This window comes from Arachis hypogaea, chromosome 5, assembly GCF_003086295.3.
Source record: "Arachis hypogaea cultivar Tifrunner chromosome 5, arahy.Tifrunner.gnm2.J5K5, whole genome shotgun sequence".
Lineage (NCBI taxonomy): Eukaryota > Viridiplantae > Streptophyta > Magnoliopsida > Fabales > Fabaceae > Arachis > Arachis hypogaea.
Genome location: NC_092040.1, coordinates 93,336,290 through 93,480,468, shown reverse-complemented (window position 1 = coordinate 93,480,468; position 144,179 = coordinate 93,336,290). Strand labels below are relative to the sequence as shown.

Sequence of the window (144,179 nt, the reverse complement as noted above, 5' to 3'; positions counted from 1 at the left end):
ACTGCGTCATCATGTATAACGTATTATAAGAGTAAGAATATACGGATCATAAGCAAAGATTGATTTTAGTCTGATGAACTTACATTTTAGATGGAGCTGGGAGAAGTGTGGGTGTGGTTTCTTGAAGTTGTTTTGGGGGTTTAGGAGTGCTGCACAGTTACACAAAATTAATCATGGCGTAAAAAAAACTACTCAGGAACAATATACACCCAAACTGTTACCAAATATACACCCAAACGCTAAACAAATTCTTCACCCAATACTATTTCTTACGCTTCTGTAGTTCCTTCAATCTGTAGTAGAGGAGTTGGTTCAAAATCTGACTCAGGTGTTTCTTGAAGTTCTGGCACAGTAGTTGTTTGGGACGCCGGCACAAAAACTTGAATCGGGACTCTAAACAAGAAGAAAAATGAAAGGTTAACAACGCCTTTGAAAATAATAAGGTTATAAGGTTGAAATATTCTTGAAAAACTCACATTACAAGCGCATCCGACGGTGTTTGTTCCCTCACAACCATCATATTCGAATCAGCCGGCTCACTGGCTGATTGTTGAACCGGACTCAACCTAAAATACACCCAAAGAAAGTCAAAAAATACACCCGAACAATTCAAAAAGAAGACAGGCTTTGTTTTTTGAGAACTTACATACTTGCAGTTTTTGCTTTTTTTTTCTGCCTTTTTTTTCTTGAATAAAATAATAAAAGACTTTTTTTTCTAAAAAAATATATACAGAATTAGAAGTAGAAGGTAATAGAAGAACAAAAGTAACGGTTATTTGAAAGAGAAATTACATGCTCTCTGACGGCTGGTTTACACTACTCTATTCTGTGCGTCCTTGAGAGGAAGGATCATCACTTCCCAAGTTCACAGCCCGTATTCTACACAGATTTCATGTTATTCAGACAAAATAAGAGATAGGTATAAAATACACCCAAATGAATGCACAAGATACAACCAACTGAATGTACAATATACACCCAACACAACAAACGAAATATTCCAACTTAATAAACAACATACACCCAACTTGATCAACAAAATACACCCAAATGGTTCCACAAAATACACCCAAATTATGATAACAAGATTTTATTAAATAAAGCTTCTTACGTTTCAGAGGAGACATAGCGACCTTCTGTCGATCGCAGGTCAGCTTCATTCTCCCTGTGAAAGAAGAAACAATTATTAGCAAAGAAAACACACCAAAATCTGAAATAGACACCCCAGCAAGACATACCCCTCTGCAACAGATTTATCAACGTTTTCCCTTAGCAATTCATCTAGTTCTTCACTTGATATTTCATATCTCTCACTACATTCATAAAAGAAGATGTTAACAAAAATAATTACGATGATAGAAGGTAATATAGCTTACGAGGTACTGTACCCATCAAAGTATTGATCTTCTTCAGGAGATGAATCCTCTACAACAACTTTTTTCTTTTTTGATTGTGTTCTGGGTGGAAAAAAAAGTATGAATCAGAAATAAAAAATTAATTTTATCACAGAATATTTATCCAAAGAAGTGCTTACTTTTTTGGTGTTGTTTTTGTCTTTTTCTTTTTCTTTTCCTTCTCCACCGGTATTGATTCTTCGCTTTTATAAGTTAATAAAAGACACTTCAGTTAATACACGAAATCTTTATAATCAAGCCAAAAGAAAGGAGTAATAATTTCAGAACATTACTCATCACTTGATTCAGATTCAGATTCTGAATCAGAATCTGACTCCTCTTGACTCTTCTTTCTTTTTCTGGAGTCCAATCTGGAAGGCAAACAATCATTATTTAGAACATACTAAAGATATAAATTACACTCAAATGAATGCACAAGATACACCCAACTGAATGGACAATATACACCCAACGCAGCGAAAGAAACACACCCAACTTAATAAACTACATAGACCCAACTTGATCAACAAAATACACCCAAATGGTTCCACCAAATACACCCAACTCCAAAAAGAAATTACACCCAAGTATGGTACTTACTTTTTCTCCTTTTTGCTGGGGTGTTTCCTTGGTGAATCCTCTGAGTCTTCTTGAGTCTCAGACTCAGAGGTAGAACTGTCTCTGTCAGTAGCTGTTTCTGTCTCCGAAGACGATGTTGAACTCGCCTTCCTTTTTTTGTTTTTTTTATTTCTTGTTTTTTTCCTTTTTTTTCTATTTTTTTCATTTTTTCTCTTGTCTCTGCCATCTTTACAATCCCCTGAAACATTAGATATTTTAGTTAGCAGAATTCAGGTAAATAAAATACACCCAACATATTATGTTTACTTACCAAAATTTCCTCTATTTCTGCACTCATTCTTTCCACCAACTACTCCTTACTCCAGTTGACAATCCAGGGGTTTGGTGGGTTTTCAGCCCTCTTCTTGCCTTTGTTTTTTGAAAGATGAAAGTAAATTATCATCAGGGCAAAGAGGCAGCCATCAATTGCCTTCTTCTTTTTTTCCTTGTAGTCTGTGATGCCCTTGACGATGAAGGTCAAAACATGCCCCGCCCAGTTTCGCTCTGTGATGCCGTCCATCTCAAAAATTGGGGCCAGGTGCACAGGCGAGATTTTGTTTATCGTCGTTGGCAAAAGGAACGCCATCTGTATATAGATGATGAAAATCCTCTTGAACATTAGGCGTTCCTCTTCGTTACAAACGCCGATATCCATCATCTCATCGGTAAGACTTTTGAGGGTCTTACCTTGGAATCTTCTAAATATTATTTTGTCATCCTCAGAAAATTTCTTATACTCGACTTTCTGAGGAAATAGATCTCCTACAGAAAGGAAAACAACAAAGTATCAAAGTCGGTTTAATTACACCCAAGCATCAACTTAAATACACCCAAGCATCAACTTAATATACACCTATAATTTTTAGCTAGTTACCTGTTGCATTGATGCCAAGCGCATGACCTATCTTTCTTGGTGTTATTTTGAAAGAACCATATCCTGTTTCCAGTCTGTTCTCCCCAAGTTTGAAGTTGTTTGCCAGCTCCCTTAACAGTTGGTGATGCACCCTTAGTGGTGGGATGCGCATCAACCCACCAAATCCGAGATCCCTCACAATTGCCTTCTTCTCCTCAGTCATGTTTCTGAATTTATCACTTAGGAGATGTGAGGCACACTTAAGGTCTTTTGTTTGGTTTCTTGTTGCCATTTTCTCTGAAATGAAAAATACACCCAAAGATATCAGTAAGATACACCCATATATATGAGTCAGATACACCCATTAATAACAGTAAGATACACCCATATATATGAGCCAGATACACCCAAAAATATCAGTAAGATACACCCATATATATGAGTCAGATACACCCATATATATGGGTCAGATACACCCATTGATAACAGTGAGATACACCCATAGATATGATTGAGATACATCCATATATATCAGTCAGGTATCACTCAAACATGCTTCAATATACAAGGTCAAGCAACATTACAAGGTCAAGCAATATACATCCCCCAATCTACGGAATATACCCCCAAAAATCAGTTACCAGAAGATCTAGAACAACAAGAATAAGAGTAAAACCTAGAACAACAACGTAGAAGAACAATGTAACAAAGAAGCAAGAATAACAGTAAACCCTAGAACAACAACGTAGAAGAAAAGTAAAACCTAGTTCGTAATCTGAAAAATATACAGGAATCGTAATGTAACGTACCTTGAGTATTGTTGCTTTGTTTTCTCTGGAGATTCTTTATGGAGAGTTTGATGGTGTGTTGATGGAGGTTTCGAAGGTTAGCGACGAGTTGTATATTTTGATTTTGGAATTTTGCTCGAAAATGGAAGGGTTGCGTTTTCTTCGAATTGCTTTGAGAAGTGGAAGAAGTGGAAGAGTCTGCCATTTACTCGAACCGTATGTAACCGTTTGAATTGGAGCGCGTGAATGTTACGCTCCATTCAATTCCTCTTCATGCGCGTGTTTTGTTTATGGGCTGGGCCAACTTGTAAAACTTGTAACTCGTTTTTGCTTGTATGTGTAGCAGACCGTTCTTTTAATATGTAGTAATTTGTATTAATTGCATCTATTTTGCACGTCAAGCATCAACCACTTATTACTAGTATCAGATATTATTGCAAGGGCCGATCTGATAAAATTTTACTTGTTGAGAGTAGTTATTAAATCTGATTTTTAAAAGATTTCTTTTTAAAAATTGTATAATCTATGTTTAATTATATTAAAGTGAGTTTTAATAAATACAAAAAATAAGATTGTTTTGATAAAATGATATTTAAAATTTAAAACGATTATAAAAAACATAAATATAATAATAAATTTAGATATTTATTAATATGTAATATTATATTAAAACTTCTTAATTTTAATAATATAAGCTAATTTTAAAAATATTTTTTTTATATTTTCAAAAGTATTTCTAATTTTTAAATGCTACAAGTATAAATACATTATCTTTTTTATTTACTAAATATAAATTGAGGTCCTTGTGTTTTTTAAAAGTACACTATTAAAAAATCATTTTTAAAAATATTTTTAATTTTTAAATGCTACAAGTACAAATACATAATTTTTTTATTTACTAAATATAAATTGAGATCCTTGTATTTTTTAAAAGTGTACTATTAAAAAAAATCATTTTTAGTTATCATTTATTTTATTTTTAATGACAATAAAAATAGTCATTAATATATTTATCCGTAATTATACATTAATCGTCTTATATTTTATGTTAAAAATTTTTAGCAACAATTATATAGTTGCTTGTAATAATCTTTTTAGTCACTGCAAAAAGTATATAGTATATCATTATCATTATAATGTATCCAAATATATAATTATTGAAAAATATAAACTAAATAAGCTATATATGGTTATTATATTATTGTCTCTAAAATTTTGTCATTAAAAATATGTTTTATTATAGTGATATAAATACCATTTTTTAAAAAAATTACCAAATCAAGCCTAATACTATTAACTAGCTTGCTTGGACCATTTTAATACTAATAATAATTCTGTACTATTAGTTCTTATCAGTTAAATGATTGAATTATATTATTATTATTTTAAAAACAATCATAATTAAAACTCATATTTAACATATACAGAGAGAATAAACAACCATACAAAACATATATGGACACAGAAATTCAGAAATTAACTAATTACTTTATAAAAATGCATATTTCGTATTTATAGTTTTTTATTATTTTATTGTGGCTGAATTATTAATTCTATTCCGACAAATTTAATTATTTTAATTGCTAATTATTTGGTTAAAAAAGTGTAAAAAATATTATTACACACAAATATAATAATTTTATAATTGATTTTTAATATTAATTAAATATTTTTAAAGAACAAATCATCGATAAATAATTAATATATAATGTCATCGAAAAATATTATTTATATATTATCAAATTATAGTTATTAAATTCGGACCAGATCGATTAATTCGACCGAAAAACTGATGAACTAAATTTTAAACCAATCTAGATTAACAATCTAACAGGATAAACACGCAAACTGGTCAAATTTAAAAAATTCGATCAAATCCAGTCTAAACCGAGCATTAAATCGGTCGAGTTGATCCGTACTCCGTGACGTCAGCTATAAATTGAGCCTATAACCATTAGGACAAGTTTAATTTTTGTATTATACTGTATCTTTTTATAAATATATTATTAACTATTAGATATATCCTAATTAATAACTTGTGTATTAATTCTTTTAGTCATGTAAATTTAGGATATTTTTATCTTTTTATTCTAATGAATAGTATTCATATTAATTTAATTTATTTTTTATTTTATTTTTACTCTTTTTTAAATTAATTATTTTTTAATTATACATCATTATTAAAATAAAAATTAAACTTTGTTAAATATTTATAAATTAAAAAAATAAGCAAAAAATTTTTATAAATCATGATATTTTTGTTATTGATAATTATATAACATCTATTAAAATTAATATTTTTTAATATATATTTAAATAATGTAATAGATATTAATTAATTAATGAATTAGAAAATAAATTAATTTAATATAAAAAAATAAATTTTGTATAATTATTTAATTATGATCGGATTAACCGGTTAAATCTGTAATCCACCGATTAAACTAATAATCTATCGGTTGAACCAATAACCCAGTCAGTAATTTAGTCGAGTCGATTGTCGGTTCGATTCTAATAACTATGTATCAAACTTGTAATATAAGACATAGTTTTGTATTTGAAACTTCTATTTAAAAAAAAAAAAACCTGCATCCTCATTAATAGATCAGAGCTCTGTTGGGTGGAAAAATGATTTTTTGTGAAGTGTTGACGAAGGGTTTCAAGATGAGCACGTTCTTGTGGTGTTCCTGCATTTGGATCAAACTCCCAATGTTGTCTTCCTATGAAGTTGTTCATGAAATCAAGTCCTTTCCTCCTTCTGCAATCTTCAACTTCCACATCCTCCACTGCAATGAAGTTCTCTCCTTACTCTTCTAGTAATTCATCAAAAACCAAAATTAAGAAATGAAATAAGGCAAGAGATTAATTGATGTTGACTCAAGTTTGAGAGTAGTATATATACCCTAGATTAAAAACTTTCCTTTGCTTAGCTTATTATTACTTGATAAGGATGAGATTGTAGTAATTCAAACATAAAGGGACCTTATATAAGGAACGAGTAGTATGACTAATATCTCTCCTTCCTTTGCCTAATTAATTTAAGATATGCTTAGGTAGTTGCATTAAAAAAACAACTTATAATTAAATTCCATTAGCTGTGCATTATTGTCAGTGGTTAGAAGGGGCTCAATAGTTGTGTTAGCTGCTGATGGCTTTACTGTTAAATGCCTATATATATTACATTATTTATTTATATTATTTATTTATACTATTTATTATAGAATTTTGCTAATAAGTGTTTTAGGAGTCATATATAAGAACATTACAAAATAGTTTTTTTTATATATAAAAATATAAAATGATCATTTTTTATTTTTATGCATTAAAAAAAGTAAACTTCTTATTTATTCTTTCGGAAACCAACAAAATATCCCCAAATTATTAATTTACTGATGAACAATATTCTTCAAATTTATTAAAAATAAGAATACTCTCAAAATAGTTTAAAATACAACAAAAATATCAAAACTTAAATATGTATTTTTCAAAAATATTTTTGAAATTAAATTTATTAAACTTAACAATATTTTTCAAAAATATCAAAACTTAAACATATTTATTTTTGCAATTGTGAATTTTATCCAAATTTCTGCTGAGGATTTAAGATCGTCATTTCAAAAGTGTGTGCAAAAAGATTATGTCAAATTTAGTTATTTAAAAAAAAGTTGGTCATTCAAATAGTAATAAAATTACCCAAAAAATTTTAATATAAAATTATTAAAGTTTAAAGATATAAAAAGTTCATTTTTCTTAAATATATTTGCAAAAAAATTACATTAAAATAAAAGTTTTATAATTCTTTTGAGAATATATCTCTTTATTTAATCATTTATGTCAAATTAATAGTAGTGTTTTTTAAAATTTTTTGTCACGTACATATTACGAGTTATTATCGGTACAATCTTTTGAGTACACTTTTTCCAATAATTTACTGAGTAATATAATACATGTATGACTTGTCAAAATAATAAATATTTATTTTTTTAATAAAGATTTTCAAACTTAAGTTCTGTGAAAAATATATAGGGATTTAATTTGAACTTATTTACTACTATATATACTATCCTTATTCTCTCTCTTAATCAATGCCTTCTCTATTATTTTATTTTACTAATATTATTCACAATATTTTTTTATTTTCTCCTTTTCATATTAAAATTAAAATAATAAAATTTTAGGTAATACATTTAAATTCAAAATTTTTTTTCGGTTGATAAATTTCTAGTCCCATAAACATGCGTAAGACTATTTTATATAAAAAAATATTATATATACACACAAAATAATTATTAAATTAATTATTATATATTTATATATAAATATATATATAATATTTAATTTATTTTTAATATTATTTATATTTTAATATGTATTTTATATAAATAACTAATTTGATAACTTATTTGTTTATATATACATAACAAGATTATTTTATATTAACTGGCTTTTTTCTAAATCTAGTCGAAAAAATAAAAAAAATATTAATAATTGATGATTAATGACATAGAAAAAGGGTTAAATTTATGACTTTTTTTTAAATTTGTTCACTTAAATTTTAAACTAGATTTAGAATTGAGCTGCTCTTGGGTTTATCAAATTGATATTATAAGAGACAATTTTATTTTATGTCTTTTCATAATTGATTAAGAATAAACCCATTATTTTTTGAATACTCTAAATTACTGTAATTTCTGTGAAATAGATTAAGTAGGAGACAATTTTATTTTATTTCATATCAATTGAAAAATAGAAATAGAACGGAGAAGAGAAAATGACACAACCATATATGTATCTTAGTTCAACCACCATGTGCAATATGGTTTACATCCAATTTCTACCGCAATTGTGGTGAATTTCTATTCTCTTTCACAAAGATTACAATCACCAATTCTCTAAGATTTTACCCAATCTTATCTGAGATAAACTAAGTATCTACCCAAGCTTAATTTGGCTAAATTCACTCTCTAGACTTTCACTAGAAAAAAAAACGATGAGTACCATCGGATTCATCAAATAAAACCAACGGTAATCAATTCACCGTGAAAAATAATCAGACGATATAAACATCGTCGGTAAATATTTACCGTCGGAATCTTTTCATCTGACGGCAATTACCGTTGGATTTTTCCAGGGATTACCAGCTCAGAAAACTAATTAGTTTTTGGCGGATTTTTTCGATGGTATTGTTGGTGCCAAAGAATATTGTTTCGCACACTATGACCGTCGAATTATTCCTACAATAATGTCAAAAATTTTTAAAAAATTAAAATAAATGGTCAATTTTAATTTTAAATTTAAATTTTTCACACAATTAGTGGTGAATTCATAAATAATGAAGATTTTTATTTAAAATAAATAATACAATGTTCAAATAAATTAAAAGTTAACTACATCAAATAAATACATACAATGAAACAATAAAACAAAAGACTAATATCTACAAATACAAGTAGTTGTCGTCGTCGTCGACCAGGTGGCCTTGACTCGGCGGCGCAGAAGGTGGTGATGTTCGTGTGCCACCAGCAGGGTCGATGCCAGCAGCACGCATCTAGACCTGTACACCTGCATCTGAGCCTCCATATGCTACATCTACTTCAACAACTCCCTAAACTCCAGCCTGAGCTAATCCGCAGACGTCACATGGGTGAAGATCTCCAGATACCTCTCTTGATAATCATTAAGCTCTTGAGCCTGCTAGTGAAGGTTGTGTTGGAGCTCCTGCACCTACAGCATTAAATCCACACCTTCCTCAGGCTGGACGGCTCGACTGGTGGCGGAGCCAGACAGCGGCTTCAACGTCGAGGTGCGGAGGTTGTTGGCGAAAAATAACTTTATCCCGTATATGCGGTTCTTGTACGGGGCTGAGGCTGTCTCGCACCAAACCACATCGGGATCGACGACTGAAGCCGTAGACACATTGGCGACGTCCTCTCCACTTTGTTGGTACTGCTGAGTCATGGCCTCTAGTCTCTGTGTGTAAGACTCCTGTGTAATTAACACAAGTTATTATGATTAGTACCAATCTCTAATAATTTTATAGCAGAAGATAATCAGATGTATGTTTACTCACATAATGGTCCAGAGACTGCTGATCAACAAATCTGGCTTTGTTCTCCTTCAGCGTGTGGGTGTACTTGAACGTCTCTTCCAATGTGGCCTCGCAGTCCAACGACTTTGACTACACATGTTGCATTGAAATACAAAATGATTAGAATGCCTAGTAATGATATGCAAAAAAAAATATAACGAAGTTATTAACAAAGTTAAAAGAACTTCATACCAGCCTGACCTTGGTATTCATGAAGGTCGCCGAACCGCTAGTATACTTGGACGACCTAGCCGATGCCGTGTTAACTCTGTTGGTGAGACGCTGATGCCTGAATCCCTCATCAGTCTCCCAATGAGATAACAGGGCCTTCTTTATCTCCGGTCGGAGCGAGCCCATCCACTGGTTCCGCTCATAACGAACATCATCCAGTATCTGTTAGAGCCACCGACCCATTCTATGGTTGAATATCTTCCAGATGACCAAGTCATGCTCAGCATCCCAAATAAAGTGTAGCTACAACAAAGAGCTTGAAAATTAGTTACGCAAGATATAGGATATGAACTAGTTAAAAAGGTTTGAAACAGAAACAATGAAAGTAATTACTGCCTCGTACATCAGCTTGATGACATTGGTTATCTCTTGAGTACATGCGTTGTTGTTCGGAAAATACCTAACAATAACCCACAAACAAGAATCAATCTAAACCACAAACAGGAATCATAATCGTGGAAACTTAAAAATGATAACCAGCATTCCAAATCAACCTAAATCCACTAAAAAGGAATCAATTTTCAGGAACTTTTAGCAACAAATTTAATCATAACTAGCATTCCAAATCAACCTAAATCTACCAAACATGAATCAATTTTCAGGAACTTTCAGCAACAAAGTTAATCATTAGCATTAAAACTTAAAAACAATAACCAACATTCCAAATCAACCTAAATCCACTAAACAGGAATCAATTTTCAGAAACTTTCAGCAATAAAGTTAAATCATAATTATTGAAACTTAGAAACAATAACCAGCATTCCAAATCAACCTAAATCCACTAAACAGAAATCAATTTTCACGAACTTTTAGCAATAAAGTTAATCATAATCATTGAAACTTAAAAACAATAACCAGCATTCAAACCTAAATCAACTAAACTAGAAATAATTAAGGCACTTTCAGCGATAACCATAAACAGGAAATACAAGAGCACTATACGTGATACTTACTCTGTGCCGCCATCAAGCCAAATACGCAACCATACGATGGGAGGCTAGGGGCATCAATTGCTACCTCACTTCTGTGGCTGGACTCTGAGGCTGCGGCATCCGTCGCTGGAGGCAAATTCGCCGTGGATGCTAGCTGCTGAGCGTAGGAGGTGGCAGCGTCACTGTAAACGGAAGCTGCTAAACCCGCAACCTGTAGCGTGACCAGGGTGGTCGGAGTAGAGGAAGAGGATCCAGAAGTTCCAGGGGTATCGGAAGAACCCCTTCCTCCACCCTGACCACAGCGAGCTACGACCACGACCAGTAGCCTGATCTACAACACCTCTTCCTGTCGTCATGTCTGCATATATTAAATTATCAAACAATTTCTCAGCAAAATAGTTATCAACGCAGTTATTAATACAATTAGACAATTCCAAACACTTCAATAATGCAAAATCTAAAGTATTGAATCTAACCTAACTTAATCAACCTAAATCCACTAAGATTAGAAAACTGAAATAACATTGAAACTCATTCAAAATTAAAATTCTAATTCTACTCAAACCTATACTAAATTAAACTAAAATTAAACAATTATCAAATAATCTCAGCAACAATTTCTTAGCAAAACAGTCATCAACACAGCAATTAACACAATTAGACAATTTCAAACACTTCAACAATTCAAAATCTAATGTATTGAATCAAACATAACTTAAACAACCTAAATCCACTAAGATTAGAAAACTAAACTAAACTAACTTTCAAACTAATTCAAAATTAAAATTCTAATTCTACTCAAACCTAAATTAAACTAAAATTAAATAATTATCAAACAATCTCAATAATAATTTCTCAACAAAACAGTCATCAACATAGCAATGAACACAATTAGACAAGTCTAAATACTTTAATAATTCAAAAACTAATGTATTGAATCTAACCTAACTTAATCAACCTAAATCCACTGAGATTAGAAAATTAAACTGAACTAACTTTGAAACTAATTCAAAATTAAAATTAAAATTCTACTCAAACCTAAATTAAATTAAACTAAAATAAAAGGAATTGAAAAAATAATTGTTCAAGAACTTGTAATGAAGAACAGAGCAAGAAATAAGAGAAGACATGGATGTTGCAGTGGTGGTCGCCAAAGTTACTATAGCGGCACATGTTGGTGACAACAGATGATGATGACGGTGAAGGAGAGAGAGAGAGAGAGAGAGAGAGAGAGAGAGAGAGAGAGAGAGAGAGAGAGAGAGAGAGAGAGATAGAGACAGAAGGAGGGGAAGAAGGAGAAGAAAAAGGGGTCAGTGTAAAGGGTTGACGGAGACAGAGAGCGGGTGGCGATGGCGGTGCTCTCGGTGGTGAAGGGAGGGGGCAGAGAATGGAGGTGGAGGTAGTGATGAGAAAGAGAGGGTGGTAATGAAGAGAGTGAACGAGAAACTAGAAATGGGGGAGACGAGTTTGCACTTTCATTTAGGGCACATTACTGTCGTATTTATTGTCGGATTAATCCGAAGGTAATGTTTTTCGTGTGCCCGAAACACAGCGTTCCACCAAACAACATTACCGTCGAATCTACCCGTCGATAAATCCGATGGTAACGGGCACGCCAATTTTTTTTCCTCTAAATATTATCGTCGATGTTACCGTCAAAAATGGCGTTCCGACGGTAATATTTTACGTTATGAATTTATAGCCTAATTCGACAATAAATCCCACGAAACTCTTACCGCTAACGTCTGACGCTAAAATCGAGAGTAATTCTGACAGTACTCAACATTTTTTTGTAGTATTTCAACCACTAAGTGCTCACCCAACTTAGCAAGGGAATCCCAGGATCATAAATACAAAATAAAAATATATACAAAAGAGTTTGACATAATTTCTGACTTTTCTCCAAGATTATTCTCTTTGCCTTTTCTCTCAATGTCTTTTACTGTTATCTCCCATAATACCTTTTTTCATTGCTCAGAGAGTACAAGAGGTGATGCTTCATCTTATTAGTCCATCTTATGGTGCCTTTGTTCCAAATAGACAGAATGTAGATAACATAATTATCACTCAATAAGCTATTCACACTATGAGATCAAAGAAAGGTCATATCAACTATATGGCGGACAAGATTAATCTCAAGAAGGCATATGATCCTCTGAACTAACAGTTTTTCCATGATACTATCATTGAAGCTAGTCTTCCAGTTAATCTGATTAGTCTTATTGATCATTCTTATTCTTTTGCTGAAATGCAAATCCTCTGAAATGGAATCCCTTTTGCTCATTTCTCCCCGTCTAGAGGTATTCAACAAGGTGATCCCTTATCTCCATATCTATTTGTTCTGTATATTGAACGTTTATCCCACATCATATTGACTGTTGTGAATAATAATCTCTGGGACCTAATCTATTTAAATCGAAGAGGTCCTAAACTGTCGCATCTATGTTTTGCGGATGATATTATTTTGTTTGGCAAAGCTTCCATAGACTAAGTGGAGATAATGAGTGGTATTCTAGATCTCTTCTGCCATAGCTCTGGCCAAAAAGTGAGCTTTAATAAGTCTTGTGTTTTCTTTTTAGACAATGTATCCTTTAATAGAAAAGTTGAATTAAGTAATGTCTTGGACATGAAACTTACCACAAATTTGGGTAAGTATTTAGGGGTTTCTTTGCTTCATGGTCGAACTAAGAAAGAAGATTTTAATTTATTTTAGATAGAATAAGCCGGCTTAGCTCCTAGAAGGCTCAAAATCTTTCTCTTGCAGGGAGGGTTACTTTAACGCAATTTGCACTAGCTATCGTCCCTTCTTATTTAATGTAAACCATGAAGATTCTGTTGAGTGTTTGTGACAAGATTGATGGTATTTATAGGAATTTTATATGGGAAGAATTTTCTAATGGTAAAAACCTCATCTCCTTAGTTGAGGCAAAATTTGTCTACCAAAGACGCAGGGAGAACTGGGTTTAAGACTAGCTAGAGCTCTTAAAAATGCTCACCTCATGAAACTAGCTTGGAAGATGATTCATCATCCAGATATTCTATGGGCACAGGTCCTACGGAGTAAATATAGATGCGGCATTAATCAAATTCTGATCATTAAAAAGCCTCAATCTTGTTCTAATGTTTGGAAAGGTATCTGTCAGATTTGGATAATTTTTTAGTAAAATCTTATTTGGAGACTGGGTGCAGGAAATCAGGTGAACATGTGGACTGACTATTGGATACCTGGTGTGCAGAGACTAGCTGAGTGATGATGAGAATTAGTGTTGATCTAGAATTTCTTAATAGAATTTTTTCGTTGCAAGTATAGTCCAAATCAACAATTAACTCCCAATCAAATTTTAATCTAAAGATGTCACAATTCAAAACAAATATAAACCGGGAGTTTTAAGTCCCGGGTCGTCTTCCCTAGGAGTTGCAATGAAATGCTCAATTATTAGCTATGGGAGATTTGAGGGTTTTGATTGTAAGAGGCATGAAATTAAAATGGCAAGTAATTAAATGGGAAGCAAGTAAAAACAATGACAATGGAAATTAAATGGTAAAAATTGCTCTTGGAAAGAATTGGGGAATTAAGGATTCCTATCCTAATTATGGACCACAAACATGATAATTGTATGTGTAGAATTAATCCCAATTATTCTATCCTAGCATCAAGAATAAGTCAAAAGGGCATAATTGATCTCAATCCACAAGTCCTAGCTAACTCTATTAATGGAAGGCTTAGAGTTAGTGAAAACCAAATCAACTAACAATCCTCACACAATGTAGAATGGACATCCACCACTCAAGTTCACCCAATTACCCAATTTCCCAATCAAGAGTGTGAAAAACTAGGCAAAAATTCAACCAAGCATTTTATCAAATACTTGGAAGGTATAAAAGAGAAGCATGGTAAAATAACAAGAGATAATAAAATCTACAACTACCAATTGCAAGAAAATAATAATAACAACTAAATTGAACAATAAGAAACATAAAACATAAATTGTATTAATTAAAGTTAAAAGTAACAAAGTGTCATAAATATAAAAGAACAAAATAAAGCAAATAACAAGTAGAATTAAAGAACAAGAGTGCAAGAATAATAAATGGCAAGGAAAACTAAAGGAAAATAAGAATTAAACCTAAATCTAAGAGAGATCTAACATAATCTACCCTAATTCTAGAGAGAAAAAAGAGATTCTCTCTCTAGAATATAACCTAAAGCATGTTTCTAATCTACCCTGATTGCTCTCCACTTGACATGGAGTGATGCCCCTTTGATATAGCACTCAATCAGCTTCAGAAAGTCCAAAACTAGGCTCTGGAGGCCCAGAAATCGCCCCCAACATTTTCCTTTAAGTGAGTCACGTGCGCTGAGTCGTGCGTACGCACAGATGTGTACGTACGCACACGTGCTGAATGTTCCTCTTGTGCGTACGCATAGAGACTTGTGTGTACGCACACATGGTTGTGTGCTTCTCCTTTGATTTTTTCATGTTTTCTCCCTATTGCATGCTTCTCCTCCACTCTCATCAAGTCATTCTAACCTATTATACCTGAAATCACTCATCCAAAAACATCAAGGCATCGAATGGAATGAAAGTGGAATAAAATTAGTTAAATTAAGCACAAAATAGCATCTTTTCACAATTAAGCTCAACTTAAGGAGAGAACACAAAAATATGCTATTTAGATGAATAAATGTGGATTTTTATGATAAAATCTACTCAAATCAATCCAAAATTTATCGTCAAATATGGATTCATCAATTTTCCCACACTTAAACAATAGGATGTCCTTATACTAATCACAGTCAAAGAAGAATGATAAAAGGGCAAGCAATTTATTCAATGCAACTACTTATATGCATGCAACTATACTAAATGCTCTCTATCTATATCTATAATATGGTTCTCTATTGAAATTTGGCAAAAAAAAACAATAGAACTTCAATCAATCCAAAATCAACCTTAGGGCCAAGGCAAAGAATCAATATAATGTGATCAATGTCCAAAGATTTGATTTGAAATTTTCAAAAACTAACAAGCAACTTGCAAGAAAACATAAGATGAGTGATGGAATTATAGAATTGAGTGATCGAACCCTTCACTGGATGTGTATACGCTCTAATCGCTCAGTGTGTAGGGCTTAATCACTCAATGCTCCTTTAATCATGTTTTCTATGATTTGTTAGTCATTTAACAATCAACAAAAACTTCATGAATGAATGCAAATATCATGAGGTCTTTGGAGGGTTGTAATGGGGCTAGAATAAGGGCAGGATTAATATGGTTAAGTGGACTAGTAGATTGGATCTTTGATTAGCTCAAGCAACCCACCTAATCCTATATCAACCTATTTACACGTAAGAAACCAACCCACTTCCCATTCATTTCTTTTCTCATATTCACTCATGTATCTTCTTTCCAATTCACACATATATGCATTCTTTATTTAGCATTATTATTATTATTATCATTTCTATTTCTTTTTCTTTTCTTTTCTTTTTTTTTTCCAAAAGAATACACACCAAAATTTCTCTTTTCTTTTATCATCAAAAAGAGATGCATATGTTTCTAAGTAATGAATACATGAATGATTACCCATTTTTTTAAATTTTCTCAATGAATACCCAAAGTAAACTAACTACCAATGTTTTTCATAAATTCTCCCCACACTTGAATAACACATATTACTCAACCAAGCTAATCAAAGATGCAATCAATGGACATTAATGGTTTTTTGCTTAGGGTAAAAGATGTACTTAAAATTAGAATAAAAGAGAATTAAAAGGCTCAAAAGTGGTTTATAAAAGTAGATGTAAGGGTTGGCTATATGGGTTAGTGAGTTTGATTTTAAAGATGGCATCAATCATACTAAATACATTCGAAACATCAAATATAGGACATAAAGACTCAAGCAAATCTAAGATCACAATCATGAAAGGAGTTTATCACACAAGAACAAAGTTTATGGTTAAAAATATGCAACCATACAATTAAGGCTCAAATCTTACTTGGTGTTTTGTCACTTTTTTCTATGTTCTATAAAAATACTTCAAGCAAGTTCAAAAAAACATGTTTTCAAATCTAATCAATGGAACGTCCTAAAAGGGATTTCTTGAAAATTCTTTGTTGTTTTACCAAACTTATTTACTCTACCATGAAAATGCAAATGCAAATATTTACTATCATAAAACTACAAGCAAGCTAAGATATATACAAGCAACTAAGCAAAGTACAATGTAATGAAATACTAAACAAATATTCACAAAAACATAGCTATCGAAACAAGAAAATGATGCAAAGTGTTAAGGAAGAGAAAATTTATGCCTCGAAAATTGCAGATCCTCCTCCGCACTTAAACGTTGCACGGTCCTCCGTGCATGCATATAATCTGAGGGATGAAGAGATATGAAGCTCCACCTTCAGCTGGTGAACATTGAGGCTTGGGATGATGTATAAACAAATAAAGAAGAACCGAGGAAAAGGTCATAAAAATATGGTATGATAAAAGACAATGTGTGTATTCTAAGTGTGCATGGTTTAGAACACCCACATTGGTCGGGTAAAAACGGTAACCACAAAAGCAAAAGAAAAAATATGTGTTCCTCAATTAAGTAGCCTAGGTTGCAAGTAAAGAATAAACAAGAGATATGGCATAAACAAACCTAGGTGACTACAAATAAAGTGAATTGAATATATGAGATATTAGATATTGAAATTGTGCTAGTGAAAGCACAAAATTAATATAGAAACTCAAGTTGGAATATGTGTCCAGCTAAAGTTGGAATTTTAACCTCCTTGGTACTTTTCTAGATGAATATTGAGTTCCTATCTTGACTGCAATTAAACCACCGGAGAGTGGTATGGGAGAGGACCAAGTTACTTGGTTACACTCAGCTAATAGTTCTTTTACCATTAAGTTAGCTTGTTCGATTTATCTAGTGCCTGTGGATAACTCTGTAGCTGCGCTTTTCATGAAGGTCTGAAAATTTAAATCCCACAGCAACTTTGTGCATTTTATTGGCTAGTAGCAAACAATGCTCATTTCACAAATGAACTTCGTTTTTAAGAAAAATGACACCGGATGACCATTGCTGTATTTGTGGTTTTTATCCTTAATTTGTACTCCATGTCTTTCGTGATGGTAAAGTCATGCACGAGATGTGGAAGAGTATAAATAATTCATTGGGTATGGATACTTTTTCAGTAAGCCTTTTTACCCATGGCTACTGAAAAATCTATCGGCTCTATCCCACTACCAAGGTGTTCCTAGGTCCCTGATCTTTGTTTGCACAATGAATACCCTTTAGTTTGGGTGGAACAAGTTCATTTTTAAGGCTGACTACTCTATGCAAGAAGATTTTATTTGTTGGACAGCTTTCCATCTAGCTAAAGACTACCATTTTACACAATCCAAACTTTCTCGAACCAGGAGTAGAGTTGGTTCCTTTTTTGAGAAACAAATCAGATGGATGCTGCCTCCTGCCTCGCCATTCTTCAAATTAATTACTGATGGTGCAGTCACAAAAAAAGAATTGCGGCTTGCGATGGTATTATAAGGGATCATTATGGTAAGTTTTTGGCCTATTTCAGTGCTAATTTAGGTACTTGTTCTGTTACTCAAATTAAATTATGGAGAATTTTTTTGGAATGGATTTGGCTATCAATCTTAATATTTTTAACTTAAGTGTTAAAGCGGATTCAAAGGTTGCTGTAGAATTCTATCTAAAAAATAATACTGATTTATTTCAGGTATACAGATTTACTACTTAAAAAATTCATCATAAATTTAAAAAAGTAAATATTTGTATTGACCGAGTATAAAAGGGATCTTAGAAGCACACATTCTTCCAGGAGGTAGATTGGGGCGTGGACATAAGGATCTTTATGACACAATCAATAATTCATTTCATTTTTAATTAGGTCTTGTTCTAGCCTCTTTAGGAGTTATTACTTCCTTGGTAGCTCAACACATGTACTCTTTACCTGCTTATGCGTTTATAGCGCAAGATTTTACTACTCAAACGGCATTATATACTCATCATCAATACATCGCAGGATTCAGTATAACAGGAGCTTTTGTTCATGGAACTATATTTTTTACTGAACTACAGTTAAGATGCCATTTTTTTTTAGTTTAATTATTTTTTGTTATTTTTTCTTATTTCATGACCGACGCCGTTAATACTTCTTTTTTTTTTATAATTGTTTATGTGCAATTTTTTTTGGATTTTAGCTCCGTTTCTTATAAAAAAAATTAAACATTTATTTAAGGACCATTATGGATATGTATATCTCTATCTCTCCTTTTGTTTTCTTTTTAGTTCGTTGTTATTAATATACTCGTTGACTATCTAGAGATGTTGACGTAACATTGGTGGGAGGTTTACGTTACTCACATATTCCCTAACATAAGTAAAGTATCGGACCCTAGCTACTTTAATTTATTTCTAAGTTTTTTTTATTAAAATCTAATTATTTTGAATTTTTATCTTATTATTTTGGCCATAAATTTTTTATTCCTTATTTTATGTAAGAGTACCATTAATCCACTTAAAAATATTTATAAATTGAACTCTATTCTTTTTTAAAAGAAATTATTAATTAAAATTGTCTCTTTAGTTTTGTTTTTTACACTTTTTCTCATTTTTTTATCATAATTTCAGAAATAAAAAAGATGTTTTTACTAGGATTTTTTCACTTATGTATTTCTAATAGGGTTGAATTATGACTTTTCTGATAAGAGTAACAAAAATGACTTTGGTATATTAGGGAAGGATTATTTATATTTGAGCATGGCACGCGTTAAACCCTAAAGTCCAAATAAAAATAATATCTAAAGTCCAAAAGATAGTATATCTAAAATTCAAAAGATAATTATCTAAAGTCCAAAAGATAATATCTGATTTTATTCTCATTGAATTCCAAATTAAAAATAATTATGACTTATTCAATTTAGTATTTATAACAATAAATGAGATCACCACTATATAAGTCATTTAATTTGAAATAACATAATTTATTATTATAATTAATATATGTATTGCTCATAAATAAATTAGGAAATTAAAATAATTTCCTAACATATTATTGTGTAAAACTAAAAGGAAAATGTTATGAAAAAATCCAAAATTAATTAAGATAGCTTTTTGCGTATAAGAGATTAAGATTTTCAATTCTCATGGAACATGTTCAGTCAATAAATCCTTCATTTGACAAAATAATAATTAGACAATTAGCCTGACAATTCAATAAAAAATAAGATTTAACTTTCAATTGATAAAGAAAGACCAATTTTGCATGATGTATCCTTAGACTCGTCTCACAAAATGCATTAAGATTGCTTCAAGGACATATAGCAATTTTTTTTATGAAAAACAAAAAAGGAGCCGAAGTATAAAATATAATAAAAAAGTGTAGTGCAAAAACAACAGAAAAACATCCAAATTCACAAAAAATTCCATAGAAAAAGCAATAAAATAAAATAAAGTAAAATGTGCAACACCCTACCACACAAAGCATTACACCTAGGATGTAAAACAGAGGTGGTGAGGCACTACGACCTCTAAAATAAAATGTGTACATATAATAGCAGAAAGAATATAATAAACTAGGAGCCAGAAAAAATGGGTAAAACAAATTCGCAAAATAAAAAGTGCAACGCTTTGGAAACGGAATAACTTGCGTGTGAAGAAAACTATATCTATCAAACATAAAATAATAAAAGTAGGAATAGAGAGTCAAAGATACAAAATAACAAACTCCTAACTCAGCCTGCGAAGACAAAGCTGGCCGAAAAATACTTACATATATATATATATATATATATATATATATATATCCAAAATCCAAATGTGCATAAACAAAATCCTGTCTCTCCATAAACTTCCAAGAGGATCAAAAGAACAAGTTATGTGGAGAGTAAGCTAAGTACATATATACATACATCACTGTACAACAAAATAGCCCAGTAACCACTTTGCTTCAGGAGTCCAGACGCCTAATGAGACGCCTCTCGACTTGGATCTGAAAAATAACAACATAGTATGGAATGAGAACCAGAGGTACTCAGTATGGTAAATGTGTCACACACATAATATATAAGGCCCTGAGAATGCCAGAGGCAATCCTAGAACACCAACACTCAGATTATAGAGCTTCAAGTATTAAATAGAAGCCATAAAAAGGTGGTTTTCTAAGAGTATCTAAACCTAACTTAACTTAACCTTAAAATCTCAGTCCCATACTACCATCCCTTTATACCTCCATCTCTGTTAGCATTTCACAGACAAATAAGCAGATAAAGACAAGCACAAGAAGGTTACAAATACTGTAGGTAACACATATACATTTAACATAGCAAGTACACTTAGACACACCCAGTTAATACACAAACAAGTAATTCAAGTAGTATGCATATGATGCATGCCTGTCCTATGGCTGATGAGGCTCATCTGTCGGTTATCCAGCCAACCCGACAAGTCCGAAAATCTTAGACTGTCCCTCGACGTGCATCCCCAAGAGTCTATGCATAGCTTTTTCTTAAATAATCAACATTGCTCAATAGGGGTTAACATTTCCGAGAATTTATAGTGCCCGGTCATCCTTACGTCGTAGGGTCAATAGAGTATCGAGCTTTCAACCTGGTACACATGGTGGCAAGACACGGTACATTATCCAGGGAATCTCGTGTCTCAGATCAGTTAATTATTCAAGCCAAGTGTCATACTTGGTCATTCATTTAATTACCAAGCCAAGTATCATTCATAATCATCCGTAACATTTCATAATCAATTCATCATTTTCTTTTTTTGCTTTACTTCACCTATAAGTTATCCCCAATTCCTAGCTTCATCTGTCAGGCTTAACACCACTATTTATGACTAAAGGAATGAAAATAGAGGATTAGAAGTTTGAAATAGGTTTTAAAACTTCAAAAAATCATGTTTGCTGGAACAGGGGGCACGCGTGCGTGTGGGATTTTGAAACTGCAGCTCGCGTGCGCATCCTTTTCTCATGCGTACGTGTGGGTGAAAACTTTATGTCACGTGTGCGCGTGGGTCACGCGTACGCGTAGACATGCTTGCTAAGCCCTTACGCGTGCGCATGGGACCAGTCGCGTATGCATCGTTAAAATTCCATGCCACGCGTACGCGTGGGCGTACGATTTTTTAAAATAAACAAATTCAGTAATAAAGCTGCAGAATTGTAACAAAACGAATTTTGAGTTCCAATCTTCCAACACCCATAACTTCTTCGAATTAAAATATTTTTCATCCGTTCTTTGAACGGCATAAACTTCACAAGCCCAATTTTTATTTCAAAACAAGTTGGAAGCAAATTGAGGGTCCGAAAGCCAAGTTATACCTCACTACCGAAGTTTGGCCCAAAACCAAGATTTTATAAACTTTCAAAACCTCCTCTTTATTCAAACCAAAACCCATGAGATCAACACAACAACCTACACTTACTACACAAAGTGTCTTCCATTCTCAATGCAATAACCACACAATGGTCATACTTTAACCCATCAATAATTACATACACATATACCCACTCCTGCAACTAAAATCATAGCTCACAAGATACATAATGACATTCTCAATTCAACAATTACAATTTGTCTAACCATCAATCAATCCTCAGCTCCATACCAATCCATTTGTAACAGCAAGATGCTAAACAACAACACACACATACATTCCAACCTATCCTATGGTCATCTAGCCTAAGTTTTCACAGAACATTATACATTAAATGCAAGAAACCTAAACCATACCTTGGTCGATTTCCACGTAACGATCAAGGCAATTTTAATTAAAACCAAGACATCCCCTCAAAAGCTCAATAAACTCTAGGCTCAGCTTCCTCCAAGTTTTAATATTCACAATTTCAAGCTCCAATTATTTATTCTCAACCTAATACACATTTATAACACATATATACCCAATTTAATTTCCAAAATATATTCAACAAATTAAATAGGATTTATATTATTCTCACCTTACCCAAGCTTCACATAAGCAATAGTGAACGTTTTCCTCAAGCTAATTGGATTCTAAAACATCAAAGAACAAAAAAATTCAATACCTCCACTCAAATTCTCAAAAATTAGGGGAAAAAGAGGCTGAGAACAAAGAACGAGTTACCTATGAAATTATTTCAGTGGAAACATAGAGCTCGACGTGGTGGTCGCGTGGCCGCAAACGGTGCGGCGATCGGAGTTCGGACGAAGGAGTTATGGCGTTCGGGAGTTGACGCAGGGGTTTCGGTGTTCCTCTCTTCTCCCTGGTGCACTGCTGCTTCTGTTATGTTAATGAAGGAAATGAGCTTTTAGGCTCATTTAAATGCTGAACCGGTGGGGCCCACGGCCTGGTTTGGGTTCGGTTCAATCGATTCGGCCTGTTCGATCCAATCTTAGACTGATTTCTTCGAAATTGGTGTCAAAATTCTCGTTTCGATGAGTTCTATCCTAATTTAACATTATTTTCGCATTTCTAATCTTCTTTATTAAAACTAATTTATTAACTAATTATCTCCTAATTTAACGAGGTTTACAAAATGGAACTTGGATAGTTTGCAGGGGCAAAGATCAAATGAAGCATAATAATACAGAGGGACCGAAAAGTGTGGTGCGACGACAGTAAAAAGAATGGTGACGATGCTGAGTGTAGGAGGCGGTGGCGGCAGCCACAATAGTAGCTGCAGGCTAGAACATGACAAGTACCCTAGTAGAGGCAAACATCTCATCTCTTCGATATTATTATTAAAAGAAAATGAAAAATGTGTAAATAGCAAAAACAAAGAAGCAAGCTTTTAATTATTAATTTTTCAAAAATAAAAGAGCGGGATTCTATTTGAAAATATTTTTTTGTTGGTTAATATTACTCCCACCTAAAAGTAGGAGTAATGAATCCATAGCCTATTATTTTGGGATTATATACGCTCTATTAATAGTGATGAAAATTGTGTGACTGACAACAATATTTCTTATTGATATTGGCGCATGTACGTCTTTTTCAAAAGCATAAAAAAATAATACTTTACATCCATGTAAAAAATGCATCAAAATTATCCAAGCAATATTGGCCAGACGTGCTCCCCTCCCCCTCCTCACTCATTTGTCATACACGCGCTACATATAACGTGCTGCAACCTAAAGCTTTGTTCAATGTAAACCTTCTGCTGCAACGTAAGCCTCTTCTTCTTCTTCTTCTTCTTCTTCTTCAATGAATGACTTAACTTTAAATCAGTTGATTGAGAGCAATTTGGATTCTTCTTCTGAAATGAATCAAATTGACGAAGTTTGAATTATTCAATTTTAAATCGAATTGAATGGAATGCAATTACTAATTTGAATTGAATGGATGGAGGTGTACTGAATTGAATTGAATTGAATTGATAATCTGTAAATTGTAAGCAGAGCTATTTGAATTTGATTTTATATAATTGATTATGTTTCGTTCACTCAATACTATACAATTATTTCACCATGAGGACGCGATCAGTTCGTTATGCAGAAAACTGTTTGAATTTGATTTTATATAATGATTATGTTTCGTTCACTCAATACTATATAATTGTTTCACCATGAGTACGTGTTCAGTTCATTATGCAGAAAGCTGTTCGAATTTGATTTTATATAATGGATTATGTTTCGTTTACTTAGAATTATACAATTGTTTCACCATGAGTACGTGTTTCGGTTCATTATACAGAAAGATGTTTTTTTTAATTTATAGAATGGATAATGTTCCATTCATTTAGTACTATACAATTGTTTCACCATAGTAACATGTTCAGTTCATTTCTGTTCTATACAATTCAAAACTCTTCCTTTTCACCTTCTACTGTTTCTTCACCAAAAAGAGAAGGAGGAAAAGACAAAAAAATATAGCAGCAACAACAACAAAAGAATGACGATAAAAGATCCGCAAGAAATAAATAACATCCTTTTCTCCCTTACTGAATCAGTATAACAAACTAACTAAACATAGCATTATTAATCTATATAACCGAGGTCATCTTCTTCTGTTTACGAGTTTCTTTAATTTCTTCTTTTTTTTTTTTCTTTCATGATGTGAGTTCTTCCTATTTCTTAGGACGAAGGTTTTTCATTAATAATAATGTGAAGTGAGCTCAAAAAAACTGTTGATCTTTAGCTTTAATAATATGGTGAAAAATACATGAAAATCTTGGGTTTTATGGTGAAATTCTTTTTTGTGTCGCAATGTTTAGTGACTCATTCTGGGTGCTTTAATGAACAGTGTTGAGTGTTACCCTAAATAAACTGTGGCGACTGCGGAGTGTGTCGCTTGATGGGTTTGCCTACAACTACTTTTATGTGATTGAGACATTGGGTTATCTCTTTATTTTTTTTAGTTAAATATGTTATTTGTACACTAAAATATATAAATATATATATTATTTAATTTATTTAAAAAATTACTAAAAATTATTAATATTTAAAAATATGAGATAAAATATGTTGTTAAATTTAAACTAATAAAATTTTAGACTAAAAAAATTAAATTAATAGTCTAGTATCTTTTATTTTTAATATATATTTTATATTTTAATATATATTTCATATTAATAGATTGATTTTAATGTACATGGTTGATACATAGCTTTATTCTAATTATACTTATAACGTATTGTGTATGGAAGTATTATGGCAAAAGACTTGATGGAGAGACGGATCCAGGAATCTAAGAGTGGAGGGGTCGAAAATTAAAATCTTGTATAATCAAATATAATGCTATATATTTGATAATAGATATAATTATAATTAGCTTTTTAATTAAAAAAATTAATAAATACTTGTCAAATAAAAAAATTATCTCAGTTTTTATAATTTTTTCATAATTTTTTATTATTTTATATCTAATAAAATATAAATTTATATATTTTTAAATATTTTGTTAATTAATTTACTTTATTAAGTATTTATGTGACAGTAAGTTATATTTTTATGTTTTATATCATTAAAAAATAGGTTTACTTACTTTGTTGGTCCCTATAGTTTCGCAAAATTTTTAATTAGGTCCCTGTACTTTTTTTTTCTTTTAATTGAGTCCTGGCACCAAAATTTTTTTTAATTGGGTCCTTACACGTTTTTTTTTATTTGGGTCCCTGCATCAATTTTTTTTTTAGTTAGGTCCCGATAAAATTAAACCAATCACTGCCAAGAGGGACCTAATTGAAAAAAATTTGGTGCAGGAATCCAATTAAAAGGAAAAAAAAGTATAGTGACCTAATTAAAAATTTTGCGAAACTACAAAGACTAATAGAGTAATTAAACCTAAAAAATATAACATAAAATAATATAAGTTAATTGCACTAACAATTTTGTTATGTGAATTTAAAATATATTAAAATATTTTTATATAATAATAGGGGTAAAAATTAATTAAAAATAATAAAAAAGAAACAACTAAATAAAATTAGAAAAAAATAATATTATCATAAAAAATACTAAAATATTTTTTATATAATTATAAATGTTAAAATTAATCTTAAAAAAGAAATATAAAAAAAACTCTAAATTAAATAAAAAATATAAATAATATAAATATATGTAGGGAAATTTAAATCCTAATACATAAAGAATAATAACTCCTTTTACTATACTATTAAATTTTATTTTATATATAATACATTTATTATAATAGTATATGAGCTTTTAAAATTAGTTATGAGAGACCAAGACCACTAGCCCACTATTTAGTCCCCTTGAGTCCGGCCCTGACTTGATGATCTTGGTTGAACGTATTTTAAATGAGAAAAAAAATAAGTCTTTGAATTTTTATTGCTAAGACAAATAAAATTTTTGCTAAATCTCGTATGGAAGACTTATGTATTTCTCGACCCATTTATAAATATCAAGGATCTATTTATAATTAAATTTAGTGATGAATTTCGTTATTTTCAAAAAAATAAAAATAAAAATTTATTTATCATTTATAAAAACTGGCATTTAAAATTTATATTTGCATACAAGTCTTATTCTTATTTTTTCATTTACATCTCACACAAGCCTCTTAAACTCAAGAAAGACCAAATAACAGCAGTATTAGTTTTCCATTAAAGAAGAAGAGCGTGAATGGTAGTCCGCTTCATTTCAAGATGATGATATACACTTCATGAGAGCTTCGAATTAATTTTTTCTCCCAACTAGGAGAATGAGCAATGATATAGATTTTGGGACAGAGTCTGATGTTTTTTATTTGCTAGAATTAAGTGAAGAAAAAGTTTAAAAAGTCAATATCTATTCTATTATATAAAAATCGGATGTCTACACTACTTAATGATGGAGCTGACGTGGCATGCTTCGGAGAGTGTTTTCCGATTTAATTATTTTAACTCAATCAATATAATTTATTTTTCATGACTTAATTATATCAACTAATTAATTTGATTAAATATTTAAATATTAATATAATTTATTATAATATATTACTTAATTAATTTTACTACATTAATTATAATTTGTTATATTTATTTATTTATTTATTTATTTATTTATTTATTTATAAAGTCTGAAATAAAATAAATAATTTATTGTTTATTCTAATTGAATTCATTAAATTTAATTATACATTATATATGAATTAATAATAATAATTTATAAATCACTCTAATTTATAATATTCAATAAAATAATTTGTAAATCACTTTATATTATATATATATATATATATATATATATATATATATATATATATATATATATTAACAAAATATTATATATGTCTTAATATGTTAATTAAATATTATATACGCACAGAAAAATAAATACAAAGATGATTTATATAATGTTGATAATATTATATTAATACGGTGATTTTTTTTGTTTTGATATCATATAGTATTAATAATGATAATATTATTATATAGTATCATATAAACTTTCTAATATTAGTATTAAAAATTAGAAAATTATTTCTTTTGACAATCATTCTTAGTGGAATAGTGTGTCCCCTCCCTTATATAGTATTGATAATTGTTACTTAATTTAAAGTAATTGTATGTTAGTATCTTAAATTTATTTTTCAATAATGACCTAAATAGATAAATCTTATTGAATTGAATGATTATATAAAATATTTTATTTTATTAATATACTAAAATTAAATTCATTTTTCGGTACAGAATTTTATAGGTAAATTTTATACAAGATTAAGTTATTTTTTATTTTTTTATTTGTTTTATCTGTATTACTTTATTTAATTTTAAGTAGCGTCATATTTACAATTACCGCCAGTATGATATTTTATAAAATATGAAAATCACTTTTTTTTTATAATTTAAATATCAATGTTTGAGTTAATTTTAATTTAACTTTTTTAAATTAACGTTATCTTTCATTTAGATCTTAATTAATTTAGAATACAAAAATACTAATATATTTACTGTCTCTTTAAATAATAATAACTTTAATTTATTTACTGTCTTTTTCTTCTTTTATATTTTGTTTAGCAAAGATAATATATGGATTATTAGGATATAGTTAAAAAAGACTCTATGTGATACATGTTTGGCACTGATAAATTCATATGAAATAGAAGAGAAGAAAACAGAAAGCTAAAAAATATTGAGTTAAATGGTGTAAACAGATTCATTGAAGTCAAGTGTCTCTGTGTTTCCATGTCCCATCTCATTTTTCAAAGTTTAAATATATTTTAAATGTATGAATTTTAATTATATTTTTTTCCTCTTTAATAAATACTACAACCTCTTTCTATTTTTGCTATAGGCTTGTCTTTTTATTTAAAAAAATACAAAAAAATGTAAAAAGAAAAATCAAAGAAATTAAAACTGTTATTATATTTTAAAAAATTAAATACTCTTTTAATTAAATATCTATATAATTCTTATCTAGATATATAAATTGTATTTTAATATATTGAGTGGTAAATATAAAAAAAATATAATAGATAAGTTAAAATAACGAATAATGAGATATCTATCTATCTATTCTATTATATAAAAATAAAATTTTTGCACTTAATGATAAAGTTGATGTGGCATGTTTCTTAGAATGTTTCCTGATTTATTTCTTTTAACTTATTAAATACATATAATTCATTACGGTGGATTAATTATATCAACTAATTGAGATATTTAAGTATCACACAATTTAATATTATATATATCAATTAATTAAATATAATTATTAGAGTATAATTAGGATCAATTAGATCAATTAGCATTATTTAACATATCTAAATATTTATTATAAGATATTACGTCTTTATTATTTCGATTCTCTTAGTACCTATAAATACCCTTCTATATTGTATCATTTTACACAACTTGAATACACACAAACCTTTTCTCTACTGCGCTATCTTACCCTTTCTAATAACAATAAGTATGGTTTAGTTTAGTTAGAAGTTCATTATTTTATAGTCTTCTATAAAATAACCTTTTTATCACTTTGGATATTTTAACTCTTTTTTCTTTTTCTTTTTTTTCTCTTTACATGTAATTTTGTTGTGCATTAAATTTGTTTATTTAATGATGAAATATACTCATGTTAATTCTATCATATAATAGTTTGTTTTTCTCCTATGTATTTTGATTTGTATAGTTACTATTGATCTTACTGTTTTCGTTTTCTTGAATTATTTTTTATTTTTTTATGCCTTGATAATTTAAAAAAAAAAGCAAAGAACAGAAAAAAAAAGATGGCCAAAGACGAAGGCTAAAAGCCTAAAACAGCAACATCATTCCTCAGCATTATTAATATTAATATGAACTTTATTATTTCTTTTCTAACATTCTTTAATACAAGCTTCGTTTTTTTCTTAATTATTATTAATAGTTTTATTCTTTTCTTCTCTAATTATAAATCTCCTTATAATAATTTTTTGATCAAATATTTTTTTGGTCTAATAAATTTTTTTCTCCATTTTTTGTCAAAAATAATTTATATTAGAAAAAAAGGATAAAAGTAAATTTTAAGATTCAAATTTAAATAAGATGTGCAAATGATAACTATTGAATTCATTTGGTCGATTATTTAAACACTTTGTATTATCGTCATTGAAAATTTTAAATACTATTATAAAATTCTAGATATTTTTATTTTATTGTTCTTAAATTATATATTATACCATGTATTTGAAGAGTTTCATCTTTTTAAAAATAAGTGTGACATTATATACTTTTTTAGATACAATAAATGAATAATAAAGTTAAAGTGAGTAACAAAATTGATCATATAATAAGATACAAATTTTTAGAATTTCTAGCACAATTAACAAATTTTTAGTTTCAAAATAAATGTTTACTCTATTTTTTATCTTTTATTTGATTTTTTTATCATTTTTTCTTGATTTTTTTTAATTAATTATAATTGTAATAATTCATCATAAATTTGTGTTTTGTAAAAAAAAATATCAATCATAAAATACAAAAGACTTAACCAAAAAAATTAAAAAATTGATTAATCACAAAATAAAAAATTATGAATTGTGCTTTAATTATGTTGTAAAATATAAATTAGAACTATTTAAAATTAGTTTTTTACCATTAATATTAACTTCAATCATAATAAGATAAAAAGTAAAAATTGTATATAATAATTTAATTTTATTATTTATACTACCAAAATTATTCTTTAATGTATTATATCCTATTTATTTTTATTCATTGATAATCTTTAGTTCTCTATTTTCAATAAAAATTTGAATTGATTAAATAGATAATTATTGTGATATTTACTTTGTTCAGTAATATTTTTTTAATTTATTTAATCTGATTAATAATCTTTTTCTTATTTTATGCTAATTTAACTAATTAAAGTTAATAAATTTCAGTTATTTTAATTCTTGCAATTTTTATTATAATAATGTATTTCTATTAATGTATTAATATAATTTTAAAATTTATATGTCATTAATAATAAAAATAATCTCATTTTAAAGTGATGTTTTATTCCCAATAATAATAAATCTCATTTTAAAATTCTTGCAATTTTAGGGATATATATATATGTCTAATTGTAAAAATTTAATATTTTTTATACGATTAGATTAGACATATTTATATTCAATTTATTTGATTATTTAATTAAAATTAATTATATTAAAAGATTATATTAAAATTATAATAGACTAATTATATTATTATTAATTAATTATATTAAAAGATTAAGATTATGATAGATTATTATTATTTTATTTTTTGATATTAATTTAGATGTTTAGCTTCTTTTTATTATTATTTTTTATTCTCTTATTCTATGTATTTATTCTCATAAATTTTTCTAAATTAAATAAAGTACTGTATATCTTCTATTTATTCTTCTTTTATATACACATAAAATATATTAAATTATTTCTCTTTCATCTAATAATTTTATTTCTCTTCTATTTATATTTCTTTCCTTCAATATTTTATTGGTTCTTATTTTTCTAAATTTTATTTTAATTTATGTATTTGTTCTTACTATACCTAATTTTTTTTATTTATGTGTAACATACATTCTTATATATGTTATAGAAATATAATTTGATTCTATTAACTTGCCAATTTTTTTTAAAAATCTAAAGCTAAAGCACAAAAATATATTTATAGATGTTTTACTTTAATTTTTTAACTAAAAAATATAATATTTTTTGTCATATTTGTTGGAATTCTAAGTTAAATATGAATATTAATTTTTGAAATAGAATAAATATATTTTAAATTTTTTACATCTAAAAATAATATTTTATCAATGTTAGAATTATTTAGATGGATAAGTAATAGTGAATATAGAATTATTTAGGATGGATAGAACTAAGTACATCTTTTTATTGAAAATACGAATTTAAAAATATTATATTCAATTCTCAATAGTCAACCTCGCATTGAACCATTGTATTATCAAAAGATTTTTGAAAAAAATGAAATAGTTTTAGGTGTATAATTTTTGTAAAAATTTAATTAATTTAAGATATTTATTATCGTTGATTAAAAAAGTAAATTAAAATAACAATTTAATATTTTTATACTCTTAAAATATTATTTATTTATTTTTCTAGCATTCTTTATCATCCAATGATCACATTAATATGATTTAATTCAATAAAATTATTTATTATCATTTGATTGAATAAAATTTTTATTTTAGTTGAAAATTTTAAAATTTCTCAGCCTCAAGATCATCTATGTTAAATCATTAAAAAATATAACTAAGAACATCTCCAACGAGAAGAAAATTGGAGCCCGATTACTGTTGTGTCAGAGAGAAAGAAGAATTAGAGCGTTGGAGTAGGTTGAAAGTGAGTTTCCTCACTAATTTCAAGAAGAAGGAGTCTCTCTGAATGGAGACTCCCATTATCCAATCAACACTTGCCATTTGGCAAGTTATATAAAAAATAATTAATTATATAAAATGTTAATTAATTAAATAGTTATGTTAATTAATTAAATAGTTTTATTAAATAATTAAATAATAAATAATTCAATAATAATTATAATAATTAATTATATGAAATATTGATATTTTTATTTAATTAATAATTTATCTTAATTATTTAACAATGCTTGTCGTCAACTATAGAGCTTAATTATGTTTTTCTTTGTATTAAGTAATTTTATAATTTACTCGAATTATATATTGTGTATTATTGTTATATATGAATTTATTTAAAATTAATATCTTTTAATAGTTAATTATTTTTAAATTTATAAATTTAATTTATATAATTTAAAAAAATTAATTACATTAATTTTAAGTATTTTAATTAATTAATTAAGTGGGATCACAACAGGGACTAAAGTTAGTTCTTCCTGAAGGAGAAGAGAGAGATGCTTTGAGTTCCTATTTACTGTTTATGATGCAAAAGCTGATGTGGAGTTACTTTTTATGACAGGTGGGCCATAAATAGGAACTAGGATGAGTTCCCTATTGGAGATGGTCTAAGAGCGCGGAAGCGTCTCTTCATTCGAGAGTATGATTGAAATCAGAGAGCTTGGCTCTTGTGATTCTTTGATCTTCGTCAACCAAAACCTTCTATATTTTTGATAGGGTTGAATCACAATTTTACTGTGGGAAAAGAGTTATGAAGGCGAATTTGATGTGTTGGAGACCAAAATTCTAAAGTCATTATTTATATTTGAGTGTGACACTCATTAAACTCTAAAACTCAAATAAAATAGTATCTATGATTTTAATCTCATTTATCCAAATCAAAAGTAATAATGACTTATTTAATTCAACATTTATGACAATAAATGAGATTACCGTTATATAAGTCATTTAATACAAAATTACTTAATTTACGATTATAATTAATATATGTATTATCCATAAATATATTAAGAAATAATAATTTCCTAACAATCTTCTACTTGGGTTATAAATATATATTTTTTTAAGATAACCTCTTATAAATTTTACGCGCAAATCTGAATGTTATTTCGCTTATTACTTTAATAATCTGGTCTATCTCATATATTAGTTATGAAATTACCGAAACTTTTATCACATTAGTGTCACAACAAAACCACGATGATCCCATACTAAAATACTCAACCACACAGATCAAATTTGGATGAGAAAATTCAGAAATTACATGCAAAAATGATCTCATGCATGTCTATTTTTAACTTGAATAAAATTTCTATTTTATTCGATGACAAACTCAGATGAAACTGCAACGGCAACGTCCGAGCTCATAGAGAAGGCGACTAAGTGATGAGTCTGTGGAAGAAGAACAGAAGAATTTAACAGACTCACAATGAGAGAGAGGGGTGGAGAGAGAGCGAGAAGGGAAAATTTACCTAGAGAAAAGGGACTCGACAGGGGAAAGGTAGCAACGGGCTCAACAGCGACGGTAACGGAATGAGCAGCGATAATGACATAAGCTATGAACTGTGACGGACCCAGAAAAATTTAGTAATTTGGACAAAAATATAATAAAATTTAGGTATAGATATTTTTTTTGCTTTCCACGATACTCAACAAGTTAAGGACTAATCCGTCGTGAATTTGAATTCCATTTAAGAATCTACAATTGGCTAGCAACGAGTTGCTATTCATACGAGACAGAATTCGAACCCTCAATATACTTATTTAAGCGGACGACTAAGTTGATCACTTGACCAATCTAAATTGGTATAGATATATTCAAAATTTAAAATTAGAACTATCTAATACATATTGATAGGAACTAGAAATATACACACAATCATTATTATAATATTTAAAATAATAAAAATATAATTTCATACGCATAGTATAATATTTAAAATAATAAAAAAATATTTATAAGGACTTTTTTTATTTTTAACATGATTAAATATTATTTTTTATATATTTTTTTAAACAATTATTTTACTTTTTATTATCTTATATTTAATTGTAAAATCTACTTATTATAAATTTTATAGTATAAATAAATTTTTTAATCAAAATAATTACAGTATATTAATACATAGATAATATATTTTTTTTATCTTAAACAATTTTTAAAAATCACTAATAATTTAAGTTGTATTTAATTAGAAAACTAAGTTTTAATGTAATTATTAATTCATTAACTAATATAATATAATTAACTATCACTGTTTTTGAGTGTATTTATTTATTTTTCATACTAAATCAAATTTAACAATATAATTATTATTATGTGTTAAGTTTAACAAAATATTTTTTAACATAAAATACAAAAGAACTATTTATATTTTATTTTGAGATAAATATAATATAATAAGTGGCATATATGTATATAAGTATTAATTCTTTTTTTAAAAAAATTGTGGGGGCAAATGCCCCCTCTATATTAAACGTGGGTCCGTCTCTGGCTGTGAAGGAAGATGGGAGTTGTGAATAGGTAGGCGGCGATGGACTCAGCAACAATATGACGGAGCTATGCGGTTCTTTTGTGAAGATGCCGAGAAGAAGAAGATTTTGGGTGAGAATGACTGAGTTTATCTTGCATGGCTATAGAGTATAGACTGAAGCTATGAATCATCTATGATGTGAGGCAAATTCTAATTCCTAAAAAGTGTTTATATGTATATATTCGGGGCGGGTATACCCTAAACCCGACCATACCCTGTCTTGAGTAAAATCTGCCCCGACTCGGGTCAAGTTATTACCCTTTCCATTCGGGTATGGACGGGTTGGGTACCCGCGTATTCGGAAACTCCTGCCAAGTCTAACCACGTATTGATACTCCATTTATTAAGGGTTTATTACTAGCCAATGGATTGCTATATACACAAGGCGAGATTCTAACTGCTAATAGTTGTTTAAGCGGACGAGTGAGATGATCACTTAACAAACTCAAATTGATTAAGACAAATACTAATTATTTTTAATATTTTAATATTAAAAATTTTGAGAGTTTGATTTTAATTATAACTTTGTAAAATATTTATAATAATAATTACTATATATATTATTTAATTTTTAATAAAATTTTTAATATAATTTTATGTATTTTTCCGTACAAGGTACGGGAACATACACTAGTTTTTATTAAAATTTGGTCAATATTTATACTAACAAAAGAAAAATGAATAATTTTTTATTATTAAATGAAATTTCACACCATTAAAAATATTATTAATGATTAATTGATGACTACAAATCACAAAATTTATTAGCCCATAGAACTCCTCTTAAGTGAAATAGGAACGGGAGATGCCAGATTTAGGGATGGCAGCGGGTCCTCATGGAGGCAGAGACATGCCCCTCGCCCCTCGTCCCTCGCCCCCGCCACCCAAATCCATCCCCGTCCCCGCCCCGTCCTCTCGACAGGTAACAAGAACCCCGTATTCGCCGGAAATTGGGGTCTCCGCAAATATCTACGGATTTTTAAAAAAATTCAAAAACATTTAAAAAACATAAAAATTGAAAAATAAAAGATATTTAATGTAGTCTAAACCCGTTTAGTGTTATAATTCAATTTTCCAATTTTCCAGTAAGAAATCAAACTCTAAATTCAAAATCCAATTTCACAGTAACAAAATTCTCCAAATCCTAAATCCAAATTTATCAATTAACATAATTCAAACCCTAATCTTAAATCCAATTTATCTCTAAATCTAAATTTATCAATTAACAGAATTCAAACCTTAATTCTAAATCCAATTTCACATTAATAGAATTCAAACCATAACAATTTCATCAATTAAAAATCAAAATATACATTAAAACAGCAGAACAGAGGCTGACTAAAGGCAGAAGCAGAGGTGGCAAAGCTTTGAGCAGAAAGCAGTGAGCGACGCTGAGAAGAGGAAGGTGAGCGGCAACGGCTCTCCTCTGACGACGATGAAGGACGGCGACGAAGGCGGATCTCCTATGAACGGCGCCAACGAAGACAACTCTCCTCTGGACGGTGACGAAAACTGCGACAATTCTCCTCAGGTGCGCGGCGTGAAGACGGCTCTCCTGTTCTCTGGACGGCGATAAAGTGGTGACGGTTCTCTTCTCCTCAGACGCGCGGCGTGAAGACGGCTTTGGACGCAGAGGCATGGCTGGTGATGACAGATCTAAAGAAGCTCGTGATGGCAGAGGCATGGCTGGAGCAGCTTTGTCTTCGTGGAGTAGAGGCGACAATGTGGGTGCAGCGGCTGCACGGGTGCAGGCGGCGCTAAACTGTGAGAAGCAAGCACAAAGCGACACCGACGACTCAATGAAAGGAAGGAGGTGAGCAGCGGCAAGGGAGGAAGAAAGAAAAAGAAAAACAGAAAGGGTGAGACCTGAGAAAGTGAGAGACTGAGAATGAGAGAATGAGGCAGAGACGTAAATTAGATTTTTGTTTCCATCATAATACATATATATATATATATATATATATATATAAAAGAATATTTATGTAATTTCATTTATACGAATATCACGGAGCGGGTACCTCTCTTCTTGCCTCGTCCCATTTATTAAACGGATACCCATCTTCCATCTCCGTAAGGAGAAAATAACCTCCAAATCTATTTTTTGATGGATAAATTCCCGTAAATATCCACTCCGTCGGAAAAAAAATGCCATCCTAGCCAGATTGGTAATCAAACCTGGATCAATCGATTATAGATGTGTTCCAAAGCGAAAAGGGGAATCCAAGTGCAATCAATGGATTGGTTAAACTAAAATCAAGTGTTTAACTTTGCACGTCAGATCTACACATATTCCCCCTCTTCTATCCTCCATGTTTATTTTCTCTCAGACAACCGTAGATCTACTTTCTACAACATTCATATTTTGTAACCTTTTATTAAAGTCTCTCATACCCTCTGCGACTACTCTGTTCTCTATTGGTAGCACTTCATTCAAATCCCCACACTTCATCCCATATTATTTTCCATCCACCTACGAGTTCGTTATACACAATCACCGCTGCTACTTCGAATCTTTTCTTTTTTCTCCCTCATCCTCTGATGCAAATCCACCTTCTACTCTTTTCTCTACTTATTTCTTTAAATTCTGTTAAAACCGTGTGAATGTGGCTTGTTTTTTTTAATAAAAGTCAACATTGTTGGCTAAGAAAATAAAAGAAAGAAACGGTGCAAAATAACCACCAAATCGAAGAAGAACAAATTAGCACTACAGTTGTATTGTAGCACATGCCCAGTTTTTTTTCTACAAGTAGAACCCTTCTTACAACATTGTTACTCGTCCAAAACAGAAGCAATTCATAGTTTCTGTAAAATAAATTCTCTTATAGTAAATGTAATACTATAGATAATGTATGATATAAAATTAGAGTGTTGTGAGGAATAAACACTTGATTTTAGATAATCTTTTAGTATTTATTAGTTACTATAAATTATAATAAAACAGTGTTAGAGGCGGATATATGGGACGAGTGATGCCTCGACTCCCAACTTTTTTAAAAATAGATTAATGGTAATAAGTTATTAAATACGATTTAAATTTTTTAAAAAATTATTTAATATTTAGTCGAATATAAATAAAAGTCTAATCTAACTTAAATATTAATGATTTTTAATATCTAAAAAATGAGTAACCGTATTAAAAAATCTGAAAAGATATTATTACTAATATTTTTAATTAAATAAAAATTTTCAAATCTCATAAAGTGAATTTTTTTTTGTGAGTGTCCTTCTTGATTCGTTTGATATTAATGTTCTCTGTTTCAACTACTACAACTGAGAGATCTTTTTCAACTATGAATATTGTGAAGAATAACTCAAAAATAAAATGAAAGATGAATTTTTTGCTAATTATCTTTTAATTATATTGAAAAGAAAATTGCTGAAAATTTTGACACATATTCTATTATCAATGAATTTTATGATACAAAAAATTAACTACTTTATTAATAAAAAATACATATATATTTTTGTACTTTAAAATATATTCCCTATCGATATATTTCTTAATATATTTTATATCATATATGTTATTAGTCCTTAATGATAATATTTCTAAATCCGTACTAACGTCTATGATCACACTATATTATAAGTACCATTGAATATATAATAGATATTTTTTAGAATTCGGCAGGTATTTTTTTTCAATAATTTTGAAATTTTCCATGTTAAATTAAAGATGTTATTTTATTGTTGACAGAATATATATTTTACTGTTTTTTATACACCTACAATTTTACTTGCTGTATTTACTGGTGATTCTCTACATCAATTTTAATGTGCTTTTGCTCACATTTATAAAATTTAATCCGTTAAAAATGTACCTAATTCTGATTATCCCCAACAGATTCCCCCTATTCCATATACAAAATCTACCACGTTCCTGCGCTATCATGGTCACTAGTGTGTTTGACTGTTATGACACCAAAAAGGACACATAAATGAGTTATCTCACATATTGTAATGTATTGTAAAAGCAATGGCTACAATATATATAATTTTATAATTGTTTCTAATACATAACTACAGCATCATATTCTTTATAATTGTTTCTAATATTAGATACGTACCAATTATCTAAATGAGCTATTAACAATTTAATATTAGGTCCACCAACATATACATGATTAGTGATTACCTCGTATTTTTTTTAAGATATTCGCAGTCTAGTAGATTAAAAACTAATTTATTGTGTATTGAAGTTTTATTTACAAATTTATTGCTGGTCAATAAATTATTGCATACACAAGACAAAATTCAGATTCTAAAATTCTAACATTTACTTAAACGAATTAATGAGTTACAATTAGACCAATCCAACTTAATTTACCTCAGATATTATATTGATACAAATTTTACCTGTATCTACTAACTTGTGTAAAAGCCAAGATTTTGGGTTTTTTTATCTAGAGAGGCCCATGATGATTCTGTGTCCAAAACCCCAACGATTTATTTCATCCCAGCTCACACAAATTATTGGATATTGAGATAAGTCTCAATATAGTTCCTAAAGTTGCACTTGAACCTCATAGTAGTCCTTGAACTTAAAAGTTGCCTATATTCATCCCTAAAGTTGCACTCCGGGACTCAAACTTTTCCTTCCGACAATTTCTGCCCACCTGGCGCTACCGGAAAGCTGAGTTGGCAGGCTTCGTGACACGTGGGCATTACAACTGCTAGCCGATGTGGCAGAGTAAACTGTTCGGAATCAATTTGGTCCCTCAAATCAAGTTAAAACCCTAATCCCCAATTTTGAAGCCCACAGCGCTCTGTCTTCTCTTCTCTTTGGTTCTCTATTCTTGTCTTCCCCATCTTTGAAGCCCGACTGTTATGGCAAGCGCGAGCAATGCAGCTGGGAGCTTGAATAACCCACGATCATTTGGAAGTATCATGAGGAGAATAAATAGAAACATAGAATCGCGTTTGCTAGAATGGTGTGGCTGCGAGTCGAGACCACTGCTGCGGTGGTCAGGGATGGATTCTAATCCAGGGAGACCGTTCTTGGGTTGCCCAAACTACAATGTAAGTATTATTGTTGTTGATTGCTGTATTTATGGATATAAAGTTTGTTGACTGAATTTTCTTGGCTATGCAGACTGTGGGTAAGAAATGGTATGGATTATTTTTTTGGGTTGATAAAGTTTTGGAAGAAGATGTCATAGCATGTGATGATAGAACAAGGCATTCAGTTGACAATGAAGAATGGAAGATGAAGATTGCATGAAAATTTAGTAGATTAGAGGCTGAAATTAGGGTTCTAAAAATTGGGGGGGGGGGGAGATTTTGATGTTTATGTTCATGTAGCTGATTGTAGTTGGTGTTCTTGTATTAAAGTTGGATAGACAACAGGGTCAACTGTATTTAGTCAAAAACAAATGATATGCATGTTATATGCATATGTTGTTCATTTACTTGTTCCTGTTCTTTTTGTTTGAAAGAAATACAAATTAAAGTGTTTGATTATATGCATACTTCTGTTCCTGCACTTCTGTTCAATAAAATGGAAATGGACAGGGTCTGAATTACTCTTAATTCTGTAACACAGGACAAAATATAACCAAAAAGCTGACAAAACTCAATTCAAGAAAGTCATAATTCATATTGGTAATGTTTCATTCAAAAAAGGCATTATAAAGCCAAAACACCAAGTATATCAAAGTTGTTAACATTTTGACCTCATAAGTTTCAGATACTAAAATCTCCAACACTAAGACAACGTTTAAGAAAGCATACATGGTAAAAGACTTCAGAAAAATAGATACACAAAAACACCATGTGTCCCCTGTCCCTAAACATAATCATCCTAATCTTCATTTTTTGTAAGCCTTGTAGCATTCCCCTGTGTTGCACTTTGCATAGGGTTAGGTGGGGGATTCTTTGTTGGTTGACTGCTTCTTGGTGGATTGCTACTCCCTGAAGTTATTTTTTCATCATGCTTGGAGAACTTTCTTTATAGAGGGACCACATCATGAACTTCGACAACCATGTTGGTTGGCCAGCCATGAAATTTGAACTTCTCATAGTCTGGGTCACCAGACCACATTGGACCCAACTTTTTTATTCCTTCACTTTTATAAAAAGCTGTGAGACACTTGTTTTCGAGCACTAAAATAGTCCCTACACTTTTATAAGTGACATCAAACTAGTCCCTACACTTATCTAGTCCCTAAACAGCATTGTTACATACAAAGAGGACATTGTGCAGCATGTATAACCACCATCAGCCCAGGAATAATTTAGCATATATAAACAACAACCTATTGAAGATATTGAAAATAGTGTATCTGTGAAACAATGACTCCATTAGTTATTTCAAGAAAGCAGGTATTGAAGGTGATTGATAAACAAAAATAAAAGAGAAACTATACCTGAGTGGATTGAGCTACAGCAATTACTCAAGAACTGCACTTCACCGAATAGACAACTGATCAAAATTTCAATACATAGACATAAGCATGGGATTTCATAGAATAAAACTGAACAGTGGTTGGCAGATAGTTGCCACTCATTTGGTCATGTGAGTTCGGAGTGCCTCCATTGTAAGGGGCATTTGATCCATCCTGAACATTGGTACCACTGTCAAAGAATTCATCGATACAAACTACTAGCAGTGGGCGGCTATTTGCAAACTTGTCTTCTGATCTCTTTGATGTAATTGGATTTGGAACCATTTGCATAAAAGAAACAGGACCATCATGTCTGGAAACCACGTCAGGTACATTGTTTGATTCATCAACATGCCAACCCTGGAAGCCAGAACGATAGCCTAAAAGAAGTACCTGCTGCAAGATTCCACCCTTGCTCTCCAATTTGTCAAATCCCACCCAAATTACCTATGCGAATTTAGAATTGAAATCAGACATCACTGCTAGTAATAAATTGGAAATGTGAAAGGATAGAATAATCAATTATTGTCCACTAATAAGAAAGGAATAAACATTATTGATGTCACATCAAGAAATTAAATCCAGCTGTGCTGAGAAAGTGTTACATTAAGAACATTATTTTGATGTAATTAAGGATAGCAGTTCTCTAGATACTCACTTAAATCTTGATGGATCAAATCATTAAAATTTACATTCCCTTTCTAATAACTAATCCACTAGTCCAAACAAAATTCATCAAACAGCTTGACTATTCCAATAGCTAAGTTAACTTGATTGGCAATTGCAAAACTTACTTTATAATTAAAGTTAACACAAAAATATCTAAATATAATTTTATTGTACCATATGTATGCAAGACATCAACGACATATTATATTCAGTTTAACTAAACCAACCCAATATAAAGAAAAGAAGTTAGGTAAATCAGTCAAATTCAGAATTCATTATCATGACACATTAAGTTCGTTTAAGAAGATTAATATGGGTATCCCGAATGAGGTACAAAAAATTGGTGAGCTACAAAAAATTTCAAATCTCAAAAGATCTTTAGTTCTAGTGTGATCATCCAAGGTCAAAGTTCAACAAAACAGGCAAGCTATACAACCACAAAGGATGCCTTAAAATTAAGATAACTGTGTCCTTAAAATTAAGATAACTGTCTATCCAAATTGCAAAAACTCGTTGCACTACTCTCTTAAATAGTCCTTGCATCAACATGTTCAAAATTCTATCCTACGAAGTATCATTGCAGAATAAACACAACGAATAAACAAGGCACATGTTCACCCACAACTTCATAAAATAGCAACAATAAAACTTCATCAGCAAGTGCACTAGCGAGCCTAATTTCCACAGAATAAAATCTTCACCCTGAACAAGCCCAAAATAAAGAGTTGCAGTTGCACACAACATACTACAAACTCTCTTTAAAAATATGCACCATAACTCCTTATTCAAGCACAAAACAGTACTAAAAAGATAAATTACTAATTAAAAGTAACTGAAATGCCAACAGAATAAAGCAACTACATTCAAATATGTAATTGGGTCTCTAAGTTCTAACCAAATATCCATCCTTTTATATCCATAAATACAGCAATCAACAACAATAATACTTACATTGTAGTTTGGACAACCCAAGAACGGTCTCCCTGGATTAGAATCCGTCCCTGACCACTGCAGCATTGGTCTCGACCCACAGCCACACCATTCTGGCAAATGCGATTCTCTGTTTCTATTCATTCTCCTCATGATGCTTCCAAATGATCGTGGGTTGTTCGAACTCCCAGCTGCATTGCTCGCGCTTGCCATAACAGTCGGGCTTCAAAAAGATGGGAAAGACAAGAATAGAGAACCAAAGAGAAGAGAAGATAGAGCGCTGTGGGCTTCAAAATTCGGGATTAGGGTTTTAACTTGATTTGATGGACCAAATTGATTCCGAACAGTTTACTCTACCATATCAGCTAGCCTTTGTAATGCCCACGTGTCATGAAACCTGCCAACTCAGCTTTCCGGTAGCGCCAGGTGAGCAGAAATTGCCGGAAGGACAAGTTTGAGTCTCGGAGTGCAACTTCAGGGATGAATTTGGGTAACTTTTAAGTTCAGGGACTACTATGGGACTCGAGTGCAACTTCAGGAACTACATTGAGACTTATCTCATTGGATATTGTATTTTGTTAACTTGCATCATTTTCCACGTCCAAAAAAAATAACTTGAATCATTTTCTCGAATTTAGCTTCATATTTGTGATTGTTAATTCTTTTAAATGTTTATTTTGGAAGTTGAATTTATTTTTTCTTAATTGTTTCATTCATATCTTATTATGTACAAAATTCATATAAATCAATGGAAGATTAATTTTTAGTATTTTATTTTATTTTAAAGACTAAATTATTAATATTTTTATTTTCTTTTCTATTTTTTCTTTTTTTTTTATTTGAAAAGGATTAGGCCACGCTTTGAAAGTGTAACGAAAAGTTTTCAATTTTTGGCACGCTTTAAAAGCGTTGCTGTATATCTATTTTTTGGCACGTTTTAAAAGCGTGCCTGTATGTCTACTTTTAGGCACGCTTTAAAAACGTGGCTGTATGTCTACTTTTAGGCACGCTTTAAAAGCGTGGCTACAGTGTTATACATACCGCCATGCTTTTAAGCGTGCCAATAGATCAAAGCGTGGCAAAAAACAAAGCGTGCTAGTAGATCGAAAAAGCGTGGCGATAGAGTTATCGGCACGCTCGCAGATGTAACCCTTTCAAAAGCGTGCCAATAGCTCAAAAAGCGTGGCGAAAAGCTATCGGTACGTTTTTTTGCCATTTCCGACACGTTTTAAAAGTGTGGCAAAAAGTTTATTTTCTTGTAGTGCCAATAATTTTCTTTTACGCCACATTATATGAATTGAAGTAAGAAAACTAATTCTGACAAAAAAAATGTAGGATAACTAATTAAAGCACGACCAAGAATCATGATATTCTAACGTAGATAATAAAATAATACAATAATAAATAGATACAAAATACGAAACATATTTTACATGTAGTAGACAAGCAAACATATTATAATTCATGATAATCATAAAGCTAAGGTAACTTCGAAAAAATTTAGGAGTTATTTCAAGAATTTGATAGTTTTTGTGATCAAATTATTATATATATAGTGGTTCATGTCTGCAAAACTCTGTTGCGATATTCTCCCAGAGCCCATATAGGAAATATCATTCGATACGAAGCATAGGTCAATAAACCGTTCCTAAAATATGCTCCTGTGACGTCCTGTATTTAAGAATTATTAAAATTATGTTGATGATTGAACATCATACAAGATATATTATTTTTCTTTGTTAAGTGCTACAAAAATAAATGTAAGGAAGGAATAATGAAGGTTAAATTACCTAATCAATTCTAATAGTTTTATTAAATTTGTAATTAAATTTTTATAATTTTTTTTCAATTGACTTCTTAAATTATTTTCAATTTTTTAATTATATTCCTATTATGACAAAAATATTTAGGTTAACCGAATATTCTGCTTTTAAATTAAAAATACCATCACTAATTGTTAAATTTCTAAACATGACTTCTTCTCTGTTTTAAAATAACAAAACGATTCTCTTCTTCTTTCTCACACTTTGACAAAAAAAAAAAAAAATCCTTTACCGGTTGAGGAAAGTCCCCATCTTCCATTTGTAAATTGATTAGTAGCTTCATTCCACGGTGTATGGGTGTTGGATCAATCTCAGCCTTTTTGACACACAATAAAATTTTATATCATAAGCACAATATATACCCGTACAATTCTTTGCATATAAGTATAGTACTATGTGTCACATATAATAATTGCAGCGAAAATCAGACATAACAATAAGGTGAAACTAAAATATAACTATTTCAATATGTTCATCTAACAAAAGAGTTTAATTTGATACATTAATAGTAAAAAATGTTTTATACAATTGATCAATCACATCTATTTTTTATTTTTTTATATGAATATTCGCATAATTAATGTAAAAAATAATTATTTTTATAATATAACATTATATAATTTGACAACTGTATAAAATATTTGACACAATTAGTATATTAAAATTAAACCCTAAAACAAATAGAAATATATCTATCACAATATCTTATTTGATCATGTTTTCGTTCCAAAGAGGATCTAAGATTTTACTTACTTGCCCTGCCCCAATAAGAGATAATAAAGCCCACGATGTTTGAACTATGTTTTCCCGGTTACCTTCTAAATTTGTATACACCTGTTTAACAAAGAAATTAAACATGTTATATATATGAGCACAATTTTAACCATATTTTGTTTGTTTATGTACTCTGTATAGTATAAATTATTCAGAAGCAAAATGAAAGTGACAGATACCTTGTTTCGGCATGACAAGTAACTTTCACCCCAACCGCCATTAGGAAGTTGTTTAGACAACAAAAATTGACATGCTTTGCGCAATGCAGGACAGTTATGGTAGTTCTTTCCAACGGCTTTTAGTGCCTCTACAGCAAACCATGTGCCATATGTATAACAAACTCCCCAACAACCATACCTGTATATGTATCATTGTGCTTATCATCATTCATTACTTTGAATTCTTATAATTATAATTTTTTATAAATAAAAAAATGGGAAAAATTGAACAACAAGAATACCAAGAGCCATCAGGATTCTGTGTGGTTTCAATGAAATGGATGGACTTGGAAATTGATCGATCTATTTCCTTTCTTCTGTGGTTTGGGTAAAGCTCTCTGAATATAACCAATCCCAACATTACTGATGAAGTGCACTCTACGTACCTGTGAACTCAAATTAGTTGCATTACTTATAGACCAATCAAGTATAATATATGTTGGCAAATAATTGTTCCAGAATTCTCGAAAATCAGAGTATATATAATTACGAAAAAGTTTAGTAAAAAAAAAAAAAAAGGGAAAAAACAGCCCAATTAATAATATTAAATAAAGTAAGTTTGGGCTAATTTTTTATTGTCTTTCTAGTATTACCGATATAATTAACGATAATATTATGAAAGACAATATTTAATATTATCTATATAATATAATATTCATAATTTTATACGTATAACATTCGTAATTATATATTTATTATATTTAAAATTATATAATTATTTTAACGATAATTAATAAATATTAAATAAAATAAATTTAAATTGTTTAAATTCATTTTTTATTATTTCCTACACATTATTGATATAGTTAAAAAAAGAAAGTTGGTTAGTATATTTAAAATTCTATTAGTTTGTAAGAATTTCAAATACACTAACTAATTTCCTTTTCACTCATTATCTCTATTAATAGTATGTCCTTTATAATGTGTTATTTCATTATAAATCTAAATATATACATGCGCCGCCTAAACTCATGAAAGAATATATATTATAAAGTTAGTAAAATTTATTATTTTTAATCAATAATTAGTTATTAAAATTTAAAAGTATAAATTAAAATATATTATTAAATTATTAATCAAAATTAATAAATTCTTTTGACTCTGAACTTTATCTATTCACACACGTGCACAAAAAAGAGTGATTCGTTTATACTTGATGCAAGTGTTATTCTGCTAATAAATAATTTTTTATCAAGTCAATAGTCAAATAATATCATATATCACGATGGTCACGTTTATCAAATTTCATAAAATTCAGATATATAATAATAATAATAATAATAATAATAATAATAATAATAATAATAATAATAATAATAATAATAATAGTCATATTTTTCTTATATTTTCAAATTAAAATATATATAAAAATAAAGTATTTAATGACAAAAAAGGCTGCTTGTTAAATTTCAGGGAGAAGAATAGAATAAGAAGATAATATTATATGTGAAGCTATTGTATTTAAATTGTTTTTTACATGTTACAAAATTCATGTTATTTATAAAGATATTTTTAATTAACCTCGTAAATATTTATCTACTAACTACTAGTTATTACTGACTTAATTCCCAACTATTAACAACTCTAATAATATTTTAATATATCCCCACAAGTTGGTAGATGGAAGATGTCAATAGTCCCCAACTTGAATAAGTTTCGATGAGATGGTTGAGGATGAGGCGTGCGGCGCGGTAACGCAAAGGAAGTGGCGTGTGGCGAGAAGACAAAGAAAAAGAGAGGTGCAGCGTGGGCCGCAATTCTGGTCATGACATAAAGGAGTAACAGGGCTTCTGTTATGGGAAGACGTGAGCGGCGTGCAGTAACGCTGAAGAGACGATGCATGCGATGCGGTGATGCATAAGAAGAAAAGGGAAAAGAGGATAGTGGCGGTGGAGCTGGGTTGCCGGCAGTGAGCAGAGAAAGAAGAAAGAGAAGGAGATGTTGTGCTTGGGGAAAGAGCAAGCAACGATATTCAGAGAGCGCGTGGAAGCGCGTTTGGTGGCGGATGCCGGTAATTTTAACCAGTTGAACTTAGAAAAATTGTAATGGAAAGGAGTAGGAAGAAAAAGAAGAGAAAAAGAAAAGGGGACGCAGGACGGCACAGTGGCCGGCAGTGAGGTGAACAGGTGATAAAGAGAGGGAGAAAAGGTGTAGAAGGTAGTCTTAATAGAGGAAGAAGGTGTTGGAGATAATATTAAGCTAGTATCTAATGGATCACAAAAGCAAGCTGTAACTGATTATGGTTGAATAATTTGTTGATAATATTTGTTTTTGTAACTTTAGTTAGAATGATAGAAAAGTTTGTTTGGTTAGAGGTTAAAGCTAGCAATAATAATTACCTCATAACCATAGTTAATTTATTTACCATATTGAGTTAGGTTTTAATAAGGTTAATTTTCTAATAGCTATAAATAGTGGACAACAATATGTACTCCTTAGTAATCTATGGTTTTTCTTTCAATTCTAGGTTTTATATTTATTCATAAGACAAATTCACTTTCTCTGAGTTTTCTTCTTCCACTTCAATTTTATTTTCTTCAATAAAATCAGATCCAGATCACGATTTTATCAGAAGGAGAAAAAGGACAAAGAAGAGAAAAAGAAGAAAAAATGATGGTGACAACAAACTTTGAGAGGCGCGTGAAGGCGCAGCTCTCAATGACCATAATTTTGGGTAACAGAAGGAGAGAGGAAATGAAATATCCAAGACAACACTATGTTATTGCAACGCTCCCATATTTGAAAACGGAGGATTATTAGTTTAGAGGAGAAGGAATAGAGCAAGTGAGAAAGTCATATTTGGTTTTGGAGATGATGGTTATAGAAAAAGGGTCGACACCTAGAGTGATAGTTATAAGAGTGACAAAGATAGATGTTGGATTGATCACTAGGATGAATACAGAAAGCGCTAGTGGGATCTTGTGGTACGTTAGAAGATGATTTTGCCATTATGGAGGAAGAAGACAATGGAGACTGATTATTTGGAGTTGAAAAAGAAACATACTAATTTTTTACCGAAAAACTAATGACTTATCCTCTTTAAGGAAGATACTATACCATATTAAATTTTAGGAAGAAAAACAAAATAAAAAATAATATTATATGTAAAGGTATTGTATCGAAGTTGTTTTTTACACTGCTTATCATCATTGGATTGAGTTAGAGCATGTAATTAAACAGGAATTTTTTGGCGTCTTGTTTATTAGCTTTGTTTTTTTTGGGATAAGTATGATTTTGGTCCCTAACGTAGAGGTCGAAAATTTTTTTCGTCCTCGACATTTTTTTTCGCTATAAAATGGTTTCCAAGGTTTCAGTTTGTTTTAAAATTGTTCTTTTTACTAATTTTATTTTTTTATTACCAAATTACCCTTTATTAAAAAAATTTTAAAATAAAATAAATATAAAATAAAATAAAAAAAGAAAGAAAGGGATAAGAGAAGCGGGGTAGGTGGGGAGAGAGAAAGAAAGAAGGGGGGAGAGAAGGGGCCGGGGACGCCGCACCACCGCCGCTTCTTATTCTTCTTCCTGCGGCCCCATCGCCGCCGCCCGCCGCTTCTTCTTCTTCTTCTTCTTCTTCTTCTTCTTCTTCTTCTTCTTCTTCTTCTTCTTCTTCTTCTTTTTCTTCCCGCCGCCCGCCGCTTCTTCTTCTTACCGCCACCCCCACCGCCGCTTCTTACCGCCGCACCACCGCACCATCGTACTGCCGCCCTGCCATCTGCGATCCTGCCATTGCCGAACCGCTTCTTCTTCATCACCGCACTGCTGCACCGCCGCCCTGCCGTCTCTGATACCTCCACTGCCCGCCCGCCGCTTCTTCTTCTTCTCCCATTCTGCTTTTGCTTTAATTATGTTGTTAATTCTGGTTGCTTGATTGATTATATTGTTACATTGTTATTGTTGTTGTTGTTCTGTTTCTGCTCTTACTTCTTCTGTTTCTACTTGATTCCATTGTTGTTTCATTGGTGTTTCATTGTTGTTGTTGTTATTGTTGTTGTCCTGCTGCTACTTTGTTTAATTGATAATTGTTGTTGTTTTTGCTGGTGCTTCTGCTTGTGCTTTTGGTGTTTCTCTTGTGCTTCTGGGATTTTGGGGAAGAAGGGAAGGGATAGGGGCATTTTGGTTCGAAGACAATTTTAAAATAAACTGAAATCTTGGGGACCATTTTATAACGAAAAAAAAATCGAAGACGAAAAATTTTTTTGACCTCTACATTAGGACCAAAATCATACTTATCCATTTTTTTATTTCTTTTCTTTTTTTTCTTATTCTTTACCGTGACAAAAAAATATATCAAATCAATTCTACAACGCTATGAAACTTTTTTAGATTAATCTATCTTAAAGTTCAATGATTTGATTGATGATATTAATTGCGCATATTATATATATATATATCAAAGATAAATCTTACTCCATCTCAATAACAGCGCACTCAAAGAATTCAGTTGGATTGAATTTCTGCATTAAATAAATAAAAAAATGTGTCATATCTTTTCAGTTAAACGAAGTCTTAAATTAATATTGTGTCCAAATGTTTTTAAAATTTTCTTACTTCTAACCACCGAAAGGCTATCTGAGGCTCCCAGGCGGGATATCCACCATTACTACTCTGCAATTGAAATTCAATAAAATCACATTAAACTATTTGTTGCTTCCACCAAATTGTATGGGTGAACAAATTGATTTAACTATTTATAAATTACTCAGGAAATTAAACAATAAAGAGCTAATAAAAATTAAGCACATCTAAACGTTGAAAAAAAATATATTTTTTAAATTTTTACATCTAAAGTTTATATTAGCTAATTTTTATTTTTTTCCAAATTTATTCTAAGTAAACAATTTAAATCAAATCTTAAATAACAATAATTAAACGAATAAAAAATTTACAATAAACCATTGCAGAATTAAAAAAATTTACAATTAAACGAATTAAAAAGAATGCATATATATATATATTCAAATAAAGTAATAATGAAAAACGTCATGATAGAAAGACATACTTGTAGAGAGAGAATCACATTCACAGCATCATAATATCTTTGCCCTTCCATTTTTTCTCCAACTAGTTCAGTTGCCAATTTTGATAATAGAAGTGCAGCCTACATATAAATTTAATTTGTAGCAAATGTCATCCTTTGAATGCAATTAATAATATACCTACCATCTGTCAAGCACGCTTCACAAGATAAGATTTTACAATCTATATTTTGATAATAATACAATATTATTTAGTTTGTAACTTATTAACATATTATATTATAAGATAAGATGATATAACCATTTTTTTAATTATCACGTAAATTTTTTTCCTAAGATAAAAAGCTAATAAAAAATAAAATTATGATAAACAAACTAATAACTAGATTACTATTTATTTTTAGCTATAATACATTTAAATATTTATATTTATCTTTTCCAAAAATATTAGGTAAACAAATATTTTTTAACTAAATAATACTACACATTTAAGTCTTTTTATTAATTAAGTATAACCAAATTAAATAATACTACTCATAATTAATTTTTTATTGATATTAGACTAACTTGATTAACAAAAATATTTAAGTATGTAATATTATTTTTTTAACCAAGTTTTAAACAGCCAGTCTCCAAAGAAAGTTATTGTTTTTTAAATAAAGAACACATAAGTCTTTGAAAAGAATACAAAAAGTTTTTGGATATGAAAACAAAATTTCTGTACAAATATCAAAACATTATCAGAAACAGAAAGAATAATGGTTGAGAGGGAGGAAGAGAGAAAAAAGTTTAGTGAAAAAAAATTGAAAAAATTTTGTCGCTACACATTTATTAGTGACGGAAATGCTAAAAAAATTTAAAAAATAATTAGAAATTGTCTTATTTAGTATTTATTAACTATTGTAATAATTAATTAAAAATATTTGATAATAAAAAATAAAAAATAATTAAAATTAATTTTATTTAATTTTTATTAATTGCTACAATAATAAATTAAAATTAAATAATATAAATTTTGACTATTTTTATTTTTTTAATATTATCATAATTAATAAATATTAAATAAAATAAATTTTAACTGATTTTGACTTTTTTTTTGTTATTAAATATTTTCGTATTAGCGAACTAACCTTTAGTCCTTCTCCAGTGCAATCCGAGACTGGCAAACCTTGATCACGAACTGAGAGTGGCCACCCTCCTTTTGATATATGTCTAAGCATTGCCTTGAAGTCACCTTTTGGATTCTCACGAATCTTTGATTAAGATGAATAATGTTATTGCTTCTGTAGTAAGGCATGCACATATATATTATTCGAGTGATAAATGATTATTTGTTATTAATTACCTGCGAAGCTTTGATGAAGTCATGTGCTTTCTTAAGTACATGTCCATACTCTTCGTTCATATTACATGCAATTATTGCTTGTACCGCAAGTGCAGCATCCCACAATTGACTTCCCAGACCCTGTATTAAATTTAAATGAATCTATCATAAAAGAAATGTACGTGTTTTTATTGTTTTAGTGCCCTAGCTAGTATTAGTCAATTTGATAGGGTAAAATATATTTTTTATCTTTGAAAGTTTATCAAAATTTTAAAAATATTTATAAATTTTATTTTGTTTTAATTTTATTATAAAAAAATTTTATTTGTATTAAAATTCGGATACAATTCGATATTTAATTTCATTGTATACACTTATTTTATTTTGATCTACAATATAATCTTAAAATATAAAAGTATCAACTATTAAATATATCTATTTAGTATTTGATTTTTTTAATTTTATAACGTTAATAATTAAAAATATAATATAATAATATAATCAATCATTGATGAATTGGTGAAATTTATAATTTATACAAAGATTATTCAATAGTAAAAAATTATAAGACTTAGGATTTGTTTGAATGGGTTTATAAGAAAAGTTTTTTTGAGTTATTTTTTAAAATAAATCTTATAAAAAAATAAAAATAATTTTTTATTTAGATATTTTATGTAAAAAAAATTATCTATTAATTATGTTTGAGTATAATAATATAAAAATAATTATTTTTTGTTTATTTATGATGTAAAAATATTTTTTGAAAAAATATCTTTTAAAAAAATATATAAATTCTAACTTTTTAAAAAGATATTTTTTATTTTTTTAGTACTTTTATTTTTACTATTAAAAATTTATCAAACAGGCTAAAAAATAAAAATAAATCTTTTTTCAATAAAAAAATCTTGTTTTTATCAACTGAATAACACTCAAAATAAGCACTTACATCTCATTATTTGTTTCTCTTTTTTAAAAACAAAATGTATTTAAAGTTATTGATGAGACTTGAGAGAATGATAATGCTAACCGCAAGTTTTAAGCCATCTTCAGCAACCCAGAAATAATCAGGAATTCGAGCTAAGTGAAGTTTGAATGTCTCTGAATTTGGCTCCTCAACCCAATGAGCAATTAAAGACAAAACCTTTCATTTCATTCAATAACAGCTAATTACGTTTACAGTTTTTTAAATTAAAATTATATTATAAACAATCATAGTATATGCACATAAAAAATCATTGAATAGGAATAAGTACTTAGTTTCCATAAAATATTATAATTGTGCTGTCGGAAAAAAATAATTAGATTATTAGGTATGGTATATAACATATTTAATTATTTTAGTAACGGATTATTTTGATCTAACAGACTATTTTAGTATTGCAAATACCTCGCATTGGACATAGGATTAATTTTAAAAAAAAAGGTGATCGAGATAATACTCAATATCATAAAATTATTTATTTTAAAAATTGAAACTCATAAAAAAAAGTAATATTAATAATTATATTTTTAATATTTTTTTCATTAAACTGATAAAAGAAGGTAATGTTAATAATTATATATTTATATCTCTAATATTTTTATTGAATTCTTGATCTTTCAAACACAGAACTCTGATACCATGTCATGAAATTATTTATTTCAAAAGTTTAAACTGATAGGAGAAGATAACATTAATAGTTATATCTCTAACACTCTCTCTCAAACAAGAGCCTCTTTTGAATTTATTTGATTTTTATATAGACTTTCTTTTTCTTTATTTGCTTTATGTTTTTTTTGTTTACTAAGGATCGAACTCTTGATCTTTCAAATATAGAACTCTAATACCATATCATGAAACTACTCATCTTAATGTTCGAAAAATCTACAGTGTAGTCTTTGGTGAACCTCAAAATAAAAGAAAATAACATAAGGTAAATAAAGAAAAAAATTTATACAAAAAATCAAACAAACATAAAAAATTCTATTTTAAAAAAAATATTAAAAATATAATTATTAATATTATATTTTTTTATCCGTTTAAATTTTTAAAATGATTAATTTTATGGCACTCAACAACCACAATCCAAAACTTAAATAGCCCAAATGTAGAAATGTAAACTGATCTAAGTCTTCTAACCCAAATAATACGAACCATGACAAAAAAAAAAACATCCAAATAACACAAAGGAGTTCTTTGAAATATGGACAAAGAGAAAAATAGGTATTCATAAACATAAAAAATGGTTATATATATACTTTGCAATTATTTAAGAGAAATGTTGGAGACCACGCCATTAAAATTTATTATTTATAGTTATTATATAGTTATTAATTTTAATTATTTTTGTTTAATTTCTTTATTCTAATAATCTAATAATATACTTTATTTTATATTTTTAAACATTAATAATAAATTAATAATTAAAAATAATAAATTTTAATTATTTTCTAATATTTTTTATCATTTAAATAGTCTGAAAATACGTACAGGAACAGGACCATTTTTCTAAACATAAAGACGTACGAATATTTAACAACTAATAGAGTTTGGCAAGAAGAATGTTACGAACAGAGGTAAAATGGAATGAAAAATTATCTACTCAAGCATGTTATAGGTGGGAAAAGAAAAGTATATAGTCTAGTCTAATATCAATTAAGACCGAAGAAAAGAAGGGTGTCAATCAAATGGTTTTGAGAGATCACCTGCAAGCCAATAGCATAGCAAATAAGGGAAGGGGTTCATAAGGAAGATAAGTCAGAGAGGAGAAGAATTAACAGAGAGGAGAAGAATTAACAGAGAGAGGTACTCACAATGTACTCTGCCCTTGTCTACCACATTCTCATGCCTTTTTGATCTTTTCCTCTAACCAATTCAGTTATGGTGCAACACTCTTTTCATCCTCCCAATTGGCATATGAGATGAGCCCTCAAGAGCAACCATTTTGCCCTTCTTTGTATCATTATCCCCTCCTTTAAAAAAAACCTTGTCCTCAAGGTTGAAAGTGGGAAATTGCTGTTGTATTTCTTCATATGGTTCCCATGTTGCTGCTTCTGCTGGTACTCCATGCCATTGGATAAGAACTTGTTCTTGCCAACGGTCATTCTTCTTCACCATTTGGTGTCCCAAAACACACTGTGGTTGGACCCCCAAGCCTTGTTCATCCAACAGCAATGGTGTAGGAATATTAGTAGCCCCTGGATCTCCCTACACTTTTTTAATGCCGATACATGAAAAACAGGGTGTATTCTCGCTTCAGGTGGTAATTGTAGTCGATAAGCAACTTTGCCAATCCGTGCCGCAATAGGAAAAGGACCAAAGTATCTCATGCTCAACTTATGATTTTTCCGCAATGCCACTGAATGTTGGCGATAAGGTTGCAGTTTAACAAAAACATAATTGCCAACATTGAATTCAACTTCTCTTCGCTTACTATCAGCGTTGTGCTTCATACGTAGCTGGGCTCGCTGGAGGTTCAACTTGAGGGTGGTTAGAACCTCATCACGTTGTTGTAATTGTTCTTGTACGACTGGTATATCAGACGCAGTAGGCTCGTAACGAATGAGAGGGAGATGATCCCTACCGAACACAGCCTTGAATGGGGTCATTCCTATTGCCGAGTGGTAGGACGTATTGTAACTATAAGCTGCCCAAGGAAGGAGATGGTACCAATCGCGAGGGTTCTCCTGAGTATAGCAGCGCAAGTACATTTCCAAACAACGATTGAGGACCTCGGTTTGTCCATCAGTTTCTGGATGATATGCAGAACTCCGAGCTAAAAGAATGCCTTGCTTGCCACAACATTGTTCCCAAAATTTACTGGTAAATACTTTATCTCGATCCGAGACAATAGAATGAAGAATGCCATGAACGCTTACCACATTTCGCAGGAAAGCATCCGCAACCTTAGGGGCTGTAAAGTCTGCTGGCAAGGGGATAAAATGAGCAAACTTTGACAAGCGATCCACCACCACCAATATAACTGAGCATCCATGGGATGGTGGCAGCCCAGTAATGAAGTCCATGGAGATGTCCTGCCAAATATGAGAGATAGGAAGTGGTTCCAATAACCCGGTCGGTGGTTGAGTACTATATTTGACTCGCTGACAAGTTGAACAAGTGGCTACATATTCCTTAATTGTTTTGGCCATATGTTTCCAATAAAACTGTGCAGAGATCCTTGTTAAAGTTCTATGGAACCCAGCGTGTCCACCCAGCAAAGAGTCATGATACTCTCGCAAGATGGTTTTGGTCAGTGGAGAGGTAGCCGGAATCACCAATCTATCACCCCAGTACCACAGGCCCTGTCGCAGCTGGAGTTTTCCTGATTAAATTTCAGCTTCAGTGAACTCCTCAGATGATGTGTAGGCCTCGAGTTCTTGTCGTAATTGGGGCAGCAAGGCACCACTTATCATGGTGAGGCTGAGGAAGGATCTTAATAAAGCATCTGCTCCCTTGTTCTCGCTCCCTTTCTTATATTCTATAGTAAAATCATAGCCCAACAACTTTGAAAGCCATAGTTGTTGTTCCGGTGTTTGTATGGTTTGCGCTTGCATCTCCTTGAGGCTCTTGTGATCGGTGCAAATCACAAATTTGTGGCCCAACAAGTAGTGGCGAAACTTAGCCACCGCTGTGAGGATCGCTTGCATTTCCCGAACATATGTGGATTGCTTTTGATTCAAACTAGAAAGCTTCTTAGAAAAATAAGCGATGGATGACCTTCCTGACTAAGAATGGCCCCAATACCAGCCCCAGATGCATCTGTTTTGAGTACAAATTGCTTGGAAAAATCAGGTAGTGCTAACACTGGGGCGTTAGTAAGAGCTGTCTTCAATTGTTGAAAGGTGGCTTCCGTATGAGGGGACCAGTTAAAATTATCCCTCTTTAATAAATCAGTCAGTGGGGCAGCAAGTAAAGCAAAATTTTTTATAAACTTGCGGTAATAACTGGCAAGGCCGATGAATGCTCGAAGTTGTTTGATCGAGGTGGGAGATGGCCATTGTTTGATTGCCAAAATCTTGGCGTCATCAATGCGAACACCCTCTCGGGAAACCACATGTCCCAAGTAATCAATTTGTTGCTTTCCAAAGGAGCACTTGGATAGCTTGGCGTATAAGGCGTGGGTGCGCAGCACTTCAAAGACATGCATTAGATGTTGTACGTGAGAGGACCAATCCGAGCTATACACAAGGATGTCATCAAAGAATACGAGTACAAACTATCGCAACACATTTGCAAAAATAGAATTCATTAAGCTCTGGAATGTGGCAGGAGCATTGATGAGACCAAATGGCATAACAAGCCATTCATATAACCCTTGGTGAGTGCGAAAGCAGTCTTGTAACGATCTTCCGGCTTTACTCTGATTTGGTGATACCCAAAACGTAGATCGAGTTTCGAAAAAAATTGTGCACCAAACATTTCATCAATCAATTCATCTACTGTTGGCATTGGAAAAGAGTCTTTAACAGTGACCGCATTAAGGGCACGGTAGTCAGTACAAAACCTGCATGAGCAACATCTTAGGAGAAAGCATATTTGTTTGAAATTTTGCATTAGCCTTTTTTTTAATTTATCTTACGTTAATTACTTTTTAATAATATTATATAACTAATAAATATTATTATTTTAGATTATTACTTAATTTTTTTATCCATATTTATAAAAATTTATACGTAAAAAATATATAATTTATACCAATATTTATTAAATTTAAATACATAAATCGATATAATTTATATCTATATTTATTAAAATTTATACATATAAATTAATTTGTTAAAAATAATTTAGTATTTGTGTGTATTAATAATATTAGTCAAAATTGTTAAAAACTGCTAACTTTTAAAATTTTTTATTTTTTAAAATATAATAAAAATTAAATTATAAACTTTTTAATTATAAAAATTTTAATATAATATCATAAAAAATTTTAATTTAAATTAATAAAAATATAAATAATTATATATATTTCTAACCAATATACTAAAAAAATAAAAAGAGAAATAGCAACCGAGTAGAGTGGCGCTAAGTAAATATGGTAGCAACGGATAAGGTCACGAACTCAACATATGCAGCCAAGAAGTGACTCCTTATATTACAAGAATATATAACGTAATATATTAATTTGGTAATTAAAAATACATACAAAAATAAAAATAATAGTAGTAGAAATTTTAAAAATATTCGTAAATTTTATTTTATTTTAAATTTTAATTTTATCTTAAAAATTTTTAAATTGTATTAAATATATTTTTTACGGTTAATTTTTAAAATATTTAAAATTAATTCAGCAATAATTTTATAAAAATTATTTTTAATATAAATAAATAAGATAGAGTTGTCATACATTATTGTTGGATTAATCCTAAATTTTTTGAAAATTTAGCCGTCAGAATATATTTGATAAAATAAAAAATTTCAGAAACAAAATTAAAATAAAATAAAACTTATAAATATTTTTAAAATTTTTTAAAAACTTCAAAAATAAAAAAAATATTACCTTTAAAAAACACAAAACATTAGTAAAAATATTAAAAAAAATATAGGTACACAACATAAACAAGCCAATTTTTTAAACAATTCTATTTAATAATTAATTTTTTATTTAATTAAATCAGAATTTGCTGCATTAATAACATAATTTGAAAATATAGGGGTTTGGAGCAATTAAACTCTCTCATCACTGTGATCAACTTTCTTAATGTAATTACGCTGATATTGTTTTCCCCAAAAGCTTCGATCACTGCTGCTCCAATGCGTCGTAGGTATTGCCTCCATAACAACAGCGTTGTTACCGATGACAAGTCATCATATACTCATTTTTCAAGCTAATTTCACTTGTTTTATTAGTCTTTATACACTTTCTTGTATCATAAGTAAGTGATTTGGAGTGAAAATGCATAACTTCTTTAAATCAAACAATCACCATGAAATTGATGTTAACTCATGAGGTTTAAGCTAATTTTGATTGAATTTTAATTGATTTATAAGCCTTGTGAATTTAGTGATACTTGGAGTGGTTGTTTTGGTTTAATGTAGGTGAAGAAAAGAATAAAAAGGAAAAGCGTGGCCTAAGAAAGCGTGACTAAAGGAGAAGAAAACGTGGTCAAAGGAAGGTGAAGTGTGCCGCATGTAAAGAAGGGAGGCAATCATTGCCCTCCACAAGGGCACACTGCCCTCTAGGAGGGCAACATAAGGCACCAAAGCATAATAGGCAACTCTGCACTGCCCACTACAAGGGCAGAGCACAAATTTGTGCCTTGGAATCAAGAAGAACAAAATGTTGCCCTGCCCTCCACAAGGGCAGTATCGGGCTCATAAGGGAAGAAAATCAAAGGAAAATGTCCACCAATGCTTGCCACAAGAGTTGAACACGGGACCATGAGGAAGCAAGGAACTAAGTTCCATTACGGTGCCAAGAAAGCCAAGGAAATTGAATGAGCGTGCCTGTCTGCCAGGATTCGAACGCGGGACTTCAGTTTGGAAACACTGCCCTCGCCCTCCGCGAGGGCAGGGCATCATTTTGTGTGGCATGAATCTGGCGCACCAAGGAACGAGTCTGGCGCACCAAGGAACGATTCTGGCAGCACCAGCGCGCACCACATCACAATTCTGGCGCACCAACTTTTTCTGCCCTGCCCTCCGCGAGGGCAGGGCAGCATCCTGCGCACCAGCCTGCACCACGCCCGCACCAGCAACGCACCAAGCACCAAATTCTGCCCTGCCCTCCACAAGGGCAGGGCAGCCTCCTAGAAGCTATTATTTTTGGGCCAAAAATTGAATTAAAAATCCAATTTAATTCATTTCTTCACCAAATCAAAAGCCCATCCAAATCCCAAAATCCAAGAATAGAAAGTGTATAAATAGGAGCTAGTTTGATGTAATTAGAACCTTTTACTTGACTTTTGAATTTTGCACTTTCTTTGAGATTTGAATTTTAGCAACTTTCCTTGAGAGACTGAACCGAGCTTTCAGAGAATTGGGGAGGAGAATTGATCTCTCTTCTTCCTCGTTCTTGCTTGGGCATTTTTAATTTTCTTGTTTGAGTCTTGGGTGTTAAGAATTGAGGAAATTCTGTCTCAATCTCCACTCAAGAACTCTTTAATTTCTTTTCTGCATAATTGAACTCATTTACATTCTCTTTACTGCTTCTTCTTTAATTCCTTGTTAATTGCTTTGAGAACTTGGATCTAGGAAGGCAATTGAGGTCTAGGCTCTGCTACCTAGTCTCTGGAGTCCTGAGATCCCAATTTACTTTTGGTTCTTCTGTGAACCTTTGCTGCACTTAATTTCTTTACTGTTTGAATTCTAAGTACTTCTAATTCAACTTCTCTTTGTTTAGATTCTGCAATCCCAGTCCTCAATTCCCTTTTACATTCAAGCAATTTACATTTCTTGCCATTTAAGTTACTGCAATTTACATTTCTTGCACTTTAAGTTTCAGTCATCTACTTTCTTGTTCTTTAAGATTCAGCAATTTTACTTTCCTGCTCTTTAATTTACTGCAATTTCCCCTTCTCCCTTTATATTCCAAGCAATTTAGTTTCTGTCAAACACAACCCACTCAACCAAAACTTGATTCGCTTGACTAAATCAACCACTAAACTAAAATTGCTCAATCATTCAATCCTTGTGGGATCGACCTCACTTATGTGAGTTATTATTACTTGATGCGACCCGATACACTTGCCGGTGAGTTTTGTGTTGGATCGTTTTCCACACATCAAGTTACCTCCTTGGTGTGCCCTAAGTCTCGTCGATTGGTAGTGTGTGCACCGCCTAATCGCGTCGCTGGTCCGCCACAAGAACCAGCGTCCCATCCGTCGCGGCCTCTATTTGTTGGTAGTGCAAAATAATATGCACCTATGGTTCTCTATCCGTCGCGACGCAGTCGCTGTCGGGCCTCTATTCATGACGCGTAATTAACTACTCTGATCCATGACGACTTCTCCACTCGTGATGGGTGGCCTCCGTGACTTCCTCCTTGTTATGCGCCATCACGAGTCTCCCACCATTCACGCAACGCCATCTAAGACGTTATTGTCGGCTATCCTGTGGCTCTTCTTCTTTTCCTTCTATTTGGTTTTAAATTATTGTTTTAACTAGTTTTTTATGTTTCTTTTTCTAAATTTCGGAGGATTCTTTTTATTAGTTTTGAACGATTTTTTTTCTATATTTTGTATATTTTTTTAGGATTTAGATGATTCTTTTTTATTAATTTTGGATAATTCTTTTTTTTATGTTTTGTATGTTTTTTTTTAGAATTTAGATTATTCTTTATCTTATGTTTTGGTGTTTTTTTTAGTTTCGAAATTTTTTAAAAAAAATTAAGATTTACGTAATAAATAATAAAAAAATGAATTAGAATAAAAAAATAATTAATAATAATTAATTTTATATTTTTTAAAAAATAAAATTTAAATAATTATTAATTAATAATAATTAATTAGTATAGAATTCAGTTTAAAAATATTTATTGACTAATTCTACTAAATTTTTGTGGGTTCCTAGCGGAATTAAAATATTAATAAATGAGATTCATTTAATGGGTAGTAAATGTTATATATACCTTCTCCACAACTGCCATGCAAAGGTAGTTACTAATCTCATCCTCATATCGTATGTGATTCATTGTGACTTTTAATGCCTTTTCTCTAAGCTTGGAAAACGGCCAAGTGTTTAGAAAACGTTCTCCAACGTGATAAAGAAATCCCCATAGCATATCTTGGATTAGAGGATGTGGATAATAGAGGTCCTCCTGAAATTCAGAGACAAAATCATCAAAACATAAATTTTATATTTAATTTTATAAATTAAATAATTATTTAATTAATATAATATTTTAATTATTTTTTAAATTATATATTATATAAATATAATTGATCATTATATATTATATAATTATGTATTTTTTATTTTAAAAAAATTTTAATTTTAATTCTTATATTATCTTAAAGAATTATATTTTATATTAATTTTTTTAATATAAAAAATTCTGATAATAATATTTTAAATGCCAATAAGTCAAATAATAATTTTTAATAAATTTTTAAAAATTATTTAATGTTCTATTTTACATTTATAAGTTTATAAAAATATAAATTTTTTAAAATTTGAACTAAAGTTAAATTTTTATTCTTATTTATTTTAAATTTTTTATATTTTATTTGAATTTAAATAGAGGGTATTTTTTATTAACATTTATATTTTAAAGTTAATATAATTAATTTAAGTCAATAATTTATATCAGTATTAAATCGAATCAACTGTATTCGATTTATATGTATATGATGCAGAAATAGTAGATCGAATCAACTATCTTTGATTTATTATTGATATAACATATATAGTAAATCGAATTCAATTGATTGGATTTACACTTAAAAAGTGTAAATTGAATTTAGTTGATTCGATTTACATAAAAATAAAATCAAATATACATGTAAATTATTTTATTTTAGGACATTTGTGTAATATTAATTATCCCATTTGATTTGTTCGTGTGATTTATCCCAAAAATTAGGTTATGAAAAAGTCTAAAGATTGGTTTGTTAAAAATTTTACTTTAATTAGGTGATAATATTTTTCGAAAAGTAATTTAACAAAGTTAGCTTTTCAAAATAAACTTCTAAAAATATTAGTATTTATATTTAATAAATTAAATTAAAAATAATGTTTAATAAGATAGTAAATAAGATATATAGTAGATATATAAGCATAAAACCCATGTTTTAACATCAGGAATAAAAAATCAAATAACAAGACATTAAATTAAAGTTTGTATTAATTGACCTTTGCAACATTATTTCGAGCTTTATTCCAATTGATTTGATCATAAGGTTCGTTGTACATTTCTTCTCTTAAAGATCTGATCAAATCAGTGAGGGGAGCCACAAATTTCTTGCCATATACGTATGATATGGGCATGTAAACCAAGCGAGAATAGGACAGCATTTGACCTATCATTCAATGAAGTACTAGACTTATTATTAGGACAAAAATTAAATGCAAAACAAGCAGATAGTTTGTGCAAAGAAATTATATAGAAACCCAAAATGTATCTCATGGACTTATATGAACCTGGATGAATAGGGCTACATTTGGGTACGAGCCATACTTCAGGTGGAAAAGGATTGGAACCTGACCACTCATAAACTCCAAGCACCTTTCATCAAATCAATTAAATAATTAATATTAACATGCATGTATATATGTGTTTGTTTTCATACGTGGCATTTGTCTAGTAAATATATATAACTTTCATATATTTAAAAACTATATTTATCAAGTAATGTATATACCGAAACCCAGAACTTTCCCCATGAAGGAATAGCCACTAAGCCACCATGGTCAAGAATCCATTTTCTGGCTCTGGCCATTGGCATGTCTTGATGATCTTCAAGTTTTTCTCCAAGTATTCTCAATGCAACATAACTCAATGCTGATCCAAACATTGTGCTGTGACCCACAATATGGGTTCCCCACCCACCATCTTCATTCTGTCTCATGAGAAAATGCCAAGCGATAATTACTCAAAGCATCCTAATAACTGCGACATATTTTTTTGGGTGACTAACTGCCACATATTTAAGGATACAACTGTGCTACGTATATATTAAAATTAGTCACCAAAATTATTCATTAATATAAAATATATATAAAAAATATAAAATAAATTAAATAACACATGTATTTATATACAAATACATGATAACTAATTTTAACAATTAATTTTAATATATAAATAATATTTTGTTTAAAGAGATTCTCTATTTTCTTGCAGAAACCTAGTGTTAGTTCAAATACAAAATAAATAAATAAAAAACAAAAGAAATGTTAGGGTCAGTAACTTTTGTATTTTATAACTATTAGTTGGCCATCAATAATATTTTTAGTAGTATGAGATTATATTCAATGATAAAAAATCACTCATTTTTTTATGGTTAAGTGCTGAGCACAAAACACAAAATTGTTGATTCTAAAAGAAAATATTAGTCGATTAGCTAATATTTCTCTATCAAAAATTTGGTTTTCCAAATAAAAAATTAAGAATTAAATTGATTGAGCATTTTTTTACATATATATATACCTGATGATTATACAAATACCGTATCACTTCCTTCTTATGTTCTGCTCCTAAAACAACATCCAAGGATTCTGTTATGTATAGTGCCATTACCTGCACCACATACATAAATAATACACTTAAGTAAAATAAAGTTGAATATGAGAAAATTTTGCGAAGCTAATTTTTATCCACAATCAGCACACTAGTGACTAATAACTCTCTTATCGCATGATTAAAAAGAGTGTTTATCATATATAAATACGGATACAATTAGGCTTACCAAGGGTTGAATGAAAAACAAAGGGCCAGCTAACTCATTAGGCCAGTAACCTTGATGTGATTGAACGGAGGAAGAGAAAGTGAGAGCTCTTCTCATTGTTGTAATCAATGCTTCTTCTGTTATCTTCTCTTCTTCTCCCACTTTCACTGCCGCTGGAATTGCTCCACATTTATTCTCCTTTTTTAGCTGCATGTGTGCGAGTCAAGTTATTACTTATTAGTAAGGTTATCTTTTTTTCTGAGACAAAATATATCCATGAACTTTTTTTTTTCGACAATTTAAATATTAGTTACATTGTAGTGGCAAGAGATACATAATCAATTTTGTAGTTTATTTTTTGTATTTGTCGAATATTATTTTTAAAGAATAAATCATGACTAGATGATTAATACATGATATAGAAAAATTTTATTTATATATCCTACAAATTAAACTTCTATGGGACGTAGTTTAGTTTATTTAAACTTTTAAAAATTTTTTAAGTATATTGGTATACTAATATTTTAATAAATTTTAATTATTAATCTTAATTATATATATTATATATTTTTTATAATTAACATATATCGATACACTTAAAAAAATTTTTACATTTTTTATTCACAGGAGAAAAAAATACCTGCATCTTCATTAATAGATCAGAACTCTGTTTGGTGGAAAAACGATTATTTGTGAACTCTTGGCGAAATCTTTCAACTTGAGCACGTTCTTCTGGTGTTCCTGCATTTGGATCAAACTCCCAATATTGTCTTCCTATAAAGTTGTTCGTTGAAATTAAGTCCTTTCCTCCTTCCCCAATCTTCAACTTCCACATCCTTCACTACTATCAAGTTCTCTCTTTACTCTTGTAATTCATCAAAATCAATACTAAAAAATAAAATAAAATAAAATAAAATAAGGCAAGGTTTTAATTGATGTTGGCCCAAGTATGAGAGTAGTAAATATACCCCAGAAATAGAAACTTTCCTTTGTTAGCTTATTTACTTGATAAGGATGAGATTCTAGCAATTCAAACCTAAAGGGACCTTATATATATAAGGAGCGAGGAGTATGACTAATATCTCTCCTTCCTTTGCCTAATTTAATATATGCTTCGGTAGTTGCATTAAAAAACAACTAATAATTAAATTCCATTAGTTGTGTTATTATTGTCGGTGGTTATTAAAATGCTCAATAGTTGTGTTTGTTGTTGATAGGGGTGACAGCCGGAAATTCTGGATCGCTCCATCAAAAAATTGTCTTTTGGTGGATTTGTTTATTCTGTCTCATCTAATAAGACGATTTTAAAATTTCATCCTGTCTGGTTTAATGGTAGATTGGCGAATTAAATCCAAATAATTTGATTTAATAGTTAAATATTTATTTATCACAAAAAAGTATAGAAGTGACAGAAGAACACTCCAGAGATTATTTTGAAAATAATTTAATACATATCAAAGATTGTTTTTGTCACGGTTCGATTTAGACAGTAATCGACGTGAAAGAAAGATTTCTTAACAAGTCTATTTACCGTATAATAATTTTTAAAGGCTAATTGTTTTTAAAACACAAAATTTAAAGCTGCATTTATTATATAGCACAAATACGAATTTATACAAATTTATAATTCTATCAAACATGTGAAAGATCTTGCTTTAAAGTAAGAATATTTTTCTCTTTAGCATAAATTCTTTTAAAACAAAACCGTTTTCGCAAAACAAAACTGCTGCCCTTCCAATTATATATACAATGATGAATTCAAGGATAATAAAAACAAATTAGAAAGAGCTTTTTATTTTAAGTTGTTAAATCGTGATATGAGAATTAGAAAATGCATACTTGTAATTTTATATGAGCAGAAAGTTAGATAACAAGGGAATGACAATTTTTAGAATCTATTATTGGATTATTTTAAAATTTTTTAGATATACTTTTGTTCACTCTATTCTTTTTTGCTTACGATTTTATCCATCTACTTAATACATGTGTTATAAAATTATTTTTTTTTTAAATTTGAGTAGGTAAGTAAAATAAATAATTATATTTAATATTTTTTAAATTTGTTTGATTTTTTATATAAATTTTATTTTTTTTATTTATCTTATGTCATTTGTTTTATTTACCAAAAATTAAAATTTTTTAAATATAAAATTTTAATATCATATCATAAAATTATTTTTTTAAATTTAAATTAATAAAAAATAGCATAAATAATTATAGGAAGTCACTCACATAAAGATGTTTAGACGTTTTTTAATAATTAAAATTTAACCTATATAATCGATCAAAACTATGTTATTTTTATCAAAATTAGACCAAACAAACTAATTTGACCGAAAAATTGATAAATTAAATCTTGAAACGATCTAAATTAATATTCTTTTTTATAGAAAAATGATTATAATATTCTTATTATAAAAAATGACTAAAATATTTTTATTATATATATTAGTTTTAAAAATTTTAAATTTTAATTTTATGATGACATAGAGAAAAGAGAAAGGTTAGAATTTAGAATTTTAAAATATATAATAAAAATATTTTAAGTCATTTTTTATAATAAGAGTATTATAGTTATTTTTATAAAAAATATTAATTTAAATCGATTTAAAATTTAATTTATCGATTTTTTGGTCAAACTAATTTATTTTATTTAATTTTGACAAAAGTAATATAATTTAATTAATTATATAAAATAAATATTAATTATTAAAAAATATCTTTAAAAAAATATTTTAAATGTCTCTCATAATTATATATTCGAAAATATGTTACATTACTATAATTTTTTTGGTCACTCGCTGGGTACTTCTTAACCGAACTATAATTAATAAGGAAGTGCAACTCATGTACTGTCTAAAAGCGGCGGTAGCTTCAACATTATCCAGTCATATTCATTGCTAATTAAATATCTATCAGAAACGGATGAGAAAAGTGCTTACAATTAATTGCGGGTTCCATCCACATTTTTTTTATTTATTTACGATATTTTTTAATTTAATAAATTAAAAAATAATTAAATTTAGATTTTATTTAAAAATTTATTATTAATCAATAAATTATTATATATATATAAAATAAAATTTTAATTTTTAATATTTATTTAAATAAATAAGTAAATCGATCATTTGATCCACTCAAATTAATTATCTGCATGGTTATTTATTAAGGCCAATGCTACTGTGAAGAAAAAATCTGCTGAAATGTGTTGGCCTCATTGAAAAGGAATTCGTGTTCTTTATATTAAAAGATCTCCAGACAAATGATGTCTTCTACAGAAATATTAATTGGTGTCTAGAGAAGTGTAATGATAACGATGAAGTATGTAGTGATTAATATGATCACTAGTTAGTTAGGCTTTCTTGGTATTTTAGAAAGAGGAGTGCTAGGAAATTCACTGAATTTGTAATTTATAGTTATTAATTAATTATTAATAATATTTTTAATAATATAAATTATAAAATTATATTTAATAATAAAAAATTATTTTTTTAATAATTAAATATTAATTAAATTTTAATAAAAATACTAAACATAAACTTTTTTTTGAAAGTAGTTTTTTAGTAAAACAAAGTTGGACTGAGTGTGTTTTGTTTGCATTGAAAGTTTTGTGGAACATGTCAAAATAATAAAGAGTTAAATCTCAAAGTGATTTCTGAACTTACATTCGATCTTTAAAGTGGTCCTTAAACTTGCAATGACCTCAACATTATTCCAGAATTTAACACATGTGGTTCACGGTCGTTTCTGAAACATTGTTCGGAGAATATTTTCTAACGGCGCGCTGACATGTATAGAGAGGCGTCACGTTGGATATCTGACGTGGTTGTTATCATTTTTAACTCAATTTAGTCCCTGAATTATTTTATAACCCTAATACCTAATTTATTATCAAAAATCACTCTGTTTCTTCTTCTCTGTTCTCCTTCGTCTTCTCTACCATTATTGAGCTGCCATTGTTGAACGTGATTTGAGTGGGTCATGATGAGTGGAGTAATATTTAAAGTACCTGGTGGTGTGATAATTGGTTTGGCCCTTACTTCCTTGATTCTGACATTGAATACTTTGCAAGCATTGTTACATATGTTATCACATTTTGGTTGGGAAGGGAAGAAGGCCCGACTCCATGCATCTCTTCGTCATTTGGAAAGGTACTCTCATGCTTCCTTTTTAGTTCTTTGGATTTTCATCATCCCCTAAATGAATCCTTCTTGAATAGTAGATCTTACACACTCTCACAGTAATCCTCTAAGTTCATTGTCTTTCCACTGCTTATTGAAGCTTCTCCGCAAGTGCTATACACAAAATCCGTGGTGGACATCAGGAAAGGCCTCTTGCACAGCTGTGATTAGCCCCTACACGAAACCACTGAAATTAATAACTTACAATATCGGGACCCAAAATGGTCCCTCACCTTATATAAGTGACATCAAATAGTCCATACACATACATAAGTGACATCAAATTAATCCCTACACATGTATAAGTGACAACAAATTCATCCCCACGATTTATTAAGTTCTACTCCTACCCCATTCTATCAATACAGGCAATAACAATGTGTGAAACAAACCAGTAAATATAGAAACAGAATCATGAAAGAAAAACATCACTACAAAAAATACATCAACCTAAGGAGTTCAATCCTTACTAAAATACAATAACCAGTAAATAGCAAAGACATCGTTACCTTTTACATGCCCAAAATGAAACACCATCCATTTTGGGTGTAACTCCCTAGATCCTCATGCAGCAGCTCAAGAAATCACCTCCAATTATTCGTGTTCTCCACTGGTACAATGGCATATGCAATGACGTAAATGGCTACCAAGATTTGTCCACCAAATCTGATTTTCTAGAATGCTCCATCAAGTCCTATTAGAGGTCTGCATCCCGCTCTAAACCCATTCTTGTACCCATCTAGACAAATATACATCTTGTCAAAAGTGGGCTCTTCTGCGGGGTTGGGATGAGAAATTGTTGTGATGCGCACAGTAGAACCAGGGTTGCACTTCAGGAGAGTCTCACCATAGTCTCTCACCATCCCATATTGTGCACCTGCATCACCATACACAATGTGCCTTGCATCTCCAAGTGCTCTTGTCAGGGAAGATTTGTCCAAGTCCAAGTCACATTTGCTTTTGAAGTATGTTAAAGCTTCAGAGTGCTTCAGATTTGGAAATTTCCTAAACTTCTTCACTAACTTGTTTGCTAACCACCCTCTGTTAGCTAATTTATTTTTTGTCTTCTTTGGGCAGGTATGATCATCATTGAAAGGTTTTAACTTGCCAGCAAACAATCTCACTATGCTTAGAGATATAGATAACTCATGGACATTCCTCACCCCTACATAAAGCCCTGCATCGTACATTATTATTTTTCTTGAATCTAACTCTTCTACCTTCCTGGATGCAATACTCCCTTACAGTCTCCTTAAATTCTATCTTCGTGTTGAATTTCATCCCTACCTCTAATTGGAGTTTTTCAAACCTTGTTTCTTCTCTGAAAACAGGAAATGAGTCATCATCCTCTGAGTTAGGGGTGTCTTCATTTCTTCGGAATGCCAAGAATTTGTCCCATCTAACTCATCATGATATACATCATGAGCATCATTACCTCTAAAATTCGGGCCTTCATCATAACCTCAATTTGCTGTCTCCACCCATCATGACCCACTCAAATCACGTTTAACAATAGCAGCTGAACAATGGCAGAGAAGACGAATGAGAACAGAGAAGAAGAAACAGAGTGATTTCTGATAATAAATTGGGGATTAGGGTTATAAAATAATTCAGGGACTAAATTGAGTTAAAAAATGATAACAGCCACGTCAGATATCCAACGTGGCGCCTCTCCATATACGTCAGCGTGCCGTTAAGGAATATTTCTCGGAAAATGTTTCAGGGACGATCGTGAACCACATGTGTTAAATTCGGGAATAATATTGAGGTCATTGCAAGTTTAAGGACCACTTTGAAGGTCGAGTGCAAGTTCAGGAACCACTCAAAAGTTTAATTCAATAATAAACTTATTAAAATTTTGAACTGAAGATAATAAATAACAATAGCCGATCCAAATAATAATAATATAAGTAAATTTGTTGTTACCAAATTAAATTATATCATTAATTTAAGTTATATCTATTTAAATTTAGTATGAATTTTGAGATTAGTGGAAATGTTTTTATTTAAGTGTTTGTGTGAAATGATTGTTAATTATATATTTATGTGAAACTCAGATCTGTTAAATGTGAAAGAATAAATATATTATTTATTTTCAATTAGTCAAAGAAAGAAGTCAGGTCTTATATTAAAATTGATAATAACGAGTAAACTAATTCGGTGAGCGTAAAAGTTTAATTAATTTTCTGTTATGTAAGTAATTTTCATTTGATGAAATGCAGTAAATTAAAATTTTTAAGTAAAAAAAGTTATATTTTAAAGTATAAAATTTCAGAATGTAAATTATTAAGAAATAACTTTGTTACAAATCAATTATGTCTATTATTTTGTAATTAAGTGTAGAATATAATATGTGTTAACAATAATTCATTTTGCATGGAGTGAGTGGTATATTTAGGGTTTTAAAGTTAGTGTAGTACAGTGATGTTTTTGTTAAGCGAATTGTATAAAAAAATTTAATTTTAAAAATAAATTAAAAGAAAATCCCATTCGAGGATTGATTTTTTTTTTCATAAATTTAATTTTTTTTTTTCATTCGAGGATTGATTCTAATAGAGGGAGGAAGTTGTGCAATTCATAGGCAAATTCGGCGATTGGCAAAGTCGCCTATTTACCAAAACTACACTTTTTTTTTTTTCTTGATTGAAAAGTATATCAATAGAACAGATAACAAAGAATTAAAAATTATTTAAGAAATAAGAAAATCTCGCTTAATGCTATTTTTAAATTTTTTTTAAGACAGAAAATTTTAGTTGATGAGTATGAGTTTTTATCATTGTCTTTGATATGATGTCTATTATTTTATTTGTTCTCTCAAAATTAATCGGAGACACTCATGTGATTTTCAGCACCAATAAATTAACAAAACTAAAATTATTTTGAAAAGGATTTTGTTAGGTAGACAATAACTTTTGTAAATAATAAGTTTTAAAATTAATTTAATAAAGTAAAAATATACTACATCTCTAAATTATCCACTTAAATTTTATTATTAGGATAACCATCTGCACACTTAGTGAATTGAACATCCAATATATCCATTGTTCACATTGTTTAGTATTTTCATTGTCTACCTATACTTTCCTTCTGAAAATTATTGATAAGAGTAAAGTCATCCACACAATTTGTTTCATAAATAATATTTCTTTATCCCAAGTCTTAGGCTAAAAGATATTATCTTCAAATAACAAATAATTCTTCTTGCAAAATATTACGACTCTCAATTGTTCTCAAACAGCCTCGTTGTCAACATCACACAAGTAAAACCAACACGATCACCAGTATCAGGATAACTTGCATCACAATTAATATTAAAAGTATTCACCGAAAAAGAAATCCATGAGCCACTAATGATAGAGGGGATAGAAACTCGTTGTAACTCAAAAACATTCCGAAACTCCTTTTCCAAGGATAAAGCTATACTAGTCACCTTATTCAGGGTCAAGACTCGTGTGGATGAAAGATCTCATTATTCCTGAAACGCCAAATCCACCATAGACAAAAAAAAAAAAAATTAAAAGGGTGCTATTTGTTATGAAGCAAGAACCAATGCATCAAATTCAGAAGTTGACTAGAAATCTCCAAAACTTGCCAAACTAACTGAGCTTTCGAACAATTTCGAATACAATGAACAACTGATTTCTGGTCATAAAAATATCGTGAACAGCTGTTTGTCGGTGAGATACCCCTCCTAAAATGAAAAGCAACAGTGGACAAAGCTTCCCTAAGACAAATTCAGGCCAAGAACTTAAATTTTTTTGAAACAAGCTCACGCCAAAGTTAAAGTCAAAGCCAATTTCCTTGATCCTTGCAATCAAACTTCATCTTACTAAGTTACAAGTAATCATTATGAGAGTCATAAACTTTTGATATCACACCAGATCAAAATCATCTTACCATTGAACCTGCTTGTACATCCAAATTATAAGAAACAATGTTGTCTTACAAAATTTGAATTAGAGGAGAATAAATATTCTGAAGGTGTTATTGTCCAAATGACTAAAGATTCAAGATTTGGAAATCTAAGTTAAAAATGTGAATATAATTTATATCATGATAAAATTATCCCTTTTTTTTTAATTAAAAAATCAAAATTCTGATTTAAATCATATTGTGCTAAATAAAATCATTCTTCAAAAAATCCTAAGTTTATATATAATCTTTTAAATATAAGATCGAGTTCGTGTTTCAAGACCAACTGAAATAGTTTTCGAAAGACGAACCTATTTTTTCGTTAACAATTGAACCATAACTTATTTGAATGATGAAAAAATTACTAAATTAACTTTTAACACAACGAATTTCAAATCTTTAAACTACTAAACTTTTTAAGAATCACCAACACTTTTCAATTAACCAGATAAAGTCTACACCCATATTATTTTATATTATAGCTAGTTCTGTCTCTATATATAAATTAAAAGAAATGCAAACTTCCATACCTTGAGTAGATGGATAGCCATGCATGTCCACACATTTTGATGTTGACGATAAATTATTAAAAATCAAAACGCACCTACACATGGATAGGTCATAGGATAAGAATTGTTCTCGAACAATGGAAGAGTAATGAGAGGGTTAATGCAAGAAGGAAGGTTGGAGCGTGGAGTAGATGAGGACGTTGGATCCATAAAATTTTAGTAGTTGAGATCAAAAGAATACAAAAAATAATAAAAAATAATATGAATTTATTTAGATATTTAAACTTTAAATTATATTAGTTAAAATTTTAATAATTTAATTAATACATAAAAAATAATATTAATTTAAAGATATTTTTTCATTTCAATATTTAGGCAATGTTACGTAGTATATTTATTATTAATACTATTTTCTAGTTGGATTTTCTATATCCGTCAATCATATTTTTATTAATTATTTTTATATAACACAATAAATAATTATAATTCAATAGGTAAAAAAATCTATAAAACATATCATTCGAATAGAAAAACTTTAATTTTTTATTATAATTGTGTGAGAAAGATAAAAAAAATAATAAAGATAATAATTGAACAATTTTTTCATGTGATTGCAAAGTTATTCTATAATATTCATGGTAGAAATTTTTTAACTTAAAAATAATTATTATATGTGAGATGAAAAGTAAATTAAATAAAAAAAATACAAACAAATAAATGGTATATAATTTTATCTCGATAAACTTTTTAAGAAAACATACTAATAACGGTTTTATTTATATTTGAGAAACCAGACTTACCTTTGAGTAAGTAAATTAAATAGTATTATAAAATTCATTATTATTATTATTATTATTATTATTATTATTATTATTATTATTATTATTTCTTGAGCCGATTTGATTTTTTTTTTCAATCTCGATGTTAGATTAAAGTTTATAGACAAATCAATCCTTATAAAATTGTCTATTTTTTAAATTTGTCTTTAAAAGATTTTAATTATTTTATCAATTAAATTAATTCTTTAAAAATTATAAATTAATTATTTTTGTTCTTCAATCACTTAATAATTTTTATTAATGATTGATAATAGAGAATATTAACTCATATCATACACATGACATCTAACATATCCAATTAGACGTTGAATATATATATTTATGAAAATTTATCAATTTAGTGTCGTTAGGTTATATTAGAACTAGGATTTATATAATTAGAAAAATTGACTAAATTGATAGATTTTTATAAATATATTTATTTAGTATCCAATAATTAGAAATACTAGGTATCGTGTATGCTGTTAGTTAACATTTTATATCATCAATCGTTGATAAAAACTATTAATTAAGTAACAAAAGAACAAAAATTGGTTAATTTATAATTTTTGAAGGACTAATTTAATTAATAATTTTTTTAAAAACAAATTTAAAAAATGATCCATTTTTAAGGATTAATGTGACCACTAACCTTTATATTAAACTTATGTATTGCAATAACTTTTATCATGAGATATTGATATTTAATAACATAAATTATTCTCTTATATAAATAAATTTTTTTTAAATGTGAGAACAAACACATTATTACAATAGGAACCTTATATATATATATATATATATATTGATAAACATTTTTAGAGTCACTACAAAATTTTTGTTGTTTTGTGACGGTTAAAAATTCTCCACAGATAAATTTGTGGGAGTTTCACAAACCTTTAAAATTGAAAGTAACATAAGTTTATTTTTAGCGATTTTGCAAAATTACCAAAATCTCATTTAGTGGCGGTTTAAAACTTTCACAAACTTAGTATTTAATTTAAAAAAAATTGCCACAAACTGAACAATACTAACTGTGTGCAGAATTAAAAAGAATCATGCCACACAATATTAGCATTATTTAAATTTAAATTGACACCAATTAAAGTATTAAAATACATAATTAGACGAAAAATAATAAATAATAAAATTAGAATTATGTTAAAGAGATACCTATTCCAAATCGTAATATATATGCAAATAAAAAATTCTCCCATCAGTTCCTTCTTTCTTTCACCTTTTTTAATATGAGGAGCAGCCTCTTCTTAGTAGCATGACCAAACTAACTAGAAATTCACAGTACATAAACAAGAAATCATACCATAAGCAATCTCCTGTATATGTTGACATACTTCCTCACCTCATCTTTCTTGGAAACAAGAAACAACTTACGAATTTTGGAGGCTCTCTTTGGATTTTCTATTCTTGGCTTTTCAATGTCTATCAAACCAGATAAATTATTATCACTTTTTTTCACAATTACCAAGTTCATAACAGAGAAGTCTTAAATACAGAAAAATTAAAACACAAAACACAAGACTTGAATGAATACTCTATATATTGTGCAGTCTATACTAATTGTCATTATAATCTTAATCTCAAAGCAAATTAAAAGAGACATATAATAGTGTAGTGTATTACCTCTATGGAGGAAGAGGCAAATGCAATCAGGGGGTCAATACTCTCTACTTCAATGAAAATTTCTGTTTGTCACAATTTTCAGTGATCTTGTAGACGTGGCCTTTGAATTTTTGTTGGTAGAACATCAATGAAGATGATTAGGACAATCTTAAAGTTCACTATAAGAAAAAAGATTTTTAGCGACAAATTTTTAGCGACAATAGTATTATTGCCATAAATTCTCTTCTCAAAACCATTTTTTAGTGGCAATTATATATTTATCATTAAAAGTATAGATTATAATGGCCATTTCAACTATTGCCATTAAAAAAAAAAAGCTAAAATTTTAAAAATATAAAAAACTAACCGTGAAACACGAAATCATCACTCTCTACGTGCCTCGCCACTCTTCCTCACACAAACTACTCTCTCAGAGCCTTATTCTGTCTGAGAAGTGATAACCACACACCAATCTTCTTCTTCTCAAACTTGCTCTCGCTCTCACATCTCCATCATTTCATTTCTTCCTCGCTCAAATCTCTTTCCAGTTATCATCTCAATCTTAATCGCGTTCTGAATCCTTTTCTTTGACAAGCTTGTGTTGATTTCGATTGAAATCTCAATCGCGCTCTAGTAATCAGGTATGAGTTCCTTAATTCTCTCTCAATTCTGATTTTTGTGCTCCCAATTTGTGTTCTATTGTATCTTTTTTTCATATCTCTTATCAATTTTTAGTTTTATCTAAGTTAACTTTTCTCCCACATTGGCTGCTATTCTTAGTTCCGATCCCTATCACATGCACTTATTGCAGGTTGAACTTGTCATTCAGTGATTTATAATAAAAATTTTGAGGATTTTTTTCGCTCAATGATTCAGCAATACGTTATCAATTTTAGATTTTGGTAATTTGATTTATTTTTTTTGCCTTTATCATTTTTGCCTTCGATTTTCTAAACTTCTTTAGACTTCATCGCAGTCGTGGAATCCACCATCAGTGTTGAGCACATCAATCTCATAAAGGCATGCCACATCTTATAATGTGCATCACTATAATAGTTTATTTCTGATGGCAAGAACATAAGATAATTGATATTTTTTGTAGTTATTAATAGTTTGGACCGTATGCTTGGAGAACATATAAGGAAGTGTATGATGAAGTTCTGCATATTGGTTTTGCTTTAGAAAAGCCTCTGATGCGAAACCTGTGAATGTTTTTAAAGATTTTCATTGTTAATTAGGAAATTATTTTATAGGTAATTATGAAAATATTTATATCAATAACCAATGTGGTATGTATATGTTGCCTAGTTGCAATAAGTATTTCTAAATGTTGTGATGTATTTCCTAAAAGTGTTGATGTACTATCTATGAATGCACGATTTGAAGAGTTAGTGGAATTTAATGATGCATGACCAATTAATAATTTGAATAGAGATTTAAAAAAATATTTTTGGTTGCAAATATTTAAAAACGGCTTGATTGGACCACTGAAAAAAAATAGAAAAGCAGCTTTTGTTGTTAGTGTGAATAAAGAAGGTGGTTCAATAAAATTTAACATAAATATGGACTATATATCATGAAATTTGCATAGACACTTTTAAAAAAGGTATTGATGAAATATATAATTCGCTAGATTAGTCAATTCCTACCATTGCTCTAGTTTTTATTCCCCCTTTGGATATGCTATATATGTGTGAAGATATGATTTCAGTATCTGGTTCTGTGTGTGGCTTTTAAATTATTTCGTTATGTAATCTGTAAAGAATATTGTTTGTTCATGATGATTATGGTTCTTGTGACTAGGTTTCTTTTGTTTTAGTTCCAGGTTTCAAGTAAAGCAAGATGTTGCGTGCTATAAGGCATAAAGTAGATACCATTTCTTACTTTTGTCTAATTCGGTGCTTGGAAGCATTTCACACATTTTTTGCTTTGCAGAGTATCTACCCTGCCTCCAGTGTATTTAGAGCTTTCTCTTCTGCAGCTAAAGAGAAAAGGTACTTTTCAAGAAAGCTTAATGCCGACAAGAACAAATAAAAAGGTACTTTTCAAGTTGCTAACAAAAAGGTACTTTTGTGTGTTATTGATAGAAAAATTAATTAATTAGGATACTTTCTAAGAGCCTATTAAGTTGGTTTGGTCCCTCATCTATATATATAGATTATTATAGAGATAGAGAGCGCTGCTGTTATACCTATTTTATTCTATTATCTAATCCAAATTCATCAGATCACAGCACTCTAATTGCAATTTGATTGCGTCAATTCATCGCATTATTGGCTCCCACCATTTCGTCCCCCTTGCTTCCTCTATTTCATTATTTAATAGGAAGCTTGCAGATTTTACATGATAAAAAGTGGATTTGCTCTTATGGTGGCCTTCCTCATAAATATTTCTGTTATTTTTGTAAGTGGTACAGTTTGCAATTCTTCAAATTTAAGTGGTTCTGGTCGCATATTTTTTGGGGACGAGAGATCATCCATCCAACAATAATCTGCTTCATTCTCGCCATTCGATGAAATATATTATGGAAATATCTATGTGCTTTAAGTCAGTTTTCAATCTTTTGCATTGAAGTACTTTAGAAAACTCCATCATTGCTAATTGTGATGAATTTGCTTGTTAGTTCAACCTATATTATTGGAGTGGAGACATGTTGTATTGGGAATTCTTGTCTCAAAATGACAAGTTTTAAAGCACATGTTGACAGTGAAACATCATTTACATTTTTTCCTGGGCATGTGTATGAATCCATAACAGAAGAGGTACTTCGATTTTTAAAATTTGATGTAGACAATTATTAGTTATTATTGTACATTTGTACTTAGTAAATCCTTCATAGCTGGCTTAATATGGTTATATTTGTGGCAGTTTGATAAAATTATAAATGCTTCAAGAGCTACCTTCAAAGATACTTCCTAAGAGTATTGTTATGCTTTTCAGGTGAATATACTCTATTTCACTTATTTGTATTTTTCTCCTCAATGTTTGGATGTCCTAAATGGATGATTTCTATAATTTCTCTTTTTTTTTCTTTTTAAAATCTTTGTTCATTCAGTTCACAAGACTTGCCAAAAATTCCCACCTTAACACTTATGTTCCAACAGAATAACAGCTTTGTGCTCTATAATCCTGTGTTTGTATTCAATGTCAATCAGGTTGGTATAGATTAAATGATTCTTTTGTGTTTTCTTGCCTTGTTATATTGGTTGTCCTCTAAATCCTGAGGAGTAATCCATTTTGTGCAGAAAACAACTGCATTTTGTTTAGCCATAGAGCTAGCTGAAGGGAATATGGGAACAATAGGATGTAAGTTTACATATTTTCTATGACAAAGTCTAATATATTATTCTTATAATATTTTAGTGTACGGATAATATTTTTATAAAATATTATTAGAAAGTCCAAATCTTGCACACTTTTTTTTTGCTGGATCTTATCTTTTCGTTTTATTTGGATATTTTCATCGGCCATTTTTTTTCTACCTCTAGAAAAACAATTATTTTAGTTTTCCTTCAAAAAATAATGTTTTATTTTGAATAGACTGGTTATTTAATTCCCAAATATACATTTATGATTTATATTAGTATAATATATAATATCACTTAATTACTCTAATATGTTCTTTTGTCTAGTTCTTAAAAGATGCATATGGTATTGTGTTAGTCTCCGAATAATGTCACATGATAAATAAACGGGTGGGCATGAAAAACAAAAATGAATGATCCAAAAGATGTCAACCTATAGTGTGTATATATATCTCAAAAATCTTTTATGGACCAAGCTAGTAGCCTAATATCATAATATCACTTGCATTTTGAAAAGACTAAATTATTAAATAAGTAGTCCATTTCTCTTTTATTCATATTTAAATTATTAACATAAAATATTATTTTCTTTGCCATTAGAAATTTGGGTGAGCCTAATATCTCCAACTACTGGCAGAGCTCCTTTGATGCTATACCTCTCTTAACTCTCTCTCCTACTTATTATTCTTCCCTTGCTTTTAGCTTCAAACAAAATATAACCCACCATTTAAATCTTGCTTCTATTGTTTATGTGTACCTATCTCATAATTGATTGATTCATACACAGTCTTTCTTTTCTTTTTGACTTTATTTATTGCAGCTTTCTCCTAAATGAACCGACCAGTTTCATTCTGACATTCAGGTCACTCCTACAAGAAACTCATTTTGAGATAGAAGAGGACATAGCAACCCTGTAAGAAGCTCATTTTGAGTTTATAGACTTGTAGTATTTTTTATTATTTAGATTTGTAATATGATTTATTACTTTTTAAAAAAAATTTGTGTATCAATATTTTGAGTTTAATAAAATATCTTATTTTATAATAATTAATTTCAGTATATTTTTATTATGCATAATAATACTAATTGTTAGCAAAAATAATTGAGATTCTAAAAAAGGTAGTTTGCTGTTTCTAAGAAAATGAGTATAATATAACTAAAAAAAAGTGAATAATATTACAATTTTAGAATTATTTTTAGTGGCTATATAAATTGCCGGTAAAATAGATTTTGGCAGCAATAGTAATGGCCGCTAAAAGTGAATAACATTACAATTTTAGAATTACTTTTGTTGGCCATATAAATTGCCAAGAAAATGGCCACTAAAAATTACATACTTTTTGAGTCCATTAAAAAATTCTTTACTGGCAAATGTTATAATTGCCGCTAAAATCTTTTAGCGACAAGACATAAGATGGTTAATGTCTAATTGCTGGCAAATCTATTAGCGGCTATTTTTATTGCCTCTAAAAACAAAATAAATGGCCGCTAAAAGTGATTTTTTTGTAGTGGTTACTTAACAAATTAAAAATTTTAACACACCTCACCCAAAGCATCACCAAGAACCTCTTGTGATCTCTTGTCCTAAAATACTCACCTATAATGCAAAGTAGAATGTCATAACTCATAATATAACAACGTGCCACAAAAACAATCCAAATGACCAAAACACAAAGTAGTAAAGAGATTACAGTTTCTGGTCATCATCAATCTTGAGCTTCCTTTGGCATCTAGTGGTGGAATTTGCAATGTTAAACTGAAAAAGCAAAATGTGTACAACAAGAAGTTTGTTTCGAATTTGGTGTACTTAAAAATGAGGTTCATATTGAATCATTATTATGTATCCAATTTTAGTTCTCTTCTAGCTTCAGAACACTTTGTTGAGGAAATATAAATTAGGTTGGGGACATGGTTTATTAATTTCATTTTCACTAGCAATTCTCACTCTAAATAAACATGTGAGATGTTCAGAGCATGTCTGATTTAGTATCTTTAGTATAACTGCATAGCTTTAATTTACATGTCCAAAGTAAGTAACATACTTATTCTTTTCTGTATGACTTTTTTCAGAGCCTTCAGCTCAATCAACCTCCTATGTGGCCTGTAAAAATGCTGCTCATAGTAAAATTTGTGTCACTTTTTGGTAGGGGGTTAGTTTAGTTTGGTTTTAGACCAAAAACCAATCAAACTGGCCTGTTCGATTCTTTCACAATATCAACCATTTGATTTGCTGTTTGTAGGACAACCAAATCGAACCGAACCGAACCAACAGCGGTATGATTCGGTCGATTTTTTATTTTTTAAAAGCTAATAGTCAGAGTTTCAATCACCATAATATGAAGATTAAAACGATCAATAAATTAAAATAACAAGAATACATCACATCCAAATTTAATATAATGTCAACTTGTCCTAATAATTAAACACAAAAATAAAGACAAATAGAAATGTCTAACAAATAACAAAAATAAACACACTTTAAAACTAAATAAAAACTGAAACAGCTACTTTAAAACTAAATAAAAATCAAAACAGCCACCATGCTTAATCTGAATCCACACCAGATTCATCAACTTCTTCGGTTGGTGCAATTTCTACAAAAACAAAACAAAGAAATCAATATAGATTATGAATTATAAACATAAACTATGAAGTGAACTTCAATTTTTTTTGCATACCTAATTCAAGTTTCTCAAACTCCTCAATAAGCTCCTCAAAATAAGTTATTATTGGAGAAGCACAAAGCCAATTTTATGTGCAAATCAATGCCTCAATTGTATTTGGAGTTAAAAAACTCCTGTAGTTGTTAAACACTCTTCCACCAGTGCTAAAAGCCGATTTTGAAGCAACAGTTGAGGCCGATATTGCTAAGACATCTCTAACTATTTGGGATAAGATATGATACTTATTGGAATTCACCTTCCACCAATTTAATATGTCAAAAGTATTTTGATCATGAGGCATCTTTAAACCATCTATCAAATACAAGTCCACCTCATTCTTGTTGATGATCTCATGAAAATACACATCAAAAAAATCACCAGCCATATTTAAGTTTCATCCTCTCAGTCATACACCCAAGTAACAGATCTCGACTACCACAAGAAGCCTTGAACACTTGCAAGATATTACAAAACTCATAAAAATTTTGAGAAAAAGTCACAAGCAAACTACCGAACACACTCATGAGATGGAAAGCATTGTTTTTTAGCCTAACGACGGCGTGAACTGGACAACGTCACGGGCTAGACGACAACGCTCTCCATCTCTCTGCTATTCCTGCAACAAAGATGACCGTTGCAGTTGCGACGACGTCCTTGAGAGCGGCGATGGACAACTTACGACTGGAGGACGGCGGCATGACACTCTCTGAGTTGTGGGCTTGTGACTACATGGAAGCTGAAAGGGAGTTAGAGTTAGAGATTTGGAGATTTTGTTACTAGGTTAAAAGGTAAAAGGGTAAAAAGAAGCATTACTGAACCACTTCTTCGGTTCAGTTCGGTTTTGCCAAGTCAACCGAAAACCGAACTGAATCTATCGGTTTAATTCAAAAAAACAAAAAAAACAATTTTTTTTTAGTTTTTCATTCGGTTCTTGTAAATTTTGGTTCGATTTTGCGGTAAATTTTGGTCTGATTCAGCAACTTACACCCCTAATTCTTGGAATCATCCTTCATCTACAATCATTTGAACCAAGCTACAATAAGATACATAATTAAATAATTTATCAAAAGCCTAGAAACCAACGAAGAAATCAGACTATAATTTTGAGCTAATTGAATGTTTAAGAAATTAGATTCTAAACTTTATAGTAAACACGAAAAAAAACAAAGAAACATGAGTAGTGATAGAAAATTAGGAATTTAAAAATCCTAAATTGAGAGAAAATGTGAAAATATGTAAAAAGACTTAATGTGACACTGATGGATAGACTTGGCCATGCCGGACTTGAAGACGAGAATATGGAGGCAGCGCTTGAGGAAGTTCTCGATGGTGAGAGAGAGGATGTAATCGAGCTTATTCTGCGTCTTGTCGAGGAGGTCGTAATGGAACATCCTTAGAGGCTTGGCGTTGCTACCAGATATGGAGAGGCGATGAACTGCGGTGGCGAGAGCAACAATGATGGCGAGGCGAGCTCTCTTTTCTCTATGAATCTTTCTGTTTCTCTCTTCTCTCAGATCTCCTCAGCCAACAACACTGAGTCCACGCCCAAAACGTGCTTCGAGTGCTTCACATCCATTGGAGCAAAAGCAGAACAAGCGGCAAAACTTGTCGGGGAAGACGATGCAACAGTGACACTACACGGATTTGACGCACCATAGTGAGAGGGGGTTGGCGTTGCGCTTCAGAGCTCCGGCGCGGTGGGACGTTGATGTAGGCCCAGATGCGGGTGAGTCGGTGGTGGTGGAAGGAGTTGGAGATGCTGCATCACAGTGTTTCTCCTTTATTGGTATCGAAAAATTTTGATTAGGGTTTTGGAGTTCATTATTCTTATTGTTTTGGTGTGCTCATTTTGTTTGGATGTAAGTTTCAATCATACGTAAATAGCGAGAGTTTATCGATAATTATAGAAGGGAGTTTAATAAATTGCCATAAACAAATTATTTTATGAAAGTTTTTAAGTCCACAAATAAATAAATATCTTGTAGTGAGCATAATTAAAAATACATATTTTAAGAATAATTTGAATTATTTATTTTATTTTCAAATATTTAAAATTAAGTAAAAAATAATTATAGCCATAAATATTCTTTAAAGTACATATTAAATATATTTTTTAAACAAGAAAATTAAAATTGACTCTTATTCTACAGCCAATTTAAATACCACCCGAATACATTGTCACTTTGTGAAAATGTGCATTTTAATAAATGCATACACATATTTGAATAATTAAAAAAGAAAAGTATTTATCTCCTAATTATTTACAGAAATAATTTTGAGAAAATAAAAATCAATTTAAATCAGTCTAAAAATATTTTATTTTATATTCATTACTTATTTTTAAAATAAATATATAATATTAAATATAATAACTATATAATTTTAAATTTTATATGTATAAAATTATAAATATTAAATTAAATAAAATAATTTTAGATTATATCACAAAAGATTAAATAGCAAGATAACTAATGATAGATTATTCTCAATTGCTACTTTTCCGTTATGTGAAATTAGTCCGTTACAAACTAAAACTAATTGTCACCATAGGATGAGTTTTCCACTCGTGCAAAACACACCTTAGGGCGACAGTAAAGGAAAATGGATAGTTTTATTTAGTTAGAAGCAGTTAGGTTAATTATTCTAGATAAGGAAAGGTTGTTATGATAGTTCAAGAAGTCAGGATACATTCTTATTGGGTTGACTAGTTCAATGGATAAGTAGCTTGACTATCCTTCTAGCTAGTATATTCATGTATCAATCACCTTCTATGAAAGCTAACCATGCGTTTAGTTTATGTTTTTATTTTTTATTTTTATTTTTAATATTTTTTTATTTTTAGAATTGTATAAAGAAAAAAAAAGATAAAATATATTTTTTGTTTTTAATATTTAGGATTTTTTTTAAAAAATAATCCTAACATTTAATTTTATTCAATTTTATTTCTAACGTTTTCAATTGATTCAGTTTAGTTTTTAATATTTTTGATTTATTTTAAAATTATCCCTAAATGTTTTTAATTTTGTCGTTAATATTTTAGATGAAATTAATATTTAGGGATAATTTTAATGTAAATTGAGAATGTTAAAGACAAAATTAAATACAATTAAATATTTAAAATATTTTTAAAAAAATTACAAATATTAAGAATAAAAAATATATTTTTTACCCAAAAAAAACAAGAGGCGAAAAAAGTTATTGTTTTAGTTGTTTTCTTTTTTTCTTTACAAAATCTAAAAAAACAAAAAAATTTTAAAAATAAAAACAGAAAATAAAAATACAAACTAAATACACTCTAAGTTTTAATTCTTCATTCATATACAATTTCTACAATACCTATTTTCTCTTCTCTGCTTTCACATGACCATTATTTACTTGCTGCTCAAGCTACTATCCTTTCAGTAAGACATATTAAAGACACTAGTCTAGCTTGCTTTCCAAATAATAATAATAATAATAATAATAATAATAATGGTTAAGTACTTTTTTCCTGAGATTTAGAATCAAAATTAAAATTGTATTCGACTTTTTTTTATTAAAATCGTCCTTAATATTCAAAAACATTTTAAAATCATCATTTTCACTCTAAAAAGATAAATTTATCCTTGTAAAAAATAAATTAAAAAATAAAAAAATTAGACCCCATCCCACCACCATCATCAGTTTCACCATGTTGTAAGTAAATTAGTCCACTATCATTTTCTTTCACCCCCTCTTCATCTCTATTCCTTCGTCGTCATCATCATCTATCACCATTCAACTTCACCAGTGAACCTCTGAACCTCACCCACCCACCACCACATGCACCCAATCGTCCACACCTCTACCGTCATCCCACTATCCCTCTCTTACCACCAGATGCAACCCACATGCTCTTTTTCATAATCCATCAACACTATCAATAGCAATAATAGAAGAAAAGACATAAAGAAAAACAATAATAATTAACTTATTCAACAACAATTTTTTTGATACAACACCAACGACTTTAACAAGCTCAACTAAAACCATTTCTGGTTTCCCAATCCTGACAATGAGATCTGACCCATGTTCTTGAAGATTCTTCTTGAGATTCGAAACCGATTGGATCAAGAAATTGGCACGAAAAAGATCGGTCTTGTCGAACCTTGAAAATAATTTGCCGTAATTCGAAGGGTCGAAGCACTAAACAGCTAAGATTAAGAGTGATTCGTTGTGTGCGGTGTTTAGGGTTTCATTGTTGTCCCCACGTAGGTCGTTACGGGACCACATGATGGCGGCGCGACGGAGTGTGGCAGCACCTAAAGGGTCAAAAGGGCGGTGGGGGAGAAAAGAAAAAGGGGATTGGAGTGGATTGTGGGAGATTGTTAACTTGAACGAAAGTTTGTTGTTAATGGAGTTTGAGGAAAGAGAAAGTGGGGTTAGTGTAGAGAGAGAAAGGTAGGTGAAGGAAGAAGGTTGGGTTGGGACTTTGAGCGTATTGGGTTATTAAGGAGAGAACAAAGTTTGGATCTTCGATTGGAAGAAGAAATGGGTTGGGAGGATGATGGACAGAGAGAGAGGGATAATGAAGCCACTGCAAATGGTGGAGATTAATTTTTTATTTTATAATTTATTTTTTATAAGAAAAAATTTGTCTTTTTAGAGTGAAAATGATGATTTTAAAGTGATTTTGAACGTTGAGGATGATTTTAATAAGAAAAAAAGGAGACGATTTTGATTTTGACTCTAAATCTTAGGGACGAAAAAATACTTAATCCTAATAATAATTAATAACAATTGAGATAGTCTAAGAAATTGGAAGCATGAGAGTGTTCTCATGCATTGATGCAGAAAGTAGAATTGGAGAAGGAGAAGAAGACTTGAGACACAGAAGTGGAAGTGGAAGTGAAAGTGTGAAACTGAAAACTAATACATTGCAACTGTAACAACTGTATTAAATAATAGAGTAATATACAATAGAGACTAACTAATTCACATATATTCATTCACAGCCCCCCTCAAACTTAGTAGTGGGTTGAAGAATCACACTCTAAGTTTGTCTCGAAATTTGTAAAATTGAGATGATGAGAGGGGTTTGGTGAAAATATTTCCAATATGATCTATAGAGGGTATATGGAGGACATAGAGTTATTTTTGATTCACCATCTCTCTTAGACAGTGAAGGTCAATTTTCATGTATTTGCACCTAGTATGAAGGACCGGGTTAGCTGCTAATGTGCAAGCACTTTGATTATCACAGTAAATAGTAAGTGCTATTGATTGTGGAATCCGAAGCTCCTTTAGAAGATACTGTATTGACACTAGTTCTAACTGAGATGCTGTCATGCTCTTATACTCTGCCTCAGTGCTACTGCGACTAACTTTGGCTTGCTTATTGCTCTTTCATGATACCAAATTGCTTCCTAAGTATACACAATAGCTAGTAATCGATTTCCTGTTCTCCAAATTCCCTGCCTAGTCTATGTCTGCGAATGCAAGTAGTCTCAAGTCAGCACATTTTTTTAAATTTTAATGCCTGCTGATACTGTACCTGCAATAAATCTGAGGATGCGTTTGATAGTTTTTCGATGCTTAATTATTGGAGAGTGCATGTATTGAGAGACCTTGTTCACAGAGAAAGCAAGATCTGGTCTTGAAATAGTCTTGAAAATGCGCAGCACCATTTGATGTAAACTTCAAGGCTGAGGCCATAGGAGTAGGCATTGAATTTGTAGTGTCCATTTTGGCCTTTTGTAACAAATCTCGAGCATACTTTTGTTGAGAAACTAGAATGGATACATCTATTAAATAGGAGAATTCTAACCCAAGAAAATAACTGAATTTTCCAAGATCTTTAAGTGAAAAGATTTTATTGAGATTAGAGATAAGTTTGTCTATTTCACCAGTGTCACTTCCAGTGACAACAATGTCATTTACATAGGCTAAGAAAAAGGTAGTAGATATATTAGTGTGTTTAACAAACAATGAAATATCACTTTTGATTCTAATGAAACCAAACTGTAATAATATAGCAGTCAATGTATTGAACCAAACTCTTGGAACTTACTTCAATCCATAGATTGCTTTGTTCAACTTATAAACCTGTGATGCATTCCCAAATTGGTAACCTACTAGTGGAGACATGTATAACTCTTCTTCAAGAATACCATTCAAAAAGGCATTATCAAAATCAAATTGCCTTAGTGTCCATCCACGTGATAGAGCTATAGTAATTACAATTCTTACAGTAGTAGGTCTCATAACTGGACTGTATATTTGGTTGTAATCTATGCCTTCAATCTACAAAATATCCTTTGCAACTAACCTGACTTTGTACCTGATGATGTTGCCTAATGGATCTCTTTTATAGCAAATACCCATTTAGAATCAATAACAGTTTTATGCTTTGGTGGTTCAACTAAATCCCAGGTGTTACATCTTACTAAAGCCTGGATTTTAGCATTCATTGCATTTTTTCAATGTAAACACTGAAGAGATTGTTTAACATTCTTTGGGGTATTGTTAATCAAATCATAAGGTTCAACTGAAGTTATAGCTAATACTTGAGGTCTATTGTTTCTGGTTTTTTATTTTGTGAGCATATTGTGAGTATTAGAAGATGTAATAAACTAGTTTTTGTATCATTTTCAAAAGGTAGACAGATTTCAAGGCCTGAAGCTGGGATGGAAGAATTCTGATTGAGGCTAGTATTAGAAGAGGTATGCTCAGTAATTTGAGTGTCAGGGCAAGTAGTCGATGAAGAAGAATTTGAGATATCTAGAAGAGGTAGAGTTTGGGGAGGGTTAGAAGGTTTGGGTGAAGTGTTGAATGTAAAAGCTGACAGATCTTTAACTGTATCATGGTTCACTACTAAATTTTTATTGTGAAATAGAGAATTGTAAGGAAATTCAGTTTCATCAAATATCATATATCTTGAATAGTAAATTTTTCCATCTTTAGTCATGCACTTATAACTCCTGTAGTTACTATCATAGCCAAGAAATAAGCATTTTTCTGATTTGAAAGCAAACTTTACTTGGTTAAAAGATTTTAAATAAGGAAAGCAAGCACATCCAAATATTTTAAAATTTTTATAATCTGGTAATTTTTCAAATAAAGTTTCAAAAGGTGATTTATTTTCTAATGCAGAATTTGGTAATCTATTAATAATATATACTGCTAATAGAAAGGCGTCTTTTCAAAATAATATTGGTAATACAACAGTAGCCAAAAGTGACAATTCTACTTCAGTTATATACCTATGTCTTCTCTCTATAGTACCTTGTTGTTAATGTGTGTATGGGCATGCAATTCTATACATAATACCATGTTCAGTTAAAAATTGAGTGAAGGAGTGTGATATAGATTTCATACCTCTATCAATTTTCAAAGCCTTAATTTTCAATCCTGTTTGAGTTTTCATAAACACTTTATAACTTTTCAATGCTTGTAGTGACTGAGATTTATAAGTGAGTAAAAAAATAGTTATGTATTTCACTATTTTGTATGAGCATCCACAAATGAGATGTAGTATCTATATCTATTTCTAGACATTATAGAGGCGGACTCCCAAATATCAACAAAAACAAGGTCTAATGGTACTGTATAGACAGATTCAGATTTTATAAAAGGCAACTGATGTATTCTTTTATAGCACAATATTCACATATTTGAATAAAATTAGAATCAAATTGAGCAGGAACTCCACATATTTTCAAGAGAGAAAGTACAATTTTTATTGAACTGTGACCTAAGCGTTTATGCCAAAGGTCAAGGGTTAAATTAGTCTTCTTGACAACATCTTCTTCATATTGTTGTGGAATCTTGTTTTGGTACAAGTAATTTTCAAGACTTACACTTTGAATTGTAAGCAAAGCTTGGTATCTCTATGTATTATAATTGTTGTGATCTAACTTCTCAGAAATTGGGGAGATCAATCTCTTGGTTGAAGATTCTGATAGAGTAATTGACATTATGGAACGCCAAATTGAAAAAATCAAGTAAGGGAGAAAACAAAATTGGGGCAAAAATTGAGACAAAAAAAATTGGTACAAAAATGGAAATGAATCAGAATTTAAAGAGAAGCAGGATCTCAGACTTTGGATACCATAATAGCAATTGAGATAGGATAAGGAATTGAAAGCATGAGAGTGTTCTCATGCATTGACGCAGAAAGTAGAATTGGAGAAGGAGAAAGAGAAGGAGAAGGAGACTTGAGACACGGAAGTGAAAGTGGAAATGAAAATGTGAAATTGAAAACTAATACATTGCAATTGTAACTAGGGACGGATCCAAGCACCACAATGAGGGGGCACTTGCCCCCATGGTGTTTTTAATTTTTGTTTTAAAAATATAGTTATATATAATATATTTTCATATTAAATTTTAAATGACTCCACTACAAATAAAATAAATTTAATTAGCTAGAGTTTCAAATTTATTTTTTTATTTTTTTATCATTTTGACTATTATTTAACCTAATTAAATTTAATTATTGTACTGTTACTCCTTTATTCTCTTCAACCCTCTTCTTATTTTTATATTTTTAACCTTCTTTTTTTATTCTTTATCTAGTGGTCATATTCTCTTCATCAAAAAATAAATTTTAAATTCTCCAATTTTTTTATATAGCTCTACATGACTCTATGTATCTTTCAGTTTCATTATTTTTTTTATATTAATAATTACAATTTTTAATTCAAACAATTATAGTTTAAGTATTAATTTAATATTTTATTTTTTTCGTGACTTTATATATTTTATTTTATTCTTGATTTATTCATTTTTATTACTTATTTTTTATCTTTTGTTTTATTATATTTACCTATGTTTCATATGAAATTTTAAAATGAACCGATTAATTTACTAATTTAGAATATATTTTTTATTTTTAAAAATAATAATAAAAAATATTTTAATTACAATATATAATTAAAGAGATACATAAAATCTTTTATCTAACATTATATCAAAATTAAATTAAAAATATATAACAAATTTAATTATTTTAAAAAGAAATAAAAAATTATAAATTATGTTTCTATTATTTTATATAAACATACTTTTCATATAAAGATTTAATTTTTCTAGTATTTATATATAATTCTAATTCCAAATTATAAATACTATTGAATCATTAAGCGCTAATATACCAGTTAATTCAGTCTTTTATTATTAAATGTGTATAAAAAAATTAGTTAAGATAATAAGTTATCTATAGTTTAATTAAAATATTTTAATTTTAAGTTTTAGAAAGAAAAAAATATTTTTTATAAATTATATATAATGAATAATATTTTAAGAATAAAAGTGTTCACTAACTCTTTTTAATTTTTATATCTCCATATAATTAATAATATTTAGTAAAACTTATTTAATATATATATTTTTACCTCCACTCCTAAAATTTTCTGGATCCGTCACTGATTGTAACTACTGTATTAAATAATAAAGTAATACAATATATATAGTGGGGTGATGCTATGTAACCAAAAAATAATTACAATATATAAATATCACATAAAAATTCTCATTCTCTTAATAACCAAGTGACATACATTTCCTTATCATTTATCCTATTTATCACTCACTATTTTGTTGTATGTTTAGAGTCATTAATGTTCTTTCCAAAATCAATTTTAGTTTCTCCCAAATCAAATTCCTAACATCTCTCAATCACATTAATATCCATTAAAAATTAAATTAAAAATTTTTAACAACTTCTACTATACAACTTATATTTTATATATAGACTATTAAAAAATAAAACATAAAATATAAACAAAAATTAAAAAATAAATTTTTAAAAATAATTATTAACTCGTCATATTAAAATCAATAAATAAGCATACATATGAATATTAAATAAAAATATTAAAATAATTAAAATCATGACCTATTAATGCACATATGAGATAATTTAAAAAATATAATAAGACATATAGTTTAAAATTTGATAATATTAATAATAAAAATTTATTAATTATAGACATCATATAGGTATGAAATTATGAATATTATGAGTAGAAATTATGGATGTTATTAACATGAAATAATGGATGTTATGTGTATGAATCTATGGATGTTATGAGTAAATTTATCAATTGAATAAATTAATTTAAGAATTTGATATTTTTTTTAAATTCAATTATGATAAAATTTAAAAACATCTGTGTTAATTTTATAGTTACTTATGCAATAACTAGAAAATGATATGTGTATGGATGTAATATCTAATAAACATAAATTTAATTTATAGATGTTAGTTGTATATAATTATGGATATTATGTATATAAACGTATGAATGTTATGTGTATGAACTTAGTTAGTACAATCTAATTATAAATACACATAAAAGCACAAAAAAATTAAAACAATTTTTATCATACCTCATCAAAGCTAGGGTAGTTTTTCATATTCTCGAAAATTGACTGACCGGCAATAACCTCATCGCGTGAGTTCATCTGTTGTTCAAATTCTTTAACACTTTCTACCGTAGGTACCGTATTAAGGTTGAATTCAAATGCCATATTATTTGTAATGATAAAGATGATTTCTTATAAAACTTCTTGACCTATTCTAATTGTGCTTGCAATGGTATTAGAGTTGTGATTTTTGAATGAAAATAATTGAATTAACAGAAACAAAATTATATTAGAGAGTAACAGATTTTGTATCTCTCCATTGAATGATGATTAATGACTTAACAAAAATAGAAAATTAATTACAATAAAAAACGATAATGATAATAATAATAAAATAAAAAAGCATATATGATAATCAATTACAATTATTGAATTTATGTGATATTATCGTATTTTTATTAGGCGAAAAAATAAACCAAAAATCAATTACAATAATAAATCATAACCGTTATTAATTATTATTATTAATCTTTATATGAACATATTAGAGGAACTATATATGCTATTACGTGTGTCTTAGCATAATTAATGTCATATAATCATTTTTATTTTATTCTTAAATATAAAAATCAAATTATAAAAGAGAATATTAAGTATTGATTACAAGAATGCCTAATAGTAATGAATATGATATTATAATTAATATTATTAATAAGTGGAGTTAATAAGAATATGATAAGTAGAATGATAAGAGAGTGAGCTAAAAAATAAAACTGTTATTAAATGATGTAAATAAAAATATTATAAAAATTTTTGGTTAATTATGGCTAAAATTTTTTTGTTACCAAACTTTTTAATATAGTAAATTACCAATAAAGAGTAACTAATTCACTTATATTATTCATTCACAACAACAACAATAATAATAGTTACTTGTAGGTGAAAGCAATAATAATTTTTATGAGCATTATTTATTATTTAAACTCCTTATATTACTATCTTATATTACATAGTATTATATGTTTATATTCTCTGAGACATAATGATAATATGAGAAATGTTAGAGAGTTAATATCTTTATCATATTAGTCAATATTTGGTCAATATTTTATTCTTATATTATTAGAATTTTAAATTTTAAATTTAAATTTATTGTTTAGAATTTAGAGTGTTAGATAAATATTGATAAAATTAATAAATTTTATTCACCATACAACATTGTTCATATAATATTACATAGAATTGGGAAAAGACCATTATTGTATCGTTATTTTGGATTGTATGATTGAGTTTTAGACTTTTGGTTGAACAACATATACATGTATAGTTTTCAACTTTTCATGCTGTAGAGAATAGAAAAAAGCATATTATATTGTTGATGAAAATGAAGAACAACGAAGAACTTTTGATGAAGGTGATGAGTTGATGCATTTGGTCTTCTTCTTAATTCATGGATCGTTTAAAACTCTGTGACGATACTCTCCAAGAGCCCATATAGGAAATATGTTTCGATACGATGCATAGGTCAAGGCACAGTTCCTAAAATAGACTCCTACAATATCCTGTATTTTTTTTAGAGTAATAAAAAAATGTACATTAGTGAAACATATATAATTACTAAATCCATTAGGCATTATTATGAAGAATTATATTACCTGTTCTGGAAAATCTCCCTCTTCCATTTGTGAATTGATTAGTACCTTCATTCCACGGTGTATGGACGTAGCATCTATCTCGGCCTTTATTTTATTTTATTTTATTCATAAAAAATTTAATAATTAGCACCGTAGCGTGTACTATAATTACATGAATAAAAAACGATTGTATTTGGTAATTACTTTAGCTCAATTTTTCCACCTTGAGAAGACCATTGCAATTTGTAGGATCTCTACCCCAAAGACTCAAGAACTTAAAATATATAGTGGAAAAAAGTTATATTTGCCTACTTATTACCTGTCCTGCGGCAATAAGAGATAATAAAGCCCATGATGTTTGAATTATATTTGCACGGTTGTCTTCTAGATCTGTATACACCTATTTAACAAAAATAAAAATAAAAATAAAAAAGTAGCAAAATACCTGAGTATACAATAATTTTGATGTGTGCCTATATGTTTTTTTTTTAAATTATTCGTATAGATTTGACTCAAAATATGAGAGAAATATCCTTTAATTCGTAGTTTATCTTTTTTGATATTGTCATCAAGTCATTGTAAAGTGGATAATTGCATGTGTTACCTTGTTTTGGCTTGACAAGTAACTTTCACCCCAACCGCCATTAGGAAGTTGTTTAGACAACAAAAATTGACATGCTTTGCGCAATGCAGGACAGTTATGGTAGTTCTTTCCAACGACTTTTAGTGCCTCTACGCCAAACCATGTGCCATATGTATAACAAACCCCCCAACAACCATACCTATATATATACATAAGTGCCTCTTATCAATGGTAATTATATATGTGTAAGTTAGTAAAACCTAGCTAGCTACAATAATTGCAAAGTAAACATAGAATAGGGTGTAATTTTGCATAAGATAAAGTAGCTTTTTATCTAATTTTTTATTTTGTTAAAATCTGCAAGTAGGACACATAAAACATAGTCTTGTAGTTAATTACCATGAGCCATCAGGATTTTGTGTGTCTTCAATGTATTGGATTGCTTTGGAAATAGAATGATCTATTTCCTTTCTTCTATGATTTGGATATAACTTTTTAAATAGAACCAAGGCTTGCACTGCTGATGATGTGCACTCCACATAACTATTATATTTCATTTCACCATATGGAACACAATTAATTAAGTGGCAAAATTAACCGTTCAGCATAATGCAATATAGCAGTTGAAAAATATGAAATATATCTTACTCCTTCTCAGTGAGGCAGTCTTCAAAAAATTCTGTTGGATTGAATTTCTGTCCGTGACAAATCAAATTCTTTTAGAAACGGGAACAAAAATAATGTATGCATGTACAGTAAAAATTTCACATTGGCTTCGTAGAGTTATTGTATATAATTTTTTCTTTCTTTATTTATTTTATATGTTTTTATTAATTTAGAATCAACAATAATCAAACTCTATTTTTTTAATAATAAAATTTTAATGTTATAAAATTATTTATTGTAAAAATTAATCAAAAAAATATAAATAATTTATTTCATTAACTTAAATTTTTTGAATAAATAATTTGATAAAGATTTACAAATAATGATATATCATACCTCTAGCCAATTATAGGCTCTTCGAGATTCCCAAGCTGAGAATCCGCCGCTACTGCTCTGTATTCAAATGGGACATAACATATAACTTGGGGAATTTAATGGTATAAAAATTTTACGTGACCTTGTTAATTATATATTTGATTTTAGTATGGGATCTATATATGCATCTAAACAACAATAAAGCTCCATTTAGTTATTACATGTTCATGTAATTGCCAGGGGATACCATCAATACGAGGGAATCGATTTCCAACGAGTTTTTAGCCTTTTTATAAAGCCTATCACAGTTAAAGTTGTTTTGTCAATAGCCTTACTTAAAGGTTGGTTGATTAAGTAACTTGATTTCAATAATATGTTTTTGGACGGGGACTTTCCTCAAATTATTTTTATAGAATAACCTTTGGATTTTATTTAAGGTTCTGGAAATTGATTTGTAAATTAAATAAGAATTTGTATGGTTTAAAACAATCTCTACGTGAATGGTTTTTGAAACTTCGCTCAATTAAAAAAAAAATGATTTTAAAAGTATTAAATTTGAGACATTTTCTTTTGTGAAAAAAACAATCACAGGGAATAATCCCTTAAAAATTCAAAGCATAATCAATCAGTTACATAACACCGTTACTCTTAAAGAGTTAAGTGAGTTAAATTATTTCTTGGACATAGAAGTTTCTACAGCAAAGGGTCAAATTCACTTGTCTCCAAGGTTGGCATGAGTGGTGCAGTTCATATGCCAACTCTTATGATTAGATCTCTTTAATTAATCTCTGTAGGTTCAGAAAATTTTGAAGATCCTATTATATATTGATACGTAGTAGGTGCTTTATCACAAGGTCTGCTCTCTCATTTGTTGTTTGTAAGGTCAGTTAATTTATGCATAATCCACTATTAGTTCACTAAAAAGTAGTGCAGAGAATCTTAAGATATCTACAAGGAACTAAGCATTTTGGCTTGATATTCAATAAGTGTGATGACTTCATACTTCATGGATTTTCAGATGCCGATTGGACAGCTGACTTAGTCGATCGTAACGCTGTTTCTGGTTTTTACATTTTTCTTGGCACTAAATTGATTTTTGGCGATGCAACAAACAAACTACCATTAATAGATCAAGAACAGAAGAAGAGTTTAGAAGCCTAGCTATGTGTAATACAAGTTAGTTGAGTCTGTTTTAGTCTTTTGGTTAGTTTTCAATTGGTAAGAGTCTGTTTAAGTTAATTTTGACTGCATTACAGTGTTGAATTCATCAATGCAAATTCTTGTATCATTTCTTGAGTGACTAAGGCTTATATATTTGGCCCTTCACTCATGCAAATTAAAGCTAACTCTTCGTTTCTATGCTGACTTTCTGCATTTTCTGAGATTCGTCCATAGATGTTAGAGATATAACTATTCATGTGTCTCTTCTTATTACCTTAAGTTTTTCAAAGAAGTAGTATCATGACATGATATTAGAGAGATAGAGTCCGGCTTATCTCACTACAACATTTTGGGTCTATGGCCACGGTTTTTTTGGTCACGGTTTTTTAGGGTGACCAAAAAAAAAAAGCTATGGTCATGGTTTTTTTGGAAAGGGTGACCATAGAGTACCTATGGTCACGGTTTTTTAAAAAATGGTGGCCTAAAAGGGTCTATGGTCACGGTTTTGAAGGATGACCTAAAGGAGTCTATGGTCACGGTTTTTTACAGTGACCAAAAAGGGTTTATGGTCACGGATTTTTAAAAAAAGGTGGCCTAAAAGGGTCTATGGTCACAGTTTTGAGAGGTGGCCTAAAGGATCTATGGTCACAGTTTTGGGGGGTGACCTAAAAGGGTCTATCAGCTGTAAGTTTTCTTAATGCTCATACGATCATTTAGTTAAGTTTCAGTGTTTTTGGTTTCAATTATGGTCCATTGAGTTAACCCCTTCCATGACACCCTAATTTTTTTGTTAAATGCAAAATTCAATCACATGCATTTATCACCTTTCATACAAACACAAGTGTGGGCTCAAGGATTTCGCTACCTTTTTTCTTAGTCGCACTTTTCCTTTTCTCAAGTTCTTAATTATAGTACCCAATTTGATACCTGATTATCGCTGTTAGAACTCGTTACAAATTAAAGCATGATAAAGTAAAAATAGTTCATTGGATTTTATGGATGATAAGGGTAATTGAGTTGAATGAAAAAAAATGCTTGTAAATTGACTTTAATATAAAAATACTAATTTTTGTGTTTGATTCTTAACACTAAATGATACATTTCTAGCATAAAGCCCATATCATAGTCCCAACTACTCAATGATTTTTTATTTTTCAAAGGCTACTATTGAATTCAAATCCAGGTCACTAGACCCAAGTTCTGCAAAAAAGAAAAAGATATATATATATGGGCCACAGTATAATTGGGTAACCTGGCCTTCAAATTGGAGAACTCTTATGATAGCCTTCTTACAAATATTATGTTGTATCTTTATTTTTTACGCCACCCTAAACATGCTTCACCAAAAAATAGTTGTGTTAGAGTAAATATCCCAAAATAGAAGACAAGATTTACCCTTCCCATGAATTCACCGGTAACTACCGCTGAAGAAGCGGATCAACTGCAACGAAGCAAAAAGAAACTCCGTAATGACAGAGGAGAATTTAAAGGGGAGACATCAAGGATAGCTAGAGAAGAGGAGTGGATGTGCGAGAAAACGTCTTTTGTGGGAACTAATGGCAAAAGAAGAACGTATGCCGATCTTGTTATGAATGGAAGTGCAGAACCAAGATCGGATGACGAAGAGTCTGACTCTGATAGGAGTTCATCAGATGATTCTGAAGAGGAAACGGAAGAGCAAATACCGATGGAAGAGCTTTTCAATATGAGCCAGATGCAAAGAGACGCTCTAAAGAAGGAGAGAAAGGAGGCCAACCGTCAACCATCAATTTCTGTTGAAAGACTCCCTAACGGCACCATCAGTATTACAGTTAATAAAACAGAGAAGAAAAGGTTAGAGAAGCCTTGGAAACACACGTTGATAGTGAAACTCCTGGGGAGGCAGATTACGTATGGAGTGCTGAAAAGAAGGTTAGACACCATGTGGGCCAAGTCAGGAGGCATGGACCTCATCGATGTTGGTAATGACTTCTATGTGGTGAGATTGTTTAATGAAGAAGATTACTGGCATGTGATGGAAGGAGGTCCCTGGCTACTTTTCGATCATTATCTAACGATAAGAAGTTGGACCCCAGACTTCAACCCCTTCGGAACTACCATCAATAAGGTGGCAGCTTGGATTAGGCTCCCAGACCTTCCCATTGAATACTACGACAAGCGTTTCCTGGGGACAGTAGGTGATCAGATTGGTAAGACGCTTAAAGTCGACATGAACACAGCGAATCAATCCCGGGGTAAGTTCGCGAGACTCTGTGTTGAACTAGACTTGAGCAAGCCCTTGGAAGCCTCCTACTTGGTGAATGGAAAAAGATTCTACATAGAATATGAGGGCCTGCATATGGTATGCTTCAGTTGTGGAAGGTTTGGCCATGTGAGTGATAGTTGCATGGCTAATACCAATCAAGAAGGTAAGGGAGGAAAGGCTAAAGAAGTGCAGCATCAAGAAGCAGAAAAGAATACTCCGACGGAAGAGATGCAGGCTGATCCTATGAACAAAGAAGGAGGGAAATGTAACGACAAGGGTAAAGAAGTCATTGTAACAAGCCAAAATTTTGGTGTATGGATGATAGTACAAAAGCAGAAAAGGACAAGAAGAACACCCACTAATAAGGACACCTCCAACATAAGTAGTGGGTCGAAGCATAAAAGCGAAAGAGACAAAATAGAGGCAGTGGAGGAAAAAGGAAGGTACGAGATTCTGGCAGAAAAGGACAAAGGGGACCAACCAATGCATGATCAAGGAAATTGAGGATGCAATTTTTGCTATGGGATCCCTCAAAGCTCCCGGAGATGATGGACTCCCGGCAGGATTCTTTAAAGAAAATTGGCAGGTAGTTGGAAGCAGTGTCATTAATTTTGTATTGGACTCATGGAGGAACCCAAGCGGCATCAAGGATGTGAATAACACTCTCCTGACTCTCATTCCTAAAGTGGACCACCCTGAGTTTGTGAATCAATTTCGCCCAATCTCTCTTTGTAATGTATCTTACAAGACCATAACAAAGATTTTGGCTAATAGGATCAAAACCACCTTGAATAACCGTATATCTCCTGCTCAGTCTAGCTTTATCCCGGGTAGAAAAATTCAAGATAACATTATTATCGCACATGAGATCATCCATTCGATGAGGAAGTCAGCAGCTAAGCATGGGCACATGGCGATCAAAATTGACCTAGAAAAGGCCTATGATAGACTTAGTTGGAACTTCATTGAGAGATGTCTTCAAGATTACTCAATACCTCCAGAGCTTATCAGTGTCATTATGAATTGCATTAGGTCGACCAGCTTTCAAGTTTTGTGGAATGGGGAAAAAACTAATGTCTTCTCTCCAACTTGCGGCATCCGCCAAGGTGACCCTCTTTCACCATATATCTTTGTCATATGTATCGATAGGCTGTCTCATCTGATTGAGGACATGGTAAATGAGGGGCAGTGGATTCCTTTCCGTGTTGGGAGAAACGGACCTCTTATATCCCACTTGATGTTTGCCGATGACATCATGTTGTTTGCTGAAGCTTCTCAGGGACAAATTCGTAACATCAAGAAATGTCTTGAAATTTTTTGTGAGGCCTCGGGTCAAGTGATCAATGCCCAGAAAACACAAATCTTCTTCTCAAAAAAGGTGAATAATGAGTGTAGAGAAATGATTGTTAAAGAGGCAGGCTATAAAGAAACAAAAGAGATTGGAAGGTATTTGGGATCTTATATTGTGGAGGGACGGGATAGCAAGAGAAATTATGGGCACATTCTAGACAAGGTGAAGAATAAACTCAAGGGATGGAAGCAGAAAAGCTTGTCCATAGCGGGAAGGGTAGTGCTAGCTCAATCTTCTATTGGCCCGATTGCCAATTTTGCGATGCAACACAGCAAATTGCCAAAAGGCATTTGCAGCAAAGTGGAGAAAGCTCAACGTAATTTTGTTTGGGGTTCGGACGAAAATCACCGCAGGGTGCATCTCATTAGTTGGGAAACCCTCTGTCTCCCGAAGGATGCTGGAGGCTTGGGGTTCAAAAGGCTGGAAGTGATGAATCAAGCCTTCTTGTTTAAAATTTGTTGGAATTTGAACGAAGATCCTGACACTTTGTGGGCGAGGGTGTTATGGTATAAGTATTGTAATGGGGACACTAATAGACCTCATAACCCTACAGTGGGATGCTCCAACCTTTGGAGAGCTTTGCAGCAAGTATGGCCAACCTTTGAGGAGAATATTGTTCACAGAATTGGCAACGGGGAAAATACCAAATTTTGGAAGGATAAATGGCTTAACATGGATGGGTGCCTTGCGGACCATATTAGGCCTAACGTGCAAATTGAAGATATGGATGCAAGTGCCCAGAATTATGTGAACTCAGAGGGAGAATGGAACTTGGAGGTGCTCAACTCTGTAATTGAGACAGAGTGCATTCCCTTAATTAAAGCCATCCCTGCCCCTAGACCCTCAGATCCTCCTGATAGCAGAGCATGGAAGAATTCCTCAGATGGAAGATTCTCAGTTAGAGAAGCTTATAAAGCTATTATCCAACCTCCTATTGGTACCAGCAATGTGTGGAAGAAGATTTGGAAATGGCACGGCCCTCAAAGAATAAAAATATTCATGTGGCAAGCCATACATGGTAGATTGATCACTAACTACAGAAGGAGTAAATGGTATGGGACTTCCCCCCTCTGCCATTATTGCACAAATCAAGTTGAAGACACTATGCATGTTTTGAGAGATTGCGAGGGGGCAAAGGTTATCTGGAAAAAGCTGGTTAGAAGCGAGTTAGCGTTGGAGTTCTTTTCCATTCCAACGTCTGATTGGTTCCATGAGTGTTTGAACAAGGATTGGGGTTGCTCGATTCAAGCGGAATGGATTAGTATCTATATGGTTGCTTGTTGGAGGATTTGGAATTGGAGAAATATGGAAATATTCCAAAGATCCTTCAAGAGACCAGTGGTAGCGTACAATCTTATTCAGGATTATGTTAACACCATTCAAAAAGCCTTTGAGAAGTATCTCGTTGGGACCAATACTCACAGGAGAATGACTATCAGTATCAAGTGGCAACCCCCACAAAGTAATTGGATTAAAATTAACACAGATGGGGCAGTAAAAGATAATCCAAGGAGGGCGGGATGCGGTGGTATTCTAAGAAATAGTGAAGGAAGATGGATCATGGGTTTTTCCAGAAATCTGGGTGTCTGTTCCGCACACCTTGCTGAGCTTTGGGGGGTATACACCGGCCTGGAAATAGCCTGGACGATGGGGTTCAGAAGAATTTGGCTTGATTGTGACTCAAGTGCAGTAGTAAACAGTGTCAAAAACCCTTCCTTGAAGAGGAATTCTGGGTCGGTCCTCTACTACAGGATCAGCGAGCTCCTTGACAGGGGTTGGCAAGTTAGGATTGAGCACGTTTATCGCGAAGCAAACGGTTGTGCAGATTTTCTCGCCAATCTTGGAGCGGCACAAGAACAAAGCCTCATGGTATGGAATTCCCCTCCTCCAGGGAGCGATCTTTGGGTACTTAGTGATATTACTGGCACCTCTTGGCCCAGAATGATTAATTTAGTGTAGTTCCTTTTGTTGTTTGGGCTTCTGGCCCCTTACCTTAACCAAAAAAAAAAAAAAATCTTTATTTTTTACTCATGATGTCTCAGTTGCTTGTCACATGGTTTTTTTTTTTTTTTGAGAACTTAATTGTCGTAGTGATAGCTAATTGCAAGAATAATGGGATTGAGTTTACAAAGTTGAGTGGAATTAGTTTCTTCTGTTAAAAATTTCTTTTGATTAAACTCCATGTTAGTGTTACTTGATTAGGTTGTTGTTTGATTAGGTTAGCTTTGTTGAATTAGGTGGTTAGATAGTCAATTTGATTTTGTAGTGGATTTAGGTCTGAATTCTGATGTTTATTCTATCTGAAATTGGTTTTTTTGTGCTGGTAATGACTTATCCTGTTCTAATTTAGTTTCCTGCTGCTGCTTCATTGATTTGTCCTGTGCTAAATTAGTTTGCTTGGTGCTGTTGATTAGGTTTAAACTAGTTTAAATTTTTGTGCTAAACTAGTTTATATGATGCTGCTGCATAGTATTATTGCTGCCTTATTCTTGTGTTGGCTGCTGCTGGAATGAACAAATTCTGAATTATTTGTGCAGTAGTGATAACTTTGATGAATTTCTGAGTCTAAGCTATCACTACTGCTACATTCTTGCAATAGCTGCTGTTTGAAGTGAATGATGGTTGTAAATAATTCTTGAGTGTTGCTGTGGATGAATGTTTTCCTTCTTTTGCTACATACGTATTTATTGCATCATCAAAACCATTTTTGCAAGATATCTAACATGTTTATTTCTTTTACGTGTAGGAAGACATGATGTGATGAAGAAATATGTTCTATACAAATATCACATGGGATGGGTCTTACAATGACCTTAATTAGTTATGTAAATGTAATATTTTGATGTGTTATGTACTTTTGAGGTATTACATGTAATTGGAAAAATTTCACTCTATTTGGATTTGTGTTGTTTAGACTAAAGATTAAACATATCTATCTTATAATGAAACTTTTATGATTTAGATTTCTTTAATTTCTTATTTTTAGATTTATTTTGTGATTATTATCATTTTGGGATGTGATTATAATTTTAAAAAATTGAATCTCATAAACAACAAAAGGCTATAGTCACTGTTTTAAAAAACCGTGACCATAGATAGGGCTATGGTCACGGTTTTAAGGAGGAGTGACCATAGAGGCTATGGTAACGGTTTTAAGGAGGGGTGACCATAGAGGCTATGGCTACGGTGAAAAACCATGACCATAGATGGTCTATGGTCACGGTTTTAAAGAGGATGACCATAGAGTCTATGGCCACGGTGAAAAACCGTGACCATAGATAGGGTTATGGTCACGGTTTTAAAGAGGGTGACCATAGAGTCTATGGCCACGGTGAAAAACCGTGACCATAGATAGGGCTATGGTCACGGTTTTAAGGAGGGGGTGACCATAGAGGCTATGGCCACGGTGAAAAACCGTGACCATAGATAGGCTATGGTCACGGTTTTAGGTGAGGTGACCATAGAGTCTATGGCCACGGTGAAAACCGTGACCATAGGTAGGGCCTATGGTCACGGTTTTAAGGAGGGGTGACCATAGAGGCTATGGCCACGGTGAAAACCGTGACCTTAGCCTTATCTATGGTCACGGTTTTAAGGAGGGGTGACCATAGAGTCTATGGTCACGGTGACCATAGATAAGGCTATGGTCACGTTTTTTTACCGTGACCATAAACCTATGGTCACGGTAAAAAAACGTGACCTAAAGTGTCAGATTTTGAAAATTAAAACCGTGACCATAAAAACCGTGACCATAGATAAAAAAACCGTGACTATAGACCTATGGTCACGAGAGAATAGGCCACGGTAAAAAACCGTGACCATAGATCCAAAACCATGATCATAGATCTATGGTCACCCTTTTTACTAGCTATGGTCACGGTTTTTTACCATGACCATAGGTCTTTTTTTGACCATAGGCCTTTTTTTTTGTAGTGTCTCTAACAATGGAGGAAGATAAATTAGAAAATTCAAGTAATGGTTAAGCTCTTATAATGTCCATGGTGTGACTCAGGTGATTGATGTACTTATTACTGATATGGTCAATACACAAAATTCTAGTGTTCTTACTTCTGACTTTCCATTCATAACAATTTGCTCTGTTCTTTAGTTCTTCAAGAACACTATTAATGAGGATCTAAATTATTAGAAAGAAATACCTGTAAAGAGAGAACTACGTTAACAGCATCATAGAATCTCTCTGTCTCCATGGCTTCCCCAACAAGATTTGTTGCCATTTTTGACAATAGGAGCGTAACCTACAAATTAATGTTGTCAAACTTTCAAAAAAAAAATTTCTAAATAATGGATATCCATTTTAGACCAATTTTTGTTTTGGAAATTAAAAACTTATTTAAAATTAGAAGTAGAAACCAAGAGATATAGGCAAACCTTTAATCCCTCGGCTGTGCAATCAGAGACGGTCAAACCTTGATCTGCCATGGAAATGGTCCATGCTCCTTTTGAAGTTTGTCTAAACATTGCCATGTAGTCTCCACTTGGGTTTTCACGAACCTTAAAGATAAATAATATTCAACTCTCATTTCACACTAATTACTAATTACCATTGCTTCAACTCTCCACTTAGGACTTATTGTGTGTTAGTTATAATGGTCTACGCCAATTTTCCGTCAACTTTGTTAACTAAGCAACTGATGGAGAATAATATTAACAAGAGGTTAAAATTTTAAAAGTTGTACGAAAAAATTGTAATAATTTAAATTCGTCGTATAGCAAAAAATTATAACATAAATTAGCAATTTAGCGACAATTTCAAACTGTTGCAAAATATAAAAAATACCTCAATAAATATTACAAATTAGCAATGGTTTGATACATGAAAAATTATCGCAAATTACTTAGCATCGCTTTTATCCGTAGTCGTCTAAACCCTTTACTAAGTGCATTAGTGATGCTAGCTCAAATTGATTATAGTTTTAATCGTCGCAAAAAAATTTACACTAAACAATAAAAAAAGCATTGCAAAAATACTTTTTAGCGTAGTGAGAGTGATCTATGATAAGATATTTAGGTTTAATGTTTTAACCGTCAATCTCGTTGTTGTCGTTATAACAAAATAAAAAAATGTTATTGTAACCCAAGAATACTACTACATGGAATATAAAAAATTGAAATCACATATTATTAATAATTAATTACTACCTGGGATGCCTTTATAAAGTCATGTGCTTTCTTAAGTGTAGGTCCATACTCTTCGTTCATATTGCAAGCAAGAATTGCTTGTATAGCAAAATTTGCATTCCAAGCTTGAGCACCAACACCCTTCATTCAAATTCATCAATAAACCAAAAGTTACAGTAATTAGTATTAATAATCAAAATAGTACTACTATATCATAAATATTAGATAGACCAATTCATTACATGTGTGAATCAAAAACTAAGAAATTAGTTAGTTATATATTTAGATGACTCTAAAGTAGTAGCTCAATTATTCATACCATGAAATCACCAAATTAAATTTTTGAAATTTTCTTTTTTATGCATGAAAGAAATAGTTTTATTAATTTGACATAAGAGTTTAATTTTGATGCACTAACAGTGTAAAACATTTTATATAATCATGTAATCATAACCGTTCTTTTAAATGACCATTCACATCGTCAATATAAAAGGTACTTATTTTTGCTAATATGATATTATGTGATTGGATACACATGTAAAATAATTTTACACTAATAATACATCAAAATTAAATTCTAACATATTAAGAAAACGAAAAATACTAACCTGAATTTTCAAACCATCTTCAGCAATCCAAAAATAATCAGGAACACGAGCTAAATGATGTTTATATGCCTTTGAGTTGGGATCATCAACCCAACATGCCATCATACACAAAACCTTCCATTTCCAATTCGTAATGAATAATAAGTAAATGTGCCTATGGATCAAAATATAAACAAATTCAATGATTTAGTAACGACTAATTTAATCTAATTATTTATATATATACCTTGTCTACAACTCCAAATGAAAGGTAATTTGTATTCTCACTATCATAATATACATAATTAATTGAGCTGTGTAGTGCCTTTTCTCTAAGCTTAGTAAATGGCCAGCACTTCAACAAAGGCTCCCCAATGTGATAAAGAAATTCCCATAAGATATCTTGCATTATAGGGTGCGGATAATAGAGATCTTCCTGAAATTGAATAAACTTATCATGAGTTGGCTCACTTATGTATCTTTTACTACTAGATCAAATGTGGCATTTAAAAAATTAGTTAGAATAATGTTGAAATTTTTTTTTGTTTATTTAAAAAAAAAAGTTTAAGAATTAGCCATTTTAATTTATATTTATCAGTACTTTTAGTCAATAGTAGTCCAACTTCATATTTTTAATTTATTTTTTTAAATATTATTAATTAATTATTGATAAAAAAATAATAAATTATGTTGATTCTATAGCATTATCATATTTTAAATTTTAGATTCTAAATCATAAATCTTTAACCATAAATTTTACATCATAAACCTAAACTCTAAAATTGCTAAATGTTAGTTAATTTCCTACACTTTTTCAATAATCAGTTATGGGAACTGGAAAAAAAAATATATTTTTCGCATCTTCATATAAATTTGTATAAATAATGATTTTATATTAAATACAATGATGATTAGATGCTTATTTTCTCAGAATATATTTTCTCATCTTTGAGGGGATTAATAAAGAATTATGTTATGTGTACACTAAAATCAACGATCAATATAAAATATGCGTTGGAATATAAATATATATTGAAAATAAATTAAATCATTAATGCGCATGTATTTATATACAAATATATTAGTGACTGATTTTAGCGGGTGATTTTAATATGAAAAATATTATTTGTACACTAAAATCAGCTACTAAATTAGCGACCAATGTATTTATGTATAAATTCATGTGTGGTTTAATTTATTTTCAATGTGTAATTATATTCTAGCATGTATTTTATACTAATAACTGACTTTAATAGCTGATTTTAGTATACACATAGTATAACTCTTTTAATATACAAATAACACTTTTGTTAATGAATATAAAGATTGCATTAACCTTAGCAACATTATTTCGAGCATTGTTCCAGTTGATTTCATGATATGGCTCATTGTACATCTCTCTTCTTAAAGATCTGACTAAGCCGGTGATAGGACCCACAAATTTCTTTCCATAAACATATGACATCGCCATATAAACCAACCGACAATAGGGCATGATCTTTCCTGCCATTTGTTTAAGGACAAGATTAATAAATTATATAATTAAATGGTTCCTTAAAGAAATTGAAAATGATTATGAACCTGGATGAAAAGGGGTGGATCTAGGTAGAAGCCATAGCTCCGGTGGAAGTGGATTGCACCCTGACCACTCATAAACTCCAAGTACCTTTTGATGAAATAATATATATATTTTAATCTTCATAATAATGATGATAAAACCTCCTAAACTTTTTTCTTAATAATTTTATTTTAAAAATTCTAAACAAGAAACTATTTAACTGCATTAATATTCAATATCTTAAGAAAACTCAGGTATTTTCTTTTTGTAGTAAGAGATTAGGAAAATTATTAGAATGACTATTAAGGAAGATATATAAATCATTTTTAATTTGGACATACACTTGTTTAAGAAACTCTAGCAATTGTAAAAGGATTAAATATAACAGAAAATTATTTTATTTGACATATAATAGGTTTTATTTTTATTTTTATATGTATATTCATAAATAAAAAGAGTTATATATATAGTGTATCAATACATTAATTTATGAATATATCATATAAACAGAAACTATGTAATTATAATAATTTAGCGATGCTCAATAAAAATATAAATCGAAGATACTAATAACATAATTGATGTACTTAATTACCGAGACCCAGAACTTTCCCCATGATGGAACAGCTACTAAGCCATCATGGTCAAGAATCCATTTTCTGGCTCTGGCCATTGGCATGTTTTGATTATCTTCAAGTTCTTCTCCAAGTATTCTTAATGCAATGTAACTCAATGCTGATCCAAACATTGTGCTGTGTCCCTCTATATGGAACCCCCAACCACCATCTTTGTTCTATCTCGTGATCATGAAAAAATGCCAACCAAATAATAGAAGTTAACACTGTTCAACAAGGCCTTAGCTTGTGTAGAAGCAGAATATAACATGTTTACTATACTCTTCTCACAAGTTGGGTCAAAAAATAAATAAAAAAATAGAAGTCTTGGTTGCCTAATACGATATTATCCAATCCGACAAGTCAAAAATTAATCTGTTAGAGATTGAAATTCTATTTAAAGATTTGTTGTTGATCAACAGATTACTATATGTACAAAACAGAATTTGAATCTTCTAACACTTATTTAAGCAAACTAGTGAATTAAGTAATTATCCACAAAACAAGTTAGTTAAACGGTTTAATTGTTAGATGGTACCTAGTATATTATTTTTATTAATGTATTGTTTATTGAAAATCATGAGTAACACTACTTTGAAGCTAGCCTTGAAGTTCTGTTTGCATATGCAGAATCCTTGAGAAAGAGAGAAATAATAATAAGAGTAAAATATTATTTTTGTCTTTAATGTTTGGGGTAAATTTCAAAGTTGTTTCTAACATTTAAATTGTCCTATTTAAGTCCCTAACATTTTAAAATTGACTCAATGTTGTCCTGCCGTTAAGAATCTGCTAATAGAATTGACGGCGGAAGAAACTTGAGACAATCTTGAAATATTAGGGACTTAGATAGGACGAAAACGTTGGAGACAAAAACGATATATAGAAATAAATTTTTATTTTATCCTTTAGTAATATCAATTTTTTACGGTACATAGTTATTCAATTATTTTTTTAATCACATTTAAGTAAATTACACTTAATCACATTACTTTTATTTTAAATAATTTTTTTTATAATTTTACTTTTAAAGATTTTTGTCCATCATAAAATATTTGTAGAATAACTAGCACATAAACCTGTGAGAAAAAAATGATACATATACAATAAAATAATGTGATTCTAGTCATTTTATAAACATTTTATGATGAATAAAAATTTTTAAGAGTAAAATTATAAAAAAATAAGTTTATTCAGAATGAAAGTAATATGATTAAGTATAATTTACTTAGATGTGATTAAAAAATAATTGAATAGTTATGTACCATAGAAGATTGATATTATTGAAGGATAAAATTAAAATTTATTTCTATGTATCATTTTTGTCTCTAACGTTTTTGTCTTATTTAAATTCCTAACGTTTTAAAATAGTCTTAATTTTGTCCTGCCATCAATTTTGTTAACAGATCCCTAATGATAGGACAACATTGAGTCAGTTTTAAAACGTTAAAGACTTAAATAGAACGATTTAAATATTAGAGACAACTTTAAAATTTATCCCAAACATTAAAAACAAATACGATACTTTACTCTAATAATAATTTTTATGCTACCTGATGATTATATAAATATCGAATAATTTCCCTCTTATGCTCAGCACCTAAAACAACATCAAGTGATCCCGTAACATACAGTTCAATTACCTGCGAAACACAGCACACAATATCTAAATTATAAAACCAAAAGAAAAGAAAGTAATCGATATTATTACTTACAGTGTCCATTTATATTAAATATTTTATTTTAGTTATTATATATATTTATATTAAGTATATACTAAAATCAGTTATTAAAATTAATTATTTATATTACACATATATTAAAAATAAATTAAATTATATATATTTATATTATATAATAATTAATTTTAATAACCGATTTCTTTTTAATATATATAAGATAAAAGTTGAAACTCACCAAAGGCTGAATGAAAAACAAAGGACCAGCAAAATCAGCAGGCCAATGACCATCATGTGCTTGAATAGAAGAATAGAAAGTGAGAGATCTTCTAATTGTTGTAATCAATGCTTCTTTTGTTATCTTCTCTTCTTCTCCCACTTTCACTGCTTCTGGTATTGCTCCACATTGGTTCTCCTTTGTAAGCTGAGAATTAAATGCACATTAATAAATATATGAGAAATTAATGGATATATTAAAATCAACTATTAAAATTAAAATATTTATTTTAAAATATATAATAATTATTTTAGTAGTTAATTTTAGGAGTAAAGACCCAATCCGGTCTTTGTCCATTTTCACGAAAGACAAAGCGATCCCTGTCCAAAAAAAAGAGACACTTCGACCCTCGACCTTTTTATTTTGGGACAATACGGTCCCTCTGTTAAAAAGTTCATTAAATAATAATAAAAATTAATTTTGTGGAGTGTTTTATTTGTATTTTGTGGGGGTTTTAAACCCCCACAAAAATCTTTTCAACAATATAACCAATTACTACCACTACTACCATTATCTTTTTCATCCTCATTATTATCACTCTTACTTCTATTATTTTTATTATGTAACCATATTTTATCATCATCATTATCTCTTCTACCGTCATCATCACCAATACCAATATTATCAACATTAAAGTTTTCTTCTTTTATTTCTTATTCCATGTTATTTTTTTCCTTTAAAAGGTATTATACTATAATTACTTTTATTTTGTGGCATCATTTTTATCAATGATTTTTCTTCATTTAACCACCATTGATGAAGGAATTTTTTAAAAACAAAGTTATTAATAGTTTGTGAAGGTTTAAAACCCCCACAAAATACAAATAAAACCCCCCACAAAATTAATTTTTATTATTATTTAATAAATTTTTTAACAGAGGGACCGTATTGTCCCATAATAAAAAGATTGAGGGTCAAAGTGTCCCTTTTTTTTGGACAGAGATCACTTTGTCCTTCGTGAAAATGGACGAGGACCGGATTGGGTGTTTACTCTTAATTTTAGTATATAAATAATATTTTTGATAAAAAATATATGTGATTAATATTTTTTATTAATATTAGTAAATATTTAATTAATATTTTATTTTTATATTATTAATATTTAATATTTAAAATTTAATATTTAATTTTTAAAATATAAAATATTAGTCAAATATTAACAAAAAAATAATAAATTATTTTATTAGTTATATATCATTATTCTAAATAGATACTCATCAGTAATGTTATTTGTGTCAATCATTAATTAATAAGATTATTCCACTCAACAAACACACAACAACTAATAATTTAAAAATAAAAGTACGAGTATTTGGAAAGTATGCATCATTAATGTCATAGCCTGATAGGTTCTGCTTTTTATAGACACAAAAACCTAATACTAAAATTTAATAATCTGTCATCATCCACTCATTCATTCCTGAATAATAATTCAACGTGTTTTAACTTTTAACTAAGCATTTTCTTTATATCCGATGTATCTCGTGTGTACTTATTCTACTTTTTAAACAAGAAAAAATATGTACGTATAGTATAATCTATTTATTAAAGTTTGACTAAAGTATTTTAAACTTTTAAAATATACAATTTAGCACTCTAAAATTGTCACATAATGTGCTAGGGTTTCTCTATTTGAGTTTCATCAAGAAGGTTTCTTTTCAGAAAATAAGGAAAAAATATTAATTTTTTTGAAGTAAAAAGTTGTTACATTTAGATGTATAAATTCTTTCTTAAATTTGGAATAGTTGTTGGAATTTCTTGGTGAGTTCTTTAATGACGATTTCTATTTTTGAGGGGATGATTGTGGCTTGTTTAATTTGGTATGTTGTTCTTTCTTAATCTGTTTTGAGTGAATGGTTTTTTCTTCCACAGAAAATTTTATTATATTGCCTTTTAAAAAAAAAAATCTTGAGGTTTTAAAGAGACTAATTAAAGATATATAGGCCGTGTCTATTTAAAAAATGGAGGTGATGTAAAGTTGTTTGCCTGTTTACAGGTTTAAGCCGTTATAATTATTAAAAAAAAATGTTCAAATCTAATGTCAAAATATCCTCTTATTTTATTTTTGAATATCCTTTTAAAGTTATGAAAAATATCATTTTTTTAAAATTTATATATAACTTCTCAAAAAAAATTTAGTTTTATTTTTTTGTGATTTCGCTTTTATTAAATTACATTATTCACAAAAAAAAAAAACAGACTCTAAACGAAAAATAATTTAACTAGAATAATACAGTAATATCCAAATATACTCTTAGACTACTTCAATGAAATAAAGGTGTTCCTACCCAAAAAGAAAAACAAAATAGAAATAAGGGTGCTTAAACGTTAGTCAAACTTCTATATACATAATGCATAGTTGGAATTCCAGTTTGATGTACTCATAATCAATTGTAAATGATGGAAGAAAATCAATTACATATTATCTAAAATTATATCATTAATTTTTAATTTAAAAAATTTCATAATTAATTAATGTAGGTCCAAAAGTACATACCTGGAGTCTCATTAAGAGATCAGAACTTTGTTTAATGGAGAATCGATTGTTGGTGAATTTTTGGCGCAATCTTTCAACCTCAGCACGTTCTTCTTCAGTTCCTGCATTTGGATCAAACTCCCAATGTTCACGTCCGATGAAATTGTTTCCAGAAATCAAATATTCTCCATCTTCAGCTATCTTCAGCTTCCACATGTTTAAATCTAACGATATATGTCACTGATGAATTTAAACACACTCAAACATGAACTCATCAAAACTACGAAGAAAAATGTTATATTATTATTATTCAAGTTTTCATGTAATATCTAGAAATGAAATTAAAGAATGAAGCTAAACATATATGTACCAGGAGAAAAAAAGAGCCTTCAATTAAGATTAGACAGAACACCAAGAAAATAACTAATGCTTAAAAAAAAAAAAAAACAGGTAAAGACATATGAATACGTGTGATTATATAATTCTAACATATAACATCCGTACAGTTAGTAGTTGGGTGTTTAATTAAGAGGTATAAATTCCTGTATATGTAGGTAAGTATTACAAATCTTAGATCTCTTAAAATTAAAATTTTTAGAGAATTTTTAAATGTAGTTATTATTTACTTTGTGAGTTAATTTCAAGAGTTGAGCTAGGCTCGTTCAATTTTAATTCGGGATATCTTATTAGAATTTACTCGATTCAATATTTGTTGAATCATCACCTATTAAAGTTAATTTAGACTTATTCAATTTCAATTTAAATAATAAGTATTTATAATTATTATTAGTCACTGCTAATTATTTATTTTTGGAATATGTAGGTTTGGTTTGAAATTTTTTATTTTTATTATTTTATATTTTAAGAAATATGTGTATGAAGAAAAGTGTAAAAACATTATTTAGATCATTTATTTTATTATTTTCACTTATTTTAAATAAATTTTAAAAAATACTAAAAATAAAAATAAAACATATTTTCAATAACCAAAATTAAAAGAGTTGATCTTATTATGTATGCAATTTGTCATGAGTTATTTTTTTTAATTTAAACTAATAAACTCAGTCAAATGAATAATTACCATCCTAACACAATTATACATAGATTTTAGTACAAATAAAATACAGAGATCAGAGAAGGTGGAACTTTGACAACAAAATTAATAACTAGGTTGATGTATAAATGTTAAATGAATATGAGAGATTCACATAGAAGAATGAACGAAATGGAGATGCACAAAACAACAGTAAGAATTGAAACTCTAGGGATGGAAAAGAACCTCAAATAATAGAAAGAGATGAAAAGGTTTGACAGATCAGAAGAAACACCTGCACAGAGTTGGAACAATTGGGAGTCAGTATTGTTGATAATTAAATCAACTTGCAAAATCATTCACGGTCATTATATACAAAAATTCAGTCAAAATTTGGTCAAAATTAAAGGAAGTAAAATTTACAATGACTATGGGAAGTAATTAGAAAAGTTACAAAGGATAAGGTGAAATGTTCAAATATTTACAGCTGGATAATTTTAGACATCAACATGTAACACTTGTGACAAGTTGAGTTTCTTCTACAACTTTCAATAAGTTACTGTCTTATATCTAAGTTTAACCATTAAGCTTAGTTACAAGTTATTTTATTTAAACCGCCAAATATAATTATAAATAGGTGATGCATTTCTTGTATTTTATCTCTTTATATATGAAAAAAAAAATTAGTATTTGTTTTTGTAAAATTCTCTCTTTGTTAATATAAGTGTTGGTGAAGTTGAGAGATGAAAAATATGATAGCGTCATTTATATGAGTGAGTAATCCTAGGGCTAATTTAAGTGTAGATATTATACTTACATTTGGTATCAGAGCTCGTTAATCCAGCGCCTGGTGTTTGAGACCTTGTGAGGTGTGAGAGAGTTCTCGCATAGTTGTTTATTCATAGAGTCGGTATGACAAACATTTTCAATATTGTGTGGTCCGGTTCCAAGTTAGATGGGAAACTTGATTATAGTTATTGGGAGACTTTGATGTCTACCCATTTGAAGGCCCAGAACCTGTGAAATTTTATTGAACCGGGTTTACAAGAAGGAGCAGATGCTGCCCAACAAAGGAGAGATCAATTGGCGCTATCTCAAATTCATTAAGGAGTAGATTATATGGTGTTTGGCAAAATAGCAAATGCCAAAAGTACAAAGGAAGCATGGAACACGTTGAAGCTGTCATACAATGGCGTAAATAAAGCTCAGAAAGCAAAGTTACAGTCTTTAAGAAGAGAATATGAAAGGTACGAGATGTCAAGCTTAGAAACTGTTGAGCAATATTTTACTCGTGTTACAGATCTTGTCAATAAGATGAGAGTCTATGGAGAAGATATGCCCGATAACAAAGTAGTGGAGAAAATTCTTCGCACCATGCCAATGAAGTATGACCATGTGGTGACTACGATACTAGAGTCACACAATATGGATACCATAACGATTGTAGAGTTGCAAGGAACCATGGAAAGCCACATCAGTAGAATATTGGAGAAATCAGAAAAATCAACCGAAGAAGCCCTAAAAAGTCGAGTGAATTTCAACAATGTTGCAGAATCAAACCATACACAAGAAAGACAAGGTCGTGGTTTCAATTTTCAAAGTAGAGGCAGAGGAAGTTTCAGAGGTAGAGGTCGTGACAATTACAACCAAGGAAGTTACAACAATTTTATACTACCTAATCAAGGAAGAGGTGGAACGAATTTCAAGCCTGTCAATCGAGAAAGAGGTCAAGGTAATTTTTATTAGGAAAGAACTAATTTCAACTGTTTTCATTGTGGAAAGTATGGACATAAAGCAGCAGATTGCATATTCAAAGTGATGAATAATAATCAAGCACACATTGTAGAAAATCAGCATCAAAATACTGATGACAATCCGGGTACTCAGACTTTATTTTTTACAAATAATTCATGTGCTAAAGATAAAAATATATGGTACTTGGATAATACTTGCAGTAATCATATGTCTGGTAGAAAGGAGTTATTTTCTTCATTAGATGATTCAGTTAAACTATTATTGAAGTTTGGTAATAGTACAAAGATCTCTATTGAAGAAAAATGGAACATACCAATTAGATTGAAAGATGGTTCTCTGAGTTATTTTGATGTTTTCTATGCTCCTGAACTTGATTAAAATTTACTGAGTATAGAGAAATTATCTGGGAAGGGATATAAGATGATAACTTATCGTGGATATTGCACTGTATTTGGCAATAATGGAAGGTTTATTGATAAAGCAAAGATGACTTCAAACAGAATGTTTCCATTAAAAATTCAACATGTTAATCCCTCTTGCATGAGTTCTGTGATACTTGATGATAACTAGTTGTGGCATATGTGGTTTGGGCACTTTTATTTTTCTGGCCTAAACTACCTGTCAAGAAAATGACTTGTTTCTGGTCTACCACGGATTCATATTCCCAATCGTGTTTGTGAGATTTGTCAACTAGGAAAGAAGCACAGAGATCCATTCCCTATAGAAAAGTCATGGAGAGCTAGAAGATTACTTGAAATTGTGCATTCAGATCTCTGTTCTGTAGAAGTTTTAAGTAATGGTGGCAGTAGGTACTTTATCACTTTTATTGATGATTTTAGTAGATATATATGGGTATACTTTCTGAAACAAAAAATCAGAAGCATGTGATGTCTTTAAGACATTCAAGGCGTTTGTCGAAAAACAAAGTGGCTATAAAATTAAAATTCTTACAACAGACAGAGGAACAAAATATCTTGCATGTTCAAAATACTTTAAGCAACACGGAATTTAACACCAACTAAACTAGATACACTCCTCAACAAAATGGAGTTGCTAAAAGAAAGAATAGAACCATCATGGATATGGTCAGATGCATGCTCAAGTCAAAACAAATGCCTAAAGAGTTTTTGGCAGAAGTAGTCACAACAACAGTTCATATTTTAAATAGGTGTCCAACAAAGAGTGTTCGTGATAAAACTCCAGAGGAAGCTTGGAGTGGAAAGTGGCCTTCCATTCATCATTTCAGAGTCTTTGGGTGTATCGCTTATACCCATGTACCAGATCAATTAAGGAAGAAGTTAGATGGCAAAGGCGAGAACTATATCTTTATTGGCTATAGCACAGACTCAAAAGCATACAAGTTGTACAATCCAAAAACAAATAAAGTAATCATCAGTAGAGACGTGACGTTTGACGAGAAAGCCATGTGAGACTGGGACACAAAGATAGAAAGCATCCTATTGTAATTTCAAATACATGTGATGATGAAGAAGAAAGACAACCGGACGCAACCGAACAACCAGAATCATCTAGAAGACCTCAAAGAGAGCGGAGACTACCTGCTAGATTAGCAGATTATGAAGTTGGCAATGACAACGATCCGTCCGATGAAGAAATCATAAACTTTGTTCTATTTTCAAATTGTGAGCCGTTGAACTTTGAAGAAGCCTCTAAAGACAACAATTGGAAGAAAGCAATAGATGAGGAGATTCATGCCATTGAGAAGAATGACACGTGGGACCTGACAGATTTACCAGCAGATAAGAAGCCGATTGGAGTAAAGTGGGTTTACAAAAATAAGTACAAATCCAACGGTGAAGTTGATCGTTTCAAAGTAAAATTAGTTGCTAAGGGATACAAACAAAAGTCAGGTATCAATTATTTTGAAGTATTTGCTCATGTTGCTAGATTAGACACTATTCGTATGATTATTTCACTCTCGGTCTAAAATAAGTGGAAGATACATCAAATGGATGTTAAGTCTGCATTTCTAAATGGCACTTTAAAAGAAGAAGTGTATGTTGTACAGGTTAAAGCAAGCACCAAGAGCATGTACAAGAAGATTGATTCTTATTTCATTGAGAATGGTTTCAAAAAATGTCCGTTTGAGCATACTCTTTATATCAAGTTTGTCAAAAATGGAGATATCTTGATCGTGTGTCTTTATGTTGATGATTTGATCTTTATTGGGAACAATTTGAAGATAATTGCAGAATTCAGGGAGGCTATGATAAAGCACTTTGAAATGACATATATGGGCTTGATGTCTTACTTTCTTGGCATTGAAGTAGTTCAAAAAGATGGTGAATTTTTCATTTCTCATAAGAAATATGCAAATGATATTTTGAAGAAATTTCAGATAGAGCACTCAAAACCAGTTTCTACTCCAATCGAAGAGAAGTTCAAATTGTTGAGAGAAGATAACGGAAGAGCAATAAATCTCACATACTATAAAAGCTTGATTGGAAGTCTAAGGTACTTGACTGCGACTAGACCAGATATTGTGTTTGGAGTTTGTTTGCTTAGCAGATTTATAGAAGAGCCTTGTACCAACCATTTGCAAGCGGCAAAATGGATTCTTCGATATATCAAAGATACTTTAAATGATAGTATTTATTATGAAAATACTAATGAATTAAATCTTATCGATTACACGCATAGTGATTGGGCCGGAGATATAGAAATAAGAAAAAGTACTTCAGGATTTGTATTTCATCTTGGTTCTGGTGCAATTTCTTGGTCTTCAAAGAAACAATCAGTAGTTGCTCTCTCTACAGCAGAAGCAGAATATATAGCAGCAGCAAGTTGTGCAACACAAGCAATTTGGCTAAGAAGAATTCTTGAGGAATTGAATGAAAAACAAAATACTCCAACAACAATATTTTGTGATAATAAGTTAGTTATTGTATTTTGCAAAAATTCAGTATTTCATGGAAGATCAAAGCATATTGATATTCGGGTTCATAAAATTAGAGAATTGGTAAATAAAAAAGAAGTTGTGATCGAGTATTGTCCAACTGAAGAACAAGTTGCTGATATATTTACAAAGCCATTAAAGACCGAATTATTTTACAAGTTGAAGAAGATGCTTGGAATAATTAATTCTACAAGTTTAATTTAAGGAAGGCAATATTAATAATTAAATCAACTTGCAAAATCATTCACCGCCATTATATACAAAAGCTCAGTCAAAACTTGGTCAAACTTGAAGGAAGTAAAATTTACAATGACTATGGGAAGCAATTAAAAAGGTTACAAAGGATCAGGTTAAATGTTCAAAGATTTACAGTTGGATAATTTTAGACATCAACATGTAACACTTGTGACAAGTTAAGTTTCTTCTACAACTTTTAATAAGTTATCGCCTTATATCCAAGCTTAACCATTAAGCTTAGTTACAAGTTATTTTGTTTAAACCGCCAAATATAACTATAAATAGGTGGTGTATTTTTTGTATTTTATTTCTCCATATATGAAAAAAATGTTTAGTATTTGTTTTTATAAAATTCTCTCCTTATTAATATGAGTGTTAATAACTAAAGTTGAGAAATGAAAAATATAATAACGTCATTTATATGAGTGAGTGATTTTAGGACCAATTTAAGTGTAGGTATTATACTTACAAATATTATACCTTATAGGTTTAAACGATATATATTTCTTTAAATTATGGTAAACAAATAGATAAACTTTTCAAATTAAGTCTATTAGTCTACTCTTCTTAGTACTTAATTATATTTTCTAAACACTATTATTAGAGGAAGAGAGTTAAAAAGGTGTTCAAAAACGAAATAGATAGAGAAATTTTTTATAATTATATCTAAATGTACATTTAAGTATTTTGTTAATTAAATAGATAGAGAAATTTACATTAAAAAAACTATTTAAGTATTTTTGTTAATTAAATTTAATTAAATTAGTTTAATATTAATAAAAATTAATTATTGGTAGTATTATTCTAAATTTTATTGTTTAATTTAGTTCATAAAAATTTAAATGTATAATATTATTCTAAAATTATATGTAATAAATGAAATATAAATAAAAATAATTATTTTGTGTCTTTTCTATTGAAAAAAATATAAAAATATTAGACAAAAACACATCTTTTTATTGTTATTGTCAAATTTTTATAATTATTTTTTATTTTATTTTATTTTTAAATTTTGTGTTAAAAAAACAAATTAGACTTTTTATTATTTATTTGTTCCAACTTATATTGAGTTTATTACTAAATAAAATATAAAATATTAATTTTTTATTTTTTTATCATATTTTTAATGTCTTATCTTATTTTACTCTTAAAATCAAATATAATCCAAGTAATTCCGTAATATATAGTTTGAATAACTGGGAGAAAAAAAAAACATAGGCACACAAAAATTAAAACATAAAATACAATAATATACAGAATTATTTTCTCTTGAAAAATATTTAAGCATGTGCGTAATATTTAACAAAAAATACAAAAATATATTTTTATATTTAAATATTTATTAATATATATTATTAAATTAAAGTACATATTATCAATATTCATTATTTTTGTTATAAATGTAGTTTCATTTGTGCTAGATATTTTATATCATTCTCAACATTTTCAAAATTTAGTTACAAATAACTTTAAATTAAAATATTATCTTTCTCTTATATAATGCAATATTTTTTTTTGAAGTTTTATGTCTGTATTATTCATTCAATTTTCTATTTTCGTTATCTATCTCTAACTATATATATACTAAATATTATCTATTATTTATTCATAGATGTAATATTCAATTTATTATGTAAAAAGTTTGAAAAAAAATATAATAAAGTTAAATTGATATTATAAAAAGTTTTCTTATTTATTAAAAAGTGAATTATAGTGTACAGAGCAAAGTTTAAAGATATGCTTATGTGGCAAAATTTAAACCATACATTCTAAAACCACACTTTTTACTCAAAATCGTAACTCTTCACAAAGAAAAGCATCACCTAATGAAAAAAAAGTAAATTAGAAGATTTAAGAGAAGAAATAATTAAGTTATCAAAATTAATAGATCAAAAATTAATGATTTTAACTAATGTTAATTGTAATGACACCGAATTCTTAAAATCAATACAAAATAATTTTTCTCAAAATCTTTATTTTACTATAAGTTTTATTGAAGGACTTCAAAAACCTGAAAAAACTTATTTTTCACACGGAATTTCTAAAAAATGTTACCATGGAAATGATTCTTCACATCTTTATCATACTTTCAACCCACAACTAAATTCTATAGTAGATATGCTTGAAGAAATATTAGTATCCATAAAATTTCAAAGAGATAAGGAAAAAGAGAATCCCAAAGAAGAAAAATTTCAAAATATAATCAACATAACAGATCTAAAAGTAAAACCACCATTAAAATTATGAATATTGAAGAAAAATTAGAAGAAGTTACAATGCTTTTTAAACAATTAAAAATGGCTCAAGAAAATAATATTATGGAACATGGTTTTCAAATAGAAGAAGAATTAGTAAATTCTGAAAATATAGAAAATGAAGAACACATTCTAGATTATTCAAGTGACGAAGAACCAGCAATTCCAATACAAGTAAAAAATAAAGCTGGAACATCTAAGGATAATCAATCTCAATTTAAATGGGAAACAGGTTTTGATAATTATGCTTTTAAAAAAGGATTTATAAATAAAGATTCAAAATATACAAAAATACCATCAAAATACGTTCCTAAAATCCAGGAAATGGAAGGAGAAAGAATGCTTGACTTAGACTGTAAAAAGAATGAAAAGAAATTTTCGAAAATTGGTTGAATTCCTTTTTATTAGAAGCCTTTACTAATCCAAAACTTAGTGAATTGTCTGGAAGAGATATTTGGAATTACATAGGGTTTCATACTAAAGGAACTATAAGAGATTATATGACATCAATAGAAAACCAAATAATAGAAGAATTAGCAACAAAAACAACAGCTTATGATAAGATATTATATATAATGATGATTCTATATAAAGAATTTTTTGGAAAAAATATTATAGATCATATACAAGAAGTCTATAATAAAGAATATCAAGAAGCAAAAAACCATTTAGCTAATATTCAGATATATGATTTATGTAATGTGGAGTCTTATATATGTGAATATAGAATACATTATTACAAATTAAAAGAAGAAGATAAAAATCATTATCTTAGTATGTATATAACAAAACTTCCATATCCTGCTAATGAATTTATAATGGAAAGATTTATAAGAGAAATAAATAGAGGGACAATTGAAAATAATTTTGGTGGAGCAACCTCTGCAATAAGAGAGGAAATAAAAGAACATTGTATGTAAGAAGCGACTAAAAAAAGATTTGCAAATATAATCAGAATTTGCTGTCAGGATAATGAAAAAATACTCCAAAAATATGGTCTTAATAAAAATTTTCAAAGAAAAAAAAATATCAATTTAGAAAAAGAAAATACTATCCAAACTGGAGAAAAAAGAGGTACTTTAGAAAAAGAAATAACAATAAAAACAAAAAAAATGACTATTGCCCGAATAAAAAAGAAAATTGCAAGTGTTGGTATTGCCAAGGAGAAGGACACTATGCAAATGAATGTCCGAAAAAGAAGGATAAAAAGGATCTTACTAAACAAATAGAAATTGCTAAGTCTTGTTTCATGGAACCATTAAAGGAATCTGATGATAACTTAGACTATATTTTTGAATATGTCTCAGAAACAGACTCAGAGATTGAGTAATAATGCCACATTTATTACTATAAAAATAACAGAAAAGTTTATAAATGCTTTCATAGATTCTGGAGCAACACAATGCTTTACTAGTTCAAATATAAAACTTCATTGGAAAAAATTAAAGAAACCATTAAGAGTTAGAATAGCTGACAAATCAATACATAAAATTGACCAAAAAGCAGAGATGGCTGAAATTTTTATTCAAAATTATAGGTTCATTGTTCCATCTATATATATGTTAGATTCTGGAATGGATTTTATCATAGGAAATAACTTTTTAAAGCTATATCATCCATTCATTCAAGAATTAACATATATAGTTTTAAAAGCTCCACACGATTCTTCAATAAATCAAAAATCAAAACGTATAAAAATACCAACTACTACTATAGATAAGATTCTAAAATTTAAAATATTTTCTATATTAGAGACATGTTATTTAAATTTATACTTTCAGATAAATATTCCAAAAAATAATCTTGAAATAAAGATAGAAGAACTTTTGGATGAAATTTGTGCTGAAAATCCTTTAGATATTAAAAATACAAATAACGAATTAGTAAGCATTAAATTAAAAGATCCTACAAAAGAGATAAATGTTCCAAATAAAATTCCTTATTCTGCAAGAGATAGAGAAGAGTTCTCATTAGAATGTATAGATCTTTTGGAATAAGAAATTATAAGATTAAGTAAAAGTCCTCATGCAGCTCCAGCCTTTTATGTCGAAAACACTAATGAAATTAAAAGGGGAAAACGAAGAATGGTTATTAACTATAAGAAGATGAATGAAGCAACTATTGGTGATGCTCATAAACTTCCAAGAAAAGATTCTATTTTAGAAAAAATCAAAGGAGCAACTTGGTTTTCATCTCTTGATGCAAAATCAGGATATTGGCAAATTCGTTTAGACGAAGAAACAAAGAAATTAACTGCTTTTACTTGCCCAACAAAAGAATCAACAAGTGTGTTGCTCTATGAATGGAATGTATTACCATTCGGATTAAAACAAGTCCCAAGTATTTATCAAAGATTTATGGAAGAAAATCTAAAAGAGTTAAATGAATTTGTTTTAGTGTACATTGATGATATACTAATTTTTACAAAACAGGATAAAGAAGATCATCTTCAAAAATTATTAATAGTTGTAGAAAGATGTAAAGAAAAAGGATTAGTTCTTAGCAAAAAGAAAGCAAGAATAGCAAAACAAGAAATAGAGTTTCTTGGATTAATTCTATCCACCCAAGGAAAGCTAAAACTTCAACCAAATGTTCTAGAAAAGGTAAATTTATTTCCTAATAAAATAGAAGATAGAAAACAATTACAAATTTTTAGGATGTATAAATTATATTTCTGATCAAGGATTTTTAAAGAATATAACAGAATACACTAAAAGCTTATTTCCAAAAATAAGTACTAAAAAAGAATGGAAATGGGATGAAAAAGATAGTATGCAAATTCAAAAAATTAAAGAATTATGCGAAAAACTTCCAGAACTTTATATTCCAGAAGAAAATGACTATTTAATAGTAGAAACAGATGCTTCAGACATAACCTGGTCAGGTTGTCTAAAAGCTAAGAAAGCTATAAAAAGTTTGGAACAAGAAAAAGAATCACTAGATTCTAAATATTCCCCAAAGGAATTACTTTGCAGGTATATTTCAGGGACTTTTACTCCAACAGAACAGAGATATACCACTCATGAAAAGGAAACTCTAGTAGCAATTAAATCTCTTAAGAAATGGAAAATTGATTTACTACCCAGAGAATTTACATTAAGAACAGATTCAAGTTACCTAACAGGTTTCATACGATATAATTTAAAAGTTGATTATAATCATGGACGATTGGTAAGATGGCAATTATTTTTGTTACAATATCCAATAAAAATTGAATATATTAAGGGTGACAAAAATGTTATTGCAGATACATTAACAAGAGAATGGAGTTCGTCTACAACGCATTAGATCAAGAAATTCAAAAATATGAGCAAGAACTCGAAAATGCAAGCATTGCCAGCAAATAAGGACACAGATCCAATCCCTCAAGAAGGTCATTGAAGCAATGAAATCAACACAACAAGCAAAACCATCAGAGTTCAGCCAGCTAAGCATGGTGGACAAATCAGGTGAAGAAAAAATTTCAGAAAATAAAACAATTGCTGAAATTATTAAAAAATCTACCCAAGATAAAAAATATTATGTAATTTATAATGGCCCCATGAAAGAAGTATATGATGCCTGGGAAAAAGCAGCACCATTCACACATCAATCAAGGATAATTCATAAAGGAGGGTTTTTAACATTGGAAGAAGCAAAGGAATCCTTCAGGGAATATGAAGCTCTCCATCCAGAGCAAACCCTAAAAGGAGCAGATAAAGCTCCAATTCAAACCCAGAGAACAGGGATAATAAGAAACATTCCTACAAGGGCTGAAATCAAGGAAAAGAAAAGGGTCTGTAGATCAAATCTCAGAGAAACCCTTAACATAGTCCTAAATTGGACTGAAGAAAAAAGGACAATTTTGGGATATTATCCTATTGCCAAAGAACAGCTAACAAAGCTGGTTATATTTCCAGATGCTTCCCCATCTGACACCTATCAGTTTTTTCAGTATGGATTAATTGATACAATTTTAATTTTTAATGATCTAAAAATTATTAGTGAGTTTCCTGCAGGATTCGTTGATGCAGTAAAGAGATTTAAAAATATGATTGACAATATGAATCCAAGGGATATATCCCTAAAATTTACAAACAGTCAACCTATTTTTAATGAAGAAGAAGAATGCTTGGTTCCAGCACACCAAGTAATATTCATGTCTGTCTTCCCAGGAAATTTTCAACCAATTGATCAGATTCAAGATTTAACAGTTTACAGTCATGAAAGAAGGCTAGCCAGCACATTAGCAAGGGTCTTTGAAAGAACCCAAAAGATAACAAAGGAATCTCACACAAGGATTAATTATAAAAGTAGAAATACTCTGCTTGTGTCCAGTAAAAGAAATGAAATTGAAAAAAGGGAGATGAGACTCTTGGTGGAATTTGAATCAGCATTCTACAACTTATCTGGACTTTTAGAAAAACTCCCTGAAGGGATAAAGAGGAATCTCTGCTATTTGATAAAAGATAGAGAAGACCACAAATGCCAGCTATGTGCCTCAGAAATATCTGAAGAAAGCAATAATGAAACAGAATCAACCCACATGATAAAAGAAGAGGACAATGCATCTGAAGCCCACATGATAAAAGAAGAGAACAGTGCATCTGAAGCATCCCTCAATATTATGACATAAGCGCTTAGGTCATAAGGCACCAACAATGTAGCTGGTGCAAGATAATAAACAATGACGTAAGCAATGACATCATAAGAAGGGTAAGGATGGGAATTGTCCATCAGACCCAACCATTATAAATAGATTGCTTAGGCAATTGTAAGAGACATCAGAAAACAGAAAGTAGAAGGCTAAGAGTACTCATATGCTAGGAGAGCGAGGAGGAAGCTGCCGAGGCGATTCTGTAGTCTGACAAAAGAATTCCCTTAGGAAAAAATAGTTTTAAACTCCCCTCTGGAGTTAATATCTATAATCTCCCCTCTGGAGATAAAAACATCTTATGTAAAATATACTAAATAAAGGAAGTTTTTCTCCAGAAAGGTACGCCTTTATCCTAATCTCTTAGTTATGAATTATTTAGAAAGCTTAGAATTAACGGAAGAATCTGATTATTATAGATTATCTGCCTTATTAGATAATGAAAAACAGGCTGTTCTAAAAACAGAATTAAATCTCAAATCAAATGAAAATTTTAATAAACAAAATTTTTTAAAAGAAGTTTTTAATAGAAAAAATATAATATATTATGGAAAAATTCAACTTGAAGCCCCTATAAAGACAAAATCCGCCAATGGAGAACTTGAAATAGCTTTGATAAATGATGAAGAATTAAGTAAACAGATTGAGAAAATTAAGGATCAACAAAAAAGATCTAAAATTGGATGGATTCATATTAGTACTATACAAGTCTTAATCAAATCTACATATATGAAAGGAATTAATTCACTAATAAGCTTAGCAATCTGTGATAAAAGAATTACTGATGACCCAATAGATCAAATAATTGGAATTGTTCATGGAGACTTGGCAAACGTAAATGTTAAATTCAATGCCCATCTTGGATACGCTATACCTTTATCAACTGAAAATCTTGGAAGATCTATAAGTTTGGCTTATAAATTTCACAGAAAGAATCTAATGGAACAAGATGACGAACCGTTTTCAATTACATATGCAATAAATTATGCTTTAATAAATAGCCATCATAGTATAATATTTAAAAACAGAGAAAGAATTTATGTTGATGAATTATTTCAGAAAATTGTAAAAACAGAAATACCAAAATATAAAGCTATTGAAAACCCAGTTCTATTATTAAAAGAACCATCAGGAAAATTAGTTTCATCGAATTTTCAAATAAGAGAATCTAAAATTAATAGCCCTTTAAGTTTATCTAAGTTAAAAATTAAAGAAGAAAATTCTGAAATAAAAGAACTAACAAAAAAGGTCAAAAAATTAAATGAAACCATAAACACTAAATTATGACAATAAATAAAGAAGAAATATATGTAACTTATCAAGACAAGAAACAAGAGCTCTTTGAAAGAGAAAATCGTTTGAATTATTCTGAAATAAATCAAAGAGCATTTGAAGCCCTAAAAATAATCTATGACAAGTTGAAAAGAGAAGTTGAAGAGCTAAAAAAATTAATAGAATCTCTAGAAAATAGTGATGAATCAATAATAGAGTTTGCAGAAATTTTAAAATAAATAATGAAGCATAAAAAGATTGAAAAACCAGAAAATAAAATAAAAAGAAAAAATGACGAGAAAATTAAAAAGTAAAATAAAGGAGTATAAAAGAGAATTAAATAATATTCAAATTGAAATTGATGATCTTATAATAAAAAGGATAGAAATAAGAATAAATATAAAAAAGTTGGAATTAAACTTAAAAAATTTATAAATGCCTGGAAAACCATATTATGACTTAAAAGAATTAAAGCTGTTGAAAAAAAAAATGGAAAATGAAATTGAAAAATTAAATAGATATTTAGAAACAAGAGAAAGTGTAGAAATAAAAGAAGTTATTGAGGATTTGAGAAATTATATTAAAGAAAAAGACAAACAGATAAAAAATTTTATATACAATAATCCATGCAAAAAAGAATATTATAAACTAAAACAAGATTGAAAAGTTATAAATCAAAATTATAAATATACATCAAGGACTAGTAATAAATGCAAGAGAAATAGTAGAAATGGTCAATACTTTAGATTATGAATTTGCAAATTATTTTTATCCTTTAAATAAAGCACCACCAATTGATTCTATACAAATTATAAACTTATTCAAAATAAAATATGAAGAGTTAATAGAAATTTCAAAAAATTGACGATAAAAAATTTAAAAAATTTGGTATCAGAGCCAAATTAACGATTAAGGGTAACACTTTCTCTTTAAGCAACACTTTTAGTGATACGTTTTTATATCAATAAAATAAAAATCTATAAATCTGTACAGAAATGCATCTTTACAGTGGATGAACCCTTATTAAAAATATATTTATAATATAGAGTTATGAAATAAAACAATTTCATGCAAAGTCGGCGGGCCAGACGGGCAGTGACCATGTGCTTGAACAGAAAAGGAAGTGATGGAGAGATCTTCTAATTGTTTGTTTTGACTTTTGATCAATGCTTCTTTGGTTATGTCATCTTTGTTTCTCACTTTCAATAAGAGTGGAAATTTATGTGGAATCGCTCCACGTTACGGTGGTTCTCCTTTCTAATTTCTTAGCTACCACTCATAAATGCAACTACCACAAAAATAGTTAGAAAAAGATGGTGGGGTACTAAGCTAAAAAAAGACATCTATTTATGGAAAAAAATTTAAATGTTCTTGAAACGTGAATGTATTGGTTTAATAATTTTAATACTTGATTTTAATTAATATTATACATTATAATAAGATTAATAATTAAAATTATTAAAATAATATTTTAAGAATATCTAAAATTTTGTTATATAATTATTATTGATCATTTGGTTTTTATCTCATGATGAGCCATTAAAAAGGCAAAATATATATAGAGTTTTATATACAATAATGTTAAAATTGAGGAAAGACGAACGATATTAGAGATATAATTATTTATTTGTTTTTTTTATTAGGTTAAGTATTTAAAAAAGTAATTTTATAATATTATGTTAAAATTTCTATGATAAAAAAAATTAGAGTTTAATTTTTTATTATTTTTCAAATTTTAAATTTTGATTTGGCCTGAAATATAAAATCGAATTTATCTATTAATGATTTGAGTTCTGGATATGTTGATGTTGTTATAATGTCATATTTTATTTATTCTTTTTGGGAGTTTTCTTCAGTGGAGAAAGTATTTTCTGGTCTTTGAAGGACCAAGTAATAAATGCAATTAACAAAAAATATAGGGATGGTTCACAAATAATAAAAATTTACAAATAAATTTTCATTAATATGTGGGCCAAATTTAAATTTAGGGTTTCAATGGCCTCCCCAAAAAATCGTCGACCAAGAAGATCTCCGGCAACAAACGGCCACTTATGGTGAATTCCATCACCAACGATTTGAATTCTGTGCTGCTGCATTAAGCATACATTAGCTCGAACCTCTGGATCGCTGGGAACAACATGCCCGATGTGCTTACGAGCTCTTTGAGAAAGATGAAAACAGGGCTATCGTTATTGAAGAACTTGCATCGGTAAATTAAAAAGAAAAACTTCAATTCTATTAGGTTAACTTGCAATCCAACAATTGTAGAATCTCTCATATTAGGTTACCTGCTAATCACCACAATAATATTTCTTTAAAATGCTGTTTTAGGAACTTGGGCTCGGTACTTCTATCCCTGTTCATGTGATTCTTCATGACTGGAACATTACATGGTGTGTCTAGCAGCAGTCTTGCAAAGGTTCACTAAAAAAGATTGAAATCAAAGCCATTTGAATATATTGAATTTCCTATATGCTGATTTGTGGGACGGTTCAATCAAATCAAACAAATTATATTTAAACTTGTATCAAAGTGTGCTGCAAAAAAATATACAAATTTGCAATTCCTGGGATGGCTCAATCAATCAAATCATATTTAAATCTGTAGCACATGTTCTTAAGAGAACAACCCCACTACAGTTAATGATTCTTTTGAAGGTGCTGAAATTGTATATGCATTGTAGAGTTTAAATTAGATTTGCTTCAGTGAGTGGTAATAATGACCATCTTATCAATTCAATGAAAATTATCTTGATGAAAGCTTTTGGTGCATGTCATCAGCAAGAGCTTGCCTCAAGCTCTCCCCAAGCTCTCCCCAAAGAAGTACAATGACTTCTCGCTGTCCATCACCCTCGGCTGCTGTGATCCCTCCATTCTCATCCGGCTCCTTCCACAGCTCTGGTTCTGGCTCCCTCGCAATCTGGCACAGATTATGCAGCATGCAGCAGGCCACGATAGTCTGCAGAGCGTGATAAATCCCGACATTCAAATCCTGCAAGATCCTCCACCTCTCTTTCGGCAGCCCAATTGCTTCTACCATTGCAGACCTCCCGTTCATAAGCATTCCATCGAACAGGTTATGTGCAGCCGTCCCCATTCCATTCAGCGAAAACGGCGTCAAAAGAAATAGCAACAAAGGGAAACACCAGTCCCCAACAAAGTGAGGCCTCACCTTCATTTTCATCTCCATCTTCATCTTCCCTACAAAGCCACCACTCTCTCTCTCTCTCACGAAACCCAGTCATTATGCCATTGGTCTAACCAGACCACAATATACCGGTTCATAATTAGAGTAAGTATTGGGCACATGTAATATTATAGAAAACTTATATCTAGAATTAATTTGAGCCACACGTTTGGAATATTTTTACTTGGTTCATCAAGATCCAGAAAATACTTTTCCCACCTTAGACATTCCCTTCTTTTTGAAGTTTAGACTGAAAACTGATGATAATTCTTCTTTTTCCGTGTGTTCAGAAGTCATTGCTACGTCTAAAATTCAGATTGAAAATTTGATGATGATATTGAAATTTCTACTTCTAGATTTTGGTTGAATTATTGTTGATTGGGTGAATATCTGTTTCTGATTTGGCTTGAATATGAAATATTAATATTGCTGGCTTTGTTGAATATTGTTTAAAATTGTACAAATTTTAGCAGAAGTTGTTTTATTTTTTTCATGTATCTTATTCCGTTTTTGATAATTTGAATTCAAGTGTTCTAAGCTAATTTGAATCTGATCCCAAATTGAGTCTAGTGAATCACTATAGAATTTTGACATGATATTTAATAAAATCAACATTTGATACGAACTTGTATAAAGAGATAGAGAATTAGATAAAAAAATCGAAAAGAATAGAAGAGAAATTTCTAGAATTAGAACAAAAAAGGAAAATAAAATTTCTAGTTACATCATGACTATCTCTATTATTATGTTATATATTACTCTATTGGTCTCTATAGTTTTGCGAAGTTTTCAATTAGGTCTCTATATTTTTTCTTTTAATTTAGTCCCTACGTGAATTTTTTTTTTTCAAACAGGTCCCTCTTGATAGTAATTGATTTAATTATACGGAAATTCGACTAAAAAAATTGGTGCAGGGACCTAAAAAAAGAAAAAAAAATATAGAAACCCAATTAAAAAAAATTAATGCAAAGACACAATTAAAAAAAATATAAAAACCTAATTAAAAATTTCACAAAATTAAACTATAAAAACCAATAAAATAATTAAACTTATAATTTTCTAATTGGACTATACGTCCAATATTACTCCTATCAGAGTTAGGGGTGTTCGCGGTGCGGTTTGGTTCGGTTTTTGAAGGAAAAGACATCCGATCCGATCGTTTAATTATGCTGCGGTTCGGTTTGGTTCGGTTTTTTTCAAGGTCATCCGAACCAAACCAAACCAATTAAAATCGGTTTGGTTTGGTTCGGTTTGTTCGGTTTTTTCAATCAAATAAAAAAAATTCTACTATACTATTATGCAAAGTCATAACACTGAAATCGACAAACCAAAATACACAATAGCTAACAAAGTCTTGATCTAATGAAATATAACGACAACAGAATTCAAATACGACAATTAAAGAAGTTTAATAGTTCAACAGTCAACACAACTGAAAATAAAAATAAATTGTCATTAGCAAAGTTATGGTGTCTTCTCCAACAAAATAGCTAAACTTCATAATGCAAACCAACCTGAAATTAAAAAAAAAAAGTTACATAATAAGAACAACAACAACAATAATAATTATAATAATAATAAAAGTATAAGGAAAACAATTCCTACCATAACAACTTAACAAGATGTACTTTAATCAGACTCAACACCAGAATCTTCTTCATTGGGATCACGAGTGGGTGCAACTTCTACAAAATATATAAAACAAGAAACAATCGTACCAATTAATATATATTAATAAAAACTAGATTAAAATAAAGAAAATTATAAGTAAAAACTTAACCATACCTAATTCCAACTTCTCCAATTCCTCGATGAGTTCCTCAAGGACAAGTTTTGGAGAGTTTCGGAGCCAATTTTGGGTACAAATTAACGCTTCAGCTGTCATCGGTATTAGAGAACTCCTATAATTATTTAACACCCTTCCTCTAGTACTAAATGCCGATTCTGAAGCAACTGTGGAAACTGGCATGGCTAAGACGTCTCTTGCAATCAGCCCAAGGATTGGAAATTTAGTGGAATTCACTTTCCACCAATTTAGAATGTCGAATTGCACGCCACTCTTCTCTAATGCCTCCATAAGATATAACTCCACCTCATTCTTGTTAGCACTCTCATTGAATTGCATTTCCTTCTCAAATTCCATAGCAAAAGAAGTTTCATGTGCCTCAAGCTCTTGTGTGCTAATTTCAGGAGGATCTTGCCGACTAGACCTTTGATAGTTATCACCAAACAGCCTGTAGCTATCAAACACCCTAAAAGGCGTCTCCTTCACCTTTGAAGTTAAGAATTCAGCATCTTCTTTTTCATACAACTTTTCAAAACTCCACTTAATCAATTGAAGCTTATACCTAGGATCAAGAACAACTGCAATGAAAATCATCATGTTTGTGTTCTTTATATTTCCCCAATGCTTATCATACTTGGACTTCATTTTTTCAGCCATGCTTGAAAGTACCGTATCCAAGCTTCCCATCCAATGCTTAAGTGTAGACAATATTTTACAAAAGTCATTAAAGTGTTGAGAAGATGTCACAAACGTTGAACCAGAAACTTTGTTAGTAACCTCATAAAATATTTTTAAAAACTTCACAAAATGCTTTGCATTCTCCCAATCCTCAGACCTAGGAATCCCACCAGCCATCATAGCATACTCAGAATCTCTCTCCCCCATCACCAGCAAAAAACAAGCACTTTTACCAGCATTAAGCAAGCACAAAACCAGCAAAAAAAAAAGCACTTTTACCAGCATTAAACAAGCACAAAACCAGCAATAAACAAGCACTTTTACCAGCAATAAATCAAGCACAGAACCAGCAATAAAAAAGCACAGAACCAGCAATAAACAAGCAGCTGAAGTTTAAATCATTAAGCACAGAACCATCACTGAATAACTGATAAACTGATAAACTGATAAATCAATAGACTGCTAAACTGATAAATCAATAGACTGATAAACTGAACAATAAACAATAAATAAGCAATAAATAATGAATCAGCAATAAACAATAAATCAATAAACTGATAAGTTATAACCCTAGGTCTAAATTGAACAACAAATCAAGCAAAGTTTACCTGAATAGATGGCTCGGGCTCCATATGAACTTGAATCGGACAATCGGTGGCTGGGTGGGTGGGCTCCAGAAACGCTGCTGGGTGGACTTGAGGCGGCGAGGTCGGACGTGGCGAGGTCGTGGGTGGGCTCCAGAAACGCTGATGGGTGGACTGCAGGCGGTGAGGTCGGACGTGGCGAGGTTGGGGGTGGCTCCAGAAACGCTGCTGGGTGGACTGGAGGCGGCGAGGTCGCAGGTGGCATGGTCAGAGGTGGCTCCAGAAACGCTGTTGGGTGGAAGGCTGGAGGCTGGGTCGTGCACTGGCGGTGGGATTTGGAGAGGGAAGCTGTCGGCCTGTCGCGCATGTGGGGAAGGAGAAGGGGACAGGGGTAGTGGGGGTGTGGCCGTCTCACACTCTCACGAGTCACGTATGGGTGTCTGGGTGGGTGGGGGATTGGGGTAGGTTTAATTTTGTTAGGGTTTTGGAAAGAACCGGTTCGGTTCGGTTCGGTTAGGATTTTAGTAGTGAGAACTGAAAACCGAACCGAACCGCAAAAAAAAGCAACACATCAATTTTTCGGTTTTTTTGGTTTTCGGTTATTTCGGTTTTCGATTTTTTCAGTTCAGTTCTTCGGTTTAGTTCGGTCCGGATCGGTTTTGAACACCCCTAATCAGAGCCATAAATTTTAATGAATTAAAAGAGTTAATAAAAAAGTATATGTGTTATTTATAGAAATTTAGTAAAAACTAATGTAATTATTCCTATTAGGAATTTTTTCTCCGGAAGAAAATATTTAATTCATAAAAAAGTCAAATGATAATTATGGATCTCAAAAAATACATAAGTTTTTAAATTTAAAAAAGAACATAGATATTATTTATGTTAAATTTTATACTAATAAAAAAAGATATAACACTCGATTATAAAAAAATTTAATAAATAAAATATGAACAAATCTAAATTTTTTTGTTTTTAATTCTATATAAAATATGTTGTTACAATACACGTGAAATACTTTTTCTTTTGCCTTGAATAGATCTAAATATTTTTTAATCTAAAAATATTTTTATGAAAAAAAAAATTCTTTCAATATATCTTCCTTCCAAATCTAGAGAATTTGCTATCAGTATATCCAAAACACATCAATATATTCAAAACACTCACAAAAAATTACCAATTAATAACTCTCTAATTAGACTTATATTATTTTGTCTTTTATTATAGTTTACAGATTTATTTTATTAAACGTAATAAAAATGTCTAGTTGTCTACTTTAGCTTACTATTATTAACTGATATTGCTAATCAAATAGTGATATTTATGTAAATTTTAAATTACATTGAAAACAAAAATCATCAATTAAAGGAGTTCAAACATGCAAGAATTCAAATACCAACTCATAAATGCAACTTATTTGGATTAGAAAGAGAAGAAAATATGTAAAAAAAATCAATAAAGGCACATGGTTTTTTTTTTATATATATATATATATATCAAGTTACAACATGCGTGCAATGTCATAAAAGCTAAGCTAGTCAAGTTGCCAAATGAGAATTACAATAAGATTTTTTAAAAATTCAAAGATTTTTAACTGTCACAATCATATTTTCTTTAAATACATATTTCTTAAAAAAAATACTTTATTCTTTTCAAAAAAAAAAACAAATGTTTAAATATGACTAAAAGAGAAAGAAAAGAGAGAAAATTCAGACAAATAAAACAATATCTCAATAGTTACAATAAAGAGAGAAAAAAAATTTCTAATTAGATTTCAAGTTCATTGGCAGCCGTTAAAGACATGTTAATAATTCTTCTTACTAAGCCTTCTATTTTATGGAGAGTCTTGGAAACCTGTTCGAAGATGTGTTCATTGCGAGATCTCCATATGCTCCAACAATAAATCCCCAATGATAGTAGACTTTGTTCTTTCTTTGGATTAAGAATTAAATGTTGCTTTTTTGTTGCTCAACACTGGAAGAACAGGTCTTCATCTTCGCCAACAGTCATACCACATATGGTAAGGGCTCCTATTCCACACTTCTCTAGCTTTCTCACAAGTAAAAAGATAATGTATAATTGTTTATGTGGCTGCATGACACCGTAGACAGGTAGCCGGTTTCGAGGGCATTCTTCAATGAAGTAGCTCCATAATCAAAAGTCTTTCATGCTAAGCACGCCAGAGAAAAAGGAAGACTTTTGGTGGAGTTTTAATCTTCTAGAGATCTCTCTAAATTCCTTGTCTTTATTGGAAATGTGGATGAAGCTCAGACGGTTTATGGTTGAAGGAAAAGGCTATTTTGTACCCAAAAAAAAGCTTCGTATCTGCCTGATTTATGGAACAACCAAGTAAGTTTATCCCTCTGCTCACTAATTTTTGTTACTAAAATTTGTTGAGTGATGACTGCTGAAAATATTGAAGCAATGAGTTGTTGATTCCATTCATTATTTTCACTCATCAGGTGACTGACTCGTGAGACTGGTTGGTCCATGGTAAAGGATTTTAGTCTGATTGAAGGAGTAAATTATTGTAGAGACGGAACCCATGGATCGGATAACATGTTCACCTCAAATCTAGGACCTATTTGCCAAATTAAGCCTTTCTCAGTGACTTTTCGCCCCTCCAGAATGCTCCTCCAGCAGTCCAGCCCTAGGAAGGTAAGTTCCCTACCTCTGCTCTCAAAATATTTGTATAGCGAAAGTAATTGCCTCTGAGAATTCTGACAATAGCGAATTAGGTTGTGTTACTATTCTCCAATATTGTTTGCCTATAAGTGCCAGATTTTATAACTTTAAATTCTTAAATCCCAGGCCCCTTCTACTTTTAGCCTAGTCATTATATCCAAGCTGACCCAGCTGATTTTTCGTTCTTGTTCCTTCTGATCCCACCAAAATCGAGCTAAAATACCATGAATTTTCTATAGTAAGGAGTCAAAAAGTTTGAAGTGTAATACCCTCACTATCAGAAAGTCCTGTTTCTGGCTGCACTACTCTGATAGAAAGAAGTATTACGATGACTTCATATATTTAATAATAAAGTAAGAGCCCTTGACTCGATATCGTATCACTGTTCTTTTTTAAAACAAAAAAGAATACTTTTTAAAAAAAATTAACAACTAGTCATCTAAAAATCCTTTTTGAAAATCAATATTTAAATATCCAGAAATCCAAAACCTTTCTTTTCTTATAAGAAAGTCTTAATCAGAACTAACCACGCAATCAATCAACACAATCATCAATTCAGCACCAAATTCTCATTCTCAAAAGTAGCACACCAGGATAAACACAGGCAAAACAGATAAGAAAAGCATAGGTTTAGGTAGCAGTTACAGCAAATAGTTTAGGTAGCAGTTAATAACAGTTTAACAATTATAAAAACAAAAATAAATTCAAACCCAAGCAAAGCATATAAATGCATATGATGCATGTCTGTCCTATGGCTAATGAGCTCATCTGTCGGTTATACAGCCAAGCCGACAAGTCCGGTTTGCTAAACCATTGGACTGTCCCCTGATGCGCATCCCCATGAGTCTATGCATAGATTTTTCTCACACATATATATATATATATATATATATATATATATATATATATATATATATATATATATATATATATATATATATATATATATATATCAAATTGCTTAATGGGGGTACCATTTCCGGGAATTTATAAGTGCCCGGTCACCCTTACGTCACAGGGTCAACAGAGTATCGAGTCTCAACCTGGAGCAAGTGGTGGCAAGCCACTGCGTCTACTCAGAAAAACTCATGTCTCGGATAATTCAAATTCATAAGCCATATGAATAATTCATTCAACATTCATCAATATCTAAGTCATTCTCAATACCATCATCATTCGTTAATCCATATCTCATTTCTAAATTCATTCAAAAATCATATTTCAAAGTCAATTCTCATCATCCTTCTTTCCATTCCATTCATCAACAATCCCAATTCAAAATATAATTCTTTCCTTCTCTAAATAAATCAATCTTAAAACATATAATGTTTAAAACAAAATCTTTTCAAATAATTACTTCAAACGAAACTTCCAATTTTATAAAATTTCGGCAGCATCTCCTCTAAAATTCGGACTCTGCCACCCTTTTCGGGTACCGTCCAAACCTTCCTCAAACCCTTTCTCAACCATTTCCAAATCTCAATCATTTTCTAAAACTCAACCAGTTTTAACATCAAGTTATTTTCAAATCCAACCATTTTTAATAATAAATCTTTTTCAAAATTAAACCAGCTCAAATATTAAACCATTTATAAAATCAAACTAATTCAAAATTAAACCGTTTTTAAAATTAAATCATTTTCATATCTCAAATAATTTCCAAAGCCGGTTCATTTATATTATCAAATTAACTTCAAAACCAAAGAAAACTACTTTTCGTAATAATCAACTAAATAACTTTTCAAACTAATTTCTTTTCAACAATCACACACCACTCAAGCAATCAGTCATTCAGTCCAGCAAACAACCACATTCATAATCACAGATATATGTTTCTCACATTAATATCTATTTATAAAATTTCTATAAGATAAAATAAATTTTAAGAAAATCCCTAACTCAGTTATTCACAATCTGCATAATTAAACGCGTTGAATCCCTTTTTCCCTCGTCTCATCACAGCGGCAGCCACAACCGCAGTTCCAATCCACTTTTGCAGCAACCATAACTTCTTTAATCGCAACAAGAAATAACCGAAACCCAATCAAATAGCAAATAGCATCGCAAAACCTCAACCACATAACAGAACAGCGACTAAAAGAGTTTCGAAGTAAGAACGACTTACTGTACCAACAAGAAACTAAAGTACAGCGCAGCCACAACTCCAGAGGTTAACTCCGGCAAGCTCCAACGGCAGTGACTTCAGCCCCCAACAGAAAAACTCACTATAACAACAGCTTAGAGCAAAGGCGGCAAAGAAACTAACGATGACCGTATAACCTAGCACAGACAACCTCAGCGACAACTCTCACAGTAAAGGTAAACTTAACGGATAAAGAAGATGAAGCAGGGTTAGGGCTTACCAACAGACACAGGCTTCAAAGGCAGTTTCCAGTGCTAGCAGTGGCGGCAAGGAGCTCCGGCAATGCAGCAGCCGCACAGGCAGAACGACAGTGAGCCTAGCAACGCGGAGGCAACGGCAGCTCCGCGACGGTTTCCCTCGCGTGTTTTCTCTGTTCGTGACTCCAACTACAGCGTCTGGCAGCGGAGAGGATGAACGGTGGCTGTGCTAGCAGCAGGACGCGGTGGCGACCTCCCTCTAGCGGTGGCTCCCTCACGAGCTCTCTCTCTCTCTCTCTCTCTCTCTCTCTCTCTCTCTCTCTCTCTACTCGATCTCTCTCTCCTCTGGTGTGCGACGGCGACTTGGCGAGTTCGGCAGTGACGCAGCAGAGCGTGGTGGCGGCGAAGCAGCAGCAAGGCGACAACGGCTCCTCCCCCACTCTCATCTTCTTCTTCCTCTCCGCTTCTCTTTCTCTCTTCTTCACACCCTTTCCCTTCCTTTCTTGATTCCTCTTGTATCCTTACTTTCCCTTTCTGAAATGTGTGTGCACGTTTAGATTAGGTTAGGTTTAGGAATTGTATAATTAGGGTAAAATTAGTTTTAGATAAAATTAGGGTTAGGTTAGATATTTTTATTAAAATTTTAGGTGTAGTAATATAATTTTATAAAATAAATAAAAAGATGGGGTAATAATTAAAAAAAAATTAAATATAAAATATCCATCTTTAAAATACCTTTCAATTACAAATTTGTAAATTAGTTTTAATTAAATGCTAATTAAATAAAAATTGGAGATAAATAAATTAATTCTCCTTCATTTATAAAATAAGGTTAAAAATATAAATATTTAAAATTAAGGCATATAAAATATTCACTATTTTTCAATTATAGGAACTCTAAATAAAAAATAAGAGTTTACTCAACTTTTATATAAAAATTTTCAAAATACAGTCTTAAATAAATATAATACATCATAAATAATTAATTAATAACTTTTAAAAATTTAGGGATCTTATATGAAGCATGACAGGGTGTAGATAGGAACAGCTTCTCCCACCGCCTTAATAAGAACATGTCTCCCTCCAGTTGATAGTAGTTTATGTTTCCAATTTTCAACTCTTTTCCTAACTCTATCTTTAATAGCACCAAATAATGTGGCCTTTTTTTTTATCTCTGAACCATAGAAGGAAGGCTCAAGATATTGGATATTTACATTCTCAGCCAGTAAAATTCTGATATCCTGAAGAGTGTTTTTTGCCGAAGAAAATAGCCGACTTATTTAGGTTGACTGTTTGTCCACTAAACCTTTCATAATCACCCAATAAGTCTAGGATACGATCACAACAGTTAGAAGACGCTTTATAAAAGAGGATAGAGTCGTCTGCAAAGAGGAGGTGGTTAACAGTCGAGCACCTTCTAGTAATTTGAATCCCTTGTAAACTCCTGTTTTGCTCTGCTTTGTATAGCAAGAAGGAGAGACCTTCTACACAAAAAAGAAAAAGATATAGGGAGAGAGGATCACCTTGCTGGATACCTCTACTTGGTCTGAAATAGCCAAATGGTTGACCTTCCACAACAATAGAGTAAGAAACAGTCGTGACAATCTCTTGAATCCACCTAATCTATCTTGCATCAAATCCTAATCTTTCCATCATAAACCAAAGAAAAGGTCATTCCATGCGATCATACACTTTACTCATATCAAGTTTAATGGCCATCTTAGCTACATTCCTGGATATCTTCATTTTTAAGTAGTGCATAACCTCGTGCGCAATAAGAACATTGTTCGAAATCAGTCTACCTTTCAAGAAGGCACTCTAATTCGGACTAACTAAGAGATTCATAATATTTTGCAGTCTATGGACAAGAATTTTCAAAATAATCTTGTAGACTACTGTAGAGAGGCTGATAGGTCTCACCTGGGACATATCTTTGGCACCAAGAACCTTAGGAATAAGACAGTTCTGAGTATGATTAAAACTCCTGAGTAATCTACCTCTTGTGAAAAAACTCTTCACAGCCAAAAAAACATCTCCACCTACAGTGCTCTATAATACATGAAAAAATTTAGAGGTAAACCCGTCATCTCCTGGGACGCTCTGTGGATGCACACTAAATACTACTCGTTTAACATCCTCCCTAGAAGTAGGCCTCAGAAGTTTTCGATTCATGCTTGGGGTAACCTTTAGTTCTAATTCTTCAAAATTCTTGGCTCGGATCAAGAGTAGGAGAAGCTGAGAAAATACTTTTGAAATATTTCTCAACTACCCTTGCAATACTCTCGTTTGTGTTTGCCACCATCCCATTTTCACCAACCAAACTCCAAATCTTGTTGCTATGGCATCTAACTCGAGCAAATTGATGGAAGAACTTGGTGTTACGGTCCCTAATTTCTAATCACTTTATTCTTGACTTGTCTTTTCAGTAACTTTTCTCATTTTGATAGGCCACCTCTAGCTGCTTTTCAATCTCTAGAACCTGCTCACCCCCTTGAACTCCAGAGGCTCTCAATTCTTCTAATTGATCTTTGAGTTTTTGGATTTGTTGCAGGAAATTAGATCGAGCGGTTTGCTGCCATCGCACGAGCAAGTGTTTGCATCTCTTTAGTTTTTGAGCAAGAATGAACCTAGGGGATCCCACAATTTCAGTTTTTCATGACTCCTCAGTTATTGCTCTTACCTCAGCATTCCAACACCATCGCTCCTGGAATTTAAATCTGTGTTTTGTTTTCTCCATAGGGAGATTAGAGTCCAGTAGTAAAAGGAAGTGATTTGAGCCATTCTCTTGGAGTCTAAGTATTGTAGCTATAGGATAAAAAGCACATCAATCCAATATTGCTAACACTCTGTCAAGACGCTCTTGAATAAACTCATGACCTCTCCTTCTATTTGACCAAGTGAACAGTCTACCCACCATTCTCAGATCCAATAAACTATTATCGTCTATAAAGCTATTGAATGCTGCCATAGAAAGGTCCGAAGCCAAACATCTTCCTTTTTTTTTGGGTATTCTTTATAGCCTTAAAATCATCAAATGATGGTTTTCTCTTGAAACTATTGTAGTATAGGTTTAATCTGTTTAAATTGCTGAAGTCGAATATGTTCAATACTGCTAAAAGCACACTAATTAGTTCCTATTTTTCTTGCCTAGTAACATCATTAATTTTTGCAGCAATAAAAAATTCACACGAATTCGTTACCACCACTTCAATGTCTTCTTTTCATGTGAACTACATATATGTTTGATATTAAAAATAATGTATTTTTTATTCTATAAAAGGAGAACTCACTTAGTGTTTAAAGTATTGAATTTCTAGTGAGAAATACACTCAAAAATATAAATACATTTTAGAGAAAAAATAATTAGAAAAGACCAGAGTTTAGAATCAATAATCCAACATCATTCTTCAAATACGTACACTTTTCTCTCGTTCTTCATTTATATATCTGTTCTATTTGTATTATTATGAGCTAATCTTGTTAAGCTAGGACAAAGTTGTAGTCTTTTATGTAAACTACATAATTATAGATCAATGTCAATAATACTCGTTTTGATTTATGTGTATATAATCATCCTTTATGCTTTTAAATATGTGATCACTATTTAATTTAAATAATATGTTAATAATTTACAATGCCCTTAAAAGATAGTTTGTAAATAAAGCCTAATTATAAACACTATAAATTAAGCAAAAACTAATAATAAATACATAAGATAATTTGTGGTTATTATACAAATTTTATAAAATACAATCGTTTAATCATATAAGTTGTAGTTAAGAAATTAATACATTTATACGAATTTAAGAAAATTTTTTGACCATAAAAACTAGATTAGAAAACTTAACCAATGTGAAATCACAATTAAGAAATGGAGTACGTAAATGCTATCCTACTTCTTCTAAAGTAACATGTAAGTTATCCTCTTTCATGTGTCACATCTTAATTGGGTGTTTATTTTAACCTGAGTTACCTTCTCCACTATTTAGTCGTCCTCATTACGCTTCCCAAACATCACTGTCTTATTTTCTCTTTCCAAATCATTAAGGTACTCCAACTTTCTCTAATTGTGTTTACTCCTCTCTATTGTACTCCTTCATTATAGTAGTTAAGCCTCCGAGCATCACCGTCTCATTGGGTATCTTATTTTCTTATCCCAAATCATTTTTTCAGAAAAAGTACTCCAGCTCTCTCTAATTGCGTTTACTCCTCCTCACTCATTTGTTGTCGTTGTGCCTCCTAAGTATCACCGTCGTGTTCTATTTTCTTCTTCGATCAGGCCGTCACTGTCTTTCAAGATATTATTAACTCTCATAAAATTAAAGTAACTCATGTTAAAATAAACACTCAATTAAAATATGACACATCAGAGAGGATAACTTGCATGTTACTTTAAAGATGGTAGGATAGTATTCACCTAATTATAAATATCCAATTTCATAATATAGTAAAATTAATTATCCTAGTATTTATTTTACTTATTTAAATTTTTAATTCTAAATTTTGTCTTTAATTAACGTCTTTTGTATTTTAAAGATTTATTATTATTCAAATAGCAATTTAGTTAAGTTAATTTCGGTAATTAATCACTTTTAATGAAAACGATACTCTATTTATTATCTGAATAATATTACTCATTTAAATTTTAATTAAGTTAAATAATAAAATTTAGAATAATATTAATTATAATTAATTTTTATTATATCAGATTAATTTGATTGAAAATTAATAAAAAAATTTAGATATATAATATTATTTTTATTATTTTATTATTTAAAACGATTAGTGTATACGTTAAAATAGCGTGTGCGACCCACACTATCTATTTTAAATTTAAAATAGTTGTTGGAATTCGTTTGTGGCAAAGCTGAATCATAGGTTTTAATTATGGACACAGTTTCTTGGTGGCTTGTTTAATGATTTATATTTATTGGGCATGATTTTCCTTGTTTGGATATGTTGTTTTTTCTTTTGGCATTTTGTTTAGGGATTTGGATCTTCTAAATTTTTAATTTTATTTTAGAGGATAAAATATGATCTTTTATTATTTATTTTATAGGTGAGACTAAGAAAAAATATGAGAGAAAAAATATGAAAGAAAAATCATTAAAAAGTGAGAAATCACACTTTATTCTTTAAAGTAAAAATTTAAAATTTAGATGATTCAAATCGCTTGTTTAGATATGTTGCTTTTTTAAGATACACCGGATCAATTATTTAAAATGGAAGTGGTGGTCACTTGTGAACTTGTTTATCTCTCTCATGTTTAAGGTCCATTTGGGAAGCTTTAAAAGTAATTTTTTTGAGCTTTTGACTTATAAAAGGTAGTAGTATTAATGTTTGGTACAATTTTTAAAACCAAATTACAATTTTTTAAGAAGTTATCTAAAAACTTATAGAAAAGTTAAAAAAAAAAGACTTCTTTTATAATATTATTACTTTTTATCACATTTCTATAAAATAAGCACTTTTAAAGCTAAAAACCAAATACAAAATAATTTATTTATAAGCTACTTTTAATATAGCTATTTATAGTAAAAAATAGTTTAATTAAATTGTTTACCCAAATTGAATTTTAATACCATTTATATTTATATTTTTTAAAATTTGTATACATGAATTAATAAATTTATTTAGTAAAAATAATTTAGTATTTATACTAATTAAATAATAATAAAAAAATACTAAATATTATTAGCTCTAAGAGTTTCTTATTAATTTATTGTCTTTTTGTTTTGTCACACATCAAATAAATGAATAAGAACTCAAAAGACCAAGAATCACGAAAAGGGATATTGGGCTCATAGGCCTAAACAATAAGAGATCAAAACAAAACCAGACAAGTAAAGTAAAAAAGAACTGAATTCCAATGCATCCAAAAATCACGCATGCAAAAAAAAAAAAAGAAATTCATAAGCCCCAAGAAAGAGAGTGAATTATTTCTTGGCGCCTCAACGTTTTGCACTAATATTGATGCACAAATAGATTGCCAGTTAGATGAAGAGAATATAGATCAAACCGTTAGAAAAATTGAGGATGAATAAGAACTTATCTAACCCTAGAAGTATCAAAAATATTTTTTTATAATTTGTGTAATTAAATAAATAATTTTAAAGATACTTCAAGCAGTAAATATAATGATAAAAATTAAATAATTAAATATCAGAATTTTAATCGTGAAAAAACTCTTAAAAGAAGGACAAAAAAATCTATGAAACCTAGTTCAGCAAAATCTTCTACTATTAAAATAATAGATATATAATCAGTCTTTCTAGTAGTAACAAGACATCTTAACAATCAACAAAATATATTATCAAAATTAATGAAATCAACCTAAACCCTCCAAAAAAGTAGGTATCTCAAATTAGACAATAGAGAAGGCAATACAAGTAACAAGTTATATCCTAATGCTTATTTCTACACCAGGAACATCATACTAAAATTTTATAAGAAATAGAGCAAGTTTACCGGTTCAATCAGAGTATATTGAAAGTGTCATTTCCCCCTTTTCCTCTTCTTCTTTGTCGTTCTCTTCTCCCCCACTTTCTCTATTTTCTTTTTCCTTTTTCAAATGAAGGACATTCTCTCTCATTTCCTTTACATGGCCTTTGCCACTTCTTTTTCTTTTTTTGGCTTCTGAGTCCTACTTAAATTGAGGACCCACCAACAAATCTTTTTTTTATCAACTCAAGTGGGAATAGGCTGTTCTACCAAGTCTGCCTTCTCTTTTTAAGTATCAAACTTCATTGCAGGTAAATTTTTAGTCATAATATCTGAATCATTGTCATTAGTATGGATCTTCTCAAGTGCATATGACTTCATCTTAAATGCCTTGACGTATCCAATGATACCTCACCTCTATATTCTTCGATCTAGAGTAAAATATTGGATTCTTACTGGGATGGATAGCGCTTTGGCTGTCACCAAATAACATAAAGTTCTCTTGATTGATGTCTAACTGTTGTAAAAATTTCTTCATCCACAAGAGTTTCTTAGAAGTTTCAACAACAATAATGTATTCTACCTCTATAGTAGATAAAGCAACATATTTATGAAGT

The 144,179-nt window shown here is 30.2% G+C and overlaps 3 protein-coding genes, 1 long non-coding RNA gene and 3 pseudogenes across 12 annotated transcripts; 1 reads left to right on the top strand and 6 right to left on the bottom strand.

Annotated features, from left to right (window-relative positions):
* The window catches only part of LOC112803769 (lupeol synthase-like), a 66,934-nt pseudogene extending 60,501 nt beyond the window's left edge, over positions 1-6,433 (bottom strand).
* A 37,628-nt stretch (positions 6,434-44,061) lies between these two features.
* LOC112801982 (lupeol synthase) lies at positions 44,062-65,118 on the bottom strand. The gene is made up of 18 exons (XM_025844957.3): positions 64,785-65,118; positions 64,166-64,351; positions 63,907-63,996; positions 63,119-63,316; positions 62,898-62,982; positions 62,610-62,776; positions 61,387-61,575; positions 52,863-52,976; positions 51,857-51,976; positions 51,642-51,764; positions 50,535-50,633; positions 50,084-50,140; positions 49,943-49,989; positions 45,775-45,918; positions 45,494-45,671; positions 45,294-45,374; positions 44,773-44,856; positions 44,062-44,388 (listed from the first exon to the last, which is right to left on the bottom strand). The coding sequence occupies exons 1-18, from the start codon at positions 64,977-64,979 to the stop codon at positions 44,278-44,280; spliced, it is 2,268 nt and encodes a 755-aa protein (XP_025700742.1). The 5' UTR covers positions 64,980-65,118; the 3' UTR covers positions 44,062-44,277.
* A 9,761-nt stretch (positions 65,119-74,879) lies between these two features.
* LOC112803768 (small ribosomal subunit protein eS6-like) lies at positions 74,880-81,537 on the bottom strand (annotated as a pseudogene).
* Positions 75,498-79,533, top strand: LOC112801981 (aspartic proteinase-like protein 1). 7 transcript variants are annotated; one of them, XM_072237461.1, is made up of 7 exons: positions 75,514-75,825; positions 77,120-77,222; positions 77,808-77,946; positions 78,053-78,124; positions 78,240-78,339; positions 78,430-78,490; positions 79,310-79,533. In XM_072237461.1, the coding sequence occupies exons 4-7, from the start codon at positions 78,069-78,071 to the stop codon at positions 79,318-79,320; spliced, it is 228 nt and encodes a 75-aa protein (XP_072093562.1). In that variant the 5' UTR covers positions 75,514-75,825; positions 77,120-77,222; positions 77,808-77,946; positions 78,053-78,068; the 3' UTR covers positions 79,321-79,533. The 7 variants fall into 7 exon arrangements, with proteins under 7 accessions (XP_072093565.1, XP_072093564.1, XP_072093563.1 ...); XM_072237460.1 differs by having other exon boundaries at positions 77,010-77,222; XM_072237459.1 differs by having other exon boundaries at positions 76,161-77,222.
* Positions 81,538-85,031: 3,494 nt separating the features above from the next.
* LOC112803767 (blue-light photoreceptor PHR2-like) lies at positions 85,032-86,797 on the bottom strand (annotated as a pseudogene).
* Positions 86,798-92,647: 5,850 nt separating this feature from the next.
* On the bottom strand, positions 92,648-112,212 carry LOC112801979 (lupeol synthase). 3 transcript variants are annotated; one of them, XM_072237457.1, is made up of 19 exons: positions 112,131-112,212; positions 111,782-112,040; positions 109,246-109,431; positions 108,882-108,971; positions 107,313-107,510; positions 106,741-106,825; positions 106,496-106,662; positions 105,407-105,595; positions 105,181-105,294; positions 104,594-104,713; positions 103,823-103,945; positions 103,591-103,689; positions 94,698-94,754; positions 94,344-94,390; positions 94,095-94,238; positions 93,717-93,894; positions 93,432-93,512; positions 93,134-93,217; positions 92,648-93,040 (listed from the first exon to the last, which is right to left on the bottom strand). In XM_072237457.1, the coding sequence occupies exons 2-19, from the start codon at positions 111,974-111,976 to the stop codon at positions 92,927-92,929; spliced, it is 2,271 nt and encodes a 756-aa protein (XP_072093558.1). In that variant the 5' UTR covers positions 111,977-112,040; positions 112,131-112,212; the 3' UTR covers positions 92,648-92,926. The 3 variants fall into 3 exon arrangements, with proteins under 3 accessions (XP_072093558.1, XP_025700740.1, XP_025700737.1); XM_025844955.2 differs by having other exon boundaries at positions 111,782-111,882; positions 112,131-112,208; XM_025844952.2 differs by having other exon boundaries at positions 111,782-112,000; positions 112,131-112,207.
* Positions 112,213-130,343: 18,131 nt separating this feature from the next.
* On the bottom strand, positions 130,344-131,151 carry LOC112803766 (uncharacterized). The gene is made up of 2 exons (XR_011881689.1): positions 130,834-131,151; positions 130,344-130,733 (listed from the first exon to the last, which is right to left on the bottom strand). It is a non-coding gene; the product is annotated as an uncharacterized lncRNA (long non-coding RNA).
* Between the last annotated feature and the right edge of the window lie 13,028 nt (positions 131,152-144,179).

Coding starts and splice junctions, on each gene's coding strand:
- LOC112801982 (XM_025844957.3), bottom strand. CDS start 64,979: ATGTGGAAGTTGAAGATTGGGGAAGGAGGAAAGGACTTAATTTCAACG. Junction 61,576..62,609: donor CTCGAAATAATGTTGCAAAG/GTCAATTAATAC, acceptor TCTGAATTTCAG/GAGGACCTCTATTATCCACA. Junction 49,990..50,083: donor TAGCCTTTCGGTGGTTAGAA/GTAAGAAAATTT, acceptor TATTTAATGCAG/AAATTCAATCCAACTGAATT.
- LOC112801981 (XM_072237464.1), top strand. CDS start 78,069: ATGCTTCAAGAGCTACCTTCAAAGATACTTCCTAAGAGTATTGTTATG. Junction 78,125..78,239: donor AGTATTGTTATGCTTTTCAG/GTGAATATACTC, acceptor TTGTTCATTCAG/TTCACAAGACTTGCCAAAAA. Junction 78,340..78,429: donor TTGTATTCAATGTCAATCAG/GTTGGTATAGAT, acceptor CATTTTGTGCAG/AAAACAACTGCATTTTGTTT.
- LOC112801979 (XM_072237457.1), bottom strand. CDS start 111,976: ATGTGGAAGCTGAAGATAGCTGAAGATGGAGAATATTTGATTTCTGGA. Junction 93,895..94,094: donor CAAAATCCTGATGGCTCATG/GTAATTAACTAC, acceptor GTATATATATAG/GTATGGTTGTTGGGGGGTTT. Junction 93,513..93,716: donor ACTTGTCAAGCCAAAACAAG/GTAACACATGCA, acceptor TTTGTTAAATAG/GTGTATACAGATCTAGAAGA.